The sequence below is a fragment of the Pholcus phalangioides genome, unplaced genomic scaffold (genome assembly GCF_987345545.1).
Source record: "Pholcus phalangioides strain wild (caught in Gottingen) unplaced genomic scaffold, Ppha-v1.0 ptg000027l_1, whole genome shotgun sequence".
In the NCBI taxonomy this organism is placed as follows: domain Eukaryota; kingdom Metazoa; phylum Arthropoda; class Arachnida; order Araneae; family Pholcidae; genus Pholcus; species Pholcus phalangioides.
The window spans coordinates 8,384,427-8,491,207 of NW_028301617.1; the positions used below are offsets into that span (position 1 = coordinate 8,384,427).

At 37.9% G+C, this 106,781-nt stretch overlaps 3 protein-coding genes and 1 non-coding gene across 4 annotated transcripts; all 4 read right to left on the minus strand.

Moving 5' to 3' along the window:
• Positions 1 to 24,542: 24,542 nt before the first annotated feature.
• LOC149068346 (uncharacterized) lies at positions 24,543 to 39,428 on the minus strand. The gene is made up of 2 exons (XM_089251443.1): positions 38,859 to 39,428; positions 24,543 to 27,972 (listed from the first exon to the last, which is right to left on the minus strand). Exon 2 carries the CDS (start codon positions 27,784 to 27,786, stop codon positions 26,293 to 26,295), a length of 1,494 nt encoding a protein of 497 aa, XP_089107569.1. The 5' UTR covers positions 27,787 to 27,972; positions 38,859 to 39,428; the 3' UTR covers positions 24,543 to 26,292.
• LOC149068347 (uncharacterized) lies at positions 31,963 to 96,266 on the minus strand. The gene is made up of 3 exons (XM_089251928.1): positions 95,994 to 96,266; positions 39,428 to 40,906; positions 31,963 to 34,159 (listed from the first exon to the last, which is right to left on the minus strand). Exons 2-3 carry the CDS (start codon positions 40,749 to 40,751, stop codon positions 32,736 to 32,738), a joined length of 2,748 nt encoding a protein of 915 aa, XP_089108054.1. The 5' UTR covers positions 40,752 to 40,906; positions 95,994 to 96,266; the 3' UTR covers positions 31,963 to 32,735.
• Positions 57,851 to 57,924, minus strand: TRNAT-GGU (transfer RNA threonine (anticodon GGU)). Its single transcript has one exon. It is a non-coding gene; the product is annotated as a tRNA-Thr (tRNA).
• Positions 76,678 to 80,411, minus strand: LOC149068349 (uncharacterized). The gene is made up of 2 exons (XM_089251697.1): positions 79,998 to 80,411; positions 76,678 to 79,573 (listed from the first exon to the last, which is right to left on the minus strand). Exons 1-2 carry the CDS (start codon positions 80,148 to 80,150, stop codon positions 76,898 to 76,900), a joined length of 2,829 nt encoding a protein of 942 aa, XP_089107823.1. The 5' UTR covers positions 80,151 to 80,411; the 3' UTR covers positions 76,678 to 76,897.
• Positions 96,267 to 106,781: the final 10,515 nt, after the last annotated feature.

Consider the following 106,781-nt stretch of genomic DNA (forward strand, 5'->3'; position numbering starts at 1 on the left):
AAAACAATATGGCGGGAAATAAAGCATTACTGCGAATTGCGTGGATTAAAAAATACGATCATTTGAGTCGCACCTCGGTGATTTTCTGCACGCGAGAGCTAATTAGACCGGGACCTACAATTTATTGCCGATTCCGAACGGCAAACTTGTTTTTTATATTATCACAAAAAATGAGAAACTTGTTTTAAAGGGTTTTAATTTATTAATTTAATTAACTGGTTTTAATTTATTAATTTAATTAACTGGTTTTAATTTATACAAAAATTGCCACGTTTATTGGATGCATGGAACATGCCAGAATTTCCTCATTAATGATGGAAGAAACACACCACCTATTTCGTCAGATTGGACAGGCTTTATTAACCTCAGTCGTGACAAAACTTTCAAAACTTTACAACAGATGGCTCCCCAATTCACATCCAAAGACCACTCGGACGCAGCAAATACAAAGGCGAACTCTTCGGACGACCAGACGTAAACATCACTCTTCCACGACTCATTCGTGTGAATTCTGACCACGAAGTCCTGATGACGGCTCTCCATTGAAGAGCCGAAACGCGTCGACCATTCGACCAATTGAATTTATTTGTCTTAAAAACGTGGCAATTTTTGTATAAATTGTTTTTTATAGTCATCGAGAGGTTGGTGCTCTAACCCCTCGATGGGGACTCCCTGCGGTAGCAATTTTTTGCTGTGGTCATGTCGCCGTTTCTGTTGTACCCCTGTGTCAGGGAAGTTTTCTGATAAGGACGAACCGGGTATCGAATTCACGACACCTCTAAACATCCTTTGGTACTTTAGGCGAGTATCTTATCGACCTGGGCTATCGCGCCCCAAAAAATATGATCACACACAAATAAGTTCTTGAAAAACTTGTGAACATGCAGTGTTAAAAATATAATAATAGTTCGTCTCCAAGTTGCTACGCGTGCTTTTTATTCCATCATTGAATCAATGATTGAATCGAATTTAAGAAATAATTTTAGAATTATTGAAAAAAATAATTTCAGAATAAATGAAAATTTACAATTAATGAAAAAATAGTCGCAATTATTGGAAGGAATAATTGTAGAAGTACTGATAGAAATCAGAATTATTAAGAATAACTTAGGAATTTACTCAGAAATTGAATTTTCTGGATGTTATGCCGAAACTGATATTTAGAAAGGAAAGTGATTTGTCTCCTTCAGGAATCGAACCCGGGTCCCCTTGTGCGCTAACCAATACACCAGAGACACACTTTCCAATTCCTTATAACACTTTCGATTCCCGGAGGAGACAAATCACTTTTCTTTCCAAATATCAGTTTCGGTATAACAACGAATCGGTACATGCGGGAATGTGCGTGTACGTGTAATGCAACCTGACGTAAAGTTTGTTTCTGTGTAATGCTTGTTATGTGTAGTGCTGCCATCTGCCACCAGTTTTTTTTTCTAACTATGAGTGAAGTGTTACGATTGAATGATTTATCGTTGTAGGACTATTGCTCTCTGTGGCGAGACTTTTTACCGGGGAGATCGGCTCGCATTTGCGCCTTGAAGTTGGGAACCACAGAAAACCAACTTCAGCCCACCACCACTGTGGGGTTCGAACCCGGATTCTCGCATCGCGAGTCCGTCACTATAACCACTTGACCACCACATTATAAGTCAATATAACATTATAAGACTCAGTGTTGCTATGTTCGTCTTCTTCGTACTTATTTTAATTGAATTTTTATTACAAAATATGTTTGGTGCACGTACCATGCATGGGTTAAAGTAATTAATTGGTTTAATGAAGAGAAGAAAGCTTATAATAGCATACAAAGGTAATAAAATTTTCATATTTATCAGACTTTCCAGCTTTATTTGGGAATTATACATAATCGCCGGTAAAAGTTATAAAAATGTAGCGAAATTTAATCAAACTTTCTTTATCGAGACGATTGGTGATTATGCATATCCATCGGTGTATCACTTTTGTATTAATTAAAATGCATAGGGACCAATAGTAAAGAAGCTAAAACATCGTATAAATAAAAAGTCATATAAATGTGGTTCCATTGTACATCGTTACTCCCCGTTAGCGGGCAATTTTTGGTCCCATGGGTATCCGTTATCGAGAGGTTCTACTGTATATTCAGAGCAATTAGGCCAAACGCACGTGAACGCATAGCATGCGAGAAATAAAACGCACTCATAGCTAGAGACCAGCTATTATTATTATTATATTTTTAACATTGAATATCCACAAGTATTTTAAGTTTTCATTTCAAGAGCTTGCAAGACTTATTTAATACTACTTTTTTTTTTAGAAAAATAATTTAAACAGACACTATATAGCCTACGCGTCCTGTGGCGTTTTCTTTCACAATTTCGCGCAGCTCATGTTTGTTTGGATTCAGCGCTGCCGATCGTGACGTCACTGCTAATGTGCGGGTTAATAGGGTGAACATTCGTGCTCACCCTATTCGAAGAAAAGTAGCCAATCGCGAGAAATGATGCGCCACCGCAAAATTGTAGTGAATTAAAGAAAAAAAGTATGACAAATGTGTGAGATGAATATTCTTGTTTGTTGTAGTAATTTAATTTATGAGTTGTGAAAATAATTTTAATCGTTGATTTGAAGAATAAAAATTCAAATTGGCTTCGTTGAAAACGTGAAAAACCAGGAGATTTTCAAAAAAAAAAAGTCGGGACGGCCACAAAACGTAAAAAACCATGACTGTCTAAGAAATGCGGAACGTATGGTCATCCTATATAGAGTATGTCCCCAACATAAAGCGATGGACACAACAAACGTTTTAAAGACAAGTATTAGAGAAAAGTGACACGCCTTGTCGTGTCTGACTCAATGTCGGCTGCTGTCGCCAGCTTTGCTTGCTGCGTGTTGTCGCTCAAGTGGTCGACTAACCTAAAGAAAAATAAAGTGTTGCTATTGATTGGCAAAACTCCCGAAAAGTCGAGAATGGTGAGTAATAAAGCACTATTGCAAATTGCAGTGAATTAAGAAGTCAACCCAAAGTGCGAAGTACGAAGGTTAATTCACATCAAACGTAAGTGTAAGCAAATATTAGCATTGACAAATGAAGAACATTTAAACTAGGTTGATCTCAAAGACGGATTTAACGGCAGGTGCACCGGGCGCGCTTGGGGCCCCCGACTTCTAAAGGGCCCCGAAAATCCCAAACTTCACACTTTTTTTCCTATTTAAAGGGCCTAATATATTTTTTTTTTGCACTCTGGGGCCTCGACCGACTTTCATCCGCCACTGGTTGATCTGAAAAGTCAAAAGCAATCAAATATGAATTCTCCCAGTTGCGAATCACGCATTGATGTTAGCTTTGCCACCGGGAGTTATGTGACCCACACTGAGGCAACATCACCTATAGAATAAAGACTCCACTCGAAGCTTGTGACGTCACTGAAGACCAGCTCACTTAAAGCTATTGGATGTACTACGAAAAAGGTAAAGATGGCGCATGCGTCGACCTGCTATATCCAATGGCTATAAGTGAGATGGCCTTCTTCAGTGACGTCATAAGCTTCGCGCGGAGGCTTTCTATAGGTGACTGAGCACACCGTCGGAAAACGTCTTGAATAGATTTGCTCCCTCTACTCCAGTGGTCCTCGAAGTTTTGTCGCTCGTGGCTCCCTTGCCTATTCATTGTTCATCTGCAGGGTTTCCTAGATTATTTTCTTTAGTAGATATTGTGCTTTTATAAAAGAACTACTTCAAAGCATCAATATTCCCAGTCTGTCACGACGCACACTTTGAGAAACACTGCTGTACTCTATGCCTCCTTTAAGGCAATTACAATCGAACCCCTAGAGTCAACGAATCAACTAAAACCGAAATTTTTAAATCGAGAAAAATCGTTATATATCGAGGTTAATATTAACACAAATATAAAAACACAGGCAGTAATGCACACAGAAATGTCAAAAAAAATTCTTTTGAATCGGAGTTCGTTACATCAGGGTCAGACAGCATACATAAATGATACATAAAATATATCTATACCATTAGTGTGCACGCACGCACATTATTGTCTGTAGCTACATCACGGGCATACAAAATGGATGCGAACTATCAATGCCTGCCATAAAACCAAAATATTTTGGGCGAAACAAATTAAGAACAGTCGCATGGTGGAACAACGTGCAAACAGAACTAAGAAAGCTTGCAAACTCAAAACGGCGAATATATCAAAGAACTTACAATAATGTTGAACTCAAAAAGCGCAGGAAAAATGACTATTGAATGTAAACGGCATTACAGCAATAAACTAAAAGTCCATAAATTTCAATCGTGGAAAGAATATTGCTCAGACGTAGGCTCACAGCCATGGGCTATTTATATAAAATTTTAACGGGAATATATAAAGGCCAAACAAGTTTGACAACAGTGAAAACCCTGAACGGAGACTTCACAACAGATTTTAATGAAATTATTGATACTCTGGCTAACCAGTTTGTGCCTTTCGACGACAGCAACAATGATATTTTAAATAATAAAAATTTAAGACGACTCTTGGAAACTCCGTTAGACACAGAGAATGGTTCGAATTTCTCAGAAAAAGAAATTCGTTCTATAATCTACTGTATGAACCCAAAAAAGTCGCCGGGAGAAGACGGGATTTCTAGTAAAATAATTTCAGTTGTCTTGAATCAATTCCCGAATTTTGTTATTGCATTATGTCTAAGAAGAGGACTGTTTCCACGCGTCTGTTCTTCACTAAGACTAGTAAGAAACCATCATTGGAACCATCGAAATTTCGTCCAATCAGCTTGATTTTAGTGGAAAGGTGCTCGAAAAATTGTTGATCGGGAGAAGAATTCATTTCTTGTACTCCAGAGACAAGCTGAGCAGTCATCAATTTGGATTCTCACTAGCAAAAGTACCACTGATGCCATCATCAAAGTCTCAAACTTCGTGAGACAGCTTTCGGAAAAATTCTCAGGTTTTAGCCAGATTCATTGGACGTAAAGGGGAGCATTCGATGCTGCCTGATGAACAGCTATTATGAAACAACTTAAGATACACTAATGTCCATAAATTAAGGATAATGCCAGCTCCGGCAAATAAAGGTTCAGAAACAAAACAAACGTTACTTATTCATAAAGCCCATTTATTAAACAAAAGATAAAGAACTAAAACGATGGTGTATGTATGATACCATTCATAAAAACTACGATTTTTGCTCCCTGGAGCAATTGTAAAAAATATCTCCTTTACAAAAACTTACTATTACACGGTTGGTATGATGGTTAATACATTGTATGTCTCCCATGCGATGAAATACAGTCCGTACAACGCCTAGGCATGCTGAGTATCAAATTATCGATCTGATCTTGGGGAAGATCACTCCACTCAGCAAGCAATGCTATCCGAAGTTCCGGTACACATGTAGGAGGTGGTTGACGGGCTGCAACTCGTCGACCAAGCATGTCCCACACATGCTCTATCGTATTCAAATCAGGTGAGAATGCTGGCCATTTCATACGAGTTATATCCTCAGATTCAAGGCATTCGTTTACGATGTTTGCTCGGTGAGGACGGGCGTTGTCATCCATAAACACAAATTCTGCGCCCATGGCACCCCTAAACAAACGTACATGTTGTTCCAGAATGATGTCCCGATAAATTTGGGCTTTCATGGTTCTGGTTTGAACATGCAGATCTGTTCTGGAACCCAGTATAATTCCACCCCAAACGATCAATGCTGCACCACCGTAACGGTGTCGTTCAATGATGTTGTCTTGGTGGTAACGGGTACCTGGCGTTCTCCATATGAAAGTCCGACGTGAATCAGACTGCAAGCTAAACCTGGACTCGTCGGAAAACATCACACAAGCCCACTGTGACGATGTCCACATTGCACGTTCTCTACTCCACGCTAATCGCTGCCGACAGTGAGTTGCCGTGAGCGGAACACATCTAACAGGCCTGCGAGCATGTAGACCAATATCTCCCAAACGTCTGTACACGATTTGCCTTGAAACTGTGGTACCCGTGGCTGCAGATAGCTGACGAGACAGGTCGGATGATGTGCTCCGTCTGCTTCTTTTGGCAGTTACTGCCAAATACCTGTCTTCATTCGGCGTTGTAACTCGGGAGCGACCTGTACTATAACGTCTACTGACATTTCCGTTATCTTGGAATCGTTGCCAAAGCATAGAGATGACACTTTGGGCAATTCCAAGTTCCTCGGACACTTCCATCTGAGTACGCCCACATTCCAGGCGGCCGATAATTCTACCACGTAAAAAATCATCCACATGCGTCCTCTGTGTCGTAACTATTCGCTTATGGCACTGAGCGCCTTACAGAACCCTTGTGAACAATTTTACTTCTTTGCCACCATTCCTTATATACCCCCCTCTTACACTCTCGTCATTGTGGCGTACTATCGGCATCATCTGGTGGCTTCCTGAAATTTGCATATCATTCTTGCAGATGTGTGTGATAATTCTACAGGTGAAACTTTTACTTTAGATTTCGATTTCCGTGTGATTCTGAATTATCCTTAATTTATGGACATTAGTGTATCTTCACTGTCCAAATTATCTTTTTTATGTAGCAACGAACTATTTTACGCAGCGGTCAGCTTGTCTATCTACCTCGTGTTACTGCATCCGAAAAGAAGTAACGATGGGCTGCCCACAGAGATCTTGCTGTGGTCCAAGATTTTGGACAATATTTTATGACTCTATTGAGAATAGATCTACCTCCAAATATCGAGATTATAGCTTTTGCAGACGATCTTCTCTTGCTAATCAGAGCTAAAACTGAACTCGAGTTAGAAATATAGCAAACAACTGTATTTCGAGAGTTTTAGAATGGTCAAACAGAAACAAAGTAAAATTAAATCCAAAAAAAACTAGCATTTTTCTATTCTCCAAGAAAAGAAAAAGAAGCAATCAATATTTACATGGATGGTAATATTTCAGATAATGTGTCTGAACTGCGATATATAAGTGTAACGTTTGACCGTAAATTAAACTGGAAAACTCATATTAACAATTTATGTACGAAAGTCAGTATTGCAATGAACACAATAACGAAAATGGCAAAAGTCAACTGGGGGTATCGGCCTGAAAGCACTGAAAACTATTTATGAAGGAGCAATTCAACCTCTAATGACATTGAACGAGGGATTCTATAGTTGGACAGACGTCACAAGTGGAGTTCCTCAAGGAAGTATCCTTGGCCCCCATACTTTTTTTCACTTTTTATCGATAAATACTCGATCAGGGTATCGATGGGATTACTAGCAAATTCGCAGATGTGAAGCTAATGGGGGTAATCGGGAATCAAAGCGATAGGGAGTTGCTCCAGACCAACTTAAACAGGATTGCAGCATGGGCAAATGAATGGTGCATGACGTTTAGCGTTGATAAGTGCATGGTAGCTCATTTTGGTTCGAACAACCCACGGTTCTCTTACGAGTTGAATGGTGTCACTATCCCGGATGCAACTAGGGTCACCGATTTGGGAATTCTCATTGACGAGCGGCTTAGGTTTTCGGAACATTGTTCAGCGGTGGTAAAAAAAAAAGCGAATAGAATGCTTGGTCTCATTTTCAAAAAGGTCTCTTCGCGTTCTCCTAAAGTCATTCTCCCGCTTTCTCGAGGCTTAGTTCGTCCTGGAATGGAGTATGCTGTAAGGTTTTGGAGACCATACCTACAGAGGGACATAGAATTGGTTGAAGGAGTGCAGAGAAGAGCTACGCGTGTCCTTATTGGCACACGGGGCTTGAGTTATGAAGAGAGACTTCATTTTTTTTAATATGTTTACATTGGATGAACGCAGGCGTCGAGGAGATATGATCGAAGTGTTCAAAATTTTCAATAGGATGGACCATGAACTTTTAGTACACCGCCAATCGACTGCTTTTACAAGGAGACACCAGTATCGATTGGTGAGGGACAATGCAAGGTTATGGTGTCGCAGGGAATTTTTCTCTAATAGGGTTGTTAATAAATGGAATAGCTAACCCCCGGAGGTAGTAAATTGTAACACAATTGACACGTTTAAAAAGAAATGCGATAAACATGTTGGGGTAAATCGAGAAGCTATCCATACTTAGAATAAGACAATTATAAGTATTCTTTATGGGCGTTGTATAATATTTTATCACGTGTATATATTGTTTATAATTTTTATTAATTGCATTTTTAATTGGGTTGCTGTATTTTTGAAGTATATGACATCCATATTTTTATGGGCATGTTTTTCTCAGCCACCTCGTTGGGCATTTTGCCTGTTGTGGCGTTGTATTTGTATATGCTGCGACAGTTTCGAATGAAGGCTTGGATTATAAGATAAATAGGAGGAAGCTACAGGCAGCTCAGACTAATAGCCTTGCGTGTTATAAAGGGTTTCCGCACGATGCTTCGTGTGTTCTTGCAAGTATCGCCCCCATCTGTCTGAAGATACAAGAAATCGAGAAAATATTCTTGAGTAGCAGAGGTGATACCGATAACATTGACCTGGAACTTTCACCTACACATTGGTTACATCCAGGGAAACATGTGCGGATAGAAAAAGAAATCACTACACATAACAGTAGTGAGATTAGAAACAATACTGGTTGCGCTTTTGTGGTTTTCCAAAATGATACCGTAATCGTCGAAAGAATGTTCAAACTATATTCCAGCTGCTCCAATAACCAGGCAGAGGCTTTCGCAATTTTGCAAGCTTTAACATGCAATTTGCATTTTGCAAGATCTTCTGAACTCGGTCAGTCAACACACGGTGACACTGTTCATACAGAGTCAAATTACAATACACAAGATTTCAAATAGTAAATGTCATTAGGAAATAATAGAAAAAATTCGTTTCATGCTGTGGGAACTTTCAACAGATGACTCAGAAATCAACATCAAGTGGGTCAAGGGTCATTCTAGTATTACAGGAAATGAAAAGGCGGATGAACTGGCTAAAACAGCGGCCCTGGATGGACGGATGGAAACATGGATTCATCACCATACACCATACTCAAAACAACAGTCGAAGCAGTGGCTGGAACTTGGGTGCAGTTTTGAAACACACAAAACAAAGTTCTTTTTCCTTGCTGGAAAAGTAATGGCCACATCTTGTAAAAATTTTCATGGCAATGTCTGCATAGACTCACTACTTCCGGAAGAGTCAGACAATAATTATAGAATATTATGACATACTTTTGGAAATTTGAAAGAACAGCTGAAGGTGAAACGGCTAATACTGGCGAACAAACAAAGCCCTATTCCAGTAAGACAATGTTACATCTCATACATCCACTACTGCAATGGCCATATCAAATCAAATCAATTCATTCATTTACAACATACAGAGATTTAGATTAGTTTAAACAAAACAAAACATATTTATCATCCAGAGGCTGTGATGCCTGTACGGATGATTGAAAATTTACATGATAATTAATGAATAAAATATATAAAACATACGACATGAACAGAAACATAAAACAAAAAAAGAGACAGATATACAACATAAAAGAGACAAAATTATCACTGCAAATAAAAAAATACGTAAAGATAAAAAAAATCAAGAACGAAAAAACATACACAACACGAAAAAGACAAAGTTCTTAATGCATGGCGAGAAATGTAAAATAAAACAAAACATTATAGATAAAAATTACATGAGGGAAAAAAATGAAACTCGCACATACATAGACAAACACAAACAAGAACAAATTTTTTTTTTAATTGAAAAAATACACATAATTAAAGTGGCAAAGCTAAATTGAATAAATTTTATTACTCCTCCTAAAGGTCAAAATAAGAGTCTACATCGTCTATTGAAATTAATAATTTGAATGTGAAACTCATATTAACAATTTATGTACGAAAGTCAATATTGCATTGAACACAATAACGAAAATGGCAAAAGTCAATTGGGGGTATCGGCCTGAAAGCACTGAAAACTATTTATGAAGGAGCAATTCAACCTCTAATGACATTGAACGAGGGATTCTATAGTTGGACAGACGTCACAAGTGGAGTTCCTCAAGGAAGTATCCTTGGCCCCATACTTTTTTCACTTTTTATCGATAAACTCGATCAGGGTATCGATGTGATTACTAGCAAATTCGCAGATGTGAAGCTAATGGGGGTAATCGGGAATCAAAGCGATAGGGAGTTGCTCCAGACCAACTTAAACAGGATTGCAGCATGGGCAAATGAATGGAGCATGACGTTCAGCGTTGATAAGTGCATGGTAGCTCATTTTGGTTCGAACAACCCACGGTTCTCTTAGGAGTTGAATGGTGTCACTATCCCGGATGCAACTAGGGTCACCGATTTGGGAATTCTCATTGACGAGCGGCTTAGTTTTTCGGAACATTGTTCAGCGGTGGTCAAAAAAGCGAATAGAATGCTTGGTCTCATTTTCAAAAAGGTCTCTTCGCGTTCTCCTAAAGTCATTCTCCCGCTTTCTCGAGGCTTAGTTCATCCTGGACTGGAGTATGCTGTATACCAGTATGCATTTGAATGTGTGGGTATATTTTGTATTTCTAGTGGTAGTGAATTATATAATTTCGGAGCTAAATAATAAAAATGTTTACGAAAAATTTCTTTCCTAGAAGTAGGAATACGGTAAATCACATGAGGTCTTCGCTCGGAAACATTATCTTTTAAACTGCATAAGCCTTTATTACGGTTTAAGAACAGAATAATACGAAAAAGAGCATTATGGCGTAAAGGAAGTAGATTAAGATTTCTAAAAATTGTAGAAGTATGAGGCTGACCCCGATTCAAAATTTTGAAAACTCTCTTTTGTATTGAAAATAAAGGCAATAAATTAGTTTTATAATCACCACTCCATATAATTGCACCATAATTTATAAGTGAATAAAACCAAGCATAGTAAAGGTCTTTTAAGAAATTAGCGGAAACTTTCTTACTTATATAATAAAAATTATATAAAACAAAACGAAGTTTTTTAAGTAGTTCATGAACATGAGATTTCCATTTTAAATTGCTGTCTACATTTAAACCCAAGTATTTAATACTATTTCCTTCTTGAATTGCATCACAATGACAACGAGGTTGAAAATCACAAGCGAGGGTATGAAATTTTAGATTAAGATGTAAATCAGATTGCATTGAATGAATTAGGCTTTGCATCAATCTCTCATCCACTGAATGCGAAACATTTGGCTTCACATGAATTTTCTTTTCTTATAAACTGGAAAGTTTGGCTTGGTGGGAAAATTTTCATCAAATGAAGAGGAAATCACAGCTATAAACGACTACTTTGAGGATTAGAGAAAACGTTATTTTATTATAAAGAAATTCGAAAATCATTGTAGAAAGTGTGTGGAGCTTGAAGGAGACAATATTGGAAAATAAAATGGAATCTGTCCAAAAAGAATGATAAACAATTTTTTTTTTAAAATATTATCTAATTTCTTGCATTTCAAAAACATCAGCTGTCATAACAGTATTGCATTATATTAAAACTGTTTTAAGTGTTTTAAGGTACAGTGATACCTCGGCAGACGAATTTGATTCATTTCGAAATCACGTTCGTTAGCCGAAACATGATTTCCCACAGGTTTCTATGGAATATACTGTAGTTTGATTCGTTGCAAGAACTGCCAAAAAAATATGAAGATTAGTTTTTTCAAACACCAAAATAGCACTATAAAAAAGACAAAAACTGACTGAAAGCTAGAATGAACACCTTCGAAATTGAATGAGAATTTACAGGAAAATGATATACTGAAGACCTCTTTTTATATTACACCAATGTACACAACTAACAGCAGATTTAGTATACTAAAGAGTGGGGGGGGGGTGTCCCCTATCCATTGTGATTTGGCTAGCTCAGTTCTGTATCTGATATATGCAGATAGAAGAAAAAGCTTCTAGAATATGTCCAGACTACTGTTTGGTTTGATGTTAAGAGTCCTGCACTGAAAGAGCACGTGCTCTGAAAACATAAGCTTCTTTTTTATTTTTTCAATGCATTTTCTATTAGTTGAATCTTTCATTTTATATGAAACAGCTCAAAAACTCTCAGAAGGAGAATTGAAGGTACATCTGGAAAAAAATTCCAAGGTGGACATAATCGGGCTCAAGTGAAATTCGGGTAATTCTCCGTAGATGATTGGCATGAAAAAATTCAGCTCACGACGCGGCTATTTAATGCTAGCATGTGAATAAATATCAGCAAAAAATATTCGTTAGCCGAGGCAGAAAAATCACGAAAAAAATTAGCCGAAAAATTCGTAAGCCGACACATCCGTTAGCTGAGGTATCACTATTTGCACACAAATAAAGTAATATGATAAGAAAAAAATAGTTATCACTAATGCTGTACTTTGAAAAATAATGAACTTGACAAAAAAGTATCCGATATTCGTTGCCCTTCCTCCTTTGCTAAAAGAAACTTACACTTAACCATTTCGTAGCAGATGGAAATTTAATTTGAATTTCCTTCAGAAAATGCCTTCTCCTTTACTTTTCTCCTCCTTTAAATAACACCATAAATATTTCTTTTTATAAAAACAATTTTCATTCATGTCGCTTTCTCTTAGTGTGATATCTTTGGTGTTTGCGTAAATGACCGATTTGAGAGAATTTTTTGCTACATATATCACACGCATGCGGTTTCTCTCCAGTGTGGATTCTTTTGTGCACGTTTAAATAACCTAAACGAGAAAACCTTTTCCCACAGAAATCACACACGTGTGGTTTCTCTCCAGTGTGTACGCTTACGTGCAGGTTTAAATGGCTAATTTGAGAAAATGTTTTGCCGCAGACATCACATTTGTATGGCTTTTCTTTAGTATGAACTCTTTTGTGTATGTTTAAATAGGAGATGCTAGAAAACTTTTTGCCACAGACATCGCACTTGTGTGGCTTTTCCCCAGTGTGTACCCTTTTGTGCTTCTTCAAACTGCCGCTTTCAAAAAACGTTTTGGCACAGATATCACACTCGTATGGTTTCTCTCCAGTGTGTACCATTTTGTGGAGGTTTAACTTGCCCACTAGAGAAAATGATTCCCCACAGACATCGCACACGTATGGCTTCTCCCCAGTATGAATTTTTTTGTGCCTCTTCAAGGTGCACATTTGAGAAAAGGTTTTGGCACATATATCGCACTCGAACGGCTTCTCACCAGTGTGAACTCTTCTGTGTTGATTTAAATGATTGATGTCAGAAAACGCTTTACCACAGAAGTCACACTCGTAAGGTTTCTCCCCAGTGTGGATTTTTCTGTGTCTTTTTAAAGCGCTGCTTCCAGAAAACGTTTTAGCACAGATATCACACGCGTGCGGTTTTTCTCCAGCGTGGACTCTTTGGTGTAGTTTCAAGTTGCTGATATGGGAAAACGTTTTAGCACAGATGTCACACTGATGTGGTTTTTCTCCAGTGTGGACTCTTTCGTGTTGTTTTAAATTGCCGATATAAGAAAATTTTCTACCACAGATGCCACACTTGTGTGGCTTTTCTCCAGTGTGAACTATTTCGTGGCGGCTTAGGTGGTCTATTCTAGAAAACGTTTTTCCACAGATATCACACTTATGTGGTTTTATCCCAGTGTGGATTCTTTCATGTTGTTTTAAATTTATGATTTTACAAAACGTTTTACCACATATATCGCACTTATGCGTCTTCTCTATTGAGTAGACTCTTTTGCGTTCTTTTAAACTATTTCTGTTAGATAAAGTTTCACCACCAATATCACGCTGGAATGTGAGATCTATAGAGTGGACTTTTATGTGCTCGTCTAAATCGCACCCGTTCGAAAATGTTTTTCCACAGAATTCGCATTCGTGTGAGTTTTCTTCAATATGAATGTGATCAGAAACGATAGACTCCAAATGTTTCCCGCCAAGTGTTGTCAGGATGGAATCACAACTGGCTTTGTCTTCATTTGCTCCGTGACGTGCTGTCACAAATGATTCATCCATAATATACCGATGACCTGTTTGAGCGCGGAGAAGTGAACCAAAATCTGTTATATTTTCTTCGATTCTTATCGAGTTTGACAATATCCCGTTTGTTCTCTTCACTGGTAGTAATCGGCTATTTCATCTTTTTCATGATGGTGAGAATCTTCAATTACCTATAAAGGAAGAGATATATATCACCATCACAAAGTGTCAACCTATTATTTTTTTTGCCTTTTCATGCATTCATTCCTACTCATCTATTATACAGAGATGTGAAATGAACTAGCGATTTTCAAAACGTGGTCTGCAGACAAAAAGGGGAGTTTGAAAAAGTTAGTCAAGTGTTCCGCGTTATAGGTAGGTCCTTGGTTCCCTGACTGATCCAGTGGAAATGAGTATTGATATACTATCGACGCTCGTCGTAACGAACCCCACTTCTTGTTCCATGAAAAACAGACGTTATATCGAAAGTGTGAAAGTACTATCGTCTTAAGGGAGTTCCATATTTTGACAGAAATGAAAAATGACTTTCCGGAGCTTCTATGTTCCATTAATTAGAACTTTTAACACAGGGAAGGCTATACAAAAAATTAATTTCTTTATTTTCCCATGCACTACCTCTAGTAGAAAGTGTTCGATCATGCAACAAAAACTTCTGTAACGGTGCGTTCAAAAAGAGTGGAAAAAACAGTTCAAAAACGTAAATAAAATAAATTTAATTAAAAAAAAAATATTATTTTCTCTCTGAGTAAAAATTTTTCGTGAAAACAATCATTTCAAATACAGAATAAATGAGGAAAAATCATTAATTCATTCCTATTTCATATATTCGAAAACCAGGTTGAGCTAGCACCACCCAGAAAAAAAGTGTTCGATCAGCACTTTCGTGGACAATAAATGATCGATCACTGTATAAAAAATTTATATTGTGGCCCGAAATATTTATATAAAGTAAAGTTTACGCAGCTGGGGTTACCAGACAATGTATAAAAAAAGAATGCATTGGTTTTCATCATCATAACTTTTTCTGAAGCGCTCCCAAAAGATATCTTTCTGATGACTTTAAAAGCTGATAATTTCCACGATGGAAGAAAGAATTACTCAAAGCAAAGATGAAGGACTGTTCAACTGTGCTCTAGGGCACACACAATGATCTAGCTATCTTTAAAAAACATCAAAAACTAACGTTGTTACGAATTTGCTTCGGTCTCTTCGCGCACGTGAAATCACGAGGAGAAATGATAGAAACTCATTGCAAACACCAAGAAGAGTCATCGTGCCATCCAGAAACAACTGAATGCAGAGCAACTTTACTTTCAGCAATTTTTCACAAGAAGAGAGATTTAGGTACTGCAAATAAAAAAACCGAAGCCTCATACAAACTGGCAGTAGACAAGGTCTTGATTGCAATAATGTACAAAATCAAGACAGCTAGAAAAATGGATGACTGGAAGATGCTTCATTTAACTTTACAGTGAAGAGTCAAGAATCAGCTTGAAAATTAAAGATGGCTACGATAAATTCGTATGGACAAAACCTCAATGATTACTCCATTGATGAAAAACAACTAACGTTTGTTTCGTCGTTCACTTTAATTTTGGACCTGCACGACAGACAACGAATTAGGAAAACTTTGCATCGTGAAGAGCGTATTGTGATCTCAGAATTTTTAAACGAACATTTAGCATTGCACTTCATTTACTGAAAAAAGAAGGGCATTGAAAAAGGTGATTAGAGAAAGTAAAAATTGGATGAGGGTTGACAGATAACATTGGTGTGCTGCCCATAAATAATTTTCAAGTGCCGTATGTCAAGAATGGATGTAAGGGGGAGGGGGGTTGTCTCACCCTCGATTGAAGGATCTAGAGCAGAGAGCAATGTGAGCGTGTGTGCTGCTTTTAATGACATTTTCGCGTCGGTTTTTAATACGAAAGGGAATATTCAAAGTACGGGTGTGTCATGAAGTCCTCAACGATATTCAAGTGGAGGATGTGAAGACGTCCCAAAATTTCTGAAAATTGCATGCGCAAGCAAAGCACCAGATGATATTTATCCTAGGGGCCTTAGGGAATATGCTAATGAGCTGTATGGACCAGTTGCACAGATTTGCAGAAGTAGTGTTGCTGAGGGTGTCATCCCAGAGGATTGGAAGCTTGCTTCTGTGGTTCCGATATTTAAAAAGGGTAATAGAGAATATAGTCCAGTGAATTTGACGATATAATAACTGGCTTACATCTCATACGGGACAGAGCCTCGGTTTATGTCTGGTCTTAAAGTGAATTTGACGAGCTCCATCTCGGAAACTTTGGAGATAACGATCCTATGGCAATTTGTGAAGTGAATAGACGAGAATAATGTAGTGTCGAAAAACCAGCATGGATTCAAAAAGAAGAAATTCATGTGTAACAACCCTCCTTTGCTTCTATGATCACGTGGCTAAGGCTTTGCGAAATGGCAAAAACGTCCGATCTTGTCTATCTTGAATTTTAGAACGCATTCGATCTGGTCCAACATGGTAAACTCTTGAAGCTTTTGCATGAGATTGTGTGAAACTTATTTAATTGATAGAATTGTGGCTGAGAGATAGGGGTCTGATGAACGGGGAATTTTTTCTAATTGGACAGGTGTGAATAGTGGAGTACCTCAAGGAAGTGTCCTTGGGAACATACTTTTTATCGATAAACTCGATCATTGCTAGCAAATTCGCGGAGCATCTCCCTCAGCTTTACATTAAAGCTGAGGGAGATGCTCCAGATAAACTTGAATATGATTGCAGCATAAGCTAATGAGTGGAGCATGACCTTTAGTGTTGATGTGTATGGTCACTCATTTTGGTTGGAACAACCCACGTTTCACTTACGAGTCGAATGGTATTACTATCCCAGATGCAACTAGGCCATAGCTGCCAACTTTTGAAAAGGAAAATTCGGGAGATTTTCGCGCACACCCGTATTTTATGCTAAAACCACTCCCTAATAAATACAATAGGGATTTTTCCAAATATAAAAGTTAGAGCGTAGGGAATAAAATACCTACTCAAAAACTGAAGTCAAATTAAAATAGGGATTTTACACACATGGAAGTTAAACCCTTGGGAATAAAATTCCTACGCGAAAAACAAGTGAAATTGGAGGCCAAAACTTCAATGATGTAAAAATAAATATTCTGTTCAATCAGAAACGCTGTGAACAAACATTCTGAGCGAATGACCCCAAAATCATCGGAAGATGAAGGAAAACACCGTCAATTTTTGAAGAACACTGACTTTTTGTGACACTTGCTTGATGTGTTTTTTTTTCTCATTTCACGAGTGATGATGGCAGTCTTTCCATGACCGATGTTTATGTCCGTAACACAACTTGTACAAAAAGGAAAAGTCGGCCCTCTTCTGGAACGTTTGATGGAAGGAAATTCATCGGAATAAGTATCTTTAAAATTGATTAAATATGTTTTTGCTTATCAGTATTCGTGTTTTGTTATATCGCACGTTATAACAAAAGAAATTTTGACCACATGCGCGTGACTATAATCTTCAATTATTATCCAGGACTATTGGCTGCTAAGTCATTTCCCTGCACGATAAGACAAACAACTTTCTTGTTACCATCAGAGGGTTTGTAAAACTTCCTTAAAAAGGGAATTTCTCCATTTACGACGTGTGACGTCATTTCGAAAGGGAAAAAAAGATGCCCCACAAGAAATTCCTTAGGGATTGTTTTCATAAGCGGGGATTTTTTTTAATGAAGTAGGGAATTTTAAGGGACAATTAGGGATTTTTGTGATTTTCGTAAAAATTCGGGAGATTTAAGAACTTTTCGGGATGTCGAGCGATGAAGGTAAAATTCGGGAGACTTGGCAGCTATGAACTAGGCTCAACGCTTTGAGAATTCTCATTGTCTAGCGGCTTAGGTTTTCTGAACATTGTTTAGCAGTGGTAAAAAAAAAAACGAATATAGAAGAATGCTCCGTTTCATTTTTAAAAAGGTCTCTTTCACGTTCTTCTTTCGCTTTCGGAGGTCCTGGACTGGAGTATGCCGTAAGGTGTTGAAGACCATACCTACAGAGTCCCATAGAATTGATTAGGGGAGGGGTGAAGAGAAGAGCCACGCGTGCTCCTGTTGGCACACAAAGCTTGATCTATGAAGATGGACTTGATTTCTTGAATGTTTATATTAGAGGACCGCAGGTCTCGAGGGAATATGATTGGTGTTTAAAATTTTCAGCGAGGTGGATAGAAGGCATCACGAGTTGTTTGTACACCGTCATTCGACTGCTTTTACAACGGAACACCAGTATCGATTGGTAAGAGGCAATCCTAGGTTATGGTGTCGCAGATAATTCTTCTCTAATAGAGTCGTCAATAAATGGAACAGCTCATCTCCGTGGGTTATGATTTCTAACACCATTGACACGTTTAAAAAGAAATGCGATAAGACAACCACGACGTTTTTAATGGGCAGTGCATTATATATCATAAGTTTTTTCTTTTGCGGTACAGTCGACACCACTTAATAGAATCACGGACAATGTATAAGTGGCTGCATTTTGGTTATATTGGACATCTATATTTTCATGGACTTTTTTTTCAGCAACCTCGTTAGGCAATTTGCCTGTTGTGGCCTTTGTATTTGTATAATGGAAAAATTGTGTTTCCTAGAGTCCATAATTATATTGTTTTGGAATTCAAATATCTATAAATTCCAAAGCGATAAAGCACGTTGCCATCGCGGCAAAAACACCGTCATTCCTCTGATATTTTTTAAAAGACAGTTCACCTAGAGCACAGTTAAACTGTCTTGCAACTTCGCTTTGAGAAACTACGTCTTCAACATGAAAATTATCAGCTTTTGTGATTATCAAAAAGATATCTTTTGAAAGACATCTTTTAGATCTTCAGGAAAAGTGATAATGATGAAAACCCCATGCATTAATTTTTATACATTGCCTGGTTACCTCACAACTGCGCAAACATTATTCCATTTACATATTTTAAGCGAATATGTATTTTTTAAAACAGTGATATCGAACACTTGTTTTCCACGAAAGTGCTGATTAAGCACTTTTTCCCGGTTGTCAGTTCATACACTGATCATGGATTAGCGTTTTAAACGCACCATTGTCAGTGTTTTTGTACATGATCGAACACCTCTGCCAGGAGATCTATACGACCCTTCAAAAAATAAATAAATGAAATGAATTCAAAAACTTACAGCTGCTTTTTTTTTATTAAGAATCTGAGGGCCCGTTGTTTAAGCCCCTTAACGATCAGGGACGAGATTCATCCCAACGCAAATACAAATACAAATACAAATACAACACCACAACAGGCAAAATGCCCAACGAGGTGGCTGATAAAAAGATGCCCATAAAAATATGGTTGTCATATGTTTCAAAAATACAGCAACCCAATTAAAAATGCAATTAACACAAATTACAAACAATATATACACATGATAAAATATTATACAATGCCCATAAAGAATACTTATGGTTGTCTTATTCTAAGAATGGATAGCTTCCCGATTTACCCCAACATGTTTATCGTATTTCTTTTTAAACGTGTCAATTGTGTTACAATTTACTACCTCCGGGGGTAAGCTATTCCATTTATTAACAACCCTATTGGAGAAAAATTCCCTGCGACACCATAACCTTGCATTGTCCCTCACCAATCGATACTGGTGTCCCCTTGTAAAAGCAGTCGATTGGCGGTGTACTAAAAGTTCATGGTCCATCCTATCCATCCCATTGAAAATTTTGAACACTTCGATCATATCTCCTCGACACCTGCGTTCATCCAATGTAAACATATTCAAAAAATGAAGTCTTTCTTCATAACTCAAGCCCTGTGTGCCAATAAGGACACGCGTAGCTCTTCTCTGCACCCCTTCAACCAAGTCTATGTCCCTCTGTAGGTATGGTCTCCAAAACCTTACAGCATACTCCAGTCCAGGACGAACTAAGCCTCGAAAAAGCGGAAGAATGACTTTAGGAGAACGCGAAGAGACCTTTTTGAAAATGAGACCAAGCATTCTATTCGATTTTTTGACAACCGTTGAACAATGTTCAGAAAACTTAAGTCGCTCGTCAATGAGAATTCCCAAATCGGTGACTCTAGTTGCATCCGGGATAGTGACACCATTCAACTCGTAAGAGAACCGTGGGTTGTTCGAACCAAAATGAGCGACCATGCACTTATCTACGCTAAACGTCATGCTCCATTCATTTGCCCATGCTGCAATCTTGTTTAAGTTGGTCTGGAGCAACTCCCTATCGCTTTCATTCCCGATTACCCCCATTAGCTTCACATCATCTGCGAATTTGCTAGTAATTCCATCGATACCCTGATCGAGTTTATCGATAAAAAGTGAAAAAAGTATGGGGCCAAGGACACTTCCCTGAGGAACTCCACTTGTGACGTCTGTCCAACCAGAGAATTCCCCGTTCACCATAACTCGTTGTGACCTATCTCTTAACCACGATTCTATCCAATTCAGCAAGTTGCCCCCTATTCCAATCTCGTGTAAACGCTTCAAGAGTTTGCCATGTTGGACCCGATCGAATGCCTTCTGGAAATCAAGGTAAACCACGTCGACATTTTTGCTCTTACCCAAAGCCTTAGTCACGTAATCATAGAAGCAAAGGAGGTTAGTTACACATGACTTCCCCTTCCTGAACCCATGCTGATTATCCGACAATACATTATTCTCGTCTATCCACTTCACAAACTGCCTTTTGATGATAATTTCCAAAATTTTCGAGAGGGAGCTCGTCAAACTCACTGGACGATAATTAGACACCACTTCTCTACTACCCTTCTTAAATATCGGAACAACGTTAGCCAGTTTCCAATCTCTCGGGACGATACCCTCAGCAACACTACTCCTGTATATCTGTGCGACTGGCCCCAACAATTCATTAGCACCTTCCCTGAGAACCCTGGGATAGATATCATCTGGTCCTGGTGCTTTGCTTGCACATACATTTCTTAGAAGATTTAGGACCTCCACGTCTTCCACTTGAATATCGTTGAGCGTTTTATTACCCCATGCAACACCCGTATATCGAATATCATTATCTCCATTAAAAACCGACGCGAAAAAGTCATTGAAAGCACTACACATGCCTACATTGCTCTCTACTTTTGAGCCTCCTATCGAGAGGGGGCCAACTGTCCCCTTACATCCATTATTGACGTATCGAAAAAATGATTTTGGGTCAGAGCCAATGTTATCTGCCAACCTAGATTCAACTTGCTTTTTACTATCCCTTATCGCTTTCTTCAACAGTCTTCTTTTATCAGTAAACAATGATAGGTCACCTCGTCCACTTTTATACTCTCTGAATGCTCTTTTCTTTTCAAGATAAAGGTTCCGCACGCTATCCGTGAACCATAGAGGGTGTGATGTACAAACACGCTTTTTTCGAACAAAGGGTATGACGTCGTGCAAAACAGAGGACAGCTTCGTACTAAATTCTTCCCATTGACTTACCACCCCTACTGATTCCAACCGGTCTTTGAAAACTTCCGCTAACCTTCTTCGCAAAACATCAAAGTTAGTTCTCCGAAAACAAGGAACCAGTCTTTTGTTATCAACCTTACCCGAGGAAAAGTTACAGAGAAATCTGACGATACGATGATCACTGGAAGAAAACTCTTCCCCCACCGAAACATGTTCAACTAGATCCTCAGAACTAGTAAGAACTAAATCCAAAATAGCAGTACCCCTAGTGGCTTCTGATACATGCTGATACAAAAAATTTTCGAGCACCAACTTAAGAAAGTCTCTTTCATACTGATTTCCAGATGAAAGGTTCTCCCAATCAATACCCGGGTAATTGAAATCCCCTAGTATGAGAACCCTCTTTCGCTTACACATGTAGGAAATTTCATCATGCATTTTGGCGATATAATTTTGATCCCTATTCGGTGGATTGTAACAAACCCCAACAATAAGCTTATGACGTCTTTTGTTCTCAAGTTCAACCCATATGGTTTCAATATCACTTCTCTGCACGTTACACTCTCTAGCCTTCAAACATGATTTCACGTATATCAACACTCCACCCCCTTTCCTATCAGATCTATTTCTCAAAAAAGTATCGTATCCGGAGATGTGTAAGAAAGATTCATCCCCATCGTTTGCCCAAGATTCTGTAATGGCTATAAGATCCAAGTCCTCCACAACTATCATAGTTTCTAAAAAATCTTTCTTGTTACCCAAGCTCCTGGCATTTATTAACACACATTTTAATTTGCCCGGTGGTTTGTTGTCAATCGAGAAGCCATCCAAGTCAGAGGTGGGTATTTTCTCGTCAGTACTGTTGTGATTATCATTAACTAACCCGCATTCCCGACTACGTGGTCTGGGAGTAAAAAACCTGACCTAAGACTATCGTAAACCTCCCAGACCCCTCTCTTATTTAGATGGATCCCATCCGAACGAAGCCACCTATCGGTAAATGCGGGAAGCTCCAAGAACGTGACCCCAAGTGAGGAGCAAATGTCCTTCAGGCCTATATTGAATTGGTGGATCCTACTCCTATATCCCCTACTACCCCTTGGCAACACTGGAATCACTGCCACATCTGAACCCCCCTCCCTAGCGGATAATAGTAAATCCCGGTATTCTGACAGAGACTCACTAATATTCGCTCCTACCTGATTTGTTCCCACCCACAGAATCACCCGCAAGGGCAACTTTCGGCGATGAAAAACGTCTCGAACGTTGCCAATCTTCCCCCCAGGAAGACAACAGCGCTCGAAACCCCGAAAATCCCTACACACTCGGTTCCCAAGTTCCCTAACCATAGAATCGCCGATGATTAAACCCCTATCACTATCCCCCTCTACCTCATCCACGACCTCCCATTCGCCCTCTAAAATGTCGTTGTTCGTGGAGATTGCTTCTTCATCAATAGGTGGCTCGACGACCAGAGGGTCCGTTATAACCGGACCCTCTAGCACCCTAACTTTTTCCCGTAAAGCTTCGACCTCGTGTTCCAGCCTTTTTCTATCCAAGCACCCTTTACAATTGAAACTATCAGCTACTATACCCCTAGACCAGGGAAACCTCCCGTCGCAAGCTCTACACAACACTAGTCGAGGTCGAGGCATACTAACACTATTGCTAAAGCTAGATAATAATAATAATACTTAACAATACGAAAATGAGAAACGTTAACTGGAAATTAAATTAATGTAAAATACATTACTATGCAAAATATACGTAAGAGATTATACGAAAAAATTACGTAAAGTAGAATGCTCAGCACTAAATCACGAAGAATAAAATAAATATGTATATAAAGAATACAACACCCTCTAAAAAAAAGTATTAAGCTACGAAGTACAATTTATACTTATTAGAATTAGCTAACTATCTCAAAACACTAACACTACAACAATAGGCCCAAATGGAAGGAAAACAACGTTATTGAGAGTACCCGGGAAAAAGTATACACTGTTTGCTAACACTAACGTCCAAAAACCTACGAACTTATATCAAAGAAGCGACCGAACCTGGCGAAAAAACAACGAAAATGAAATGCGAACGAGAAAAATAAATATAAGTCGATCGAAAATACACAACGAAAATTTAAAAAAAAATGAGAGCAATATAAAAAAAAAAAAAAAACCACTTATCTCACAATCCAACGTGCGCTAAAAAAAAAAAAGAAAATCACCGCAGAATATGACCCAACAATAAACAACACGCTAAGTAAAACTCACGAGAACGAAGAAAAACACAAAGAAAGACACAAAATGGCGCACTGGCGTGTCGGTGAGCGGAGCGCGATAATAGCACGTCCGTTCCCCACGACGGCGAAGACGATTATGATGGAAGAAATACGTGTCTCCGTGTTTCTTTACCTCTTTTCTCATCATCGCGAATCTGTATTGCACCCGAACGCGAAAGTTGTTTTTTTTTCTCCCGCTCTTCTACTCTCTTGTTTAGCGATCCGCCCGCATATGATGTACCTTTCTACTACTATATAGGCTTATATGTATGCCGAAGGTAAAGGCCACTACGTCCAATATTGGGAAAACGTTTGCACTACACATAGGTATAGGGAATGAAGTCCTACTTCAGTAAATAACAGAGATATTCATTTTGCAAAACAAGCGAATTCCATAGAAAGACATACTAAAAATTTTTTTACACGGCTCTCCTGTAAAATTCACCTTTTCAGACACGGTGCCCTTTACTTCTGGCATACAGATATATATAGTACAGGCTGCATTGGAAAGTACCTTTTTCACTTGAATTTCTTTCACACAACTTGCGAAGTAATATTACGTCAAAAACATCCAACGGTTTTGGATTCAACATTAATCGGATTTATTATGCAATACAGGTAAATATCTGTAACGGGGGTATTCATAAATACCCAAAAAAAGGTTAAAAAAAATTGACAAAGCTTTCGGAGATTCACAGGAATATGTATGCACATACAAAAAATGAGCGTCTTCATCATATTCTTAGTACGTTCCGGTTACTGAGAGAAGCAGGGCTCCCACTCAAAAAATGAGAAAAAGTAGGAAAACGCAGGACTAAAAAGTATGATGGGGGAGGGTAACCCCCTTAGACAACATAATCATAGCATAATGGAAAAAAAATCCCTAAATATTTTTTTTTGAAAAAAAATTTAATTTTGAATTAACTTTTTTTTCCCTAGCACTATTTCAGTTTCCTATAAGATTGACTCAAGCCAAAACAAAATAACAAATGACTTGATACATTTGTTACAAAACCAATTTTTGGCCAAAACAGTGCACTAGCAACCACAGATAATTCTTTGCTGTCTCTCCTCATATATATTGCATTCTTTTTTGGAGTCTTCTAAAGTGCAGAGCTTGTCAACTCTCTTCGACAAGGCAAAGCAAATTTTGAAGTACGTTTTTTAAGAACGACGCTCCTTCGAGACTACTTTCAAAAGCACAATGCAAAATGTGTAAATTACAAGATCCGACGTAAATAAGGCAAGGTGAACCAGATAATTTTACTGCGTTGTTCATCATTTTTTAAATTTTACTGTTTTGCTCACATTTTACTGTTCAATGCCTGTGTAATCATTTTTGACAAATGAAGCACTTCCATTTCTAGCTCTTTGCTGAGCATTATAAATATTTTTTATGCCTCTTCATGCCTTAAAAATACAGAAGACAACTGAATGCTATTGGGTAGCATCAGAACTACAAAACCTAAAATAGGCTTCTATATTTAACTGCTTTGAAATGCAAACTGTTGTTCCACCTATTTATACCATAATTTTGAATGATGAAAGTTACTGTTCAAGACCATGAAGTAATAAATACAAAATTATTTTTCCATCCAGACAGAAGTTTTTAATGACTACTATACTTATTGAACCCTCAAACTAAGCAAATGAAAAATTAATCAACCAAATGGTCCACATACACCCCTTCCTCCAAATTACCTTAAAATGATACAATTTCTGCTTTGGCAGAATCATTAATTACATTCTCCAACATTTGTAATATTTGGCAATATATCATTGATTTCCTGCTCAATTAAAATCAATTACACAAATTTTGTCGATAGGATTTGGTAAAAAAGTAGGACGAGTGGGAGCCCCGGAGAAGTAATACCTACATTATCTTGTAATCATGGTGATCATCACTACTTTGCTATCAAAGACGATCCAAAATGTACACGGTTTCAAATATGTGAAATATATGATTTTGATACAACAATAACACAGTTATCCTATATTTTTTAGGAAAAGTCAGACATCAATTCTATTGTAATCTTTATTCCGAAATGTTTCATCATTTTTTAATACTTGGCTCACAAAAGAGAAAAAAAATCATATTAAACTTTTGGCAATTGCTTGTAAAGAAACTTTAATCGATTTTTTTTTTTTGAGGTTTGAGAGATTTGATGTTTTTACTTTTTTGAATCACAAAGACGTCTGCTGTCAAGGCATAGGATGGTTCAAATTAAATTAAAGTTATCACATGGTGTGAAATATCTGGCGTTGTTACGTTAAATAGCACAAATATCATTCCATAAGGCATTTTGAAGCATTATCATCGGTGAAGGAATAAGAATTGAAAATTTTTCATCGATAATTTAGCCATATAAATCGGTAACGGAGTCTCGGGAAACTGCTCCCGGTAATAGCTTTCGAATTAAAGCCACCAATTTTGGAATTTTCATTAGCTCCTTTCTCTCTCTCGTTACTTTATTCTCTCCCCATCCGACCCATTTAAAAATGATTCTTCAGAATATCTTGGCAAGAATTAAAAATACTTTTATGCTAAACTATTTTATAGCTGACAGAAATTTACTTTCTTCGGAATGAATCACACAACTTGTGTTTCTTGAAATAAGAACTTCATAAAAGTTTATGTAAAAAAACAATTGCATATTCACGTGGCTTTCTCTATAAAGTGAATATTTCTTATGTGTCGGCTTAGATGGCCGATTTGAGAGAAGGCTTTACCACAAATACCACACTTATGCGGCTTCTCACCAGTGTGGACTCTCTTGTGCACGTTTAAATTAGGCAATCGAGAAAACGTTTTCGCACAGAACTCGCACTTGTGTGGTTTCTCTCCAGTATGGACACTTACGTGCAGTTTTAATTGGCCCAATGTACAGAACGTTTTACCGCAGATATCACATTTATATGGCTTTTCTTCGCAGTGAATTCTTTTGTGTACGTTTAGGGGAGAGGTATGGGAAAACGTTTTGCTGCAAACATCACACTTATGTGGCTTCTCCCCAGTGTGCGCCATTTTGTGCCTTATTAAACTGGCAGTATTATAAAATTTTTTAACACAGATGTCGCACTCGTAGTGCTTGTCTCCAGAGTGGATCATTTTATGCAGGTTTAAACTGCTTCTATGAGAAAATGATTTACCACAGACATCACACTCGTGCGGCTTCTCCCCGGTATGAGTTTTTATGTGTCTTTTTAAAGAGCACATTTGAGCAAACTTTTTACGGCAGATATCACACTCGTATGGCTTCTCTCCAGTGTGAACTCGCCGGTGTAAATTCAACTCACTGGTATCAGGAAAAGCTTTGCCACAAAAGTCACAGTTATATGGCTTCTCCCCAGTGTGGATTTTTTTATGCCTTTTCAAAGCCACGATTTGAGAGAACCTTTTAGCACACACGTCACACTCATGTGGCTTTTCCCCAGTGTGAATTAGTGCGTGTCTTTTCAAAGTGACGATTCGGGAAAAAGTTTTAGCACAGATATCACACTCATGTGGTTTCTCTCCAGTGTGGACTCTTCCGTGTAGTTTCATATTGCTGATATTAGAAAACGTTTTACCGCAGATGCCACACTCGTATGGTTTCTCCCCAGTGTGGACTCTTTTGTGGGTGACTAAATGGTATAATCGATTAAATGTTTTACCACAGATGTCACACTCATGTGGCTTCTCTCCGTTGTGGACTCTTTCATGCTGCTTCAAATTTCCGATTTTAGAAAACGTTTTATGACACATACCACACTCGTATGGATTCGCTCCATCGTGGGTTATTTTATGTCTGTTCAAATTTCCCATCTTATTAAACAATTTACCACAGATTTCGCACTCGTGCGGCTTCTCTTGTGGGTGAAGTCTTTTGTGTCCTTTTAAGCTAATTTTGTTAGAAAACTTTTTACCACAAACCTCACACTGATATGTGTTTTCTACAGAGTGGACTCTTTTGTGCTCGTCTAAATCGTACATTGTCAAAAAAAATTTTCCGCAGCAATCACATCCATGGGAGTTTTCTTCAATATGGAGTTGATCAGAAACGATAGATTCGAAATGTTTTCCACAAAGTGCTGTCAGAATAGAATCACAACAGGTCTTGTCTTCTTTTACATCATCTTCGTTTTGTGATCTTACAGATGATTCATCCATAATATCAAAGATCTGTTTGATTACAGATAACAAATAACAAATGAGATTAAGTACCAAATCTCTCGTTTATTTTCTGTTGCTATTATCAACTGCGCTTTTGCCCAAGTTCTCTTTTCTTGTTCGCAAATCCACTTGTAGAGAATTGGCTATTTCATCCTGCTGATTATGATGAGACTCTTCAATCACCTGCAAAAGAAGAAATATCACAATATTTTTTGATGTGCCATTGTTACTAGTTCTTTGATATTATCAGGACCGTCATTTCAACTTTTGCCACCAGGGGGGGGGGGGGGGCAAAGAGCATGTACTAAAGGTACGCATATATATATATATATTTGTGTACATATATATATATATATATACTATTTGTAGTGTATTTTCAAAAGCCCCCCCCCCCTAAATGACGGGCCTGGATATTATGCGCAGGAAGTACAGGCCCTGTTAAAAATAAATCATCCTTGCTAGCCATTAGACAGTCTATAACTACATATCCAACTTAAGGATAGGAGCATCCAAGAACAGTAACAATTTAATATTCGGTTTATAGAGAGAAGAAATATGGGATTTTCCCATTAATTTACACGTACTTAGAGACAAAGTTGCTTAGAGAGACTTTTTGCTTTGTAACAAAGGGGAGGAATATCTCAGTGAGTCCAGTCCTTGTCCAGCATCTTGTGTATTACGTGGCACAGATTCCATCACCAAGTCAGCTGACACAAGTACGCTCATTTAAATATCGATAAAAATGCTTCAAAATTGGCCGATCTCGTTCAGGGAAATTGGTCATTATACTGGGATTTCTTATAATACGATTTTAGGAAAGTATCTCTCGCAAAAGCACAGTGCACGCCGCTCAATGCGGTCACATCGGGACACTGGGTTTCTGATAACTACCGCATTTTAACGAGTATAAAGAACCTTTTTGAAAAAATTGGGCCCCAAAAATAGGGGGTAAGATGTTTCCTAAACATAGAAAGTATTATACACTGCTCAAAACAATTAGGGAAGCACATGGTTTTAACAAAATTACGCAGAGATGTATACCGATAAGTAACATAAAATGAATCGTCCATAATTTAAAGCCTAGCAGGAAACGGAAGAAGAAAACTTCATATCAAAGTTGATGACGTCAAAAACCAGAAAAAGGAGATAAGGTCAGAAACGGGATGTTGCAGAAACGTCTGTTTTACTGCCGTAACTGTGAAGTTCGATTGCGCAGTATTTTTTTTTTTGAGACAAGGTGACTTGAGGATGTCTCAACAACGTGATTTACCGGAATCCATGGCTTGGCGTGTTATAGGCAGACTGGAATCCGGGCAAACACAACGTAGTGTCGCGGACGCTGTTGGAGTCGCCAGAAGTGTTGTTGCAAAGCTGTGGAATCGATTCCAAGAAATAGGAAATGTTAGACGTCGACCAGGGCAAGGTCGGCCACGCGCCACTACAGCAACTGATGACCGGTATATACGGTTAACAGCCCGTCGAAACAGAACAGAGAATGCTACGCAGCTGCAAAGACGGTTGCTCTTGGCAACAGGACGAAGGGTGTCCAGCCAAACAGTACGTAATCGGCTTCACGAGGGAGGGCTCTATGCACGTACGCCAATGGTCTGCATTCCGTTGATCCCCACGCCACCGTGCGGCCCGAAGAAGATGGGCTGCTGAACATCGAGATTGGGAGCAACATGATTGGAGCCAAGTGCTGTTTACAGACGAGTCCCGATTCAGTCTGGAGTGTGACACCCGACGTGTTCTGGTATGGAGGGACAGGGGCACTCGAAATAACCCCGCATTCGTTCGTGAAAGGTCACAATACAGACGAGCTGGTTGGATGGTATGGGGTGGAATCAGCATTGGCGGACGTACGGACCTGCATATCATTCGAAATGGCACTTTGACGGCCCGAAGGTATGCAGACGAGATACTGCGACCTCGTGTCATCCCTTACGCTGGAGCCATTGGAGATTCCTTTGTTTTCCAGGATGATAATGCCCGACCGCATAGAGCTCGTCTGGTGGAGAACATGCTTGAAGCTGAAACAATACAGCGTATGGAATGGCCAGCGTGCTCTCCTGACCTGAATCCAATCGAGCATGTTTGGGACATGCTCGGACGACGCATTGCTGCGCGACCAAGGCCGCCCGTTACTGTCCGAGACTTGCAGATTGCACTTCTTGAGGAGTGGAACAGTATTCCCCAAAGTCTGATCGATAACCTCATCACATCCATGGCAAACAGGTGTGCAGCAGTCTTAGCTGTTCGAGGAGACCACACGCCCTATTAAAACTCACGCATCATGTCTAAACAGTACTTTTTTTTAGCGTTTACATGTAACCAAATTGTTGCCCTAAATCATCTTTTCATGTTTTTTCCATATTTTCAAAGAATTAAAGCTTAATTCCAAATTTTTTTATGTCTTTTTTCTGTATTGCGCATTGATACGCGTGTACTATCCATTGTATGCCAATACATGGATACGTGGCTGTCTCGCACGGTTTTCTTCACTTTTTTGCTTGCTCCCCTAATTGTTTTGAGCAGTGTAGATTATTAACAAATTACTGAATTTTCGAAATTTAAATCTTCATAACTTTTGGTGACAGGCACTACAAGGGCAGAACATTTGTTGCATTTAGATCAAGTTTTGACCAGATTGAAAGACGCTGGAGCAAAGTTACATCCAGCAAAGTGTCAGTTTCTCCAACCATCTGTGTAGTATTTAGGCCATCGTGTCGATAAAGAAGGTTTGCATCCAGTTGCATCTAAGATGGAGGCAATTGAAAAAGCTTCGTGTCCTAAAGATGTGAAGGAGCTTAGATCCTCCTTCCTTGGATTGATCCCCTACTATTTCAAGTTCTTGGCAAACATGGCAACTAGGTTAGCACCACTTTACAAGCTCTTAGAGCGACAGCAATCATGGAAGTGGACCAGCCTGGAGGAGAACGCTTTCCAAAGTGCTAAAGGTGTGTTATAAAGTTCATCTGTTCTTGTGAACTTCGATGAGAATAAGCCAGTTATTTTAGCATGTGATGCTATGGACTACCCTTATGAACTGGGTGCTGTGTTGTCTCATCCGACAAAAGAGGGAGAAAGGCCTATTGCTTTTAGATCCTTGTGTAAGGCTGAAAAGAACTATAGTCAAATTGAGCGAGAGAAACCTTGGTTCTAGTTTTCGGAGTGATGCGCTTCAGAAAGTATTTGTTGGGTCGGCAATTCACACTGGTAACAGATCATCGACCCCTGCTCAGTTTGTTGTCAGGAAAAAAAATCCAGTTCCTGCTGTGGCAGTTGCACGTATCCAATGCAGTGCACTCATTTTGTCGGCGTACTCATACAAAATACAGTACAGGGAACGTTCACAACTTGGTCATGCAGATGCATTCAGCCGTCTACCTATGGATATCATGGGTAATGAAGAATCTGTGCCAACGGATGTGGTATTACTATTGAGACAGACATGAGATGATGGAAGGTACCACGGGTGGTATGGAAGAGTGTGTAGCACGTTGGATAGCGGACAATGATGCCGTTGGAGCAGCTCGGGCCTGTCGTACAATCATCCGGTTTTGCCTCGCAATCGCAACCTTGGCCTTCCACAGCTTTCATTCCGCTGATGAGTTCCTTGCAGCAACCATTGCTGCCAGCACCTTTGCACAGCAGTGTCCGCACAATGCAGGTGGCGTCCTATTGCTCCCTATGCCCAACCAGCTTCACGCATCCCGACTATGCGACCACGTTTGAAGTCGTCCAATTGGCTATAACGTCTTTGACAGTGTCGTAACGGCATTACTGGTTGTGTTTTCAGGGAACTGCAACGCCGACAACGAGAAAAGATAAACCGTCTGCGATTGTTACGTATTTTATACAATGCTAGTTGCGCAGTAGAAACACGTGCTATGACCGAAGTTAACATTCATTGGCCTCGAAAATTTAACCATTTTCATACTTGGTGTAAAGGAATTTGCATGAGAAATTTCGAGATGATCGGATTATTTTTAGGGGTGCTCCGTTTTTTTTTTTTTGCAAAACCCAATACAGGGAAAAACTTTACAAACTGAAAAAGCTTTTGGAGATTTGCAATTATATATAATCAGACTCTAAAAAATTATCAACTTAAATTCTAGAAAAACACTGCTTTACACATTCTTAATATGATCCAATTATTAATACATACATTATCTTATAATCACTACCATTTATTTTACCATTATGATTACCTTACAATCAACATTATCCAATGCAAACAGTTTCGGACACGTAAAGTACATAATACAAATTTTTGTTCTCGTATCACAAAAAATGTTCTGAAAAAAAAAAGGAATCCATAGTTATCTTAATTGGAACATCTTTCATAATTTTTCAGTATTAACGACAGCTAACAAAAACATATTCAACCTTCGACTGCTAGCAATAACCTATCAGAAAAGAAACCTTTATATTCGAAAATTATTGTTGTTTTCATTTGATCTTTTTAGGGATCCTTGGATGAATCGTAAAACACATACGCTATTAAGGAATAGGATAATCCTAATTAAATGAGTTTCCACCGTGTGAAATATTCAGCGTTGAATACGTTCAACTACAGAAGCATTCCATGTGAAATTCTGAAAAATTATCATCGGTGGAGGAATGATATTGAAAATATTTCATTGACAATTCAGTCATATAAATCGATAACGGATTCTCAGGAAACTGCTTCACCCTCACGATTGTCAATATTTCGAATTAAATCCAAACAATTTCAATTTTCTTTTAAATTTTCATTTGCTTCTTTTGTTACCGTTCCATTTGAAAATGATTCTTCAAAATACCTTGGAAAGAATTAAAAATACTCTTATCCTAAACTATTGGATAGCCGACAGAAATTTAATTTGAACTTCCTTCGGAATGAATCAACTTGGGCTTCTTGAAATAAGAACTTCATAACAATTTTTGTAAAAACACAATTGCATTCACGTGACAATGTGGATTTTTCTTTTGTGTCGGCTTAAATGGCCGGTTTGCGAAAAGGTTTTACCACAAATATCACACTTATGCGGCTTCTCACCAGTGTGGACTCTCTTGTGCACGTTTAAATTAGGCAATCGAGCAAACGTTTTAGCACAGAACTCGCACTGATGTGGTTTCTCTCCAGTATGGACACTTACGTGCAATTTTAATTGACCACTTTGAGAGAACGTTTTATCGCACACATCACACTTGTGTGGCTTCTCTCCGGTGTGAAGCCTCTTGTGCCTAATTAAACTGCCACTTTCAGAAAAGCTTTTGGCACAGATATGACACTCGTATGGTTTCTCTCCAGCGTGGATCATTTTGTGCAGGTTCAACTTGCCCAGAAGAGAAAATTTTTTACCACAGACATCACACTCGTGTGGCTTCTCCCCAGTGTGAACTCTTGTGTGCCTCGTCAAAGTACACATTTGAGTAAACTTTTTACCACAGATACGACACTCGTACCGCTTCTCTCCAGTGTGAAATCTTCTGTGTAAGTTTAAATCAGTGGTATCAGAAAACGCTTTGCCACAAAAGTCACACTCGTGTGGCTTTTCTCCAGTGTGTATTTTTGCGTGCCTTTTTAAAGCGAAGATTTGAGAGTAAGTTTTACCGCAGATATCACACTCGTGTGACCTTTCCCCAGTGTGAATTACCGCGTGCCTTTTCAAAGTACCGATTCGAGAAAAGGTTTTAGTGCAGATATCACACTTGTGTGGTTTCTCTCCAGTGTGGACTCTTCCATGTAATTTCAAATTGCCGATATGAGAAAACGTTTTACCGCAGATGCCACATTCGTGTGGTTTCTCCCCAGTGTGGACTCTCTTGTGGGAAACTAAATGATATAATCGATTGAATGTTTTACCACAGAGCACACACTCATATGGCTTCTCGGCAGTGTGAACACTTTCATGTCGTTTTAAATTTGCAATTTTAGAAAACGTTTTGCGACAGATATTACACTCGAGTGGCTTCTCTCCAACGTGGGTTATTTTATGTCTGTTCAAGTTGCCGATCTTATTAAACAATTTACCACAGATATCGCACTTGTGTGGCTTCTCTCGTGGGTGGACTCTTTTGTGCCCTTTTAGGGTGATCTTGTTAGAAAATGTTTTACCACAAATATCACAATGGTATGCGTTTTCTTCAGAGTGAAGTTTTACGTGTTCGTTCAAATCGGCCTCTTTCAAAAATGTTTTTCCGCAGCATTCACACTCATGGAAGTTTTCTTCAATATGGAATTGATCAGCAACGATTGACTCGGTGTGTTTCGAGCCAGGCGTTGTCAGTATGGAATCACAACTGCCTGTGTCTTCATTTGCATCATCTCCGTGATGTGGTGTCACAGGTGATTCATCCATTATATCAATGATCTGTTTGAAGAGAGAGAACCAAATCCGTTATATTTTCTTCTCTTATGGAGTTTGATAATATTCCATTTGTTTTCTCCGCATATCCACTTGTATTAATCGATTATTTCATCCCATTGATGCTGGTGAGTATGTTCAATCACCTGCAAAGTAAGAGATATCACCATCACACACAAAGTCTGAACCTATTCTTTTTTTTTTTCTTCTTGCATTCATTCCTACTCTCTCATTTATCATATATAAATATGAAACTTATGTTAATGATACAACTAAGGAGTGGTTTTACAAATATGGTTTGTGGAGAAAATGAGTGTTCGAAGAACGTTGTCTAGTGTTCCACAGGATTTGTATGTCATTCGTGTCATCAGGGATTCAGTAGTACAACCTTGGGGTGACAAAGTGAATGTTCTTAATCTATGTATTTGTTTTGCTTTCAGTTTTTTATTCTGCTTTTGTATCAGTTTGTACTTGTGCTTTTGTCTAATAATAAGAACTAATAATTGCATGCTTGCAGTTTGTCCAGGAAATTTAAGCTTGATCATGCTGCTCTTATTTAAGACAGTTATAGAAGAGGCTACTAATGCCTCTACTTTAGCCCTCACGCCACAAGTGCGTGAAATAAGGAAGGCAGGGTCGTGTCTCCAGTGGTGTAGATGGTAGCATGCTTACCTGGTTCGCAAGAGGGCGTGGGTTCATGTCCCGGCAGATGCGAGATGAATTTTCTTTCCGAGTTCACCTCGACATAACACCCAGAAAATATCTGTTTCTGGAACGTATGTTTAATGAACGTAAACAAGAAAGTGCTGATTTTCAGCAGAAAAACATGTCCCCTTTTTTATGCTAGCCCCGAAGAACAAGTTTGTTTTCATTTCTTTTCTCATTTTGGAACAAGCCTCTCGTTTCTACATACAGTCGAATGCCGTTATAGCGAAAATATCGTTTTAACGAACACTTTTTTAATCCCCCAAATACGTTTACATGGGAACAATGCTAGGTAACCTGGAATTCCTTGATAACGAAATTTTTCCTCCGGTCTCTTGGCGCTGGTTATAACAGGATTCGACTGTATATTTTTTACGAACGAGATATTTTAAAACTAAAATCAAAAAGATCAATATAATTGTGTATGGGTCATTCAAGTGTTACGTCAATATGTGGGGGTGGGGGGGGGGGATGATGCTTACGTCATCAACCACCCCTTTTAAAAATATGATATATTCTTAATGGAATCTTAGTCGGTGTGCCAAAAAGGCGAAAAACCTTTCCCTGGTTTGTGGGCACCTGAACTAACACCAACCACCCCTACTTTTGACAAGTTCTCTATAGAGCGAAGCTAGTGATCTCTAAATGTTCCGCGAATCTTTCAAGTGATCTGGGTACGTGTTCGAGCCACCAAGCGTTCCAGAAATTCGTTGCGGGCCACTTATGTGCTCTGGAACAGTGCCATGCGTCACTCAAGTGATTAATTATGCCGCGGATCACTTAAACATCAGCAGAGCTGACGATAAAAATCTGCTGACGCAATATTTGAACGGCCCATATGCAGGAGTGATTCCTACATTCCGGATTACCAGATTCGGAAATTGAGTGAGAATGAAGTCTGCGCGCATCGTCTTGATGACGTCTTTTCATAATTACCACGACAGATGGCGCCACTATAAAATTTTCCCCGACTGCAACATGAACACCAAAAAAAAAAAAAAAGAGAGAATGATCCGTCTTCCTTCGACTGTAATAAACTGTTCCTACCGTGTGGTCAGTTTTATTGCTTTGCGGCATTTCCTAGATTATGGCGAGGTTTCCTTTGGACGAGAAGCTGTTCTTTTTTGTTACATTTATTGGCACTTCTGAAAGCGTTCATAGCTTTATTATTAAGCTCCACCCTCAGAAGGTTTTTCTTCCTCTATCGCGGGCATTGACGTATGGACATACAGGAATCTGCATTGATTGTTTTGTTTGTGAATCCTATTTTCTTTATTTCTAAATGGAAGAGGTTACAGACCCCATCCTTCAGTACACGGCAGTGTTATCCTAAAAAATAATATTGAAAAATAATTTCACTTCTCTCCTAAAATTTTAAGGGGTAATTTCGTAAAACTAGGGGTATTTGCCCTCCTCAATGAAATTTGGGGAGCATTATATAAAATTAAATTTTAATCTCATTTATATTACGAGTGTGCGTATGAAACAAGTAAATGGAAATCTTCATTGCAACATGTAAAATTTGGTATGTGACTGGATAATAATCAATAAAAACAATCCGACACCACTAATTATTTTCAATTCATAAAATAACTATGGTTCGATTTAAAGCTTCCGATTTAATCGTTGCTATTGTTCTACTGCTTCCAACAGTCACACCTTCGTCAAGCTACCATTTTTACAAAGTTCATTGAAACCTTTTACGCGTAACAGTTTCGATGAAAGATAATTGCTCAAAAAACATTACCGTTTTATTGGTCATCATGTCATCCGATTAGAACGACAGAGTAAAAAAAACGATTGCGCAATAAACACTATACACCTTTCCTTAAAAAATCTGACTTGATAGTGAAGGAGAGAAAATTAACACACTTTGGCAAAAAAAGTGTTGATTTTCTGAAACAATTTTTTAAATAGATCTCATTTCGATAAAACTTTAAAAAAATCTGGTGATGACTTTGCAAATAAATCGGGCGAATTTATTACGTTATAATAAGGTTATAACATAGCTGTTGACGAAGGGAAAAAGCGCCAATCGTGAAAGACGACGATCGAACTTGTGTTTTGACGGAATTAAATTTTGAAAAAGCGGCAACCCCATTGCCGAGTGAGAAATTTACTTTCATTCGGTGTTTGGAGCGTAAGTGACTGTTACAAAAAAATGATACGTCACAAAGATTCAAAACGTTATAACTCCCTAAATATTCGTCCAATCTTGAAATGGAAGAGAGAGAGAGAGAACCCCTGCCTTTCGCTATTTCAACCGATTCCCGTTTGTTTAAATGCTTTTAGCACCCCAAAAAAGTCGATCCTACACACGTCCCTGGTTATACGAGAGTCATACTTCCAATCAGAAAAATTATTCAAATAACGTAAAGAACTTAGATACGTCATTGATATTGCAAGGGGTTGTAATTATCAAAAAAAAAAAAAACGTTTTTGTACAGGCACCTTTTCCTCAAAGATCCAATTAGAAAGTCGTTCCGTCTCTCTTGAAGCCAACAAAAAAATTCCACACTTGTAAGTGCAATATTCGCAGAGATAGTTGAATTTAAAAATCTGAGAAAAGTTGCGAAAGAACAGCATAAATCAGAGAAAGAAACGTTGTCTGTTGGTTTATGCTGTTTTTCCCCTCAACTTTCCCTCCAAGATTTGAATTCAAATATCTCTGCGAATATTGCACTTAGATAAGTGGAGTTTTTGTTGTCCGCAAGAGAGACAGGGCAACAGCTTTCTAATTGGGTGATACGTCATTCGTGTTGCAAGGGGTTGTAGAGAGTTCCATACGTTATTTGGATACTTTTTCTAATCAGACGTATGCCTCTAGGATCAATAGTTCGCCAGTAAAATATGACAAGGCAAATAAACTAATCACTCGGCATAATGCGTAGCACAGTCAAGGGGTGCTCTCATTTACCCATGCAAATTATATTTGCTATCAGAGCTTGACAAATACAGGGCTGGGTCACCTTTGCGACTATAAAAATCAGTATTGGCGACAAAAATTTCCTTTGTGATTGCTAAATTGGAGTCTATGAATAACACAAAATTTTTCTGATGCCATCATAGTATGTACCTTTCCCATGTCAATGGACAGTCCCAGAAAGGTAAAAAAAAACATTATTTAGGAACATTTTTCTTGAGATTAAAATGATTCTTCGGTCTTGAAATTCGCTGACGCCTAAAGATTTTTTTCGATACGTCCGAGTATTGCTTGATATAATTTTTAATTGATATATCGCACTAGTCACAGTTTTGAATCCTCTATTTACGAAAATAAATTTCCCCAGACACAGACGAGCAGAGGAAAAAACGATTTTCATGGGGAAAAAATTTTTTCATTCATTTACACAAAAGGTTGACGGGATTACTTTGTTACCTCAAATCGGCGCACACACACTCCGAATAAGAATAGTAGTGGTAGAATGGTGTTTTGGATTTCTTCTATACAAATTTTGACGCAATATTAAAAAACATTCAACCAGTTAACACATTGAATTTATTATGTCATGCAGGTTATCCTCCTTCAAAATCCAATACAGGTGCAAAAATTCGAAAGACTTTCGGAGATTTGCAAGTATAAGCATTCAGACAAAAACTTATCAACTGAAATTCCAGAAAAAACACTGCTTAACATTCTTAGTAGGATCCGGTCATTCAATTAATACAGTAATATCTCTCTTTTGCGGACACCGGTAGGACAAAAAACTTCTTCTGTAAAAGAGGGTTGACCGTTAATCAGGAGTTAGAAATAAATACTTTTATTCATGGGCAGAGATACGGGGGCATTGCCTCCCCTCCCCCCGCGTCAAAAGTGGAGCCGACTGATCTAATGTATATATGAACTGCCATCATCATCCTGCCCCCCTCAGCAATCGTTATCACACGAAGACATAATCTCCGCCTATACACTGGGGAAATTAAAATAATGGCAGTAAAAGAGGGGTGTCCGTTAAGGGGGGGGGGTTACTGCATATACATTATCTTATATATAATCACAATTATCATTACCTTATGTACAATCAACATTATCCTATGAAAATAGTTTCGGATCAGGCAGTTTCGCTCCCGAAAGTGCGAGGTTGGTGGTTCGATTCCTCATAGAGGAATGTTTTTCTTTCCAAATATCTCCGCTTAGTATCCAATCATCTGTACTTCGTATAATTAGCGGAGAACTTCATTGTTTCGTTCTATGTCGCCATCTGGAGACTAATTTCGTCACGAGCTGTTGCTGAGTTTGGAGGCTGTTTCTATTGCGCAAGTCCCGTTCAGCCCAAAGGAACACAGTGTTCTTCAAAAGAAAATATATGTTCTCTGTAGCTTAATGGTTGAGCACGCGCCCGGAAAGGGCGAGGTTGGTGGTTCGATTTCCCAGAGGAATAAGATTTTTTCCCCAATTATTTTCACTTGGTATCCAATCATCTATACTTCGTATATTGGAAAGAGTTAGAAATACTATTATGCAAAATTTCCTGCCAACATAAATTTCATTCAAAAATCTTTCAGAACGAATCATCTTGTCCTTCAGAACGAATCATCTTGTTCTTCAACAATGATAATTTCTAGAAAAAACTGCATTTATGTAACTTTCTCTCCAATGTGAATCCTTCTTCTGTGCCTGCTTAAATGGCCGATTTGAGTAAAGGTTTTACCACAAATATCACACTCATGTGGTTTCTCTCCAGTGTGGACTCTCTTATGCACGCTTAAATTGGCTAACTGAGAAAATGCTTTAGCACAGAACGCGCACTTGTGTGGTTTCTCTCCAGTGTGGACACTTGCGTGCAATTTTAATTGACCTTTTTGAGAGAACGTTTTAGCACACACATCACATTTGTACGGCTTCTCTCCATTGTGGATCCTCTTGTGCCTGATCAAACTGCCACTTTCAGAAAAGCTTTTGGCACAGATATGACACTCGTATGGTTTCTCTCCAGCGTGGATCATTTTGTGCAGGTTCAACTTGCCCAGAAGAGAAAATTTTTTACCACAGACATCACACTCGTGTGGCTTCTCCCCAGTGTGAATTCTTGAGTGAATTGTCAAAGTGCACATTTGAGTAAACTTTTTACCACAGATACGACACTCATGTCGCTTCTCTCCAGTGTGAAATCTTTTGTGTAAGTTTAAATCTGCGGTATCAGAAAACGCTTTACCACAAAAGTCACACTCATGTGGTTTTTCCCCAGTGTGTATTTTTGTGTGCCTTTTTAAAGCGAAGATTTGAGAATAGGTTTTACCACAGATATCACACTTGTGAGACCTTTCCCCTGTGTGAATTACCATGTGCCTTTTCAAAGTGCTGATTTGAGAAAATGTTTTAGCACAGATGCCACATTCGTGAGGTTTCTCCCCAGTGTGGACTCTCTTGTGGGAGACTAAATGGTATAACCGATTGAATGTTTTACCACAAAGTACACAATCATATGGCTTCGCGGCAGAGTGAACACTTTCATGTCGTTTTAAGTTTCCGATTTTAGAAAATGTTTTATGACAGATATTACACTCAAGTGGCTTCTCTCCAACGTGGGCTATTTTATGCCTGTTTAAGTTGCCGATTTTATTAAAAAATTTACCACAGATATTGCACTCGTGCGGCTTCTCTCGTGGATGGACTCTTTTGTGTCCTTTTAAGGTAATTTTGTTAGAAAAGTTTTTACCACAAATATCACACTGATATGTGTTTGCTTCAGAGGGCAATTTTACGTGTTCGTTCAAATCGTCTACAGTCAAAAATGCTTTTCCGCAGCATTCATACTCATTGGAGTTTTCTTCAATATGGAATTGATCAGAAACGATTGACTTGGAGCGTTTCGAGCCAGGCGTTGTCAGTATAGAATCAGAACTACCTGTGTCTTCATTTGCATCATCTCCGTGATGTGGTGTCACAGGTGATTCATCCATTATATCAATGATCTGTTTGAAGAGAGAGAACCAAATCCGTTATATTTTCTTCAATTCTTATCGAGTTGGATAATATTCAGTTTCTTCTCTTCGCATACCCACTTGTAGTAATCGACTATTTCATTCTTTTGATACTGGTGAGAATGTTCATTCACCTGCAAAGGAAGAGATATCATCATCACACAAAGTCTGAACCTATTCTTTTTTAATTGTTTTCCTGCATTCATTCCTACTCCCATCTATCATAGAGATATGAAACTTACTGTAAATAATACAACTAAGGAGCGGTTTTACAAACGTGGTTTGTAGACGAAGGAGAGTTTGAAAAAACGTTGTCATGCCGTAAGCGATTCAATAGAAATGAGTATTGATAAATACAATGATCCAATTCATACAGTCGACGCTCGTCATAATGACCCCATTGTTCAATGAAAAAATAAACATGACATCGAAAATCGCACACTTTCAAATGATTAAAATTACACATCGAATTTCATAGTGACAAATTTAACCGCTTCGCTTACAAGGTTTCGGTGAGGAATTTGGATGATCTCTATTTGACGAATGGGCGAAAAATATAGTAACCCTGTCCTAACCTAACCGCAGGTTAGAGAGGTAAAAAAATTGAAGGGGGGGGGGGAGGGAACTAAATGAAAGGAAAACGGTACAATACATGAGATAGAGATAAACGAGTGTACTTGAGGCCCGTTTACACGCGGTAAGTGATTAAGCTGGTAACTAAATTTGAAGTTTCCAAGTACGATACAATGTATGCAGACGATAAGGGCCGTTTACACGGCTTTAGTTAGCAAGTGCAAAAGTGATTTAGTGGATAAGTGAAATAAAAACGGTTCTATTTTTTCCGGTTAAGTAGACCTATGCGCATGCGCCAGTGGGCGTGGCCTGTCACTTGGAGGGGTGTTTTTGCTCTCTCACGGAGGGGTTTATTTTGATCTGAAGCGTGAACCTGTTCATGCTCCGTCTTCTCCTACCGTTCCGCTAGAATTCCGCGGAAATATAGGATGGTGAAGTGGCCTGATGACACGACCTTCAAGTTTGTTGAAGAATATCTTCGCCATGAATGTCTGTTGAACTATAGAAATGAAAACTATCTTAACAAACAAGCAAAAAATTATCGATGTTGGAAATAGTGGAAGCTGTGGAATATTCGGTCAACGTGCTGCCAGGAGTTGAAAAAAATATATATCGGGTGCTTGTGTGGAGGATTTATTATATATTAAAAACTGGACGGGAGGTTCGGAATATGTCTCTCATGCAGAACGAATTTGCTGCCATCTATTGTAAAAATACATAATCAAATATTTAATATATATAAAGGTAGCATCTGCATTAAATTTAAAAAAAATAATAAAATTTCAAATAATTTTTGTTTAATGAATTTTTATTATTTAATTTTCATATACGCCACGAATCTTCTCCCATAATCTTTTCGGCTTACAATAATTCATAATTTATCTCCTCTTTAACTTCGATTAAAATATCGTATAATCGATATTTACGTCAGTCTATAATATGTTGTATATTCTTTTTTCCCCTCTTGTATAAGTGGAAGTGATTCCACTTATACACAAGTGGAGATGCGGATCATCTTCATCCGTTGTTGCGAAGCTATGAGCTTTGAAAAAAAAAAAACCTCTTTGAATGCCAGATATATAAAATATCATTATTATTCTCGCGCGAGTTGAGTCTATCTCCCTCCGTTGATTCGAGTCGAATGTAGCGCGCACGCGCCAACTACGCTCGCCTCCGTAAAAATTATCCAATGAGCGTCTACTTACCAGTTATTGTGTGGACACCTTCAAGAACAATCGGTAACTTAAAATTTAGTTACCAACTTAATCACTTACCCCGTGTAAACGGGCTTTTATACGAAGTAGTGTTCTTTTTTGCTCTTATACGTACATAGTAGAAGGATACATCATATGTGGGTGAAAAGTCACTCATAATTGTATAAAAATACAAGGAAGGTAAAAAGAACAACTTCGTGGGGTTACATCAAAGCCTGACGGTGGTAAGAGAGGAAAGAAAACAGAGAGCTTGTTCGATTTTATTTCAAAGGCAATATTACGTCCTTGATCGTAAAGTGGTTGAGGTTGCTTTTGAAGATAGGTAATATTATTTTTCAACAAATCGAAGTGAAAAACAACTATGATTGATTGCTAAGCGAAAGAAAAAACTGTTTGCAAAAACATTTGAAAATTGCATGTAAAAATTAAACGTTTCAAACTGCGAACACTCGAATTTCACGTTAAGCATGTATACTAACGAGAGCTAGAAAATTTATCAAAATGCCGTGTTTTTCATAATTTTTAAACTGAAAATGTCACTTTTCTCACACACACAATTTTAATATTCATAAATAATCAGTTTAGTTTCTCTTTCTCTTTTTTTCATCTCGCACGCATGCTTTACAGCAGTGGTTCTCAACCGGGGGCCATACGACCTCAGGGGGGCCCTAGGATATTCCACGGGGGCAACGGATGAAAATCTGGCAAAAGGGGAGCCACAGCTAGTGATACGGGGGCCACGAAGAAGTTTGTGGAATTAAATTTTTTTAGTCACTCTGACTAAAAAAAGTTTAATTTCAAACAAAAAAAATGCATAGAATATATTTTTCGCAATTTTTCCGCTATTAAAGTAAAATTAACACGAGGAAGGAAATAAAAAAAAGCGTTGCATGTAATCTCGGTGGGTTTACGACTTGGGGGTGACAGTAGGCCCTGACACAAACTGCAGAAGAGGTTTAAAGGAAAATGGAGTAACTGTAAAGACAGAAAGTTGTGTGTGTTCGAAGACTTTTCATTCAAAGAGGGCTGCCATAAAGAAAGCAGACAAAGATTTGTTGACCAGTCATTGACATTTTTTTGAGTGCTGGTAGTAAATGTAATCCAAGAAGTAGACGGGTGAAAAATGAAAGCTTGTGTGTAAAAAAAACCCCATCGTTTTCATGCAATTACAGACGGATAGCCATCTAGTTTAGCTCAAATCTATCTTCAACCGGCACTGAGTGGTCTGATCATTGATCATTTTTGTCGCACCACGGTCATTTCTGCACACGAGGGCTAATTAGACCGGTACCTACAATTTATTGCCGATTCCGAACGGCAGGCTTGTTTCTTATACTCATCGAGAAGTTGGTGCGCTAACCCCTCGATGGGGGACTCCGTGCGGTAGCAATATTTTGCGCCATTTTTTGTTGTACCCCTGTGGCAGGAAAGTTTTCTGACAAAGACGAACCGGGTAACAAACTCGCGACACCTCTAAACCTGAGTAGTCAGATGGGGAATATATTTATAAAAATCGAATAAAGAACGATTGCTCTGGGGTATTTTTTTAAATCAATTTTTGGGGAGGGGTGTGCCAACACCAATTGCCTCCACTGAAAACAAATAAAGTCGAATTCAGTTATAACGAACTCCATCCAAGAGACCAAATCATACATGGGGAAAAATACCCGCGAAATTAAATTTTTTAAAACTACATTGCGCTGTATAACTTGAGAAACTGTAATTGCATAAATTTGCTGTTGTTTCAAAATCGCGAGTGTTCATATGCTATTCATTTCAATTTAACAGGAAAAACGTGATTTTAAACATATTTAGAACGATCTTAATCATGGGTAACATGGCGTATGCCACTACTTGCGAGCCGTTAGTCTTAAAGACATACCCAACTAGAAAAAGTATCCAAATCACGTGCCCAACTCAGATATGTCATTCATGTTGTAAGGGGGTTGTATAGTTATAAAATAAAATAAAAAAAACTTTTTATACCATCCCCGTGTGCCAAAGAACCCAATTAAGAAGTTGTTGCTCAGTCTTTTCCGATGGCAACTAAAATAATTTCACGTTTCTAAGTGCAATATTCACCGAGACATGCGAATTGGAAAAATTGGGGAAATTTTGGGGAACAGCATTAAATGCGGGTGAAATGGTTTCCTCGCATTTAATGATTTTTTTTTCCAACTTTCTTCGAATATCTCTGTGAGTATTGCACTTAGAAACGATAATTTTTTTGTTGGAGACCGGGAAACAACTTTCCAATTGGGTTTTGGGGCACAGGGTGTGTCCACATAAAAAGTTAACATTTTTATTTTAATAACTATGTAACCCCTGGCAACATGAATCAAATATCTGAGTACTACACATTATTCGGGTACTTTTTCCAACTGGAAGTATGCCTCTAGGACCAATGGTTCGCCAGTAAAATGCCATATGCCCCATTACCTATGCGCCTTGCATATTGATATAGTACAGACTATTATGTGAAATATTGTGTTGTGTTTAAGCCAACTCGCACGTTGCTTCGTTCACCTGCGAGAGAGCGGCCATATTACGAACCAAAAAAGCCACTTGAAGGTAACTTGTCATCCAACGAAATATCAGATTTCCACCGTATCGAAATTGAAGTCAACAAATTGATAATTTTCTTATTTGAAAATCTACTTAGGGGTCATTCAAGTATTACGTCAGCATCGAGGGGAGGGAGGGGGTTTTCGGATTTGCGGACTTTTGATGATAGGGGGGGGGGGGGTTTGAAGATTGCTTGCGTCATCAACACCCCTTTTTGAAGATATAAAATATTCTAAGCTGGTGAGTAAATTTTGCTGACGGGGGGGGGGAGGGGGTCAGTGTTTTGCTGACTTTTGCTGACAAGGGGAGGGGGTCAAATATGGCTGAAAATCTGCTCACGTAATACTTGAATGGCCCATTATTTATATTTTCCGATGGGCTTGAAATTCTGATAATGAATCATTATTATGTTCACATGAACAGTTCTGTCACTGCGTTACGCAATGACAAAATCCGTATATACCGGGTGACTCGAAATGTTATGCCGTCCGCAAATAGAAGTTTTTTTTTTTGCCTTGTAGCAGCATTTGCCGCGAATTCCCAATGGCACTAACAATTTTAAAAGGGAATTAAAATTAATTTAATACTCTAGAATACTTTAAGAAATTCATTTTTAAAAATATTGTTGGTGCTGCTACCTACTTTCAAAATCAGAAGTGCCTTATGTGGTGATAACGAGAAAAAGCTCAGGTATAAAAAACTAAATTCTTCATTCAGCTTTGCTCCTTATAAACAAAGCTTATAAACTGACCTGAAAGATCAAACTTCCAGTTCAGTAATTTTTTCAAGACCCAAGGAGACATCCAAAACAAAGGAAAAAACTCTCTCCACACAAGCAGACGACAGGTAAGATCGTGAAAAGTGAATTTTTCCACATTCCACTTTAAAGTAATGTGCTGCCATCTAATGTCAAATTTAAAAGTGACTCGTGTGGTGATGATGAAGTTCAAAATAAAAAAAACTATATTCTTTATTCCGCTCAGTTCCTTATAAACAAAGATCATAAACTGAACTGGAAATTAAAACTGAAAGTTCGGTTATTTTATTTGAGCATAAGGAGACGTCCGAAACGAAGCACCTCTTAATGAGCAGACGACAGACGGTTTGTTCGGTTCCCTACAAGCTAATCTCACAAACAGAACTGGAAGTTCGAACTTCCTGTTCGGTTATTTTTTAAGGACACAAGGAGAAGTCCAAAACAAGTAAACAGACGACATTACTGGTCGGACTTATTACTGGAGGGAGAATCCAGTCAACGCGACTGCAGCGACATCAAATGCAAGGAAATTACGTCACTCGGTCAAAACAAACTTCCCGCCTGGCAATTTGCACATAGAAATGTACAGTTCGGTCTCTAAATATTGGGTTTTAAAGATTAAAAAAAAAAGGATAGAGAACTCATCTAAAGGTGAAAAAAGATTAAATTATTTATTTCATTAATACTGGAATCATTTCTTTCATTATTTCTTGAATATTCTTTCATCATTTCTTGAATTATCCTTCATCAATTCTGGAATTTTATTTCCTTTATTAATTATTATTTCTTTCATTACTTCTGAAATAATTGCTTTCATCAATTCTGGATTTGTTTCTTTCATTGATTCTGAAATTATATCTCATGAATTTTGGAATTATTTCTTTCATTAATTTTGGAATTATTTCTTTCATTAATTTTGGAATTATTTCTTTCCTTCATTCTGGAATTATCTCTTTCATTAATTTTATTATTATCTCTTTCATTAATTTTATTATTATCTCTTTCATTAATTTTATTATTATCTCTTTCATTAATTTTATTATTATCTTTTTCATTAATTTTATTATTATCTTTTTCATTAAGTCTTTCACTAATTTTGGAATTATCACTTTTATCAATGCTGTAATTATCTCTTACATTATTTCTAGAACATTTTCTTCCATTTATGCTGAAATTATCTTTTTTTAATGCTGAAATTATAACTTTCATTAATTTTGGAATTATCTCGTCCAAGCTGAAATTATTTTTTCATTTATTGTTTTAAACTCCTATTTATGCCATAAGAAAATAACAGGGGGGGGGGGGGTCGTGTTTGTTTTCACCGAGTCACGTGATGTTCCGACGGAAGATATTGGGGGACACGGTTCTCAGGACTGCCAAGGCGGAGACCGATGACGTCATACTCTCTCCAGAGGCTTGAGTTATATACTGTTGGTGCTGCCATTTAATCTCGAAATTTCAGGCAACTCATGAGATGATGAAAGTGAGATAGACAGTTCTTTGCCAGGAAATTTTTTAATGAGACGAAAATTCCGGTAACAAAATTCGTACATTTGCAATAATCGATTTTATGTAGAAAAAATAAGTGAAAACATGGATTATGTGGTCTTCAGATAGGGTTACCAGATTCAAAACTGAAAAAAGAGGACGCCTGGTGCGAACCTTAGGCAGTGCCGTCTTAACGCATGCTTCCCCCACCCCGGGCCGTGCCCGAAGGGCCTCAAGAGAAGAGGTGCCTCAGAAAAACGAGACGCAGTTGAATTTTTCGAGAATTTTCCAGGTAGGGCCTTCGAAAAAATCCCTTGGCTCGGGGGGCCTATGATGCTATTGCGACGATCCTGCCTGTCAGCCCTACTCTTGTGGAAGTCATGGAATTACAGTAATTGATTCCTTTACTTCTATTAATTTACATTAATGACACAAAAACAGCTATAAAAGATTCGAAAAATGATCAAAGTTATCGAATTGCAACGTATATTTGATAAAGAGATGATGAACCGCTTTAAAAGTATGACAAAATTTTATGACTGTTCAATATGGTTCGAGCCACGATGAAGTGTCCGCAGGTGGACCACGCGCTTATTATTATTGATAATTTATGAATTTTGTAAAATTAATTTATACGTCATTCTCTCTCCATGGATCGTGTTCGATTACGATCCACACTATCAACGCGTTCCTGAAATAGTGAAAATAATTAGTGTAATAAAATGCGTTCTTTCTGGTAAAAAATTCCCCTCCAAGATTTATGTTCGCAACTCGAAAAGTTTGTAAGTCGGGAACAACTACATAAAATGTTTTTAGAGGGAGCCGCAAAATTTTTTTTTTTTTTTTGCATTGGGCCGCGAAATTCTTCCGAGCCCGGACCTGTCTCCGATTTTGAATTTAAATATCTCAGGGAATAATGCAGTTAAAAACATGTGATTTGTTTGTTAGGCTCAGAAGAGAAATGGCAACAACACTGTCTGATTGGAAATTAGAGGGGGGGGGGGATCGTATAAAAATTTACATTTTTTATTTCGTGTACACTGTATTCTCATCCTCAAAACTCGTACAGGGTGATTTTTGGTCATATTTTGAGAATTTTTAAAATTATAACCATACCGCTACGACGAACGGTTGATGGATAAAGTCTGTACCAACACTCCAAGGAGAAACCATTGAATCTTATAATGGCCATAATATTACCAATAGGCAGGGCCGCAACTGGGGGAGGGTGGTGGAGCAGGCGAGTCTGGTGCCCGAGGCGCATTACAAAAGGGGGCGCAAATTCAACCATTCAACCTATCCTTCAGCATTACGAGGGGGGGGGGTGCCTAAATGAGTAGTTGCCCCGGCTAACCAAGTATCCAGTTGCGACCCTGCCAATAGGTATCTTATTTCTGACGATTCACCGTTATATATATTGGGTATTTTTTCTTTTTAGATACATTGTCAAGTTTGTAATTTACACCTGGTAGCATTTGTTTTAATTCTATGAATCAAACTACACAGTTGATCCACTAATGGGCCACAAAAATCATGTCCTTATTCTGTAGAACTTGCTTTGCTGCATGGGGCCCATCTGGTCACTTCTGGCAACCAAGTGACAATTAGATCTGGTTCCGATTTTCAAGAGTAAATATCCAAATAGGTAGGAAGGAAGTTTTAGCAAGGTAGTAGTTCCTCTCTCAGAAAAGTCGCTTTGTATGCGGGCGTATGATAATGTTAAGACAGTCCCGGGCGGGCTTTATGAAAATTGCGAAAAGCTAATCGAAAAACTTGGCAATAATGTGAAGTCTAGTTTGCAATATTATTAGATTCTCATCTTTCGTGCCATTCTTGTGATAATGATCTTCAACTATACAATCAAGTGTTCTTACAATTTTAGGATCTTCTATCAGATGATGAAAAAAAATCTGCATTAAATATAAAATACCGTATGATATCTTTTTGGTGGTGCCCCTTTAGTACTGATGCCCTAAGCATGTGCTTATTTTGATTAATGGTTAATCCGGCCCGGTGACTGCGCACATGATTTCTCTGGAATGAATGTTTCAAACAAATATTTAGAAAATTTTTCACACGTATTTTAGTTCATTTTTATAAGTTCATAGTATGGCTACAACATGGACCACTCCCTCATTATATACTACTTTTATCCGCGTGAAGAGAAATAAATTAATCACCACATTTGGCGATTTTTATCACTACAAGAACGCGTATTTTGGAAGCTACAACTGACATTTTCTCAACGAAACCATAATAATTTACGCAAAAATAAACTAATTTGAAATAATATATACAAATTTCATCCAGTACAGTAACTTGATGACATTGTACCGTCTTCAAGCGCAGAATTTACATTGATTGAAAATAATTTATTCTAATATGTTTATTTTGCTCTTTCGTTATTTTCATAAATTAAAAATTAATCAAATTAAATTCAAACATATTTATATACTTCAGACAATTTTTGAATAACTATCTTCTAATGGAAAAACGGGCGGGGGGGGGGGGGGCAAATTATTCATGTTCGCAAGAGGGAGCCATAGGAATGAGAAATGGTTGAAAGGGGGCCATGGACAAAAAAAAGTTGAGAACCACTGCTTTACAGCATCGCCCCCCCTCATCAGAAATTTTTTCCTCTCACCGCCCCCCAACTCAAGAAAACCCATAGGATCCTATGTTAAATCAGTAGGTTTTATCGCCCCCTTGGACCGTTCCTGCCCACTTTGGGAAACACTGCTTTAGAGGAATCAATTGAAACAATCCGCAACAACATGATGACACTGTATCATAAGAGTATAAAACTTAATTATATCAAAAAACATCTTCCAGTCCCTTGAATGTCATCACAAACGAGTCTGTGTTAACATATTGGATTTATTCTAAACGAAAATTTACAATACCCCACCCAATACAGATAAAAAAAAAAAATTATTGCGGCAACTTTTAAAAAGTTGCAAAAACATGTATCCAAATACGAAGAAAGTTCATCTGAAAACACACAAAACTCGTCATATTCTTAGCACAATTCGATTATTACGGTAATGCATAAATCTCATCCTGTAATCATAATGAAATATACTATCAATATGGCCAATGAAAACAGTTTCCGAATATTTTGATACAATAATGAAAATTTCTCCTCAAATTCTGAAAACAAAAATCGACCGTGTTAGGCATGTAATGTTGATACATTGTAAATGACGAATATCATTCCACGTGGCATTCTGAAAAAATTATTATCAGTCATATAAATCGATAACGAGTTTTCAGGCCACTACTTCACCCTCGGCGATTGGCAATAACTTCGAAATCGAAGCCACAAATTGGCTTTTGCTATTTTTCGGAGAATTTTCCCATTTGATTCCCTCTCCATATATGATCAATTCGAAAATGATTCTTCAAAATATCTTGGCAGAATTAAAAACACGTTTATCTTAAACCATTTGGTAGCCAAAGAAAAATTTCATTTGAAATTCCTTAAGAATGAATCAATACGCGCTTCTTTAAAGAACACCTGCATAAAAGTTTGTTTATAAAAACCGCCCGCGCCCACGTTTCTCTCTTCCTTTGTGATTTCATATGTGCCTGTTAATTTGATAAAATGTTTTACCACACGTACATCAATCACACTCAAACGGTTTCTCTCCAATGAATACATGTGCTCAACACTAGAACTACAGCAGCGGTCTTTTTTGACCGCTATTGCAAAAATACATGACACGGCTGCAATTATGGATTTATTTTGGATTAAAACAAGGTGTTATAAGAACTATGGTTGCCTGTCTTGAAAAATTGTCGAATGGCGGTTTCGGGGGGGGGGGGGCCGTGCGTCAAAGTTGTAGTCGACTGATCTAATGTATATATGTATTGATATCATCATCATCGTGCCCCCCAGCAATAATGACCGTGCCCCCCAGACTTCTAGGTCTATCTCCGCCTATGGCCCCCTACCTCGTCAAAAATTTTTATGTTTGTATTTTTTGAATTCATATTACGTATTATTCATGGATTTCAATAATTCAAGCCGTAAGTTTTCAGGAACTGTTTCACAATTAGCGTATAAATTTCTCAAACCCCTCAGCTGGATAAATTTAAAGAAAAAAAACGTCGATTTTGAAGCTAATGCTTAATATGTTTTTTTTTTTACAATTCTAATTAGCAAACAAACGAACAATCTCGGTTCACAAAATTCATAAAATCTCAAAATAAAAAGAAACGACGATATAATAAGTTGTTTCTCAATCTGTGGTCCTGGGGGTCCGCGGGATCATTTTCATTTACTACCACTGTATGAATGAGACATTGTGCTGTTAAATTGCAACTTTTTGAATTTTTTTCATATGAATATCAAAAATAAATTTATATTCAAATTAAATAAAACACAGTAGGTATATTTTATGGGAGAAGGGGCTATCTATATACAGTAAAACCTCGTTAAGTCGTCATTTTTCTTCAGATCCTTCCAGCCCTCATAGACCACAATGTTAATGAACCCTCGTTTACTCGTCGCTAATTTCGGTTAACTCGTCACTATGAAAAAGTATGGGAAAGAGGAACAGACTATTTTTAAGGCTCCCATTAAAAAAAGAGCTTGTGTTAACAGCATTGCCATATGCTTAAAAGTCACCATAAAATCCTATATACACCCAAACGGAACAGTTTAAGTAACGGAAGTTACGCTGGGGAAGTTCATTTGCCGACTAAGGTTTTTGGAACGTTGAGGACTGTTCAAGCCAGATCTCATTTCTGCCTGGGCTCCATTGGAAAAACTGGACAAACCACGAGACACCCAGGCTCTGTCACAAGAAGCAACGTAAGCACTTCGCCTCCGGCAAAACCAAACTTTATTGATACGTAAAAGATTACATATAGTGCAAGGAAATCAAAAATTATGTAAATCTAAGAATCAAGTTAAAGTCAAAGTGCAACGTGCACGGATAATAAATAATCATAGAAAGCATGGACTCTACTAATTTAGGGCTTGAAATTTAAACAAAATATCTTTGTTGAAAAAAAATCAGATATTCTTTCCCAAGTTGAGGTCTTCTGTTTACTTTTCCCTGCCCAGGGCACCCCCACCGCAAGTCAAACGTGTTCGAGATTACTTAGTAGTTGCATCATGAACTACTGATGAAGAATTCAAGCACTAAAATTAAATTTGATGTATATGTAATATTAGTGTGCAATAGAGTTCTGTTATGAAGAACAGCTACTTATTTAAACAGTTGCTCTATTAGTCTAAATTCAAAATTACTAGTATAAATCAAAGTGTACAGTACATTTCACCACAATAATTTAAGTAATAAGAGATAAAAAATTGCTATTATTTTTTCTTTCGCAATCTATAAATTTTGTTAATATATTGTTATTTTGATTCATACTTTAATAAATGTCATATTACTTTAAATTTATACGATTTTCATAACATAGCACATTAAAACTGACGGAACTCCGCTTAAGCCGTCATAATTTTTCGATAACTTGAGGTGACGACTTATCGAGGTTTTACTGTGCATACAAATTGACCTTCTGACGCTACAGGAGTTCCGCTGTGCATTGGCCTTTACTACAAGGGATCCGCGACATCAAAAAGGTTGGGAAACACCGGTACAATATATTCTGTGTATTTATATGATCTGAATATAAATATATAATACTTAAAATATATATAATTTACATAATAATTACAATAATTGCATTACCGAAAAGAAAAAAAAATATATATTAGTATATTAGGACTTCACAGAGAAATAAAAAGCATATGCCACTTAGCATCTGAACATTGAATTTTCGCTTCACAATATATTTTCCTCAAACTGAATTTTTACACATTTTCTGCACACAAAAGTGTTTTGTTTTCACATTTACTCATGTAGCACTGTTTGTGCTTCGCTAATTTCTGTGTTTGATCATCGTCAGAGTCTTCAGACAAATCTGGAGGGGGAACATCTACCTGCGATGAAGGGTGATCGGAGATCAGCCAATTGTAAAATGAAGTTCCTTCGAGAATATTTTTTTTTTACTTTTTGTGGCAAATCCATGCATTGATTGCACTCAGATCAAGGATATTATAAAACACGTTAATCGGCCAGAGCTTTGAAGAAAAAAAATCCACACAGAATAGTTTCTCTTATCATCTGGTCTGAAAATAAACACCCCGAATCTTGTTATAAAACTCCACTGACCCTGGGTTTCTTTTTTTTCATTGATCGAAATATCAATTGAGGGATGAAGGGAGCTCAAAACCAAGACATGCTTTTTTAGGTTTTCCCCGATACGCAGTCATTGTAATAAAATCTCTTTTTACGAGTTTGGTATCATACAATTGAGCGTTTGAGTTAATGATAACATTAGGGTTTTCTCGTCGGGATTTATTCATGGTTCCCACGAGACTAGTACCAAACATTTTCAATTTTTCCGTACACTTCACAGAAGTGGCAAAACTTTCAGTTGTAATATTTCTTCCTTTCTTTAGGTACGGTTGTGCAATCTTCATTGCAACGTGTTCTGGCACAGGTACACAATTGGGACGTAATTCATCTTTTCCAAGATATGGAAAACCGTTGCACACATACAGTCGAATCCCGTTATAACGAACTCTAAGAGACCACAGAAAATAACTTCGTTATAAAGGAATTCCAAGTTTTTGCATTGTTCCTATGTAAACTTGTCTGAGGGATCAGAAAAGTGTTCGTTAAAACGAGATTTTCGATATATCGGTATTCGTTAAAACGGGATTCGACTGTATTTAGATTCAACATAAACAATCATCCAGAACTTGATTCCAAATTTGTCTGTGTGTGGCTTATTAGCCATATATTCAAGTAATCTACATCTTGTGTGTGTGTGTGTGAAAAAGCTATTCATCTACCATCAGATTAGGGCCTAGAATGCCATGACTTATAGAATAAGCTCTTGAAAAACTGTATTTCTGAAACTAAAGCAAATTTATCCAACTATTATCAATCTGCTCTAGATTTTACGTCAAACCTCAGGTATTTCATAATTTCACTGAATCCATTTCCACCCATGGTCTCAGTGAAAATTGGGATTTTGAATAATAATTCATCTTCACTGTTTCCTGCATTTTGCTCTTCTGTATCTTCCTCTACATCTTAGAGACGTTTTCCGATATATTACTGAGAGTTTCAAATATTTGTTGGCATTTGATTTCCCGACAATTCGCCATGATTTCCCACTTGCTTTCACACCGAGATCAAGGCTCAGAAAAATTTTCGCACTGTAAATGAGCTTAATAAAAAGGCGTGGGGTCCCATGTTAAAACACAGTGATTTGCATGGAAGAGCTGTTGCACCCACCGGCAGCCACTTTATTACTTAAACACTCCACCCTCCTTTTGGTCTCTAGCAGAACGTTTTTGTGTCTCCCAATAACATATAAACACACACTTTTTATGTAGAAATAAATTTATATAATCCTAAGCTGTGTGTGCGCGCGACAGTATAAACTGTATATCCTGAAGAATAAACTAAAAATAGATTTTAGCGAGTTTACCGCTCCCCCCATTTATACTTCCCTTTGGAGACGGGTGTCTTTAGCTTCAAACATTGGGTGAGAAAACGTACAAATATTCCTTACCGTTGTGCTGTGCGGAACCATCTGAAAACTTGAAAAGTTCCTTGAATTTAAAAAGTAGGCGAGATTGAACACAATTCTGTTACAAATTTTTAGTAAACTTAAAAGTTTTGACAAAACAATACATTGTATTCAAAAAAACTAACAACTACGCAAATGCTAAGAGTAAAGTTCGAAATTTCAACAGCTGCTCGGTATAGTTCTAGGAAGTTTATCTACAAGATCAATGAAATGACTGAAAATGTCTTTTTTGCGCCAAAAGATTCCTTTCGTCAAATATTACGAAAAATACAATATTACGAATATTTTTCGAAAAATACGTGAGTGATTTTGCCAAATTTTGAAAAATAAAGATGTAGTGGGTGATCGAAGTTCAGAAATCTGTCAGAATGACCGCGCGGTAGTTCTAGTGTTAAATATCCTGGTCGAGAAAACTTTTTAGCACAAAACTTGCACTCGTGTGGTTTATCTCCAGTGTGTACGTTTAGGTCCAATTTCAATTGGCAGCTTAGAGAGAGCATTTTATCACAGGCTCCCGTGGTTTCTCACCAGTATGCAATCTTTTGTGCCTGATTAAATTGCGATTTTCAGTAAAAGTTCTGGTACAGATATCACACTTGTATAGCTTTTCTCCGGTGTGAACTCTTCTGTGCCTGTTTAAAGAGCTGATTCGAGAAAAGGTTTTAGTACAGATATCACACTCGTGCGGTTTCTCTCCGGTGTGTACTCTTTTGTGCTCATTTAAATGCCCGATTTGTGAGAATTTTTTACAGCAGAAGCCACACTCGTGTGGTTTCTCCCCAGTATGAACTTTCTTGTGTCTTTTTAAAGTGTCAATTAGAGAAAAGGTTTTAGCACAGATGTCACACTCGTGCGGTTTCTCTCCAGTGTGGACTCTTTTGTGTTTGTTCAAGTGCCCGAGTTGAGAGAATGTTTTACCACAGATGCCACACTCGTATGGCTTCTCCCCAGTGTGAACTATTTTGTGGGAGTTTAAATGACATACCTGGTAGAACATTTTACCACAGATATCACACTCATGTGGTTTATCTCCAGTGTGGACCCTTTCATGTAGTTTCAAACTGCCGATATGAGAAAACGTTTTACCACAGATGCAACATTCGTGTGGCTTTTCCCCAGTGTGGACTCTTTCGTGGCTATTTAATTGATCTATTCTAGAAAACGTTTTCCCACAGATATCACACTGATGTGGCTTATTTGCACAGTGAACTCTTTCGTGTTGTTTTAAATTTCCGATTTTAGAAAACGTCTTGTCACAGATATTGCACATGTAATGTTTCTTTCCTGGGTGGTTTTTCTTGTGTCTTATTAAACGACCTCTATCAGAAAATGTTTTGCTACAAGTATCACACTCATGAGAGTTTTCCATAGAGTGGACTTTTATGTGCGTGTCTAAATCGTACTCTTTCAAAAATGTTTTTTCACAAAATTCACATTCATGTGAGAATTCTTTAATATGAAACTGATCAGAAAAAGTAGATTCAAAATGTTTTCCATGAACTGTTGTCAGAACAGAATCACAACCGTCCTTGCCTTCTTTCACATTGTCTTCATTATTTGATCTCATAGATAGTTCATCCATAACATCGAAGATTTCCCCTTAAAAGAAAGAAAAGAAGCAAATCTTGCTTATTTTCTATGCTCTTATCAAGTGTCCTGTTGTTTCCAGCTGTGTTTGTAATTCCACTTGTAGAGATTTGGCTATTTCACCTTGCTGATTATGATAAGAATCTTCAATTACCTGCAAAAGAAGAGATACCGCCATCACAAAAATTTTTCCCCCAATTATTCCTATTTATTACATGGATATATGAAACTTGTAAAATAATAGAATTAACAAGCGGTTGCGATTTGTAGTCCGCAGACAAAAGGGTAGTTTGGACAAGTTTCCATGAATTTGCGTTGATCCATGTTTCCACTTGTTGCTTTTTCCATCAGTAATTCGGAAAAAATTAGTATTGATGCAGACGACAATTTTAGGGATGTTGTGACACATTTGTGACAGATATTCATCAGAAAACTGGATCCTGACCATGCATTATGCGTGAGAATACAAAATATTTTGTTGGTTTGAGCGAGACTAAGAGCTTAGTAACTATGATGTAGAGCACAGTTTTCATAACAGACGAACTGCATATAAATTTTGTTCAAAAAACTAACGTGTACAATGAACAGGCTGATTAAGACTCATAACAAAAGTAAATAAAGGCCGGGCGTGTCTTCCCTGCTGGAGTTGTTTAATCATTGAATGCATAAATAAGTATAAATTGAATTTTTTGGGATAAATATAGGAAAATAAATTTTTAGTTTTCAGTAAAATGCAGTTTCTCGTAGTGGGAAAAAAAATTCTAGAAAACCTATCTAAGAAAGAAAACCATTGTACAAGAAACTTTTCAAATGTGCAGAGACCTCATAGCAATAGAACCCCTCTTAACACTCACCGACTCAGATATCTTGCCGGTGCCTGCCAAAGAGAAATTTTACAATAAACAATAATTTACTTCCAAATTCTTTTTACTGGAATTTGCTATGCCTCCATATTAACTCTGAAAAAAAATTAAGTGCTTGAGCTTTTTAAAATTGATCTAGACTGCCCAGAACTACGGAATCACATTTGAATTAGAGTAGAGAAAAAATCACTTTCTACAATTTTTGTACAAAAATATTTCCCATCAATAATTGATATTTCATTAGTAGCGAAATAAATTAACATTGACCTATCCATTTTACTGTTACGAAATATTTATAAATAGAGTATCTATTATTATTTATTACAGTTTTGGTTGTAAACAGTGTAGATGGTCAAGGAAACATTTATTTTTCTGGATATTGTGCCGAGGTGTTGGAAAGAAAAGTCATCTTGTCTCCGCCGGGACTCGAACCCAGGCCCTCTTGCATACCGGGCAAGCATGCTACCATCTACACCACTGGAGACACGACCCTGCCTTCCTTATTTCACGCACTGTTGCGTGGGACTTGGGCTGAGAAAAAAGCCATCTCTCTCTCTCTAGAAGTGGTTCTCAACCGGGGGCCATATGGCCCCCTTGTGGTACTGGGAGACTTCAAGGGGGCCACGGAAGAAAATGGAGAAAGGGGCCATGACAGGTGGTTTGGAGAGCTGAGAAGAAAACTTAAGGTGTGAGAAATAAAGTTTTTATATTAGTGACTAACACTTACAGTGAGAGAGAGAATCCAACAAAATCACCCATAAAACCAGGGCCTTCTTTAGGGCATGGACCCACCCACGCCTCACCGCCTACATTTTGCAACTAGTTCCCTAGGATGGGGTTTTTCTCAAGTCTCCGGCTAAATTTTTCAGAACCCCTTCCCTATATGAAATTTATTGTATGGGGAAGAAAAAAAAAATGAAAACCATATTAGACCCCGGTCTGTAGCTCTGTCAGTCCCACTCTTGTGCCCATAAGTGACCCCACCGTATGATATTTTGTATAGTACAATTAATTTTGAAAATAAATAGGAAATATGTAGGCTGTTTATTTCCAGCTAAAGTATGGGACTACCATACCATCACTTTGCCTGGGATGGGGAGAGCATGATATTGAGACGGTCCTGATAGAACTCGGACTAGCGGGGAGATCAATAAATTCTAGTCTACTGGTCTGGAGGCCGATTTTATTTGCGAAATTTCCGTTGAGTATAAATTCACAGAAAAAAATCATTTCAATACGTATAAAGTGGTCTTGCTTCTAGATGAGAGTTGAAAACTCTGCGTAAGACAGGGCGGGGGGGGGGGGGCCCACGAGAAAAAAATATGGTTCAAAGGGGGCCACGGGCAAAAAAAGATTAAGAAACACTCCTCTAAACCGTCCCACCTGGGGGCCATTTCCTGAAGAGAGGCTACTAATGCCTCTACTTCAGAGCCTCACGCAACAGTGCGTGAAATAAGGAAGGCAGGGTCGTGTCTCCAGTGGTGCAGATGGTGGCATGTTTGCCCGGTATGCAAGAGGGCCTGGGTTCGAGTCCCGGCGGAGACAAGATGACTTTTCTTTCCGAGTGTAGATGGTATTTGTGCTGTGTGAAAATTATAATCAGTAATGAAATTCAGCAATTTCTGTAAATCAGCAATGTTGATGACAACTTTGGTGACATTGAAGGCAGAGATGTAGGTAGGAGAAGAGTTTGTGGTTTCTTCCTTATCTGGGTTGATACAAAATTTCCTAAACAAAAATTAAGGAGTTTTTAAGGAGTCATGGCAAACTTCATGACTTACAAGTTTTACAGCAAGAAAAAAAAAAGGGCGGGGCACACATTATGCAAATTCATATATATAAACTGAAGAGCAAAAAAAACTGGTACAGGCATGCGTATGCAAATAAAGAGATGGAACCAATCAGAGTACGGCGCTGCGGTCGGCAACGCCTATATAACACAAAAAAGTGTCTGGCATAGTTGTTAGATCGGTCACTGCTGCTACAATGGCAGGTTATCGAGATTTAAGTGAGTTTGAACGTGGTGTTATAGTCGGCGCACGAGAGATGGGACATAGCATCTCCGAGGTAGCGATGAAATTTGGATTTTCACGTACGACCATTTCACGAGTGTACCGTGAATATCGGGAATCCGGTAAAAATTTAAATCTACGACATCGCTGCGGCCGGAAAAAGATTATGCAAGAACGGGACCAACGACGAGAATCATTAAACGTGGCAGACGTGCAACCCTTATGCAAATTGCTGCAGATTTCAATGCTGGGCCATCAACAAGTGTCAGCTTTGGTCATCATATGGGCTTTCGGAGCCGAAGGCCCACTCGTGTACCCTTGATGACTGCACGGCACAAAGCTTTACGCCTCGCCTGGGCCCGACAACACTGACATTGGACTGTTGAGGACTGGAAACACGTTGCCTGGTCTGACGAGTCTCGGTTCCAATTGCTTCGAGCTGATGGACGTGTACGGGTATGGAGACAACCTCGTGAATCCATGGACCCTACATGTCAACAGGGGAGTGTTCAAGCTGGTGGAGGCTCTGTGATGGTATGGGGCGTGTGCAGTTGGCGTGATATGGGACCCCTGATACGTCTAGATACGACTTTGACAAGTGACAGGTACGTAAGCATCCTGTCTAATCACCTGCACCCATTCATGTCCACTGCGCATTCCGACGGACTTGGACAATTTCAGCAGGACAATGCGACACCCTACACGTCCAGAATTGCTATAAAGTGGCACACTCTTCTGACTTTAGACACTTCCGCTGGCCACCAAAATCCCCAGACATGAACATTATTGAACATATCTGGGATGCCTTGCAACGTGCTGTTCAGAAGAGATCTCCACCCCCCTCTTACTCCTACGGATTTATGGACAGCCCTGCAGGATTCATGGTGTCAATTACCTCCAGCACTACTTCAGACATTAGTCGAGTCCATGCCACGTCGTGTTGCGGCACTTCTGCGTGCTCGCGGGGGCTCTACACGATATTAGGCAGGTGTAGCAGTTTTTTTGGCTCTTCAGTGTATTTTTAATTTGCCAAACAAATTTTTCCTCTTCTCAAAAATATAGACGTAGAAGTGGTTCAGAAATTATACAACTTTTGATTTGTTATCCGGCATCATAAGATAAAATAATCAATCCACATACAGATAATCCATACTTTTCTGTTGTCACCAAAGTGTTCTAAAACCTTCAAGTTTCGGTCAAAAATATAACTCGTAAAAGCATCACATACATTATAAAAATTCTAAGTGATATTCATTCCCCTCAATTATTCAAAATAAAAAAAAACCACAGCTGACAAAATTATTTATATCTGCAGCAACTCTTTATTCACCTCTCGCTCAAGTGGATTAACACATACACAAATTCATTAAAATTACGTTTTTCAATTTTCCTTCTTGTTTTTCAGAAAGAAATTGTTGCAAAACGGGAGCAAATTTCAGGATATTCAACACGATGTTTGGCGACATTGGGGATTTAACACTCGTTATTTGACGAAGTTTACAAATTAACTTTCATAATTCGGCGGGCGGACACTAGCTCTTATTCATGAAATGAATTTTTTTCCCCTCAAAACATCGGGATTTGACACAATGGCGATCGACCACAGCAATTTCTGCTGCTTGCAGTGGCGACTTTAATTTTTTTTGAAAACGGAAACCGCGGTCGATTGTTGAGAAACACTGGACTAGAGTAAACCAACTTCAGCTGTACGATCGAGGATATGATCGGGGCTTCACGATGAAAAGCCCGATGAGGGGCCGATAATTTGAATAAGGAGCTGCGGTTACCACAATCCCATTGTCGGGAACAAAATCGAGAGCGGGAAAATCCAATACGCATCTAAATTCAATCCTCCAATCCAAACTTTTTAGAGGACTGAAAATAATCTTCCAAATTTTGCGTAACTTTTTTTTTCATAAGATAAAATGCCACTTGAAAAAATAAAAAAAATTTAATAATAATATTAATACATTTTTTTTTTTTTAAATACCTCCCCTTAAAATTTTAGAGAGGAGTGAAATTACTCCTCAAAATTATTTTCTCGGATAATTCTAAGTGCAACTATGGAAGATGGGAGGAAGGAATAAAACACGCTCTCTTGGGAAGGAATTGTTTCGTGACACACGAAAACAAAACTTTTTTTTTTTGTGCCCTTTTCCGAAAATCTGGGAATTTAATGCGCTGAGCGCGTCATTGTACATACTATAGAGAGGAGAAATACAGTCAAACCTCGTTAGTGCGTCACCCGGTTAACACGTCACTCCGCTTACCGGATCACTGTTTGGAAGTCCCAATTGTCCTCAGACAGGAATTGGCACAGCTATGACTTACTCCGTTTAACGAGTCACTCCGCTTATCAAGTCATATTTTTGCTCTCCCAAGAGTGACTCATTAACAAGGTTTGACTGTATTTCTCTTTCTTCTCTAAAAGGCTGGGACTATAAAAGATTTTTAAAAGAGCTTTTTAAAAATTTGAAAAATTCAACCAATAAGATTATCGGTTGCATTTGCACAAATGTAATTATGCTTTATTGGTTGGATTTTTAAAGTTTTATAAAAGGGATTTTACAAAACGTTTATAGTGTAATCCCGGCCTAAGGTACATACAAGGCAGTTGTAAAAGTATTTCGAGAAGTTTTCAAGTACACACAAAAAGAAAATAATAATAAATAAATGAAAACGCGCTATTTTTGACGCAGAAAAATACCTAAACACACTATAGGAGCAAGATGTTAATTTTGGCGCAGAGTTCCCACCACTAATAGTAACATCATTTACTGACAGGAATGACAGTTAGAACTTAGCTAACTTCTTTATTCCAATTTCATTGTCAATTTTTCGACAGCACAACAATCTTCTTTTCCCGTTTTTCTCAGCATATCAAAAGCAGGTGTGGCCACTGTAGTCCGAGCAATCAGGTGCCGTTATCTCTTAGCTGCGCTGGTCGTCGGCAGAGCTGTTCTACAGGGTGGCATTGAACCGTGACTAGTGATGGGCAAAACGGTTCTTTTCCGTGAGCGGCTCTGAACCGCTCACTCACCAAAATGAACCGCAGCTCTTACACGGCTCTTTTGAAGAGTTGATCAAGAGCGCCATCTAGCGAAGGGTTTTATAAACTCTTGTGATTTACCCTTCCCCCCCCCCCGCAAACAATATCTAGATTTTTTTTTTCAATTACAGCACACTGCGTTTACGCTGCAGTTGATGGACACGCGTTGCGTTTCAATTAAAAAATCAACCAGAGAAATATGCAAAAAATCAAGCTTTTCTCTCTCTCTCTCATTCCAAAAATAATAATAATAAACTTTTTCCCTTAGGGGTCATTCAAGTATTACGTCAGCATCGAGAGGGGGGGGGGTTTCGGATTTGCTGACTTTTGATGATAAGGGGGGAGGGGGGGGGTTTGAAGGTTACTTACGTCATCAACCACCCGTTTCTGAAGATATGGGGGGGGGGGTCAGTGTTTTGCGACTTTTGCTGACAAATGGGGGGGGGGAGTCAAAAATGGCTAAAAATCTGCTTACGTAATACTTGAATGGCCCCTTATAGAAGATGGTTTCGTGCACTAAACCAGACACGTAAGATGGTCAGTGCCGTCTCAAGGCATGGGCCCACCCGGGGGTCTCAGGAGAAAAAAAGCCTCAGAAAAGTCATTTGGCCCGGGGGCCCATGTTGCTCTTAAGACGGCCCTGAAGATGGTGAGAAAAAAAATCTCCATATTACTGTATTTGCATGAACATCCATGTTCTCATTTACGTAACAATCGATAAACGATTTGTATTCATCTCCTGTGTCGTCTTCATGGGCGGAGATACGGGAGGCGTCGGGGGGGAGGGCATTGCTCTTCCCCAGCGTCAAAGATAGAGTCGACTGATCTAATGTATAAATGTATATGTGAATTGACATCATCATCATCGTGCCGCCCCCCCCCCCCAGACTTCCAAGTCTATCTTTGCCTATGGTCGTCTTTTTTAATACGCCGGACAGCTTTTGATGTAGATTTTCGAGACATCTCGAAAGATTTGGTCGGCTGAAGTTGGTTTTCTGTGGTTCCCAACTTCAAGGCGCAAATGCGAGCCGATCTCCCCGTTAAAAAGTCTCGCCACAGAGAGCAACAGTCCTACAACGAAAAATCATTCAATCATAACACTTCACTCATAGTTAGAAAAACTGGGGGCAGATGACAGCACTACACATAACAAGCATTACACCGAAACAAACTTTACGTCAGGTTGCACTACACGTACACGCACATTCCCGCATATACCGATTCGTTGGGGGGTTCCGCAGGGGGGGGGGTGCATGTGTGGTGTAGCAGTAGTAGGTAGGGCCTCCAAAAAATGGCTCGGGGATCCATGATGTTCTTAGGTCAGCCACCTCGTTGGGCAATTTGCCTGTTGTGGCGTTGTATTTGTATTTGTATTTGTTTGTATTAATCTCACATAAAAATAATCAATCACCGTTTTTTTTCTCTCGCACAAAAGTCATTTTGTAAGGAGTCGCGAAAGGTTCTCGTACGGAATACAGCCTTTATACCTAGCTAGGTATAAAGGTGTAGTAGGGTATAAAGGTACAGGTACGACACATTAGGAAAAAATACTTCGAGAGTGCGGGTTGGGTTCACAAGGGGTTACGTTGATAAACTTGAGTGATAACAACTCCCCCTCCAGTTCACAAAAAAAATGTATTGGTATAGGCCATTGTTCCCACCCTTTTTTTGTCCCAACGGCCCCTTCTTCAGAAATTTTGTTCTCCCATTCCCCCCCCCCCCAACGCAATCTAAGCCATAGGATCCTATGTTATACCCGTAGCTTCTACCGCCCCCGGAACATTCCATCGCCCACGTTGGGAATCACTGGTATAGTCGCAAAGGAAGAGGTCGACAATCATCCCCCCCCCTCTTTTATTCATTATAATAACGACTGAAATTACATACGAAATTTTAATTGAAAAATCACAACTGAAACAACAAATTACATTGCGGTTGAAAATTATGAATGCAGGGGCGACTGTTCAGCCGCGTGATCCGTACGTTCACATGGGATATCGCAGTTAGAGATTAAAAAGCAAAAAAAAAAAAAATATTATGTACCCAAAAAAATTAGAGAAATGGTGTCTGTCCGCTCTAGGTGGGGTGCTAAATCCATGATGAAAGGGCAAAAACAAATATTATTGACCAAAAAAAAATTAGGGTAAATGATTTGTCTGCTCGTAGGAAAGGCATCTAATCTGAAGTGAAAAATCGAAAAAAAATTAGGGGACATGATTTCCGTCCACTGTAGGAAGGGGTTGGGGCAAATTTGTCACGATAGGGCAGAAAAAATTTATTGACCAAAAAAACAATTGGGGAAAATGATTTTTGCTGGAAGCCAAATCCGACGTTGAAGAGCTAAAAAAAATTTATACTGGTCAAGAAAAGAAAAATCAGGAAAACGATTTCTGTCATCTCTAGGAGGAGCAACAAATCCGAGCTGAAGAGCAGAGCCGTAATGAGAGCACCCCCCCCCCCCACCAATCCAGGGATACGCACCTAGATACTTTTTAAGCCGGAACAAACTTGCATTTCTGTGCCCCGTATAATGTAGAAGGAGCAGTTAAAAGAAGTGCATTCCTCTCCCCCACTAGTCCAGCGCCCGAGCCCCAGACCCCCCCCCCCCTTAGTTGCGGCTCTTCGCTATCTGGCTAAAAATTACTGCCTATCAATTCAAAGCACTCCGAATCTTGGAAATTTGAACATCTTATTTTCAGGAGATCTGCCTCTTCTACACCTCTCCTCCCCGCGGACGTGCCCATGCGTAAGACTGCACTGGTGAGTAGACCAAATAACAATAATAATAACAACGAGAATGAGATTCCTTCCCCTTCAAGAGATGCATTCAATCCGAGGTAAAAGAGCAAAAAATAATAGTAAATAAAAAAGAACGCAGCGAAAGGGGGATTGTAAAAGCCTTTTGTGCAAAAAAACCTTGCAAAAGGGGGAAAAAGAAAGCGTGGCCAACGTCTTCTTAGAAGGGAGGGTGGGGACTTGGGAAGAGACTAGTTGTTAAGTTCTGCAGAACAGTGGCAAGCGAAACGGCTCCCGGAGGCCTTTTAAAAGGACACGGCTCACTTGAATTTCTGCGGCTCGCGGCTCGTCACGGTTCATTTGTAGCCAATAGGAGCAGGCAATGCAAGCGAAAAAAGAAGCGATTCACGGCTCATTTTCGACCAATTACAGGAGGCGTTTTAACAGGCAACGGTTCACTTTCATTTCTGCGGCTCACGGCTCTTCACGGTTCATTTGTACCCAATAGGAGCAGGCAACACAAGCGAAAAAAGAAGCGATTCACGGCTCATTTTCGACCAATTACAGGAGGCGTTTTAACAGGCAACGGTTCACTTTCATTTCTGCGGCTCTCGGCTTGTCACGGTTCATTTGTAGCTGAAAGGAGCCTGCAATATGAGCGAAAAGTTCGTATTCCGCCACTCCCCCACTGGGGGAGGGCTGAGTTCGCAGTTATTCTTACCCGGACCGTAACTAGAGGGGGGGCAGGGTGGAGGGTGACGGTCCCGGGCGGCAGAATTTAGGGGACAGTAGTTTTAGGCGGGGCAGGGGCGTAGCCAGAAATTTCGTTCGGGGGGGAACCACTTTCATTTCGGGGGGGAGGGGAACCAAAGTGACAGAACAATGGATTTGGCCATCTTTTTCCCTTCTTTCGGTCATTTTCTCACATTTCGGGGGGGGGGGGACCAGACCCCCAAGTCCCCTCCCCTCGCTACGCTAGGCGGGGGTACAAAGAACACCATTACAAGATAGTCGAATTTTATCATTATAAATCGTTGTGGGGCACCGAAAATGATGTTTGCCCCGGACGGCATAAATCCTAGTTACGGCCCTGATTCTTAGTTTTCTACTTTCTAACACTATAAATTAACTATAGAGGGACCTTGAAAAGTCCCGGTCGGGGGGCTTGCTACAGGATGGGGGGGGGGGTCATGATGATATACAGATTTATGGTTTTTGACCCCCAATCTTTTCATACTTCCGATCTCCCAGTTTTGAAGCCCATTTGATGAATACGTATAATTCGTGTCTGAAACTTCTTTTGGTCTGGGCCGATTTCTGCATTGACGAGAGGGCCCCAGAGCCCCTTAATTATGTTGGGCCTCAGAAAAACCACTTGGCCGAGGGTCCCATGAAGCTCTTAAGACGGCCGGCCCTGTTAACGAGTACAGGCATCCTGGAAAGTTAGAATAGCCAAAGTTTTTAATGAACCACGCCTTTATAATTTCTAATATATCATGCTATCATTTTTATAATATATAATAATAATAATTTTAAAATCAATAACGCGACGACCATGTGAAAACCATGTAACTGACACATAAAATGTGCGGAAAGCCATTGTTAAAACCAAGATAATAAGCATACTATCAGGGGCGTAGCCAGAAATTTCGTTCGGGGGGGGGGACTATTTTCATTTCGGGGGGGGGGACCAAAGTGACAGAACAATGGATTTGGCCATCTTTTTCCCTTTTTTCGGTAATTTTCTCACATTTCGGGGGGGGGGGGGAACCAGACCCCCAAGTCCCCTCTCGCTTCGCCCTTGCATACTATGCTGCATTATTATTATTACTTTTTTGACATTTTCGGCAATTCTATCTTTCAAGTTGAGTCTTGTTTTGGTACATGAAAAATTGGTCAATCATTAGAAAAATGTGAACACCAACGAAAACACAACACACACACACACTCCATAGCCTTTTTTTTCTATACATTTATTTACAGAAGTTGTGGGCAATCGGCAAACTTTTTTCACATAATTCATAAATAAAAAATACATAAAAATGAAATGAAATACATGGAGGAACAAACCCCTGCTTGCGAACTAATCTGGCTCACTTGAAAAAAATTTACCCATGAATTTCGAAACAAAACATTATAATTTGAGAAATTATGCATTACCAAGTGAGGTCGAATAATGTGTTCGGAATAGAATCATGTTATGCATTATACATTTTGTTGCGATTACAACCGTGAAGAATTTAAGTCAGTACCACATCATCATAGGCGTAAAATAATAGGAAATGTCGGGAGCAGTAAATAGTGGTTGGGGAGGGGTGTTCAAAACTCAATATTTGTGTAGAAATTTAGGAATCACGGAGATGCAATAAATTTAGAAAGGGGCCGGGACAGGTGGTTTGGAGGGCTGCAGAGAGCTGAGAAGAAAAATTAAGGTGTGAAGAAATAATGCTTTTATATTGACTATACACTTGCAGAATCCAACGAAACCAGGGCCGTCTTAGGGCATGGACTCACCCGGGCCTCACCCCCCACATTTTGCAGCAGGTTCCCTAGGATGGGGTTTTTCGCAGGCCTCCGGCTACATTTTTCACAGACCCCCCTTCTCTATATTAAATTTAGTGGGAAAAACAAAAAATGATGAAAACCATATCAGGCCCTGGGATGCAGCTCTGTCAGTCCCACTCTTGTGAGGGTTCATGCCCGGGGGTCTCATGTACGCAAGTGACTCCACCTTATGATATTTTGTATAGTGCAATAAATTTTTAAAATAAGTAGGAAATATGTAGGCTGTTTATTTCCTGCTAAGTGTAGGACTACCATAGCATCACTTTGCCTGAGGGGCCCATGATGTTGATACGGTCCTGAATAGAATTCGGATTAGTGGGCAGCTCAATAAATTCTAAGCCAGTGGTCTGGAGGCCAATTTTATTTGCAAAAATTTCCATTCAGTATAAATTCACTGAAAAAATCAATTCAATACGTATAAACGATCTTGCTTCTAGATGAGGGTCGAAGACTCAGGGGCGCCACGAGAAAAAAAATATTCGAAGGGGGCGACGGGCAAAAAAAAAGGAAAGAGAAACGCTGCTTTATATAATAACATGCGCACAAAAAGTGCTTAACTAGTTCTTTTGTGTAGCTTATAGAGTGTAGAAAGAAAGAGTAGCTTTTTGTTTGCAGGCCTTTATGTTTTTTGTTAAGTTTTTTGCAGTTCACCACGACAACTTTACTCACAACAGAACCATTCAGTGCTTAACAACAGTTTTAATTGTCCGAAATACACGAACGATGTTGTTTGTTCACTACATCTTTACCGCGGGATATGTGATTGTGGTATTTCTCGGACACAAAACTAGACGCATGGAAACGGAAAGGTGTCAAAAAAGAAAAAAAAAAAACGCTCTTCTGTGCCTGCCACCCGTGTTTTTGTGCACTCATTCGCCATATGAATATGCATCTTCTTTGCGTCGTCATATTCCCACAATAAGCCGGAGAGCTTTCATGTCATTTTCTTCGTCCCCACATAAGTAGTTAAATATACTGTGTCAAGTATCTCATCACAATAGTTAACAAATCCCTGGGAACCTTTCATTCTTCAACTAGGGAACTTCAACGCTAGTCTAGACTAGCGTCCCTCAGTCGGCATCCACACAAGCACCCCATGTTAAAACCTCGATAGGATAAAGAACTACTGAAGGTAGGACACAAAAGCAAATATTTACAATGGCTCCGTACCCGGGACCATTCCTATGCTCTTTCCCCCTTTGAAGCCAGTTTTTGATTTTTAAAAGGCTTCGAGTTTGAGTCTGCTGGTCGGTTCCCCAAGGGGTTTCGTCGATTAACTTGTCTCGAGAGAACTCCCAAAATATAAACGTCTTGATCAGAAATTTAAGCTCATCTGTCCCTAAGTAAAAAAATACATTAAACCAATATGCAGTGTCTGTTAGGGTAAATTTCATCTATGCGTTGATTATGCATAATCGCCGACCATTTTGATGAGTTTGATAAATTTCGTTCAAACATGTATTCCGAATTTATCACATTCACCGTAACACATAAATACCGTAATATTTTAACTTTAAACGTTCCTATTTAGCACGGATGGAATATATTAGAATTCTACATCAACAACAATCAATACAGTGTACTCAGTACACGCATACTTAGAAATAATCAAAATATTAAGAAACTAGTAGGCAGCAGTGCCAATTGAGTCACTGTTCATTTCGAAGTAGATTTTAGCAGGAGGCAAAGAAGACCGGGAAGGGGGGACTAAAAGGGAGTCACCAATGAAATTCTTGTGGGGGAGGTGGAATTAAACAGTAAAGAAAACTTCTGAAGAATTTCTTTTTGCGATCCAAGCAACGTCTATATAAAACCCTTAAGCCAGTGGTTCTCTAAAGCTTTTTTTCGCCTTCGACTCCCTTAGACTCAGTGTCTATCCGCGACTTCTCAAAGCAGTCTGAGAATCGCTTCGAAGCACTTAACAAGTGCACATCAATAGCACACCAGCTTTGCGCGGCGCCCACTTTGAGAACCACTACCTTAAGCAAATGATTCGTTTTTCTTTTAGTCACCTGAAAAATCAAAAATAAGTGACGCACATTACACTTCCTTCCGTGGTAAGTTGGTACGATTGTCAATTGCTTCAGCATAGTCTCCCCACGTTTTTTTCTTTTACCGCCCTCGTCTCAGAGAGAAAACTTTCCTCACTGATCCTGAAACTCCTCACAGAGCGAAATTCACTATTCGAAAAAATAATTCTATACAAATCCATTTTTTCGACCCACAATGCTTTACGTCTCATCGGTGTTCGCCCATGAACGCAAACTAAATATAAAAACCCTGCAAGTGATACAAGATAAAATCCTTCGACAGCTAACAAAAGCACTGGTTCCTTCGTTACATCAACATATGAACGGACCTTCAACTCTCCCATATTTGGTCATCCGTACAAGAATTAAACCTCAATCAATTTGACAGAATGGGCAACTCACAACACCAACATATAAGAGACGTTGGAGACTACGACATGATGAGATTTGAAAATTTCGAAGGCCCAAACAAATTTTGGACCTCCCTTAGAACGAACTCTAATTCAGTTCCACTGAACACAAAATTGCAAATAAATGTGTTCAACCAAGAAATACATTTTTAATCAAACAAAAACAATTCTTTTAATCGCCAACCCTCTAACACAGGAGTTCTCAGCCTTTTTTGACTTGCGGAGCCCTTCTCAGTATATAATTTTTATTGCGGAGCCCTGTATGACTTGAGGAGCCAGATTTATATATAATTTTTTATGGCGGAACCCTTTATGCCTCTTTTTTTCATGTATCAATCTAATTTACTGATTTATTTTATTTTCTTTGAGTCACCGCGGAGCACCGGTTGAGAAACGCTGCTCTAACAAAAAGAGGAAGGCCAACAAAAACAGCTGTCTACATATAAAAAGCCCCAACTGAAGGTACGAAATGTTTGAAAAAAAAATCCATTTAAAAGAAATAATAATAACAAAAAAGTAACGCACTTGCTGACAACAGGGGAATAGCACTTCGCTCGTTGTCAGCGGATCATCGCCCATGAATTCTTCCTCAACAAAGGGCGCTGATGATCGGATCGCAGAGACAAATTTATTATTATTAGTTCACAATACAACATTATTTAGTTTACAGTACAACAATAGCATCGATGGCTTTCCCTCGATGCACCAAAAAAGGCTTAAGTAAAAAGGCTTAAGTTGTAATGTTGTCATCCGTGGATGGCTCTCCCACCGAGACCAACAATTCAAGCACTCTTCCGCGTCAGAGGGCCCTGCAGAATGAGAAAGAGTTCTCTCCTATTGTAAATATATGCTTAATCAAGTTTGAAATTATTTTACCCAGGAATTTGTTGAACTTTGCTCAACATGTATATAAAATTTTTTATTGTGTCAACAACAATATTGCCCCAAAAGACCGACATCATTGAACCATGATATCATAAATTGCTACTTCATTAAATATTTTTGAAGCAAAAGCGCATAATTTTTTGTTACTTTTGATTTGTCACTGGCAAAATTTTCACCCCCTCCCTTGACATCATCTTCCCCCCACTAACAATAACTAACCAAATTTTCCTCCTATATATTCACCCACCTCCTACTTTTTCTTCTATTTCCTGAAAATGACCAGAAAAAAAAATTGTCGAAGCTCGCATTAGTGAGTACATGATGGAAACTTTCTCCAATTGTCTTTTCGACACCTTTTTTTCTCTATTCTCTTCCAAGTGTAAACATTTTTAATAGAAGGTTGTGGAGCGTTTTATCTGCAAAATTGTGTTAAAAAGTGACAGTACCAGACAGTTACCCGGATTTGACAAAAATTTTCTCTTTTACACAACCGCACTCACATAATACACACACACACACACACACGCAAATACTCACTTGCCTTTCTCCTCACACGTAGTCTCCACGAGGCTACAATTTGTAAGCCCACAGTTGACCCGTAAGGGCCAGTACCAGGAGGCAAAATTTCATTCTGGTTAAGTCTGAAACGTTTGGAACGATCCCACAGAAAATATTCTCCATCGCAGTTTTTTTCAACCTTCCTGAAAACAAGGACCAGTAAAATGTCCGAAACAAATTTACGGACCAATTGTGTCCCGTATTACACACACACAGTGTTTTCATTATATTACACTACATTACGATAATTATGGAAAAAACTTGTAAATATTTATCTGGCATATTTGTCAGGTTTATACATAAAAGGCCAGTATTACACTATAAAAGTTTTGTCAAAGTGCTTGTATAAAACTTGAAAAATGCGACCAATAAACTGATCGATTGCATTTGCTCGAATGTAATCGATCAGCTTATTCGTTGTATTTTTCCAGTTTTATACAAGCACTTTTACAAAACGTTTATAGTGTGATGCCGACATAAATCAGGTTTAATTTTTTGTAGCAATTTTTTTGGAATTTTAATTACGATCGATGATTATGCCTACTTCGGACAATGTTTCTGATGGCAATTGATGATGTCCCGTTTTGTACAGATTATTATTTAAGATGCCAGTTTATACCGAATTTTATTTTTCTCAATGAAATATGATCATCAGGTCATATTCGAATATTTTTTTCGTGAAATACATTTTTGTTTACTGTGATTTGCAGTAGCCCTTTATTTCCACACCATTCAGCAATTTTAGCAGTAATTAGCAAATTACACTTGAAGCAATGAATTGCGACTTTCGACTTAATGTAGTGATATCTCGTGTTCATGATTGCAATTTTGTTGCATTCCCCCTCGATGATGTGGGGAACCTCGGTACAAAGGTATAATTTTATTTGAAGCCGTATTGTAATTATTAACGTCTATTTCAAAGGGTGAATAATTTTATCGAGTGTCCATGCTGACCACTTATGCCATCGTCGCGGACCAGAGGTTGAGAAATACTGCTATATTGTATTCGTAGCTATGAACGCCCCACTAATACGTTTCATACCCCCCCCCCCACCCCCCGTCATTTCATGGGAAGGGGATATCACCCACTCATGGAGAAACTGGTCAAAAATGCCAACAAAAATAAGAATATAAAAACATAGAATGAATCTGCGGAAAAATTCCTGAATAAAAAAATGCAGTCGATCCCGCTTATAACATTCCAACTTACAATTTTCTACCGCTTCGTACGACTTATTTTCGTGGTATCAACATTAAGTAATTCTCGTGAAGATTTTTCCTGTTTAAAGCGTTTCTTCACTTACAACGTTTTCTCATGACAATTTTTTGAAAAACGTTATAAGCGGGATCACTGTAAAAACAAATTCTGAATGATTTGACGACTTGTAAAATGGAGTAAAATTCAAGTTATGAGGGAAATTTCAATAGAAAAAAACAAATATGTGAGATATTGCAGGGGTGAAATGGGATATTGTGTAAAACTGTAATTTTAAAAATTGTGAGTGAAATATAAGTATAATTATGCATGAAACTTGAAGACGACAGAAATTTCAATGAAAATTATATGTGGAATTGTGACTAAAAAAATTATGAGTATGAAATTATAATACAAATTATATATATATATATGCATGTGAAATTTCAATTAAAAAAAACCACGATTAAAATTTCAATTAAAAATTAATATTTATTACACAACCGTACGACCACAGGAAGCGCCGCTCTAAGAGGACGCCAAATCAGAGGTGAGAGAGCGAAAAAATATTTATATTGATCAAGAGAAAAATTAGGGAAAACGATTTCTGTCAGCTCTCTAAGAGGGGCAATAAATCCGAGGTGAAGAGCAGGGCCGTTTTGAGAGCATCTTGGTACTCCCACCCCAATGCAGAGCAGTAACTCAAGGGCGTAGCCAGGGGGGGGGGGACCTTGGGGGTCTGGTCCCCCCCCCGAAATGTGAGAAAATGACCGAAAAAAGGGAAAAAGATGGCCAAATCCATTGTTCTGTCACTTTGGTCCCCCCCCCGAACGAAATTTCTGGCTACGCCCCTGCAGTAACTAGATACCTTTTGAGCCGGGACAAGCTTACATTTCTGTGCCTCCGTGTAATGTGGAAGGAGCAGTTAAAAGGTGGATTCGGCTTCCCCACTAATCTAGCACCCGGGTACCGCACCCGCCTACTCCCCCTCTCCTTTGTTGCGGCCCTTCTCCATCTGACTAAAAATTTAGGCCTACCTCTTGCCTACGTCTACTATTAAGAAATGTAACATCTAATTTTCATGAGACTTCCTCTGAGGGACCTCACGAACACCCCCCCCCCCTCGGGGACGTTCCCGGGTAGGCCCGTGCGTAAGACTGCACTGGTGAATAGGCAAATAATAATAAGGAAAAAGATTTCGTGTCCCCTCCAAAAGGCGCACCATATCCAAGGTGAAAGAGGGAATATTTAAAAAAAAACAAAAAAGAAGAAAATGATCTCTGTCCACTCTAGGAGGGGCGCCGAAATCGTGAAGAAAGAGCAAAAAAAAGTTTATTGACTGCAAAAAAAATTAGCGAAAATTCTTTCTGTCCACTTAGGAGGGGCACAAAATCCGAGGTGCAAGGGTGCAATTTTAAAGAACGACACAAAAAATTTGGGGAAATGATTTCTGCCCGCTGTAAGGGGAGGGGGGGGGGGAGACAAAACCGAGGTGGAAGAATGGAAAAAAAATTAAAGAACCACAAAAAATGAAGGAAAACGATTTCTGTCTGTTCTTAGGAAAGGCATCAAATCCGAAGTGAAAAAGTCGAAAAAAATTAGGGAAATGATTTTTTGAGGGGCGAAAAATCCGTGATGAGAGATAGAGCAAAATAAAGAAAATCTTATTATTCAAAGAAAAGTTCAGTGAAAAAATGTATTCACTCCTCTCTAGGAGAAAGTCCACATCTCTCCGAGGTGAGAAGGCGAGAAAAAGAATTTTAAATTACCAAAGAAAGAGAAATTTAAAGAAAATTATTTCTATCCTTTCGAGGAGGGGCGCCAAATCCGAGGTGGAAGAGCTAAAAAAAATTAATATCGATCAAAAGGAAGAAAAATTGGGTAAAATGATTTCTATCAGCTCAAGAAGGGTAACAAATCCGAGGTGAACAGCAGGGCCGTATTGACAGCAATCCTGGGACCCCCCCCCCCCCAATCCAGGGACGCAATTAGAACTTTTTGAGCCGGGTCAAGCTCGCATTTCTGCGCCCCCGTGTAATGTAGAAGGAGCAGTTAAAAGGGTGCATCCGACTCCCTCACTAGTCCAGCGCCCGGGCACCAGACCCACCTACTCCCCCCCCCCCCTCGCCTAGTTGCGGCCCGGCTCTATCGGGCTAAAAATTCCGCAAACTTTTGAAAATTTTATTATCTCATTCTCACGAGGCCTCTACATCTGAGATCCTCCGGGGATCGCCTCATAAGACTGCACTGGTTAACAATTGAAATAACAATAATAATAAGGAAAATAATTCCGTCCCCTCTCCAACAGGTGCACCCAGTCCGAGGTGAAAGAGCAAAAAAAGAAAAACGTAAAAAAATAAAAATATATGTAACAAGCAAAAGGGGTGGGGGAGAAAGAGTGGCCAACGCATTCTTACTTCTTAGAGGGGAAGGTGTGGGACATGGGAAGAAACCAGTTCTAACAATCACAGAAGGCCTTTTAACAAGACACAGCTCATTTGAATTTCCACGGTTCATAAGCGAAAAAAGAAGCGATTCACGGCTCATTTTCGACCAATTACAGGAGGCGTTTTAACGGGCAACGGTTCACTTTCATTTCTGCGGCTCACGGCTCTTCACGGTTCATTTGCAGCCAATAGGAGCAGGCAACACAAATGAAAAAAGAAGCGATTCACGGGTCATTTCTGACCAATTACAAGAAGCGTTTCAACGGGAAACGGTTCACTTTCATTTCTGCGGCTCTCGGCTTGTCACGGTTCGTTTGTAGCCAACAGGAGTCGGCAATATGAGCCGTCAGCCGTCACGGTTCTTTTCACAACGTTTTCAAAAGCCTGCTTGTTCTTGGTAGTTTCTTGTATGCGATGGAAGTGTAAGAGCTGCGGTTCTTTTTTTAAGAACCGCGGCTCACTCACTCTTTGAAAAGAGCCGCTCTTCTAGACGGTTCATGAGCGGATCGCCCATCACTAACCGTGACCTTCGAAAGTAACAAGGCCCCCTCAATCGAAAATGACGTCAGCACTCGTGGGGCATCGCGTCGCTGGACAGGGAAAAATTCTCTCTTTAGCTGTTGGATTTTTTTTTAAGGTTGTGTTTTTGACGGAATATTAACCTCGATGTGTGTGGCTCACTTCCATAAAAACATAGTGAATATTTCTTCAAATACGGATGAAATTTGTGATAGCATATTTCCAATTTAAACCTTGCATCAACACAGGAATTTAATTAAGTTTAATGGGCATTTTAATTAGTTACAATGGCTTTGAGGATGAAACGTACAGTTTGCCTTTATTTTACCGTGTTATCTTTCAATCGATAAAATCTTGCTTAGCAACCAGCAAAATCTCAAAAAATGTGCCAACACGGGATCCACTGTTTCTGGATGAAAAGTATTGTATTTGCGTATACGTTAAAATAAATTGGTATAATGAGTTTTCTTTTTCCGACTATATATTTGCCAAGTATATTCAGATATACACCAAACAGCGGTTCTCAACCGGTGCGGGCTCCGCGACCACTCGACGATAATAAAATAAATCAGTAAATTTGATAAACTAACAAAAAAAAGAGGCCTAAAAAGGTACCGCCAATAAATAATATACTAAACAGGGCTCCGCCATAGAAAGTATACACTGAAAAGCGAGTCAGAAAAGGTTGAGAATCGCTGCTATAGAGGATTGAGAAGTGTATAAATGCGAACATTAAAACAATAGTCAGAATATTATATCAGTTTTTGAAAAAACAATATGCATTTTAAAGCTCTCTAAATTATGTTTGAGTAAGTAAACTAAAACACATCAATGATCAGATATAACAAACTTTTTATTTCAAGATAATAAAAGCAAATGTTTGGCACATCTGAAATTTCAAATTTAGAAATTTATTTACTGTTACACACACACAAATAAAATATTATATATACAATATGCACAAAAACCACATTAATTACAAGCAAAAAATACAAGTATTTATAACCGATTACGTAACAGCACCAATGATTAAAGAATCCATCTAGAGCATCTTATTGCGAAATTAAAGTATTTAATTTTCGCTTCTGACTTTTTCTTTCGACTGAAGAATCGTTTCTTTGCTTACAGAAGTTGTTCAAAAATATGTTTGTAGATGACCACAAAATTTTACTTAAAATTTCTGCTGCATTGTGTCCAAAAGAACAAAACTCATCAAACACAAACAGATTTTCATCAGTTATGTATTTCTTTGAAACCTTGAATAGAAGGTTTCGATGGTTTTTGTTTTTCAATAATTCATTTTCTTTATTGCTAAGTAATTTATCAATAATCAGATAACTATATAACACCACATTCACTACTGCAGATGATGGAAAAAGAAGTTTACCACGATCGAATTTCATAATTAAACTGTGAATTTCTTCAAAATCAAATTCTTTATCGACTGTTAATATAGTTTTACAGCTATCGCATTTACTGTTTTTCAAAACTGAGAATACACAGTACCCAGCTATGTATGCCAAAACAGGTAAATATTCATGTGCTTGTTCAATTTCATTTTCTCTTACTTCATCTACTTCAAAATTGGTTATTTCAGATCTTTCATCAATTGAATTTATATCTCCAAAATTATCATTTAAAATTATGTCATTCACAGGGATTGTATATTTTTTTGAAATGATGCCTAGTTTCATATTTGCTCGAATTCTCAGCTTGTTTTCAGATTCAAACAATTGACGAATAGTTATATGATAATGACTGCCTGCCATTTGTCGATATAAGCTGAATCTGAGCTCGAGATTGTCAGTCTGAAATTTTCCTGGAAGGATGTAATCCATATTGAGCTCATTTTTACAATATGATGTTATTTCAATTATAGCATATGTGGTTACTTTTAGTGCAGTGTGTGTTTCTTTTGTTAACATGCCTGTAGTGCATTTCATCTTTTCCCATTCCTCCAACCAATTCAAAAAGTTATGCAAAAATATCAACTTTTCATCATCAGCTGAATAAGTTAATGGGGTTTTGAGCTGATCATTTAATCGAATTCCAATGTATTTGGATTTGACATTCATTATTTTCCACCAATTTAAATGAATATTTATATAGTTTGCAGTGTCTTTGAAGTGTGGAATTTCTTTCTTTTCACCAATTTCTAAAAGGGCATTAATGATACTTTCATTGAAAATTTTTAGGACTAAATTTACATTTTGGCGTTCAAGACATGATGGGAAAAGAGCTTTTAACGTTAAGTTATAGCCGTATTTGATCAAGCCGTTCATTTCACACTCATACAATTTTCTGAGAGAATTAAAGGATGCAGTGTGAAAATTTTGAGCGTCTGTCATGCCATCAAAGGATGGAAAATACATACATTTTTGATGGTTCTTTTGGTTTATCCAATTATTTCTTATACTTTTTAGAAGATGAACAGGATCAATTAAAAAAAATAATGGTCTTCCATGATCAACAGGGTGTGGGTAAATGCATTGAAAATTTGGTGGATTAACAAACTGAGACATAGATTTTCTGTTAATGGCATTATTGTCTGTTATAACACAAAACACATGAAATCCAATATTTTCTAAGTTAACAATTAGCTTTTTAATGAAATTATGTAATTTATCAAAAGTTATTGTTTTCACGGGGAGCACATGAGCAACATCTTTATAGGAAGAAGTAACACTGGCTATCATAAACACTTGAGCACTGGATGCTAGTTTTGATGAATCATGAGACATGCCAACAATACTTCCTCCTTTATAGTCCAAATATGATTTTAAATGAATTTCATCTATCATTAGGATTATGTTTAGATCAGGTGGTTTTAAATGTGGTACTTTTTGTTTTAGATAGTTAAGAAAGTCAGAATCATTTTGTTCACTATGAGGACTCAAGCTGGAGTCTGAGCATAACCTTTGAATAGTTGATGTATGGGGAAAAATTAGTTTGTTTGATTGTCTAATGAATTTATATGTATGAGGTGACAGGGTGTGAATCAAGGTACTGAATATTATCATTTCTGGGGAATAAATTGGTTTTTTAGACGATTTCAAAACTATCTGATCATAAAAAAAATTTAAGAACTCATCTTTAGAATTTTCTTTGAGAAAATATTCCAATAAATTTTTCAAAAGAAGAATGATATTATCACTGCCAGTATCAGATTTTGAAATGCTACACACAGCAATTAAGGCTATCAAAATTTCACTCAATGTTTGGCAGCTACTAATTTTCACCGGTAAATTTATATTTGCAATTTTTGGTACAGGCACATTTCTAATATATGCAGAAACATTTAACTCATTGTCAATTACAACTGATGAGCTAATCTGAGGAGCAGGTGATTGCTCAATCAGTAAAAACATAACACTATTTTCTTTAACTATTGTGCTCCACTCTTTACTATCAATAACACTTAATTTTGATTTCAAATCATCTAAAGTATTCAAAAATTGTTCTTTCTCAAACCTTTCTTTTTCTTTTCTGCTGTCTTCTATAGCTTTATTGAAATTTTGAAACTCTCTTCTTTTTTTCTTTTCTTCTGGTGCTTCTCTACTGCGACTGTAGGAAGACATATAGCTCGGACAATCAGGAAAAATTGTGGGAATCGCTCCTGCTCTTGGTCGTGACACTTGAAGCTTCACTGTGATTTCCTTTCCTGATTTAGGATCATATTCCGTCACTTCACTGATTATATCGTCTTCTTTGAAATGTTTCTCACATACCTATACGTTTAAAATGAAAATATATTGTAGAGTTATCATTAAATCAACAATAATTATCAACTAACATTGGCATACGCAAAGGGGGCCGAGATTATAGCGTTATTTTGTAAGAAAAAATTTAAACCCCCCCCCCACCCCGAGAAAATTCTGCGTACGCCTACGTCAACTAATATAATCGTATCATTAAGTAAATGCATACAAAATTGTAATTATTATATTTCACTATTGCCAGTGTTAAGTAGGCCTATGTAAATTTTTTTACACTATAAATTTACTATATACCGGTCCCAGAAGATCCTCCCTTACTGCTAGGACATCACATCAGAATATAGAGATAGAATATAAAATACGTAATCAATTTAAAAGAAAAAAAACATGCGCGTAATAATTTTTTTTCACGTGAAGAAAAAAATACATAGCTCACCTTGCTGTTTTTTGTTGGAGTAAAGTCTTTCCTCTTTATAGCATTCAACCACTTGCCTTTTAGTTGCTCTTCTTTCGGAAAACCGAACACCTTTACTTTGGGGCCGTTTTTGTAGTTTCCCCTACAATTTACTACTGAACAAGTTTGTGGCATATTTCACAACATATATAACAACTATTAATTTGATGTTTAAACTGGAAATTCATGGAAAAAAATGTTCCTCAACATGCTTTGTGTCGTAGAACTAGAAGGAAAATGTACAGAGTAATGGAGTTTCCTTAACATTATGGCAGAAGAACCTGTTTCTACTAGGGGCAAAGCTTCTTAATACAGCTTTGACTAGGGGTCTTTCCGATCCGGTTAGCCCCAAGGTTGGTGACGTCAGAGGTATGTTGATGGGGATTGAGTTGGCCTTGTCACTCACGTAGGTCACGATTGAACTCCCTATAAAGAAATCTTCCCCCCCCCCCTACATATATATATATTTTTCTGTTTCCTTCTTTTTTCAGGGACTTTCTTTCAGCATCAAGTACTACTCATCATCAACCATTCATCACCTTAGCAGGAAATATTCCAGGGTGGGGGAAAAGTCGACTTTTTTTAGAAACAGCTGGAAGGATTTTAAGGAGTTTTTAAGGGCCTTATAAAGGAAATGAAAATTAATGACTTTTTAAGGAGTTTTTAAGCACCGTAGGAACCCTGTTTATAATGCCCCAAAAAATTAGGCCATGGAACGAGACTTGAGAGAGTGGACTCCTCCTTCATATTAATTTGATTTTCATTATACATGAATTTGAATAACTGCTTCAGAAGAGTTTAAATTGTTTTCGGAATAAATTTGTGATGTCCTGTATTGGATCTTTGCACCTTTACTCATTTTGGGAAATAATTTGTAACAATATGATGATGCTGTATCTTTAGTCTAAAATTTAATTATAACAAAAAATGTCATCCAGTCACTCAAATGGCAACACATTGCATTTATTCAGCATGAAAATTAAAAAAAAAAAAAAAACCAATACCCAATACAGGTAAAACAATTGACAACTTTCGGAAAATTGCAAGAACATGTATTCAAATACAAAGAAAGTTGACCTGAAAACACACAAAACAACATGTCATATTCTTAGCCAGAGCCGTAACTGGGAGGGGGACAGCTGCCCCGGGTGGAAAAATTTAGGGGTGGGTGGCAGTTTTAGGTGGGAACAAAGAACACCGTTACAAAATTATCAAATTTTAAAGTTGTGGGGGTGGCAAAATAATGTTTGCCCCAGGTGGCAAAAATCCTAGTTATGGCCGTCTTAATCAGGGTTGGGTTTCTGACATCACAAGCATCAAAAACTGGTTTAAACAGTTGAAAACCTAAATGAATGTTTTTGAATAATATTTTTAACACAATAGGTTGATAACATGATGAGAAACTTGCTTTTTTATATATTAAGTTATTTTTAAACACTAATTTATTATAAAAATTAAAATAAAATATTGATTACAATTTGAAATTTTGAATTTTTCAACATACAAAATAGTCTAGAACAGATTATAAGTAATATTGTGGTTTATTTTATCTGAACTACTGATTACCTGTGTTCAATTTACTAAGTGAAATAGAGCTGTGTATTCAAAATATGAGTGATAGGGCATCAGGCTTAGGTTTCTGAATTCAGAAACCAACAAAAACTTATTTACTTGCGTATAAAAACAGTCAAAAATTTATTGTCAATGTTGTCAAATAGTTCTTTTTTAAACCTGACAGATATGTTAAATAACAAAAAATAACTTACTGTTAATGCAGATTAAAGTGCTTTATATTTTTAATTACCGTATATAGTTACTGAATAATAAATATCTATTTGATATTTTAGTTTTCTGATCTGCTCAAAATTTAATTCCATATTGAGTTCTCGAGCAGCATCTGTTAATGCACTAATTAAACTCATTTATTACCACCTAAAATTTTTTATTGGCTTAGGTTGTATAATCCAGAGTTTTAAATAGTATTTTCAATCAAAGCAGACCTTATATCTTGCACTTATAGCTGCACTTGATATCCAAAAGCATTGTTTTGCACGTTTAGATACATCTTCAATTGGAAAACCATTGCATTATAAATGATAGTAAATATACCATATAATAGTCAAACTTAGTCATTCCTTACTATTGCGCTTAGAGTAAGTTATAGGAGTTTCTAAAACATCATATGGTCCAACAATTTAGTATTTTGATTGCTAGATATGTTTTCATGTTATGCACAATAAAGGTATTTTTTCAAGTATTAGTGATTATCTAGATCAGCGGTTCTAAACCTTTTTTGACTCGTGGAGCCCTTTCTGGTATGTAATTTCTATGGAGCCGCCCTGTAAGCCTATTTTTCATTCATTCATCAAAGTTACTGATTTATTATTATTATTCAAAAATATTTATAATTATTTTCCGAATTTACTGTTTGTTTTGAATTTTTTTCGAGCTGCCGCGGAATCCCTGGGAAGTTCACGCGGAGCCCCAAGGGCTTCGCAGAGCACCGGTTGAGAACCACTGATGTAGGTAATTCAATAATAACAAAAATCAATGTTACATTTTTGCCCTAAAAGAAGTTTTAAACACCTATATGTTATGAAAAGAGTACAACAGAGGATTTATATCAATACACATATGTAAGCAGTTGAAGAAATTTTGTAGGATTGAGAATCTCATCTTGAATTGAAGAATATAGGCCTATCGAATCATTCCATAATATTTCCCTGCAGCATTTATGCTATACTCTAGTCAAATTGCATATTTTACAAGAAAAATACACCTATCTTGTCCGAAATAATTCTGTAGACAGCAGAATATTATTTTGCAATCATATTAAGTATTTATTATTTGTATAACGTAGTCACTTTAAACATTACATGCAATCAGTGTATGTATTTCCAATGATAATTTTTAAATTGAAAAGCAATATTTGGAGTTTTGACACGACAGTTTAAGCCGTCAAAAACTACCACAAGTCAAAAACCTGCCAACCTTGGTTTTAGCACAATCTGATTCCCAAGGGAATACACCAATCATCTTGTAATCATAATGAAATAAGCAATATATGATGATGACAAAAGTTTCTTCATAATATTCTAAAAAAAAAAGCTATATCAATAGTAATCTTTATTCCGAAATGTTTGATAATCTAACATTAATCACAGGTGCACAAAAAAAAATTCTACTTTTGGCTATTGGCAATAGGTTGTAAAGAAAAGAACTTCTTTTACAAATCTGTGTTGAGTTTTGTGATTCAATCTTTTTATTTTTTTGGGACCCTTGGCTGAATCGCAGACATCTGCTATAAAGAAATAGGATAGTCCAAATTAAATAAGTTTTGAGTGTGCTAAATATGTATGCTGATACACTGAATGCTAGAAATATCATTCTACGAGGCATTCAGAAAAATTATCGACCTAGCAATCAGCATTGAAAATGTTTCATCGATAATTGAGGTATGAAAAATGATAATTTCCGAAGAATTACTCAAGCCTTGCCGATAGACCTACACACGAATTTTACATATGGAATCAAATGCACACATATTTTTTGATTCATTTGGCTTATTTGATTCCCACAGAACCATTTAGAAGTTATTCTGTCAAAACATCTTTTCAAGAATCATAAATACTCTTATGTTAAACTATTTGGTAGTCTACAAGAATTTCATTTGAAATACCTTCAGATCGAATCAACTTGTGTTTCTTCAATGAAGAACTCGATAAAAAGACATGTTGACTAAACTCCCATTCATGCTTATCTTCCCATTTGTGAATTTTTACGCGTCTGTTTATATAAATGGCTGATTTGATAAAACAGTTTGCTGCACATATCACACTTGTACATCTTCTCTACAGTGAATATATACATTTAAATGTCCTGGTCGAGAAAACTTTTAAGCACGAAACTCTCACTTCAGAAGTTTCATCTCTACTGTTGACACTTATGAGCAATTTTAAATGGCAGATTTGAGAGATCAATCAATCAGTGACTTGGCTTCTCCCTAGTGTGTAATCTTTTGTGCCGGATTAAACTGCCATTTTCAGAAAAAGTTCTAGCACAAACATCACACTCGTATGGCTTCTCTCCAGTGTGAACTCTTCTGTGTATTTTTAAAGCGCCGATTCGAGAGAAGGTTTTAGCGCAGATATCACACTCATGTGGCTTCTCACCAGTGTGAACTCTTCTGTGTAACTTTAAATCATGTTTTTTAACAAACGCTTTGCCACAAAAGTCACACTCGTGCGGCTTCTCCCCAGTGTGAATTTTTATGTGTCCTTTCAGGGCGCCCATTTGAGCAAAAGTTTTAGCACAAATATTACACTCGTATGGCTTTTCCCCAGTGTGAATTCTTCTGTGTACGTTTAAAAAACTTATTTTAGAAAACACTTTACCGCAAAAGTCGCACTCGTGTGGCTTCTCTCCAGTGTGGGCTCCTTCATGCAGTTTTAAATTGCAGATATGAGAAAATGTTTTGCTGCAGATACCACACTCATGTGGCTTTTCCCCAGTGTGAACTCTTTTGTGGGAGACTAAACGGCTCAATTGATAAAATGTTTTACCACAGATATCACACTCATGTGGCTTTTTCTCAGAGTGGACTCTTTTGTGGGAGACTAGATGACACATTCGATAAAACATTCTACCACAGATATCACACTTGTGTGGCTTTTTCCCAGAATGGATTACTCCATGTTGGTTTAAATTTGCAATTTTAGAAAATTTTTTACCACAGATATTGCACTGGTGTTGCTTCTCTACTGGATGAACTCTTTTGTGTCTTTTTAAACTGCTCTTGTTAGAAAATGTTCTACCACAAATGTCACAGTGGCATGTGTTTTCTACTGAGTGGACTTTTTTGTGCTCGTCCAAATCGTTCCCCTCCAAAAATGTTTTCCTGCAGTATTCACACTCATGTGAGTTTGTCTCAATATGAAATTCATCAGAAAGATCAGATTCAAAATGTTTCTCATGTAATGTATTCAGGATCAAAGCACAACTCGGATTGACCTCGTCTTCATTTACATCGACTTCGTTAATTGGACTCACAGATGATTCATTCATAATATCAAAGATCTATTTGAACAGAGAGAATGTATTATATTTTTGTTATGGTTCTCATCAAGTGTGCAGTTGTTCCAAATGTCGTCTTCAAATCAATCGTTTCGTGCTACAGATTCCAATTTGTATCTTCAATCATCTGCAAAAAGAAGAGATACCACCATCACAACGTCTCTCCATTTTTTTTTTTACATTCATTCCTACTCATTCTATTGCATGGAGACATGAAAAAGTTATGTAAATCATAGAATTATGGTGGTATGCAAAATGTGGGCCGCAAAAAAAAAAAAAAAAGAAAGTGAAAAATGGTATCACGGGATGTGTAGGTTCTTGATTCCCTTGGTGCTTTTTCAGTAGAAATGAATAGTAATAAAAATGACAATGTTAAGGATATTTTGTAAGCAACAACAAGGTAGGCTATTCAACAAAAAATATGATCAACATGACACAGAAACTAAAATTATCTTCTATTTTAGATTGTAACTGCAAGCGAAATAATTATAATACAGCAGCATTTTCATAAAATATAAGGCCCGCATAAAAATTGTTGGGATTGAAATGTACAGTTGCCAGTTTCATAACAAAAGACAGTAAATTAAATTAACCTTGATGTCTTCCCGCAGTTAAGTTTCTTCACTAAATAAAACTTCATTGCTTCAGGAGCAAATTTTGAAGTCATTCTGACCAAAGATTCTTATTTTACAGCGTTTTGGAGAGAGAATTGAAACTTTAATAATAATCACCTTGTGACAGCGTAGATAAGTACACCAATTTGTGTCGCGCAGATGGTAACCATCTCACCAGTGATGGCTTGTAGATAAAATTAATGGGGGTGCTGCTCCAGAAAAATTTTAGCCTTTGTTTTAAAAGTATGTAAAAGGAAACAACCCTATATAAAAAGCTAATAATACAAGCGAAAATAAAATATAGAACCATAAATAAAACCGAAAAAAAAAATAGAATCACATTCACTTCATCACATTCAAGAATACGGTATATGGTTTTTAAGCACAACACACACAGAGTAAAAAAAAAACGACCTTCCACCAACACGCCAGGGTCGGCACTACTGGAGCGACAGTGATCTCTCTCCCTCGCATGAAGCTTCCTATGTGTGAATATGCACAACAGTCAAACACAACGCCAATGGAACTGTGAAGCGCACAGTTCCATACAACGATTTTTATATATTTTTCATAAACTGGGGGATGGCTACTGATGTTAAGCTTAAGGATTATATATTGTACAAGTATAAAGAAAGAATTAAAGCAAAAAGGACTCATATTAAATGTTATCAATAATATCAAGTGCGAATAGGGGGTGCTGCAGTTCCACAGTGCATATACGCAAGCTGCCACTGCATCTCACATACCCGGCCAACACACTGAACTATCCATGCGATAACCATTGATAGGATAAAAAACATATGGTATGTCTCATAAGGTGTCGACCAAACGAATAGGAGGAGAAAAAAAGATTTTGAGGGTTTCAATTATTATTCTTTGTGAATCTTGGAAGGAAAAAAAAACACATTTTTTCCTCTAGGGGAAAATAAGGTGCCGGCCCTGGGTTCAAGCTAGATAAAAAATTCCTTTAGTAAAAAAGCGAAAATGTGTGAAAAAGCTTTAGCAAAATGCTACAATGCTAATGACTGATGGTTAGATGTCTACTCGTTTTGTACCTTCTGCATGCATTTTTACGAAAGTGGCTAATACTTCTTTTTGCATTCTAAGATTTTCTTTTGCATTTTGCAAAAAATGCGACCATAGCTTAATAAACCCTGTGCCAGCCATATCTCTCAGAAGTCAATCATGCTTTGTTCTCAGAAAGAAAATGATGCTGTCTGAACAATATTTATTTTTTAATTGTTATTTTCAAAAACAAACACAAAATACATTTAAGACAGAACAGGAACCACATAAAGACACGAGCACATACAATCCAATCTTGTTAATAAGTCGCTCTTAGGAGACCAAAAAGACCTTGTAAATTATGGCAGCACTGATTCCTGTCTCCCTACTGATGCATTCATTTGTAGGAAAAACAAAATTTTTGTTACTCACACGAGTTCAATCATTACAATTGATTACTCAAGTTTTTCTTAATCGATTAATGTTTATTTGCTAGATAATTTTGCATTTGACACACAAACACAAAATATTTCTTTATCGATTTTTAAAAATTTTCAAATTTTTCTGCATGTATATGGAAACCAAAGTATTGCCCTCTTGTATGGCAGTTTAATCCTTTTCGGAACATCATAAATGAAAATAAAATATTCTTTTATGAGTTCGAAAATATAATTGTTTATTTTTCTCTGAAAAAACACTGGCGAGATTTGTTTGTGTGAAATTGGTAGTTGACGAAATGATCCTTTTCTTCAAAGAAGAGATAGAAAGTAGAAGTCTTTGTCGGTTGTGCTTCCCAGGCCCGATACAAATTGTTTTAATGGGTCAATTTTTCATATTCCTCCACTACAACGCTGCTTTATATATTTAAAGCTGAACAAATTTTTTTTTAAATTTGGAGAACATTCGGACAATAGAGTGAACACAGGGTTACAGATACTCGGTAATCGTCTAGCTGACAATTTTTCTAAAACCTCAATAGCCGACACAAATATTGAGCGGCTGAACATTTTTTTTCTCAAAAAAAAAAAAAATCCCAGCCTAAAGCTGTTATTACACTATAAATGTTTGATAAGGTATCTTTTTCAAAACTTGAAAAATGCAACCAATAAGCATATCGGTTACATCCGAGGGAATGTAATCGTACAACCTATTACAAGGCAATGTAATTGGTTGTTTTTTTCAAGTTTTGTAACGTATCTCTCGTCAAACTTTTCTAGTGTAACCTGGCCTAACTACTATAAACCAATGAGTATTAAGCAGATATGCATAGGCCCTATTATTATTTTGATTTTTTTTGCGTTTGTTGTTTCAAATTACTACACATCTGAAATTGCATATTTAATTCGCTAATTGTTAAAATTCAATATAAAACATTCTCCTGAATAACAATAGAATGAACTTCATAGAATGAATGTCAAAAGCGAAAATTTTTAATATTTTAATTTTAAAAAAATTAAGAAATCACACGCATAGCCTACCTTTTTTGAAAATCGTCACAATGAGATCAATAAGCAATATCGTTTGTGAAAGAAAAATCTACATCTCTGTAACACTTAAATTTTGCTTTTCTTTAGCCTCTATCACCTGCAGCTTTGTGTTAAAATCCAAGACGCGTTGCTTGTGCGGCTGGCGGCCATCTCTACCCTGAATGAATTGCTAAAAAATAAGTTATCCCTCCGCTTATCCCACTCCAGAACTAGTTTAAAATGGAAAATATCAACTTTTTTCTAAGAAACACGAGTACTTTCTAACAAAAGTCATAATTTTCATATCAAACAAAATGCTCTAAACAGGCTTTCAATATATCTGCTTCAGATAAAATAGTAAGCGTTCATCATTTTTCCAAGAAATAAAAGAGTTCCCTAACAGTATGACTTTATTTCTTTTCCCATTCAAAAAATCTTTCCGTTTCAGCAGGTTTTTTTAATCTGAAAATAGATTAAAACCTTCTGTGTCTGTGTTACACAGTTTTCGTCTTACAGGTTTCCCATGACTGAAAAAGCATTAATTATCTCCCCTAGACTAGTACTTTGTTCCGTTCAAGACAAGTTTCAGTCTCATACATTGTCCGTCTTAGACAGGTTTCACTGTAATTATCGCTAGAATTATCGAAAACTTTCAAGTTTCTCTTTCCCTTTGTGAATTCTTATGCACCTATTTAAATGGATTTGAAGGAATGTTTTATTGCAGATGCACTTTTTGCCGCAGTAATGGTTGAGTGGTTATAGTGACGGACTCACATCACGAGGATCTGCTGAAGTTGGCTTTCTGCGGTTCCCAACTTCGAGTCGTAAATGTGAGCCGATCTCCCCATTAAAAAGTCTCTCCGCAGAGAGCAACAGGCCTACAATGGTATAATTATTCATTCATTATACTTTAATCACTATGAGTTGAGAAAAACTCATACTTTAAAAAAATTGATTGCGGATGACAGCACTACACATAACAAGCATTACACAGAAATGAACTTCACGGAAGGTTCACACACTCTATACATACACATTCCAACATGTACCAATTCGTTAGAAGTTCCGCAGCGGAATATGGACAAGGTGCATGTCTGGTTTAATAGTAGTAGATATCACACTCATACGTCTTCTGTCCAGTAAATATGTACATTTAAATGTCCTGGTTGAGAAAACTTTTGAGCACAAAACTCACCCACTGGTGTGGTTCCTCTCGCATGTGTACGTTTAGGTCTTATTTTAACTGGCTGCTTTGAGAGAACATTTCATTACAGACGTGTGGGGCTTTTCTCCAGCATGCAATCTTTTGTGCTTGATTAACCTGCAATTTTCAGCAAACGTTCTGGAACAGATGTCACATTTATATGGCTTCTCTCGAGTGTGAATTTTTCTGTGCATTTTTAAAGTGTCAATTCGAGGAAAGGTTTTAGCACAGTTATCACACTGATGTGGTTTCTCTCCAGTGTGGACTCTTCCATGTAGTTTCATATTGCTGACATTAGAAAACGTTTTACCACAGATGCCACATTCATATGACTTCTCCCCAGTGTGGATTTTTTTGTGGGAGACTAAATGATATAATCGATTAAATGCTTTACCACAGATGTCACACTCATGTGGCTTTTCTCCAGTGTGGACACTCATGTTGTTTCACATTTCCGATTTCAGAAAACGTTTTATTACAGCCATCATACTCTAATAGCTTCTCTACGTGGGCTGTTTTATGTCTGCTCAAATTTTTCATTTCAGAAAACAACATACCACAGATATTGCACTGGTGGGACTTCCCTAACAGATGGACTCTTTTGTGTCCTTTCAAGTTAATTTTGCTAGGAAATGTTCTACTACAAATATCACACTGACACGTGTTTTCTACCAAGTGGACCTTTTTATGCTCATCGAAATTGTTTCCCTTCAAAAATGTTTTCCTGCAGTTTTTCTTAATATGGAGTTGATCAGGAACATCAGATTCACATCTTCTTTGTGTGATCTCACAGATGATTCATCCATAATATCAAAGATCTATTTGCACAGAGAGAATGCTTTATATTTTTGTTATCAAGTTACATTTTGTTACATGAAGTGTGCTGTTGTTCCAAATGTTCTGCCTGCAAATCCACCACTCGTTTCATGCTACAGATTCCAACGAGTATCTTCAACCATCTGCAAAAGAAGAGATACCACCATCACAGTCTCTCCAATTGTTTTTTTTTTGGGTTTTTTTTTGCATTCATTCCTACTCATTCTATTGCATGGAGATATGTAAGAAAATGATATCCCGGGATGTGTAGGTCCTCGATTTCCTCATAAGCACACAAACTAAAATCATCTTTTATTTTAGAGTGTAACTGCGAGCGAAGTAACTATAATACACCAGCATTTTCATAAATGATAAGGTCCTTATAAAAATTGTTAGAATTAAAGCATACAGGTACCAGATTGTTACAATTTCTACAAAAAAAGAAAGGAACTTGACAAATGAATCTCAATGTCTTTCTGAAAGGGGTCATTCAATACCATAAATGAATATAAACTGATTATTTTGAAACCAAAAGCAAAATAATTTTTATAGTTTTAAGCAGGGAAGAAAAAAATTTGATTTAAATTGGGTTTTTTTTTTCTCTTATTAACTGACTGTTTACCAAGGTTGGGTTTTTGACATGACAAGCATCAAAAAGTGGTTTAAACCATCAAAAACCTGAATGAATGCTTTTGGATAATGTTTTGAACACAACAAAGGTATATAACATGATGGAAAACTTAACCTTTTTTGCATATTACTATGTTTTATTTTTAAACAGTAATTCATTACATTAAAACAAAATATCAATTATAATTTAAATTTTTTTTACATTATAAAGAGCCTAGAACATATGAAACATGTTTTGATGGTTTATTTATCTAAACTTCTCATTACCAGTGTTCAATTTGGTAAGCAAAATAGAGCTGTTTATTCAAAATATGTGTGATAGGGCACCGGAGTTGGGTTTTCGACTTCAGAAATCATCTCGGTTTTAAAAGTCAAAAACTTATTGTCAATGTTGACAAATAGTCATGTTAATCTGATAGACATGTTAAATAACAAAACACTTAATTTTATGCAGATTAAAGGGTTTTATATTTTGAATTATAACTACTGAGATATATTATTTTGATATTTTAAATTTTCTTAATCTGCCAAAAACTTTCTTCCGCATTCAAAATTCTCGCACAGCATCTGTTAATACACTAATTAAATTCATTTATTCTCATCTGAAAATTTCTACACTGCTCAAAAAAATTAGGGGAGCAAGCAAAAAAGTGAAGAAAACCGTGCGAGACAGCCACGTATTGGCGTACAATGGATAGTACACACGTATCAATGCACAATACAGAAAAAAGACGTAAAAATATTCGGAATTAAGCTTTAATTCTTTGAAAATATGGAAAAAACATGAAAAGATGATTTAGGGCAACAATTTGGTTACATGTAAACGATAAAAAAAAAGTACTGTTTAGACATGATGCATGAGTTTTAATAGGGCGTGTGGTCTAAACCCAAAGCTTTGTTTTGCACGTTTAGATACAGGTTCAATTAGAAAACAGTTACATTATAAATGCTAATAAATTTACCATATCATAGTCAAACTTGATTGTTCTTACCTTCGTGCTAACAATAAGTTACAGGAGTTTCTTACGGATCATATGCAATCAGCACTACCTAATTAAAGGACATTTTAGTCCTACAATTAAGTATATCTAACAATCAAAATAGATTGTTAGATATATTCTCATGTTACGCATAATAAGGGTATCATTTTAAGTGGCGTATGATTATTTTAGAAAATTTAATAACAGAAATCAACATTACACATATAACGTAAAAGAACTTTTCAAACACCTATTTGTTATGAAAAGAGTACAGCAGATGCTTTATATCAATACACACATATAAGCTGTTGGAAATTTTGGAAGGTCGAGAATCATCTCAAATTGAAGAATATCAAATAGTTCCATAGTTTTTCCTTCAGCTTTTATGTTATAAAATATACAATTTAAATAGAGCATAAGAAAAAAACCCCTATATATATATATTGTCCAAAACAATTCCATAGAGAGTAGAAAATTATTTTACAATCATATCAAGTATTTATTCTTTGAATAACAGTCATTTTGAACAATACATGCAGTTAACGTGTGTATTCCCAATGGGAATTTTTATATTAAAAAGCAGTATTTGAGGTTTTTGACGTCAGGGCCGTCTTAAAAGCATCATGGGCCCCCGGGCCAAGTGATCTTTCTGAGGCCCTACCAGGCAAATTCTCATAAATATCAACCGGATTTCATTTTTGTGAGGCCCCTTTTCTCTTCAGGCCCCCGGGCCATGCCTTAAGATGGCACTGTTTGACGTGACAGTTTAAACCAGTGATTCCCAACGTGGACGTTAACGCCCCCTTGCCCCTTAATGGGGGCAATGGGACAAAGGTTGGGAAACTATGGTTTAAACAACAGTTCCCAACTTTTTTTTGTCCCATCGCTCCCTTCTTCAGAAATTTTTTTTCTCCCATCACCCTTCAACACAATCTAACCCATGGGATCCTATGCTATACCCGTAGCTTCTACCACTCCCTGGAACATTCCATCACTATCAGGGGGCATTAACACCCACATTGGCAATCACTGGTTTAAACCGAATCGTTTGTATATCAAATCAAACTTCTCTATAGAAAATAATGACAACTCTGCTAATTTGTTCTAGAATTATTAATTCCCATTAACATGACCAAGGTATAAAAAAAATCTGGAGTTCTATGGAAGAAATACATACACCATTCTTTTGCTTGCCAAGTATTTGCACCAATTTGAGATAAGAATGCAACTGAGCATTTTTGCTGCGAGTAGATAAAAACATGTTTTTCACATCAAATCTTCTTTTCTCCTTATTTTCTATGCAAGTCTTTGCTTGAGGGGGGTTGCACATTCATTAGAATAATTTCGTAGAGAGAGGATTTAAAACTGACTAGTGTGTTATCAAATTATAATTAAAAGTAGTACAATATGTGAAGACGTGAAGTTATTGAAAATATTGGGAGGGCTCACAAACATTGTGGGTTCAAATCCAATATATTTATATGTCTTATCGAGATGGTGGCAAATATTGAGTGAGCTTGGACTCGGATACAAGTTTATGCCTATGATAATCGGCATTATACAGTTTGCTAGCAGTTTATTAGACATTATATATATAATTATCTGTTAATTACATTATATACAGTTCTTCAACAAGATGAATACACTTGAGGATCAATCGCTCATTTAGCATTTTTTTGTTTGACGTTTCATTCAAACGCAACATTCATACATGATGCTAGGATCTGTTAGATAGGCCTATTGAAAGAATTATATATTTATGTATTTTTGCTCAAATGAAGTATACATTATATTTATGTTTATAATTTGTGTAATTATCAAGTTAGAGATAATATTTGTTTGAGTTTGAAGAGATAATCGGTACATATACATTTTTAGAAAGTGCCATCAGTATATGTAAATTAGCAATTATGTGACATCACTCATCATCCTCCAATTAGAGTAAGCCCCAGGGGATTCTGGGAAAATTTCCCTTTTATATAGTAGATCCATATATCAGTAGTTGATTGTGTATTGGAGAGGTAGGTTCAGTGGAATATAGTCTGGCTGCATTTATTAATCTCAATCTGGCTTATCGTGCTAACTTTATTCAAGAAATAAACATGTTATCCACTGATATTACTCTGCTGTAAGACATTGGACTGGAAATGAACTCAAGAGGATCTAAATCCGGCATCTTCAGACCGTTGCTTGTAAGCACCACTGTGCTCTCTGAAGTGCCCAGAGTGCTAAATGTTCATGTCCAATTTCATGCTCGCAAGCACTTGATCAACTTTCAAATTCAACGCACTTTGCGAACTGCATTCAAGGATTGAAATTATTGATTTCATGCATCCGTATGTCAAACTTGCCATAAGGGTGCTCTTCTTTTGAGGTTGGGCACAGATGGTGCTCACCACCAGAAAAAAATTGAAGACTTCTGATCTAAATGCTCAGTTTAAGCAGACGGGGGATTAAATTCAGGGGCATCAAAAGAACGGACCCATGGTGCTTGACTTGAGCTTCATGTAAAAACTTAATTTTTTCAAATAAATTCTGGTGTGCTGAGGCCCGTGCCAAAAAATACTAGGGGTGTTTGTTCACCCATGGCTCCAACGCAACTGTTTTACCACAACACAGTTATACAAACAGTCCATAACGTAAGAAGTTAAAAAAAAAAATTAGTCTTGTTTTAATACAAGAAACAAGTGTATTATAATAATACTTGTTTTCTCAGACAAAAACCGCTACCAACTATAATGACTAATATTCAATCATAGACAACCCCCTTCCCCCCCCCCCCCATTTCTATATACCTCATCGTCTTTGTTATGAAATTGCTAAAACCTGTTAGCGCCAGCATGGAAAAAAAAATAATATAACTAGAATAACTATTTTCCTCTCTTTTCACAAAAGCCCCAGGTTTCCACTTTCGGTGGATTCTTGCATTAGGGAGGGAAAAAAATACTTTTTATTGAAAGAAGGAGCGAGAACAAAAATATTAACGGGGCTAATTAAAGTCAAATCGTGTTCATCATTAATAATACATATTTTCATATCATATAATCCAGTGGTTCCCAACCGCATGTGCTTAGGGCATCAGGAGAAAAGGGGCACCGCAAAAAATGGTAAGTGTATATTTTTTAAATGCAAATTTTCCCCCAGCATCAACCATCCGGTAGAAAAACCTAAAATTTTAAGAGCACTTGAGCATCAAATTCTAATCAAAAGGTTGACCAGGGCCCCACATCATGTCTTTGGGCATTTCTCTTGCCAAAGAAAAAGCAAAAACCAACAAATCGACAACACATTGCCGAAAAAGATTACTATGGTTATTCCAAATTTCTGTAAGCTCAATCATTCATGAACATACAAAGCAATGCACATACGCTTCCCCCTGTGCTTCATTGAATCTTTTACATAGGCGTGCGCAGAATTTTCTCGAAGGGGGTTTCAGATTTTTTTCCCTTCTGAGGAGTTTATTTTTTTTGGGGAAGTGGGGGACCTTCGGCCAGACTTTTAATGGACCCCTTCTGTAGTTAATTCATAGTGAAAAAGCAAAAAATGATGCGAACCGTCCCGGGCCCTGTCAGGCTCCCCCATGTGGGGGCCATGGGGGAATGCCCCCCCCCCCCCCCGTATCTCCACCCATGAAATTGATTATAACACACATATATATATATATATATATATATATATATATATAAAGGTATTTTTTTGCATTAAAAAAAATTAATATTTGATCATCTGGCAGTTGGGCCCTCATGAACATAGGTGGAGATAGACTTGGAAGTCTGAGGGGCAAGGCCATTATTGCTGGGGGGCACGATGATGATGTCAATTCATAAATACACATATACATTAGATCTGCCCACTCCACTTTGACGCCTGGGGGGGGGGGCCCACGCCCCCCCCGTATCTCCACCCATGCGCCTTCCCCCGCATACATTTCCAATCGCACCAATGTGTGTTAGGAGGTGGAGGCAGAGGTGACGACATTTTTCTGACAAGGACGGGAGGGGTGGGGGGGGGGAATGGCCAAAATTTTGTTGACGTAATACTTGAACGGCCCCTAACTCTTACTGAACCCCTACCGGTAAACCAATATTGTACCCAAACAAAATAATCGACCTGTGATGTTTCTCTCTCTGGCTTCATAAAATGGCTTACACAGTTGTTATTGTGATCTAAAAAAACAAAATAGCGCTTACCGCTAACGTCTCGTGTTGCAGTCGGTCTTAACTGGCAACAAATCTGTTCAGTGGAGGCGCGAATTCCTCACAGATGAGTCCAAATAAATCTACTGGTGGCTGGAAAACAATTAAAAACAATCACGACAAACTACAGACGACCGATGCCGAGAAAGCCGATCAAGGTTTACAGGATATATACATACACAGCCGATAACGATCAATATCAAACAAGGACTTTCACACAGAAGGCTGCTTACTGCAGAGGAATCGTTCTTTACCAGTAGCAATCATACGTCTCGTATTTTCCGGGACATTTCCTGCATTTTCACAGAATTTTTGCCATCCAAATTTTTTTTTCGGCAGGAATGTCCCATTTTTTTTCCCATGTATTTTCAATGAAGCCTACTAATTTTTGCTTTGAAATCAAGGATTAAAATAATTTTTAGACTCGGAAATAAGATGACCATACGTCCCGTATTTGCCGGGACAGTACCGGCTTTTGTTTTGGCTGTCTCGCCTTTTTTTTTTTTGTTTGCAAAAATGTCCTGCTGGTTTCTTAAGAAGCCAACTTGACTTTCATTCTTCAAATCAACGATTAAAATTATCTTCCCAACTCATGAATTTTAGTCTATCAGATAATCGCCGATAAAAGTGATAAAAGAAATTAAACTTAATCAAATTTTCTTTATCGAGACGATCGGTGATTATGCATAAACCACCAGTGTAACACTTTTAAACAGTAACATATGCATTTTAATGTTAAAATGTGCAGGAACCAATTGCGACCGAAGCTGAACGTCGTAGAAATGTGAAAGTCGTATAAATGAGGTTCCACTGTATATTGGACCTCCCAATTAGCGGACAAGAGTTTTCTTTTTCCCATGGGTGTCCGTTATCGAGAGGATATACTTACTGTATAGGCCTATATCCATGGCCCCCCACAAGGGATGGGCTGACAAGACTCCAGCCCCGGGACAATTTTCACAATTTTTTTGCTTTTTCACGCTATAAATTCATCATAAAGGGGCCCCCGTGAAAGTCTTGTCGGGGGGCTCGCAAAAGATTTCAGCCTAGGGCCCTGCTTCAGGATGTGGGGGGGCATGCCTGTAGCACACAAATTCAAAAATATAATTCGAAATTCAAACATACACACAATACAAGGCGATTCCTTAATTCGATTGGAAGCATTTTACTAGCAAACCGTTGATCTCAGAGTCGTATTTCCAATAAGTAAAAATTACCAGAATAACGTGTAGACCTCAGATAAGTCATTCACATAGTATAGTTGAAATAAAAAAAAGCTTTCTACAAGAAAACAAGAACCCTTTATAAAACTAAACTTTATTCAAAAAAATATGCAATGAAACATATCTAATAAATATAATAGATGTTGCTGAAAAATATCCAATAATAACTTATTAATTCGGGCCTGCTGGAAGGACTTTAGTCCCTTGAGGTCACACAAGTGTTGGATTGTATTCCGCAGTGTGATGCCTTAGTTCCCTTGGTAGCATTTTATTGGCGAATCGTTCCCGGTTAGGAAAAGGTACCGAATAACGTGTGGAACTCAGATACGTGATTCATATTTAGAGGTGTTGTATAGTTATCAAAGTAAAAAAAATTAACTTTTTATACGTACACGTTGTGCCCAAAAACTGAATTAAAATGCTGTTGCCCTGTCCCTTCTCTGAGGCAGGGGGGAAAAAAATCCACGTATTTGCTGAAATATTTGAATTCAAAAATCGAAGAAAAGTTGGAAAAGAACACCATAACCAGCTTGTCCGTTTGTTTATGCTGTTCTTCTTCCAACTTTTTTTCCGATTTCTCAATTGAAATACCTCAGCGAATAATACCTAATCTCCAGTGGCGTAGCCAGGTTTTGGGCCGTGGGGGAGCGAAATTGTGTAAGGCGCCATTTTTTTGTTCGTACTTAAGGCGCAAACTTTAAATTTCCCAATTTAAGAAAAATCAAATTTATTTTGTTTTCAGTGGATGTTATTTTTCAAATTAAATTAATTACCTTTCAGTTGATTAATGTATTTAAATTTTTTAATTAATTAAAAAAAATGTAAATTCTATTTCATGTTTTGTGTACTTATACAAATGCAAACACCAAAAATTACAGGGAAGTCACCCTAAAATTTAGTTTGAAAAGAACAGCTTCATGCTTCCATTCAATCGCTTTTATCATGTTACACTCTTATCGTAAGCACGTGTATCACATGTACACTTCTTCTACTCAATCGTGCATGCACTTCCAAGACATTTCTCTTATGGAATTTCTAACTAATTAATGCATGCCTTGAAGTTTTTTCTTATATTATGCATGACCAATTTTGCCATCTGTGTTCCATATTAGAAGTAAACTTTGCAGATGCCCGAAGTTTCGTGTTCTGCAAATACCACGGTGAAAGCCTGCCTACTTTCTGCAAGAAGGCTTTCCAAACGAAAGATCGGTTAGCATTCGTACCTAGAAATTGAAAAAAAAAGAAAGAGTAGCTTCAGTCAACCATCCACTGTGCCACTAGTGGGGTTTAAACCGGGATGAATCCATCACGATGCCCACACTACTAGATTACAAACAAGGTGACCTGAATCCAAAAAAGGTTTAGGAACCACTGCTTCAAACGAATTAGTGTGCGCCAGAAATTTTCGTATGTGTCCGTAATCTATTTAAGTATCTCTTTGAGGCGTGTTTGTAATGCCACTGCTCATCTTCCGAATCGAAGTGAAAGTGGCAGGTGTATGAATCGATTGAAATATTTTTTGTTTTATCATCTCTACCGGCTTCTGAACTGAACTGAATAAAAGATGGATTCGGTGGTTCCTGAGTGGGCCCCAATTACCACTCTTAAAAAGTGCCATGAAACGGCTGTGAAGGAGAGATTTGTTGTGTTTAGAAAATGTATGTAGATTTGTGTGTGTAGAAGAAGAAAGGATAGGGGGAAGGGATCAAAATCAGAAAAAGTGTCAATTAGATGTTCAAAATGTTCCGCAATAAAAATGAAGATCAATATCTCACAAATACCGCACAAGCGAAGAAGGAGTCAGTCCACATCATCAAAGTCTACAAGTCCAACACCAATACGCACAGTTTATATGAAGACATCCATATCCAGTAGAAATCTTGGTGGAATTAGTATATGGGAGAAAAAACTTTTTAACCTTCAGATGTATATCAAGGTTAAAGAAAAAACCCATTTTTTCTAGATGTTTGGAGGAAAAAACACTCACCTCTTAGAGCGCAAAAAGACTATTTAACAATTATGCATAAAAGAAAAAAAATGACAAATTTTACAAGCACTATATACCATTAGTATGGCCTGAGTATATATAAGAAAAATACAGATTCATATTCCCGGTTCACAATTTATATTTACATTATATAGTTACAACAGTCAAAATAAAGAAAAAACATTATACCAAGGAGAACAATAATTTTCACAATATACATAATGTACACAATTTATACTCCATCCATTCTTCTTCTTCTTCTTCTATTTACTACGTCCCATTTTCTACTTATGAGATTTTTTGGCCTAGGGTATTTAAGAATCTGTCTTGCTCTATAAGGTGCAATAGACCTAATATGTTCATATTGAGAATTGTCCATTCTGCTATATTGTGCTTTGGAAATCTTTTTGGTATATGTTAACATATCTGTTATTCCAAGATCTTTTCTTATATCAGCATTTCGAATAAAATAAGGGGCATGCAAAAGTTTCCTCAAGATTTTGTTTTGGCATACCTGAAGAGCCAACATATTTGGTCTGTTATGAAAGGCCCAAGCCTGACAAGCATACAGTAAAATAGGTCGTATGACCGTTTTATACAAGATAACTTTATTTTTAACAGAAAGACCACTATATTTGAAACAAATTTTGTTCAATAAGTTTGAAACCCTGTTTGCCTTCAGAATAGCCTGAGATACATGTTTGCTAAAATTCATTTTAGTGTCTAAATGTACCCCTAGATATTTAACACAAGAGACAGCATTTATAACAGTGTCATTTATAGTGATTGACGCATCACGTGGAAATTTTTTCCTGTTAGTAAACCATATAAGCTGACACTTATTAGGATTTAGTACAATACTATTTTTATCACACCAATCCTCAATATCAAACATTGAATCTTGAAGATTATCTAATGCATTTTCAGCAATTTTGTGATACATAATGACTGCAGCATCATCAGCAAACAGAGCAAGATCCCCTCTCTGGGGTGCTGGAAAATCATTTATGTAAATATTGAAGCAAACTAGACCAATTATAGAGCCCTAAGGTAGGGAAGCAGTAATTTGTCTCTTAGTAGAAAAAGAATTTTGAATCTGAACCTGAAAAAATCTATCTCTAAGATAACTGTTTAAACTTAGAATGAGATACGTTGGAAAATTCAACTCAATGAGTTTAGAAATAAAGGTATCAAAATCGACTTTATCAAAGGCAGCCTTAATATCCAAAAAGCCAGTTGAACCATGTATTCTTGTAATCTTAGGAGTTCTTGGCTTACAAATTTTATAAGCCTTCCAAAGTGAATTGTCACTTGGTTTGACTTCAGAAATAAAATTCCTGAAATTTTCATTTGTATACATTGTAATTTCTTCTCTTAGATTATTTACAAGTCTATTTAAGAGTACTTTATCCTCTCTTCTCCTTCCCCTCTGCCATCTTTTTCGGACTCTATTTTTCTCTCTTATAAGCATTTTAATTTCATACGTCAAATTCAACTTATCAACAGGTTTAACCTGTTTAGAGTTCATAGCTATTGCATCTTTAATAGTCCCTGTAAAGTGCTCTACCGCACTCTCAATAGCTTCGGCTGTGAGATTGTCAAATTGTATAACATCTATACCAGAGAGATGTTCAGTGAACTTTGGCCAATTTGTCTTAACAACATAAGAACATGTATGGGTCATTAAAAAGTCAAGTTTAAAAACAACAGGGTCATGATCAGAGTGTAATGTAGGAATCGTATCAACAAAAATGTAACATGGTATTCCCTTAGATAACCCAAAATCCAATATGTCAAATCTATGATTCGAATTAAATGGAAAATGCGTAGGATCTCTTGGAGCATGTACATCAATATTCTCCTTAACACAAAAGGAGGCCAAAAGCCTTCCTGCTGGGTTTGAAACATATGAATTAAAAAGTTCATGTTTACTATTAAAATCTCCAGCAATGAACGTTGGCAGATTTAAATCAAAAAGGAATTGAAAGAGAGAGAGGTCCAAGATTCTTAATGGCGGTTTGTAAAAGGAACAGATTACCATAGGAGCAGAGTTTGGCAGAAAAATTTTAACAGCAATGGCTTCATGCGAGCTGGAGCTAGGAAGATCCACTAACTCATGAGGAATATTATTTCGAATTAAAATCAATACACCACCTCCTCTATTATGAAGGCGATCTTTCCTGTAGCAAGTATAATGATAAAATTTTGGCTTATCCCCAGGTACTAAAAAAGTCTCCTGTAGTAACACAATATCAACAAAAAATTCACGAAGGGTGTGACGAAACTCCACCAAGTCAGATTTAATGCCATTAAAATTCCAATTAAGAAATGTTAGCTGTCTATTAATTTGAGAATTTTGAGACTGAAGAAACGAAGCTATTGTTTAGAATAAGAGGTTTGAAGAAAATTTTTGATGGCATCAGTAATGCCTTTTGAGAGGATTTTTGTTCTTTCAATCCTAGTATTCGCATGTTCAAAATCAGAGACACATTTCTCAATAATAGAGTTCATATAATCATCTTCCGAATCTTCATATACATTATTTTCAGACACATTTTTAGCAATATCCGATTCGTTTTCAAAATTATTATTTACACACACACATTCAGTAATACTATCAGCAGCTTTCTTATTGAATTCTACATTTTCCTGTACACATTGTGAAACAATATCACTATTTGTACTAGCTGCAATATTTAAATCAACATTAGAGTCCAATATATTATCTACATTTTCATTTAGTCCATCACTATTTACAATATCAGTACTTAATTCCTTATCTCCAGAAACTTCTTCCGCCTGTTTAGCCATCTCTTGGAGAATAGCTAGCCACTCTGCATCCGATTTTAGCGGTTGTTCATCATGCAAAGGATGCACTCCATTCCGCAATACATTTACTACCGGCTTCCTTAACGGCCGTATTCACCAACACAGTTTCAACTGCAATCGCAGGTTAAACGATCAGCGATCGACACGGATTGGTTAAAATCCTTAATTTAACCAATCCGTTTCGATCTTCAATCCTTTCACCTGCGATTGCAGTTGAAACTGTGTTGGTGAATACGGCCGTTAGAGATACTATTTACAGCGGAGTTCTGCTCGAAGTTGAAAAACTTAAAAAGGCATTATGCGTAGTATATGTATAAGGGGACGTCGTGTCGGAGGTGCGTCTCATTTCCGTGAGGTGGCGGAATATCCCTATACACTTGATATTGGAGGGGGTGTCCAATTTATACACGAAACTACAAAACTTAACGAAGAAGCCTTTATTTAGAAGCACACTCAAAACATACAACCTTCCAGGAAGGAAGCCACATTCCAACTCAAGTTCTCTTCTCTTGGAAGATAGATTTTTTCTTCTCACCTTCTTTTAACAACGTATAAACAAACAAAACGCATTATGTGCTGTAAGGCAGAGAGAGTTAGTAAAAATATCCATACTGGGAAAATAGATTCGTTACAATCTCCCCCTCTCGGCGAGGAGTCAGTAAGAGCCATCTTTCCTTTGGGAGTTATTCCTGACGAACAGAACTGGAAGCTGCGGGCAACTGCTGACACTCTTGTCTCAGGTCGAAGTTCAGTTCTCGAGTCACACCGGTTCTGGGGACGTCGACTAGGGTTCAGATGCACTTTTGAAAAACGCCACGCTCTTGGGGTCCGGGTAACCACGGTTGTGGTCTCAGCATCTCGTAATGGAGTCAACTCCCTTTGGAATCGGTACTGCTTTACGGGATTCAAGACGAGCTCTTGTTTCCTCCCGTTCAGGAAATCTTCAGCTTCCTGAGTAGATTCAACGTTTTCACTGGTTCAACGTTTTCAACGTTCATCTTATCCAAAACATCATTCCCACTTTGGGACTCGCGGAGAGTCCGTGAACTCTTCTCCACTACAGTGAAGTTCAACAGCTCACACTGCCTGGCTTCTTTACCAATTGGGCTGGATAGCTTATCAGTGTGGCTGCCTGGACAGTTACGGGCAATATGACCACGATTTTTACACTGATAACACACTATCGGATCCCAACATCTTCGGGCAACGTGTCCACGTCGACCGCAGTTATAGCAAGCATGCCTTCCTCGCGAGGTCGAGTGAGAATTTGAAACACGACACTTTTCGTAGTCTTCTCTAGGCCCACCTTCACAGCGGTATACCCTGTCATCACCACTCTTGTTGATCTGGTGCTTGAGAAAAGGTTCTTCCTTCCCCCTAACTTGGAGCATCTATGGGATTCTTCTGAGAAGGAACAAAGTTGTCGCTGCTCGATGAAAGGTATCAGGCCTCCCCCTGGATTAAAGCATCGCTTGAACTCCGGCTGGAATGAATCAAGTTCTCGTTGCTGAGAAGTAAGGTGGGTACCTTTATCTTCACGAAGTCGACACGAGGGTGACTCAGCAGGTAGTGCCAGGAGGGCACTGCTTTCAGATGGGCTTTCGACGAACGGATGTCGCTTCTCAGGAGCTTCAGAGAAGTACTACTTTCCTTGCTGTGCATCCAGGACGATTCCAGCATCTCTGAGAAGGGTTCGGTTTTCTCTGGCCTGGGGTAGCACCATCATCTCCGTGGGAATCACTTTACCTTGGACGTTGATGTCCACAGTCGTTGTTAGGACTTCAGCTCTACGAGCATATTCATCGGCAGTCTCATAACGATAGTCTTGCGGGAAAAGGGCAAACAATGTTTTTATGTTTCATTCTCGCTGAAACATTCGTCCGAGTGGAAGACGATAGAAGACGAAGTGAACTCTTTGACTTATTGCATTTAATACACATACACATGATATAGGATGAAGCACGAATAGAAATAGATGTTAACGCGTTGGCTACATGAGTGCGAATGCTCGAGAGAGCGTGAGACACAGAAGCAGAACAGACAGCAATCTTAAATCACTTGAACATTATAAACAAAGCACAGAATAAGGTCTATTAGATGCTGCCATCTATATTAACGAAATAGATCACAGCACCCCTCCCTTCTTAGTTAGGAAAGTCGTCGATTCCCAGTCGTTTTGGGCGAATGATTGTTCGTTTCGGTCTCGGAGTCTTTGTTGCCACAGTTCCGTTATCGTTTGGTATCTGCTCGTTTGCAAACGTTGAACTTGAAGGTTCTGCACTAGTCTCTGTTGACACATCTGCAGGAATTGGACTCGGTCCGGAAATCTCTGAACTTGTAGGATCTGTAGGATAACGGTTCATCATTTGGTCAGCGTGACGTCGGACAACATCTCCGGTATTGGTGATGGCTTTGTATGACACTGGTCCGGTTGGTTTCACAACAGTAGCCGGAATCCAGGATGCACCCTGGCTATAATTTCTGATGTAGACAGCATCTTTGGCATCGAATCGTCTCACTTTTCGTTGCTTTTGCTCTGTAGCTGCATCTTGCTCTTGTTTCCACCTTCTATCACCCACCAAGTCTGGATGAAGACGGTCCAAGACAGTAGTTAGCCTCCTTCCCATCAGTAGCTCAGCTGGACTGACCCCTGTTACTGAAGATGGCGTGATGTGTTGATGAAGTAGGAAATTGGAAAGACGCTTTCTCCAGGAACCTGAAACGATGCGTTTTAGAGAGTCCTTCACCGACTGGACAGTTCTCTCTGCTTGACCATTTGCACATGGTCTATAAGGAGCAATCAGTGCTTGACGAATACCATTACTTTCTAGGAAACGGCGAAAATCGTTAGATGTGAACTGAGGTCCATTATCGGAAACTACAACATCCGGCAAACCATGAGTAGCGAAAATCTCGCGCAGCACATCGATGGTTTCGGTGGCAGTAGTTGACGTCATTCGTCGTACTTCAGTCCACTTGGAGTAAGTGTCAATCAGAATCAAGAAGTTTTGTCCTTGAAATGGTCCAGCGAAATCTATGTGAACTCGGGACCAAGGCTTTGTCGTTATTTCCCACGGATGGATTGGAACTCTGGGAGGTGCATGCCTTGTACGTTGACAGTTCGTACATCTTCTTACGTAGTTTTCAATATCAGCATCCATGCCTGGCCACCATACGAACGATCTTGCAAGAGCTTTCATGCGTTCAACGCCTGGATGCGCGACATGCAATTCACTTAAAACTCGAGATCGACCTGGCACTGGAATAATTACTCTATTTCCCCATAATAAGCAATTTTTATGCACTGATAGTTCATTCCTTTTTATGAAATAAGTTCGAAACTGTGAATTTTTCATCTCAACAGGCCAACCTTTTAGTACCCAGTTCAACACTCTAGAAAGTATTGGATCTCTAATAGTCATTTTTGAGATATCCACAGCATGAAGGGGTGGATTTTCTAATTCTTCTATGAATAGCACTTCTAATGGAGAAGTGACCATGGATTCGGGAGTTTTTGCACTCGGTAATCTGCTTAGGGCATCCGCATTACCAATTTTCTTTCCCGGCTTATGAATTAACAAAAAATCATATGCATTTAGAAGCAAACTCCACCTTAGCATTCGCGGAGATAAAATCTCTTTCGTGGGCTTATTTTTATTGAAAATTCCCAACAGAGGTTGGTGGTCAGTAACTATAGTGAATGAGTGACCATACAGAAAATGATGAAACTTTTTTACTCCAAATACTATACCCAAAGCTTCCTTATCGATTTGAGCATAGTTCCGTTCTGTAGTAGTTAGAGTTCTCGAGGCATAAGCTATTGGTGCTTCTGAACCATCAGGAAGTACGTGACTCAAAACCGCACCAACTCCAAAAGGTGAAGCATCGCATGCCAACACAATGGGAAGCTTTTCATCGAAAGGAACTAACACACAATCCGAACTTAACAATTCCTTCAGAGAATTGAAGGCATCATCGTGGATCTTTGACCATTTGAATGGTGCATTTTGATCCAGTAATCTATGCAACACTTCCGCAACTGTAGCCTTATCCTTAAGAAAACTGTTATAGAAATTTATCAGTCCTAAAAATGCCTGCAATTGTTGTTTGTTTTTTGGAATGGGAGTCGAACGTATTGCTTCAATTTTCGAATTGGAAGGGTGAATACCCGCAGCATCGATACGGTACCCCAAAAATTCAACTTCAGTGACTCCAAAAAGACATTTTTCTCTTTTAGCACGTAATCCGACATTTTTAAGTTTGTCTAGAACGCATTCTAATCTTGATGCTAATTGATCTAGAGAATTAGCCCTGATCAAAACGTCATCAAAATATGGAACTACTCCTTCCAAATTTGAAAACAAATTTTCGATCATATTTTGGAAAATTCCAGGAGCAACATTAACACCATATTGCAATCTGTTAACCTTGAAAGCACCCTTGTGAGTTACAATTGTCTGGGCCTCAGCTGAAGTTTCGTCTACACGAAGCTGTAAATAAGCCTGAGCTAAATCTATTTTAGCGTAATATCCTCCACCCTTCAGGTTTGAAAGTAACTGATTAACAGCTGGAATTGGATAGGGGTGAGCATTCATGGCCTTATTCAAAGTTACCTTATAGTCCCCACATAATCTAACGTCACCTGAAGGTTTAATAACGGGAACAACAGGAGTTGACCACTTTGGGTTCGAAATAGGTTCAATAACTCCTTCATCCTGAAGTTTTTTCAAAGCAATCTCGATT

Excerpts from the sequence above, each read along its gene's own strand:
- LOC149068346 (XM_089251443.1), bottom strand. The coding sequence starts at position 27,786 with ATGGATGAATCATCTGTAAGATCACAAAACGAAGATGATGTAAAAGAA.
- LOC149068347 (XM_089251928.1), bottom strand. The coding sequence starts at position 40,751 with ATGGATGAATCACCTGTGACACCACATCACGGAGATGATGCAAATGAA. Across the intron at positions 34,160-39,427 it reads CATTGGAGAGAAAGTTACAT|TCTTCAAACAGATCATTGAT; the intron begins AAATGCAGTTTT and ends TTTGGTTCTCTC.
- LOC149068349 (XM_089251697.1), bottom strand. The coding sequence starts at position 80,150 with ATGCCACAAACTTGTTCAGTAGTAAATTGTAGGGGAAACTACAAAAAC. Across the intron at positions 79,574-79,997 it reads CTCCAACAAAAAACAGCAAG|GTATGTGAGAAACATTTCAA; the intron begins GTGAGCTATGTA and ends TTAAACGTATAG.